The 144,179-nt window shown below is 36.3% G+C and overlaps 1 protein-coding gene across 1 annotated transcript; it reads right to left on the bottom strand.

Annotated features, from left to right (window-relative positions):
• Positions 1-30,245: 30,245 nt before the first annotated feature.
• Positions 30,246-138,106, bottom strand: muc19 (mucin 19, oligomeric). Its single transcript, XM_031898207.1, has 29 exons — positions 138,040-138,106; positions 136,068-136,106; positions 127,241-127,466; positions 124,090-124,207; positions 121,481-121,541; positions 119,582-119,676; positions 116,424-116,643; positions 115,860-115,985; positions 115,360-115,483; positions 113,941-114,079; positions 108,154-108,246; positions 106,032-106,116; positions 105,809-105,943; positions 102,352-102,501; positions 92,554-92,648; positions 91,149-91,275; positions 88,505-88,748; positions 85,037-85,089; positions 80,206-80,306; positions 77,375-77,526; positions 74,068-74,206; positions 71,643-71,747; positions 71,366-71,557; positions 67,946-68,185; positions 65,103-65,259; positions 45,014-45,139; positions 39,388-39,532; positions 31,066-31,097; positions 30,246-30,250 (listed from the first exon to the last, which is right to left on the bottom strand). Exons 1-29 carry the CDS (start codon positions 138,104-138,106, stop codon positions 30,246-30,248), a joined length of 3,591 nt encoding a protein of 1,196 aa, XP_031754067.1.
• Between the last annotated feature and the right edge of the window lie 6,073 nt (positions 138,107-144,179).

The following is a 144,179-nucleotide window of genomic DNA, read 5'->3' as shown; positions in this document are numbered from 1 at the left end:
TCAATGATGGTGAAGGAGGAGCATGCTAGTTTTTGTAACTGTTCATTCTTATTGCTATTCGTTATGTTATCAGTTGAGTTGATAATATAATTATCCGGTTTCAAAAATATCAAGATTGGAATATATTTCCCTTTCTATCATTCAAAATTAGCACTCAGTAAATTAAATTCTGGAAGGGGTTTTGCTTGGCCTTAAAGTTTGCTTCCAAGATCAAAAGCTTTAAGATTTGACAACTAATGTTGTTGTAAAATGTTTGAATGAAATTCTGTGAATTAAAAAGAATCTATTCATAATCAAGATAAAACCTGTTTAACTTAGCATTAATAGGTTATCTCCTATTACCTAGTGGTTTCGGAGCTTCAGTTGGTGCAGCGCTTGGCTCTCCTTGAAAAGTAAAAGTGAACTCTAATCAGTTTTGAGCTTTGCACAAGTCTCATATTTTGGATTCACATGTAATATGAGTAAATTGCAAATGACATGAAATAAAACTTCACAATTTGATGTTATCAAATGATTACATCAAATGGCAAATTGATTTTACGATGAATGCAAATACTTTCTTATGAAACAAATCAATTCACTTTATCTATTTTCTGCTAACGATTAATGGAGAAAACTTCTAGTTGATTTTTTATTTAACTCTAATTTTCTTTCATTTACAATGACTCAGTATGTATGTATTTCCTTCAGGGTCAAATAAATGTATTGTTTATTGATCACAAACAAAACAAAATGTAAAAAACAAAACAATCCTACCTGGTGCTAATGATTGAAGTGTTGTTCATGGAAGGAAAGAAAATAATTTTAGTTTTTAATTATACTTCTTAAAATATTTTTTAAAGGAGGAACATGCTAGTTTTTGTAACTGTTCATTCTTATTGCTATTCGGTATGTTATCGGTTGAGTTGATAATATAATCATTTGGATTAAAAAATATCAAGATTGGAATATATTTTCCCTGTCTATCATTCAAAATTCAAAATACTTCCCTGTCTATCATTCAAAATACTTCTTGAAATATTTTTTAAAGATGGAGAAGGAGGAGCATGCTAGTTTTTGTAACTGTTCATTCTTATTGCTATTCGGTATGTTATCGGTTGAGTTGATAATATAATCATTTGGATTAAAAAATATCAAGATTGGAATATATTTTCCCTGTCTATCATTCAAAATTAGCACTTGGTTAATTCAATTCTGGAAGGGGTTTTGCTTGGCCTTAAAGTTTGCTTCCAAGATCAAAAGCTTTAAGATTTTATAACTAATGTTGTTGCAAAATGTTTGAATGAAATTCTGTGAATTAAAAAGAATCTATTCATAATCAAGATAAAACCTGTTTAACTTAGCATTAATAGGTTATCTCCTATTACCTAGTGGTTTCGGAGCTTCAGTTGGTGCAGCGCTTGTCTCTCCTGGAAAAGTAAAAGTGAACTCTAATCAGTTTAGAGCTTTGCACAAGTCTCATATTTTGGATTCACATGTAATATGAGTATATTGCAAATGACATGAAATAAAACTTCACAATTTGATGTTATCAAATGATTACATCAAATGGCAAATTTATTTTACGATGAATGCAAATACTTTCTTATGAAACAAATCAATTCACTTTATCTATTTTCCGCTAACGATTAATGGAGAAAACTTCTAGTTGATTTTTTATTTAACTCTAATTTTCTTTCATTTACAATGACTCAGTATGTATGTATTTCCTTCAGGGTCAAATAAATGTATTGTTTATTGATCACAAACAAAACAAAATGTAAAAAAAAAAAAAAAATCCTACCTGGTGCTAATGTAGATTGAAGTGTTGTTCATGGAAGGAAAGAAAATAATTTTAGTTTTTAATTATACTTCTTGAAATATTTTTTAAAGATGGAGAAGGAGGAGCATGCTAGTTTTTGTAACTGTTCATTCTTATTGCTATTCGGTATGTTATCGGTTGAGTTGATAATATAATCATTTGGATTAAAAAATATCAAGATTGGAATATATTTTCCCTGTCTATCATTCAAAATTAGCACTCGGTTAATTCAATTCTGGAAGGGGTTTTGCTTGGCCTTAAAGTTTGCTTCCAAGATCAAAAGCTTTAAGATTTTACAACTAATGTTGTTGCAAAATGTTTGAATGAAATTCTGTGAATTAAAAAGAATCTATTCATAATCAAGATAAAACCTGTTTAACTTAGCATTAATAGGTTATCTCCTATTACCTAGTGGTTTCGGAGCTTCAGTTGGTGCAGCGCTTGTCTCTCCTGGAAAAGTAAAAGGGAACTCTAATCAGTTTAGAGCTTTGTACAAGTCTCATACTGTATATTGGTTTTACATGTAATATGAGTAAACTGCAAATAATATGAACTAAAAAATCACACTTTGAAGTTTTCAAATGACTACACCAAATGGTATTTGAGTTTATAATGAATGCAAATACAGGTATGGGACCTATTATACAGAATGCTCGGGGCCTAAAATATTCTGGATAAGGGATCTTTCTGTAATTTGGATCTCCATAATGTGTCTGCTTAAAAACATTTAACTATTGAATCAATCCAATAGGCTTGTTTTACCTCCAATTGGGCTTAATTATATCCTAGTTGGGATAAAGTACAAGGTACTGTTTTATTATTACAGAGAAAAAGGAAATCATTTTTAAAAATTAGAATTATTTGCTTATAATGGAGTCTATGGGACATGGCCTTTCCGTAATTTGGAACTTTCTGGATTACGGGTTTTCAGATAAGGGATCCCATACCTGTACTTTCTTATGAAACAAATCAATTAACATTTTCAATTTTACGCTAAAGATTAATGGTAAAAACTTCTAGTTGATTTTTTATTTAACTGTAACTTTCTTTCATTTACAATGACTCAGCATGTATGTATTTCCTTCAGGGTCAAATAAATGTATTCTTTATAGATCACAAACAAAATAAAATTTAAAAAAATAAACAATCCTACCTGGTGCTAATGTAGATTGAAGTGTTGTTTATGGAAGGGAAGAAAATCAGATTAGTTTTTGATTATACTTCTTGAAATATGTTTTCAATGATGGTGAAGGAGGAGCATGCTAGTTTTTGTAACTGTTCATTCTTATTGCTATTCGGTATGTTATCAGTTGAGTTGATAATATAATTATCCGGTTTCAAAAATATCAAGATTGGAATATATTTCCCTTTCTATCATTCAAAATTAGCACTCAGTAAATTAAATTCTGGAAGGGGTTTTGCTTGGCCTTAAAGTTTGCTTCCAAGATCAAAAGCTTTAAGATTTGACAACTAATGTTGTTGTAAAATGTTTGAATGAAATTCTGTGAATTAAAAAGAATCTATTCATAATCAAGATAAAACCTGTTTAACTTAGCATTAATAGGTTATCTCCTATTACCTAGTGGTTTCGGAGCTTCAGTTGGTGCAGCGCTTGGCTCTCCTGGAAAAGTAAAAGTGAACTCTAATCAGTTTTGAGCTTTGCACAAGTCTCATATTTTGGATTCACATGTAATATGAGTAAATTGCAAATGACATGAAATAAAACTTCACAATTTGATGTTATCAAATGATTACATCAAATGGCAAATTGATTTTACGATGAATGCAAATACTTTCTTATGAAACAAATCAATTCACTTTATCTATTTTCTGCTAACGATTAATGGAGAAAACTTCTAGTTGATTTTTTTATTTAACTCTAATTTTCTTTCATTTACAATGACTCAGTATGTATGTATTTCCTTCAGGGTCAAATAAATGTATTGTTTATTGATCACAAACAAAACAAAATGTAAAAAACAAAACAATCCTACCTGGTGCTAATGATTGAAGTGTTGTTCATGGAAGGAAAGAAAATAATTTTAGTTTTTAATTATACTTCTTAAAATATTTTTTAAAGGAGGAACATGCTAGTTTTTGTAACTGTTCATTCTTATTGCTATTCGGTATGTTATCGGTTGAGTTGATAATATAATCATTTGGATTAAAAAATATCAAGATTGGAATATATTTTCCCTGTCTATCATTCAAAATTCAAAATACTTCCCTGTCTATCATTCAAAATACTTCTTGAAATATTTTTTAAAGATGGAGAAGGAGGAGCATGCTAGTTTTTGTAACTGTTCATTCTTATTGCTATTCGGTATGTTATCGGTTGAGTTGATAATATAATCATTTGGATTAAAAAATATCAAGATTGGAATATATTTTCCCTGTCTATCATTCAAAATTAGCACTCGGTTAATTCAATTCTGGAAGGGGTTTTGCTTGGCCTTAAAGTTTGCTTCCAAGATCAAAAGCTTTAAGATTTTACAACTAATGTTGTTGCAAAATGTTTGAATGAAATTCTGTGAATTAAAAAGAATCTATTCATAATCAAGATAAAACCTGTTTAACTTAGCATTAATAGGTTATCTCCTATTACCTAGTGGTTTCGGAGCTTCAGTTGGTGCAGCGCTTGTCTCTCCTGGAAAAGTAAAAGGGAACTCTAATCAGTTTAGAGCTTTGTACAAGTCTCATACTGTATATTGGTTTTACATGTAATATGAGTAAACTGCAAATAATATGAACTAAAAAATCACACTTTGAAGTTTTCAAATGACTACACCAAATGGTATTTGAGTTTATAATGAATGCAAATACAGGTATGGGACCTATTATACAGAATGCTCGGGGCCTAAAATATTCTGGATAAGGGATCTTTCTGTAATTTGGATCTCCATAATGTGTCTGCTTAAAAACATTTAACTATTGAATCAATCCAATAGGCTTGTTTTACCTCCAATTGGGCTTAATTATATCCTAGTTGGGATAAAGTACAAGGTACTGTTTTATTATTACAGAGAAAAAGGAAATCATTTTTAAAAATTAGAATTATTTGCTTATAATGGAGTCTATGGGACATGGCCTTTCCGTAATTTGGAACTTTCTGGATTACGGGTTTTCAGATAAGGGATCCCATACCTGTACTTTCTTATGAAACAAATCAATTAACATTTTAAATTTTACGCTAAAGATTAATGGTAAAAACTTCTAGTTGATTTTTTATTTAACTGTAACTTTCTTTCATTTACAATGACTCAGCATGTATGTATTTCCTTCAGGGTCAAATAAATGTATTCTTTATAGATCACAAACAAAATAAAATTTAAAAAAATAAACAATCCTACCTGGTGCTAATGTAGATTGAAGTGTTGTTTATGGAAGGGAAGAAAATCAGATTAGTTTTTGATTATACTTCTTGAAATATGTTTTCAATGATGGTGAAGGAGGAGCATGCTAGTTTTTGTAACTGTTCATTCTTATTGCTATTCGTTATGTTATCAGTTGAGTTGATAATATAATTATCCGGTTTCAAAAATATCAAGATTGGAATATATTTCCCTTTCTATCATTCAAAATTAGCACTCAGTAAATTAAATTCTGGAAGGGGTTTTGCTTGGCCTTAAAGTTTGCTTCCAAGATCAAAAGCTTTAAGATTTGACAACTAATGTTGTTGTAAAATGTTTGAATGAAATTCTGTGAATTAAAAAGAATCTATTCATAATCAAGATAAAACCTGTTTAACTTAGCATTAATAGGTTATCTCCTATTACCTAGTGGTTTCGGAGCTTCAGTTGGTGCAGCGCTTGGCTCTCCTTGAAAAGTAAAAGTGAACTCTAATCAGTTTTGAGCTTTGCACAAGTCTCATATTTTGGATTCACATGTAATATGAGTAAATTGCAAATGACATGAAATAAAACTTCACAATTTGATGTTATCAAATGATTACATCAAATGGCAAATTGATTTTACGATGAATGCAAATACTTTCTTATGAAACAAATCAATTCACTTTATCTATTTTCTGCTAACGATTAATGGAGAAAACTTCTAGTTGATTTTTTATTTAACTCTAATTTTCTTTCATTTACAATGACTCAGTATGTATGTATTTCCTTCAGGGTCAAATAAATGTATTGTTTATTGATCACAAACAAAACAAAATGTAAAAAACAAAACAATCCTACCTGGTGCTAATGATTGAAGTGTTGTTCATGGAAGGAAAGAAAATAATTTTAGTTTTTAATTATACTTCTTAAAATATTTTTTAAAGGAGGAACATGCTAGTTTTTGTAACTGTTCATTCTTATTGCTATTCGGTATGTTATCGGTTGAGTTGATAATATAATCATTTGGATTAAAAAATATCAAGATTGGAATATATTTTCCCTGTCTATCATTCAAAATTCAAAATACTTCCCTGTCTATCATTCAAAATACTTCTTGAAATATTTTTTAAAGATGGAGAAGGAGGAGCATGCTAGTTTTTGTAACTGTTCATTCTTATTGCTATTCGGTATGTTATCGGTTGAGTTGATAATATAATCATTTGGATTAAAAAATATCAAGATTGGAATATATTTTCCCTGTCTATCATTCAAAATTAGCACTTGGTTAATTCAATTCTGGAAGGGGTTTTGCTTGGCCTTAAAGTTTGCTTCCAAGATCAAAAGCTTTAAGATTTTATAACTAATGTTGTTGCAAAATGTTTGAATGAAATTCTGTGAATTAAAAAGAATCTATTCATAATCAAGATAAAACCTGTTTAACTTAGCATTAATAGGTTATCTCCTATTACCTAGTGGTTTCGGAGCTTCAGTTGGTGCAGCGCTTGTCTCTCCTGGAAAAGTAAAAGTGAACTCTAATCAGTTTAGAGCTTTGCACAAGTCTCATATTTTGGATTCACATGTAATATGAGTATATTGCAAATGACATGAAATAAAACTTCACAATTTGATGTTATCAAATGATTACATCAAATGGCAAATTTATTTTACGATGAATGCAAATACTTTCTTATGAAACAAATCAATTCACTTTATCTATTTTCCGCTAACGATTAATGGAGAAAACTTCTAGTTGATTTTTTATTTAACTCTAATTTTCTTTCATTTACAATGACTCAGTATGTATGTATTTCCTTCAGGGTCAAATAAATGTATTGTTTATTGATCACAAACAAAACAAAATGTAAAAAAAAAAAAAAAATCCTACCTGGTGCTAATGTAGATTGAAGTGTTGTTCATGGAAGGAAAGAAAATAATTTAGTTTTTAATTATACTTCTTGAAATATTTTTTAAAGATGGAGAAGGAGGAGCATGCTAGTTTTTGTAACTGTTCATTCTTATTGCTATTCGGTATGTTATCGGTTGAGTTGATAATATAATCATTTGGATTAAAAAATATCAAGATTGGAATATATTTTCCCTGTCTATCATTCAAAATTAGCACTCGGTTAATTCAATTCTGGAAGGGGTTTTGCTTGGCCTTAAAGTTTGCTTCCAAGATCAAAAGCTTTAAGATTTTACAACTAATGTTGTTGCAAAATGTTTGAATGAAATTCTGTGAATTAAAAAGAATCTATTCATAATCAAGATAAAACCTGTTTAACTTAGCATTAATAGGTTATCTCCTATTACCTAGTGGTTTCGGAGCTTCAGTTGGTGCAGCGCTTGTCTCTCCTGGAAAAGTAAAAGGGAACTCTAATCAGTTTAGAGCTTTGTACAAGTCTCATACTGTATATTGGTTTTACATGTAATATGAGTAAACTGCAAATAATATGAACTAAAAAATCACACTTTGAAGTTTTCAAATGACTACACCAAATGGTATTTGAGTTTATAATGAATGCAAATACAGGTATGGGACCTATTATACAGAATGCTCGGGGCCTAAAATATTCTGGATAAGGGATCTTTCTGTAATTTGGATCTCCATAATGTGTCTGCTTAAAAACATTTAACTATTGAATCAATCCAATAGGCTTGTTTTACCTCCAATTGGGCTTAATTATATCCTAGTTGGGATAAAGTACAAGGTACTGTTTTATTATTACAGAGAAAAAGGAAATCATTTTTAAAAATTAGAATTATTTGCTTATAATGGAGTCTATGGGACATGGCCTTTCCGTAATTTGGAACTTTCTGGATTACGGGTTTTCAGATAAGGGATCCCATACCTGTACTTTCTTATGAAACAAATCAATTAACATTTTCAATTTTACGCTAAAGATTAATGGTAAAAACTTCTAGTTGATTTTTTATTTAACTGTAACTTTCTTTCATTTACAATGACTCAGCATGTATGTATTTCCTTCAGGGTCAAATAAATGTATTCTTTATAGATCACAAACAAAATAAAATTTAAAAAAATAAACAATCCTACCTGGTGCTAATGTAGATTGAAGTGTTGTTTATGGAAGGGAAGAAAATCAGATTAGTTTTTGATTATACTTCTTGAAATATGTTTTCAATGATGGTGAAGGAGGAGCATGCTAGTTTTTGTAACTGTTCATTCTTATTGCTATTCGGTATGTTATCAGTTGAGTTGATAATATAATTATCCGGTTTCAAAAATATCAAGATTGGAATATATTTCCCTTTCTATCATTCAAAATTAGCACTCAGTAAATTAAATTCTGGAAGGGGTTTTGCTTGGCCTTAAAGTTTGCTTCCAAGATCAAAAGCTTTAAGATTTGACAACTAATGTTGTTGTAAAATGTTTGAATGAAATTCTGTGAATTAAAAAGAATCTATTCATAATCAAGATAAAACCTGTTTAACTTAGCATTAATAGGTTATCTCCTATTACCTAGTGGTTTCGGAGCTTCAGTTGGTGCAGCGCTTGGCTCTCCTGGAAAAGTAAAAGTGAACTCTAATCAGTTTTGAGCTTTGCACAAGTCTCATATTTTGGATTCACATGTAATATGAGTAAATTGCAAATGACATGAAATAAAACTTCACAATTTGATGTTATCAAATGATTACATCAAATGGCAAATTGATTTTACGATGAATGCAAATACTTTCTTATGAAACAAATCAATTCACTTTATCTATTTTCCGCTAACGATTAATGGAGAAAACTTCTAGTTGATTTTTTATTTAACTCTAATTTTCTTTCATTTACAATGACTCAGTATGTATGTATTTCCTTCAGGGTCAAATAAATGTATTGTTTATTGATCACAAACAAAACAAAATGTAAAAAAAAAAAACAATCCAACCTGGTGCTAATGATTGAAGTGTTGTTCATGGAAGGAAAGAAAATAATTTTAGTTTTTAATTATACTTCTTGAAATATTTTTTAAAGGAGGAGCATGCTAGTTTTTGTAACTGTTCATTCTTATTGCTATTCGGTATGTTATCGGTTGAGTTGATAATATAATCATTTGGATTAAAAAATATCAAGATTGGAATATATTTTCCCTGTCTATCATTCAAAATACTTCCCTGTCTATCATTCAAAATACTTCTTGAAATATTTTTTAAAGATGGAGAAGGAGGAGCATGCTAGTTTTTGTAACTGTTCATTCTTATTGCTATTCGGTATGTTATCGGTTGAGTTGATAATATAATCATTTGGATTAAAAAATATCAAGATTGGAATATATTTTCCCTGTCTATCATTCAAAATTAGCACTCGGTTAATTCAATTCTGGAAGGGGTTTTGCTTGGCCTTAAAGTTTGCTTCCAAGATCAAAAGCTTTAAGATTTTACAACTAATGTTGTTGCAAAATGTTTGAATGAAATTCTGTGAATTAAAAAGAATCTATTCATAATCAAGATAAAACCTGTTTAACTTAGCATTAATAGGTTATCTCCTATTACCTAGTGGTTTCGGAGCTTCAGTTGGTGCAGCGCTTGTCTCTCCTGGAAAAGTAAAAGGGAACTCTAATCAGTTTAGAGCTTTGTACAAGTCTCATACTGTATATTGGTTTTACATGTAATATGAGTAAACTGCAAATAATATGAACTAAAAATCACACTTTGAAGTTTTCAAATGACTACACCAAATGGTATTTGAGTTTATAATGAATGCAAATACAGGTATGGGACCTATTATACAGAATGCTCGGGGCCTAAAATATTCTGGATAAGGGATCTTTCTGTAATTTGGATCTCCATAATGTGTCTGCTTAAAAACATTTAACTATTGAATCAATCCAATAGGCTTGTTTTACCTCCAATTGGGCTTAATTATATCCTAGTTGGGATAAAGTACAAGGTACTGTTTTATTATTACAGAGAAAAAGGAAATCATTTTTAAAAATTAGAATTATTTGCTTATAATGGAGTCTATGGGACATGGCCTTTCCGTAATTTGGAACTTTCTGGATTACGGGTTTTCAGATAAGGGATCCCATACCTGTACTTTCTTATGAAACAAATCAATTAACATTTTCAATTTTACGCTAAAGATTAATGGTAAAAACTTCTAGTTGATTTTTTATTTAACTGTAACTTTCTTTCATTTACAATGACTCAGCATGTATGTATTTCCTTCAGGGTCAAATAAATGTATTCTTTATAGATCACAAACAAAATAAAATTTAAAAAAATAAACAATCCTACCTGGTGCTAATGTAGATTGAAGTGTTGTTTATGGAAGGGAAGAAAATCAGATTAGTTTTTGATTATACTTCTTGAAATATGTTTTCAATGATGGTGAAGGAGGAGCATGCTAGTTTTTGTAACTGTTCATTCTTATTGCTATTCGTTATGTTATCAGTTGAGTTGATAATATAATTATCCGGTTTCAAAAATATCAAGATTGGAATATATTTCCCTTTCTATCATTCAAAATTAGCACTCAGTAAATTAAATTCTGGAAGGGGTTTTGCTTGGCCTTAAAGTTTGCTTCCAAGATCAAAAGCTTTAAGATTTGACAACTAATGTTGTTGTAAAATGTTTGAATGAAATTCTGTGAATTAAAAAGAATCTATTCATAATCAAGATAAAACCTGTTTAACTTAGCATTAATAGGTTATCTCCTATTACCTAGTGGTTTCGGAGCTTCAGTTGGTGCAGCGCTTGTCTCTCCTGGAAAAGTAAAAGTGAACTCTAATCAGTTTAGAGCTTTGCACAAGTCTCATATTTTGGATTCACATGTAATATGAGTATATTGCAAATGACATGAAATAAAACTTCACAATTTGATGTTATCAAATGATTACATCAAATGGCAAATTGATTTTACGATGAATGTAAATACTTTCTTATGAAACAAATCAATTCACTTTATCTATTTTCCGCTAACGATTAATGGAGAAAACTTCTAGTTGATTTTTATTTAACTCTAATTTTCTTTCATTTACAATGACTCAGTATGTATGTATTTCCTTCAGGGTCAAATAAATGTATTGTTTATTGATCACAAACAAAACAAAATGTAAAAAAAAAACAATCCTACCTGGTGCTAATGATTGAAGTGTTGTTCATGGAAGGAAAGAAAATAATTTTAGTTTTTAATTATACTTCTTGAAATATTTTTTAAAGATGGAGAAGGAGGAGCATGCTAGTTTTTGTAACTGTTCATTCTTATTGCTATTCGGTATGTTATCGGTTGAGTTGATAATATAATCATTTGGATTAAAAAATATCAAGATTGGAATATATTTTCCCTGTCTATCATTCAAAATTCAAAATACTTCCCTGTCTATCATTCAAAATACTTCTTGAAATATTTTTTAAAGATGGAGAAGGAGGAGCATGCTAGTTTTTGTAACTGTTCATTCTTATTGCTATTCGGTATGTTATCGGTTGAGTTGATAATATAATCATTTGGATTAAAAAATATCAAGATTGGAATATATTTTCCCTGTCTATCATTCAAAATTAGCACTCGGTTAATTCAATTCTGGAAGGGGTTTTGCTTGGCCTTAAAGTTTGCTTCCAAGATCAAAAGCTTTAAGATTTTACAACTAATGTTGTTGCAAAATGTTTGAATGAAATTCTGTGAATTAAAAAGAATCTATTCATAATCAAGATAAAACCTGTTTAACTTAGCATTAATAGGTTATCTCCTATTACCTAGTGGTTTCGGAGCTTCAGTTGGTGCAGCGCTTGTCTCTCCTGGAAAAGTAAAAGGGAACTCTAATCAGTTTAGAGCTTTGTACAAGTCTCATACTGTATATTGGTTTTACATGTAATATGAGTAAACTGCAAATAATATGAACTAAAAAATCACACTTTGAAGTTTTCAAATGACTACACCAAATGGTATTTGAGTTTATAATGAATGCAAATACAGGTATGGGACCTATTATACAGAATGCTCGGGGCCTAAAATATTCTGGATAAGGGATCTTTCTGTAATTTGGATCTCCATAATGTGTCTGCTTAAAAACATTTAACTATTGAATCAATCCAATAGGCTTGTTTTACCTCCAATTGGGCTTAATTATATCCTAGTTGGGATAAAGTACAAGGTACTGTTTTATTATTACAGAGAAAAAGGAAATCATTTTTAAAAATTAGAATTATTTGCTTATAATGGAGTCTATGGGACATGGCCTTTCCGTAATTTGGAACTTTCTGGATTACGGGTTTTCAGATAAGGGATCCCATACCTGTACTTTCTTATGAAACAAATCAATTAACATTTTCAATTTTACGCTAAAGATTAATGGTAAAAACTTCTAGTTGATTTTTTATTTAACTGTAACTTTCTTTCATTTACAATGACTCAGCATGTATGTATTTCCTTCAGGGTCAAATAAATGTATTCTTTATAGATCACAAACAAAATAAAATTTAAAAAAATAAACAATCCTACCTGGTGCTAATGTAGATTGAAGTGTTGTTTATGGAAGGGAAGAAAATCAGATTAGTTTTTGATTATACTTCTTGAAATATGTTTTCAATGATGGTGAAGGAGGAGCATGCTAGTTTTTGTAACTGTTCATTCTTATTGCTATTCGGTATGTTATCAGTTGAGTTGATAATATAATTATCCGGTTTCAAAAATATCAAGATTGGAATATATTTCCCTTTCTATCATTCAAAATTAGCACTCAGTAAATTAAATTCTGGAAGGGGTTTTGCTTGGCCTTAAAGTTTGCTTCCAAGATCAAAAGCTTTAAGATTTGACAACTAATGTTGTTGTAAAATGTTTGAATGAAATTCTGTGAATTAAAAAGAATCTATTCATAATCAAGATAAAACCTGTTTAACTTAGCATTAATAGGTTATCTCCTATTACCTAGTGGTTTCGGAGCTTCAGTTGGTGCAGCGCTTGGCTCTCCTGGAAAAGTAAAAGTGAACTCTAATCAGTTTTGAGCTTTGCACAAGTCTCATATTTTGGATTCACATGTAATATGAGTAAATTGCAAATGACATGAAATAAAACTTCACAATTTGATGTTATCAAATGATTACATCAAATGGCAAATTGATTTTACGATGAATGCAAATACTTTCTTATGAAACAAATCAATTCACTTTATCTATTTTCCGCTAACGATTAATGGAGAAAACTTCTAGTTGATTTTTTATTTAACTCTAATTTTCTTTCATTTACAATGACTCAGTATGTATGTATTTCCTTCAGGGTCAAATAAATGTATTGTTTATTGATCACAAACAAAACAAAATGTAAAAAAAAAACAATCCTACCTGGTGCTAATGATTGAAGTGTTGTTCATGGAAGGAAAGAAAATAATTTTAGTTTTTAATTATACTTCTTGAAATATTTTTTAAAGGAGGAGCATGCTAGTTTTTGTAACTGTTCATTCTTATTGCTATTCGGTATGTTATCGGTTGAGTTGATAATATAATCATTTGGATTAAAAAATATCAAGATTGGAATATATTTTCCCTGTCTATCATTCAAAATTCAAAATACTTCCCTGTCTATCATTCAAAATACTTCTTGAAATATTTTTTAAAGATGGAGAAGGAGGAGCATGCTAGTTTTTGTAACTGTTCATTCTTATTGCTATTCGGTATGTTATCGGTTGAGTTGATAATATAATCATTTGGATTAAAAAATATCAAGATTGGAATATATTTTCCCTGTCTATCATTCAAAATTAGCACTCGGTTAATTCAATTCTGGAAGGGGTTTTGCTTGGCCTTAAAGTTTGCTTCCAAGATCAAAAGCTTTAAGATTTTATAACTAATGTTGTTGCAAAATGTTTGAATGAAATTCTGTGAATTAAAAAGAATCTATTCATAATCAAGATAAAACCTGTTTAACTTAGCATTAATAGGTTATCTCCTATTACCTAGTGGTTTCGGAGCTTCAGTTGGTGCAGCGCTTGTCTCTCCTGGAAAAGTAAAAGTGAACTCTAATCAGTTTAGAGCTTTGCACAAGTCTCATATTTTGGATTCACATGTAATATGAGTATATTGCAAATGACATGAAATAAAACTTCACAATTTGATGTTATCAAATGATTACATCAAATGGCAAATTGATTTTACGATGAATGCAAATACTTTCTTATGAAACAAATCAATTCACTTTATCTATTTTCCGCTAACGATTAATGGAGAAAACTTCTAGTTGATTTTTTATTTAACTCTAATTTTCTTTCATTTACAATGACTCAGTATGTATGTATTTCCTTCAGGGTCAAATAAATGTATTGTTTATTGATCACAAACAAAACAAAATGTAAAAAAAAAAAAAATCCTACCTGGTGCTAATGTAGATTGAAGTGTTGTTCATGGAAGGAAAGAAAATAATTTTAGTTTTTAATTATACTTCTTGAAATATTTTTTAAAGATGGAGAAGGAGGAGCATGCTAGTTTTTGTAACTGTTCATTCTTATTGCTATTCGGTATGTTATCGTTGAGTTGATAATATAATCATTTGGATTAAAAAATATCAAGATTGGAATATATTTTCCCTGTCTATCATTCAAAATTAGCACTCGGTTAATTCAATTCTGGAAGGGGTTTTGCTTGGCCTTAAAGTTTGCTTCCAAGATCAAAAGCTTTAAGATTTTACAACTAATGTTGTTGCAAAATGTTTGAATGAAATTCTGTGAATTAAAAAGAATCTATTCATAATCAAGATAAAACCTGTTTAACTTAGCATTAATAGGTTATCTCCTATTACCTAGTGGTTTCGGAGCTTCAGTTGGTGCAGCGCTTGTCTCTCCTGGAAAAGTAAAAGGGAACTCTAATCAGTTTAGAGCTTTGTACAAGTCTCATACTGTATATTGGTTTTACATGTAATATGAGTAAACTGCAAATAATATGAACTAAAAAATCACACTTTGAAGTTTTCAAATGACTACACCAAATGGTATTTGAGTTTATAATGAATGCAAATACAGGTATGGGACCTATTATACAGAATGCTCGGGGCCTAAAATATTCTGGATAAGGGATCTTTCTGTAATTTGGATCTCCATAATGTGTCTGCTTAAAAACATTTAACTATTGAATCAATCCAATAGGCTTGTTTTACCTCCAATTGGGCTTAATTATATCCTAGTTGGGATAAAGTACAAGGTACTGTTTTATTATTACAGAGAAAAAGGAAATCATTTTTAAAAATTAGAATTATTTGCTTATAATGGAGTCTATGGGACATGGCCTTTCCGTAATTTGGAACTTTCTGGATTACGGGTTTTCAGATAAGGGATCCCATACCTGTACTTTCTTATGAAACAAATCAATTAACATTTTCAATTTTACGCTAAAGATTAATGGTAAAAACTTCTAGTTGATTTTTTATTTAACTGTAACTTTCTTTCATTTACAATGACTCAGCATGTATGTATTTCCTTCAGGGTCAAATAAATGTATTCTTTATAGATCACAAACAAAATAAAATTTAAAAAAATAAACAATCCTACCTGGTGCTAATGTAGATTGAAGTGTTGTTTATGGAAGGGAAGAAAATCAGATTAGTTTTTGATTATACTTCTTGAAATATGTTTTCAATGATGGTGAAGGAGGAGCATGCTAGTTTTTGTAACTGTTCATTCTTATTGCTATTCGGTATGTTATCAGTTGAGTTGATAATATAATTATCCGGTTTCAAAAATATCAAGATTGGAATATATTTCCCTTTCTATCATTCAAAATTAGCACTCAGTAAATTAAATTCTGGAAGGGGTTTTGCTTGGCCTTAAAGTTTGCTTCCAAGATCAAAAGCTTTAAGATTTGACAACTAATGTTGTTGTAAAATGTTTGAATGAAATTCTGTGAATTAAAAAGAATCTATTCATAATCAAGATAAAACCTGTTTAACTTAGCATTAATAGGTTATCTCCTATTACCTAGTGGTTTCGGAGCTTCAGTTGGTGCAGCGCTTGGCTCTCCTGGAAAAGTAAAAGTGAACTCTAATCAGTTTTGAGCTTTGCACAAGTCTCATATTTTGGATTCACATGTAATATGAGTAAATTGCAAATGACATGAAATAAAACTTCACAATTTGATGTTATCAAATGATTACATCAAATGGCAAATTGATTTTACGATGAATGCAAATACTTTCTTATGAAACAAATCAATTCACTTTATCTATTTTCCGCTAACGATTAATGGAGAAAACTTCTAGTTGATTTTTTATTTAACTCTAATTTTCTTTCATTTACAATGACTCAGTATGTATGTATTTCCTTCAGGGTCAAATAAATGTATTGTTTATTGATCACAAACAAAACAAAATGTAAAAAAAAAAACAATCCTACCTGGTGCTAATGATTGAAGTGTTGTTCATGGAAGGAAAGAAAATAATTTTAGTTTTTAATTATACTTCTTGAAATATTTTTTAAAGGAGGAGCATGCTAGTTTTTGTAACTGTTCATTCTTATTGCTATTCGGTATGTTATCGGTTGAGTTGATAATATAATCATTTGGATTAAAAAATATCAAGATTGGAATATATTTTCCCTGTCTATCATTCAAAATTCAAAATACTTCCCTGTCTATCATTCAAAATACTTCTTGAAATATTTTTTAAAGATGGAGAAGGAGGAGCATGCTAGTTTTTGTAACTGTTCATTCTTATTGCTATTCGGTATGTTATCGGTTGAGTTGATAATATAATCATTTGGATTAAAAAATATCAAGATTGGAATATATTTTCCCTGTCTATCATTCAAAATTAGCACTCGGTTAATTCAATTCTGGAAGGGGTTTTGCTTGGCCTTAAAGTTTGCTTCCAAGATCAAAAGCTTTAAGATTTTACAACTAATGTTGTTGCAAAATGTTTGAATGAAATTCTGTGAATTAAAAAGAATCTATTCATAATCAAGATAAAACCTGTTTAACTTAGCATTAATAGGTTATCTCCTATTACCTAGTGGTTTCGGAGCTTCAGTTGGTGCAGCGCTTGTCTCTCCTGGAAAAGTAAAAGTGAACTCTAATCAGTTTAGAGCTTTGCACAAGTCTCATATTTTGGATTCACATGTAATATGAGTATATTGCAAATGACATGAAATAAAACTTCACAATTTGATGTTATCAAATGATTACATCAAATGGCAAATTGATTTTACGATGAATGTAAATACTTTCTTATGAAACAAATCAATTCACTTTATATATTTTCCGCTAACGATTAATGGAGAAAACTTCTAGTTGATTTTTTATTTAACTCTAATTTTCTTTCATTTACAATGACTCAGTATGTATGTATTTCCTTCAGGGTCAAATAAATGTATTGTTTATTGATCACAAACAAAACAAAATGTAAAAAAAAAACAATCCTACCTGGTGCTAATGATTGAAGTGTTGTTCATGGAAGGAAAGAAAATAATTTTAGTTTTTAATTATACTTCTTGAAATATTTTTTAAAGATGGAGAAGGAGGAGCATGCTAGTTTTTGTAACTGTTCATTCTTATTGCTATTCGGTATGTTATCGGTTGAGTTGATAATATAATCATTTGGATTAAAAAATATCAAGATTGGAATATATTTTCCCTGTCTATCATTCAAAATTCAAAATACTTCCCTGTCTATCATTCAAAATACTTCTTGAAATATTTTTTAAAGATGGAGAAGGAGGAGCATGCTAGTTTTTGTAACTGTTCATTCTTATTGCTATTCGGTATGTTATCGGTTGAGTTGATAATATAATCATTTGGATTAAAAAATATCAAGATTGGAATATATTTTCCCTGTCTATCATTCAAAATTAGCACTCGGTTAATTCAATTCTGGAAGGGGTTTTGCTTGGCCTTAAAGTTTGCTTCCAAGATCAAAAGCTTTAAGATTTGACAACTAATGTTGTTGTAAAATGTTTGAATGAAATTCTGTGAATTAAAAAGAATCTATTCATAATCAAGATAAAACCTGTTTAACTTAGCATTAATAGGTTATCTCCTATTACCTAGTGGTTTCGGAGCTTCAGTTGGTGCAGCGCTTGGCTCTCCTGGAAAAGTAAAAGTGAACTCTAATCAGTTTTGAGCTTTGCACAAGTCTCATATTTTGGATTCACATGTAATATGAGTAAATTGCAAATGACATGAAATAAAACTTCACAATTTGATGTTATCAAATGATTACATCAAATGGCAAATTGATTTTACGATGAATGCAAATACTTTCTTATGAAACAAATCAATTCACTTTATCTATTTTCTGCTAACGATTAATGGAGAAAACTTCTAGTTGATTTTTTATTTAACTCTAATTTTCTTTCATTTACAATGACTCAGTATGTATGTATTTCCTTCAGGGTCAAATAAATGTATTGTTTATTGATCACAAACAAAACAAAATGTAAAAAAAAAAAATCCTACCTGGTGCTAATGTAGATTGAAGTGTTGTTCATGGAAGGAAAGAAAATAATTTTAGTTTTTAATTATACTTCTTGAAATATTTTTTAAAGATGGAGAAGGAGGAGCATGCTAGTTTTTGTAACTGTTCATTCTTATTGCTATTCGGTATGTTATCGGTTGAGTTGATAATATAATCATTTGGATTAAAAAATATCAAGATTGGAATATATTTTCCCTGTCTATCATTCAAAATTAGCACTCGGTTAATTCAATTCTGGAAGGGGTTTTGCTTGGCCTTAAAGTTTGCTTCCAAGATCAAAAGCTTTAAGATTTTACAACTAATGTTGTTGCAAAATGTTTGAATGAAATTCTGTGAATTAAAAAGAATCTATTCATAATCAAGATAAAACCTGTTTAACTTAGCATTAATAGGTTATCTCCTATTACCTAGTTGTTTCGGAGCTTCAGTTGGTGCAGCGCTTGTCTCTCCTGGAAAAGTAAAAGTGAACTCTAATCAGTTTAGAGCTTTGTACAAGTCTCATACTGTATATTGGTTTTACATGTAATATGAGTAAATTGCAAATAATATGAAATAAAACATCACACTTTGAAGTTTTCAAATGACTACACCAAATGGTATTTGAGTTTATAATGAATGCAAATACAGGTATGGGACCTATTATACAGAATGCTCGTGGCCTAAAATATTCCGGATAAGGGATCTTTCTGTAATTTGGATCTCCATAACGTGTCTGCTTAAAAACATTTAAGTATTGAATCAATCCAATAGGCTTGTTTTACCTCCAATTGGGCTTAATTATATTCTAGTTGGGATAAAGTACAAGGTACTGTTTTATTATTACAGAGAAAAAGGAAATCATTTTTAAAAATTAGAATTATTTGCTTATAATGGAGTCTATGGGACATGGCCTTTCCGTAATTTGGAACTTTCTGGATAACGGGTTTTCAGATAAGGGATCCCATACCTGTACTTTCTTATGAAACAAATCAATTAACATTTTCAATTTTACGCTAAAGATTAATGGTAAAAACTTCTAGTTGATTTTTTATTTAACTGTAACTTTCTTTAATTTACAATGACTCAGCATGTATGTATTTCCTTCAGGGTCAAATAAATGTATTGTTTATAGATCACAAACAAAATAAAATTTAAAAAAATAAACAATCCTACCTGGTGCTAATGTAGATTGAAGTGTTGTTTATGGAAGGGAAGAAAATCAGATTAGTTTTTGATTATACTTCTTGAAATATGTTTTCAATGATGGAGAAGGAGGAGCATGCTAGTTTTTGTAACTGTTCATTCTTATTGCTATTCGGTATGTTATCGGTTGAGTTGATAATATAATTATTTGGTTTCAAAAATATCAAGATTGTAATATATTTTCCCTGTCTATCATTCAAAATTAGCACTCGCTTAATTCAATTCTGGAAGGGGTTTTGCTTGGCCTTAAAGTTTGCTTCCAAGATCAAAAGCTTTAAAATTTGACAACTAATGTTGTTGTAAAATGTTTGAATGAAATTTTGTGAATTAAAAAGAATCTATTCATAATCAAGATAAAACCTGTTTAACTTAGCATTAATAGGTTATCTCATATTACCTAGTGGTTTCGGAGCTTCAGTTGGTGCAGCGCTTGTCTCTCCTGGAAAAGTAAAAGTGAACTCTAATCAGTTTAGAGCTTTGCACAAGTCTCATATTTTGGATTCACATGTAATATGAGTAAATTGCAAATGACATGAAATAAAACTTCACAATTTGATGTCATCAAATGATTACATCAAATGGCAAATTGATTTTACGATGAATGCAAATACTTTCTTATGAAACAAATCAATTCACTTTATCTATTTTCGGCTAACGATTAATGGAGAAAACTTCTAGTTTATTTTTTATTTAACTCTAATTTTCTTTCATTTACAATGACTCAGTATGTATGTATTTCCTTCAGGGTCAAATAAATGTATTGTTTATTGATCACAAACAAAACAAAATGTAAAAAAAAAACAATCCTACCTGGTGCTAATGTAGATTGAAGTGTTGTTCATGGAAGGAAAGAAAATAATTTTAGTTTTTAATTATACTTCTGGAAATATTTTTTAAAGATGGAGAAGGAGGAGCATGCTAGTTTTTGTAACTGTTCATTCTTATTGCTATTCGGTATGTTATCGGTTGAGTTGATAATATAATCATTTGGATTAAAAAATATCAAGATTGGAATATATTTTCCCTGTCTATCATTCAAAATTCAAAATACTTCCCTGTCTATCATTCAAAATACTTCTTGAAATATTTTTTAAAGATGGAGAAGGAGGAGCATGCTAGTTTTTGTAACTGTTCATTCTTATTGCTATTCGGTATGTTATCGGTTGAGTTGATAATATAATCATTTGGATTAAAAAATATCAAGATTGGAATATATTTTCCCTGTCTATCATTCAAAATTAGCACTCGGTTAATTCAATTCTGGAAGGGGTTTTGCTTGGCCTTAAAGTTTGCTTCCAAGATCAAAAGCTTTAAGATTTTACAACTAATGTTGTTGCAAAATGTTTGAATGAAATTCTGTGAATTAAAAAGAATCTATTCATAATCAAGATAAAACCTGTTTAACTTAGCATTAATAGGTTATCTCCTATTACCTAGTGGTTTTGGAGCTTCAGTTGGTGCAGCGCTTATCTCTCCTGGAAAAGTAAAAGTGAACTCTAATCAGTTTAGAGCTTTGTACAAGTCTCATACTGTATATTGGTTTTACATGTAATATGAGTAAACTGCAAATAATATGAACTAAAACATCACACTTTGAAGTTTTCAAATGACTTCACCAAATGGTATTTGAGTTTATAATGAATGCAAATATAGGTATGGGACCTATTATACAGAATGCTCGGGGCGTAAAATATTCTGGATAAGGGATCTTTCTGTAATTTGGATCTCCATAATGTGTCTGCTTAAAAACATTTAACTATTGAATCAATCCAATAGGCTTGTTTTACCTCCAATTGGGCTTAATTATATCCTAGTTGGGATAAAGTACAAGGTACTGTTTTATTATTACAGAGAAAAAGGAAATCATTTTTAAAAATTAGAATTATTTGCTTATAATGGAGTCTATGGGACATGGCCTTTCCGTAATTTGGAACTTTCTGGATAACGGGTTTTCAGATAAGGGATCCCATACCTGTACTTTCTTATGAAACAAATCAATTAACATTTTCAATTTTACGCTAAAGATTAATGGTAAAAACTTCTAGTTGATTTTTTATTTAACTGTAACTTTCTTTCATTTACAATGACTCAGCATGTATGTATTTCCTTCAGGGTCAAATAAATGTATTGTTTATAGATCACAAACAAAATAAAATTTAAAAAAATAAACAATCCTACCTGGTGCTAATGTAGATTGAAGTGTTGTTTATGGAAGGGAAGAAAATCAGATTAGTTTTTGATTATACTTCTTGAAATATGTTTTCAATGATGGAGAAGGAGGAGCATGCTAGTTTTTGTAACTGTTCATTCTTATTGCTATTCGGTATGTTATCAGTTGAGTTGATAATATAATTATCCGGTTTCAAAAATATCAAGATTGGAATATATTTCCCTTTCTATCATTCAAAATTAGCACTCAGTAAATTAAATTCTGGAAGGGGTTTTGCTTGGCCTTAAAGTTTGCTTCCAAGATCAAAAGCTTTAAAATTTGACAACTAATGTTGTTGTAAAATGTTTGAATGAAATTCTGTGAATTAAAAAGAATCTATTCATAATCAAGATAAAACCTGTTTAACTTAGCATTAATAGGTTATCTCCTATTACCTAGTGGTTTCGGAGCTTCAGTTGGTGCAGCGCTTGTCTCTCCTGGAAAAGTAAAAGTGAACTCTAATCAGTTTTGAGCTTTGCACAAGTCTCATATTTTGGATTCACATGTAATATGAGTAAATTGCAAATGACATGAAATAAAACTTCACAATTTGATGTTATCAAATGATTACATCAAATGGCAAATTGATTTTACGATGAATGCAAATACTTTCTTATGAAACAAATCAATTCACTTTATCTATTTTCCGCTAACGATTAATGGAGAAAACTTCTAGTTGATTTTTTATTTAACTCTAATTTTCTTTCATTTACAATGACTCAGTATGTATGTATTTCCTTCAGGGTCAAATAAATGTATTGTTTATTGATCACAAACAAAACAAAATGTAAAAAAAAAACAATCCTACCTGGTGCTAATGATTGAAGTGTTGTTCATGGAAGGAAAGAAAATAATTTTAGTTTTTAATTATACTTCTTGAAATATTTTTCAATGATGGAGAAGGAGGAGCATGCTAGTTTTTGTAACTGTTCATTCTTATTGCTATTCGGTATGTTATCGGTTGAGTTGATAATATAATCATTTGGATTAAAAAATATCAAGATTGGAATATATTTTCCCTGTCTATCATTCAAAATTCAAAATACTTCCCTGTCTATCATTCAAAATACTTCTTGAAATATTTTTTAAAGATGGAGAAGGAGGAGCATGCTAGTTTTTGTAACTGTTCTTTCTTATTGCTATTCGGTATGTTATCGGTTGAGTTGATAATATAATCATTTGGATTAAAAAATATCAAGATTGGAATATATTTTCCCTGTCTATCATTCAAAATTCAAAATACTTCCCTGTCTATCATTCAAAATACTTCTTGAAATATTTTTTAAAGATGGAGAAGGAGGAGCATGCTAGTTTTTGTAACTGTTCATTCTTATTGCTATTCGGTATGTTATCGGTTGAGTTGATAATATAATTATTTGGTTTCAAAAATATCAAGATTGGAATATATTTTCCCTGTCTATCATTCAAAATTAGCCCTCGCTTAATTCAATTCTGGAAGGGGTTTTGCTTGGCCTTAAAGTTTGCTTCCAAGATCAAAAGCTTTAAAATTTGACAACTAATATTGTTGTAAAATGTTTGAATGAAATTTTGTCAATTAAAAAGAATCTATTCATAATCAAGATAAAACCTGTTTAACTTAGCATTAATAGGTTATCTCCTATTACCTAGTGGTTTCGGAGCTTCAGTTGGTGCAGCGCTTGTCTCTCCTGGAAAAGTAAAAGTGAACTCTAATCAGTTTAGAGCTTTGTACAAGTCTCATACTGTATATTGGTTTTACATGTAATATGAGTAAATTGCAAATAATATGAAATAAAACATCACACTTTGAAGTTTTCAAATGACTACACCAAATGGTATTTGAGTTTATAATGAATGCAAATACAGGTATGGGACCTATTATACAGAATGCTCTGGGCCTAAAATATTCCGGATAAGGGATCTTTCTGTAATTTGGATCTCCATAACGTGTCTGCTTAAAAACATTTAACTATTGAATCAATCCAATAGGCTTGTTTTACCTCCAATTGGGCTTAATTATATCCTAGTTGGGATAAAGTACAAGGTACTGTTTTATTATTACAGAGAAAAAGGAAATCATTTTTAAAAATTAGAATTATTTGCTTATAATGGAGTCTATGGGACATGGCCTTTCCGTAATTTGGAACTTTCTGGATTACGGGTTTTAAGATAAGGGATCCCATACCTGTACTTTCTTATGAAACAAATCAATTAACATTTTCAATTTTACGCTAAAGATTAATGGTAAAAACTTCTAGTTGATTTTTTATTTAACTGTAACTTACTTTCATTTACAATGACTCAGCATGTATGTATTTCCTTCAGGGTCAAATAAATGTATTGTTTATAGATCACAAACAAAATAAAATTTAAAAAAATAAACAATCCTACCTGGTGCTAATGTAGATTGAAGTGTTGTTTATGGAAGGGAAGAAAATCAGATTAGTTTTTGATTATCTTCTTGAAATATGTTTTCAATGATGGAGAAGGAGGAGCATGCTAGTTTTTGTAACTGTTCATTCTTATTGCTATTCGGTATGTTATCGGTTGAGTTGATAATATAATCATTTGGATTAAAAAATATCAAGATTGGAATATATTTTCCCTGTCTATCATTCAAAATTCAAAATACTTCCCTGTCTATCATTCAAAATACTTCTTGAAATATTTTTTAAAGATGGAGAAGGAGGAGCATGCTAGTTTTTGTAACTGTTCATTCTTATTGCTATTCGGTATGTTATCGGTTGAGTTGATAATATAATCATTTGGATTAAAAAATATCAAGATTGGAATATATTTTCCCTGTCTATCATTCAAAATTCAAAATACTTCCCTGTCTATCATTCAAAATACTTCTTGAAATATTTTTTAAAGATGGAGAAGGAGGAGCATGCTAGTTTTTGTAACTGTTCATTCTTATTGCTATTCGGTATGTTATCGGTTGAGTTGATAATATAATCATTTGGATTAAAAAATATCAAGATTGGAATATATTTTCCCTGTCTATCATTCAAAATTAGCACTCGGTTAATTCAATTCTGGAAGGGGTTTTGCTTGGCCTTAAAGTTTGCTTCCAATATCAAAAGCTTTAAGATTTTACAACTAATGTTGTTGCAAAATGTTTGAATGAAATTCTTTGAATTAAAAAGAATCTATTCATAATCAAGATAAAACCGGTTTAACTTAGCATTAATAGGTTATCTCCTATTACCTAGTAATATCGGAGCTTCAGTTGGTGCAGCGCTTGTCTCTCCTGGAAAAGTAAAAGTGAACTCTAATCAGTTTAGAGCTTTGCACAAGTCTCATATTTTGGATTCACATGTAATATGAGTATATTGCAAATGACATGAAATAAAACTTCACAATTTGATGTTATCAAATGATTACATCAAATGGCAAATTGATTTTACGATGAATGCAAATACTTTCTTATGAAACAAATCAATTCACTTTATCTATTTTCCGCTAACGATTAATGGAGAAAACTTCTAGTTGATTTTTTATTTAACTCTAATTTTCTTTCATTTACAATGACTCAGTATGTATGTATTTCCTTCAGGGTCAAATAAATGTATTGTTTATTGATCACAAACAAAACAAAATGTAAAAAAAAAAAAAAATCCTACCTGGTGCTAATGTAGATTGAAGTGTTGTTCATGGAAGGAAAGAAAATAATTTTAGTTTTTAATTATACTTCTTGAAATATTTTTTAAAGATGGAGAAGGAGGAGCATGCTAGTTTTTGTAACTGTTCATTCTTATTGCTATTCGGTATGTTATCGGTTGAGTTGATAATATAATCATTTGGATTAAAAAATATCAAGATTGGAATATATTTTCCCTGTCTATCATTCAAAATTCAAAATACTTCCCTGTCTATCATTCAAAATACTTCTTGAAATATTTTTTAAAGATGGAGAAGGAGGAGCATGCTAGTTTTTGTAACTGTTCTTTCTTATTGCTATTCGGTATGTTATCGGTTGAGTTGATAATATAATCATTTGGATTAAAAAATATCAAGATTGGAATATATTTTCCCTGTCTATCATTCAAAATTCAAAATACTTCCCTGTCTATCATTCAAAATACTTCTTGAAATATTTTTTAAAGATGGAGAAGGAGGAGCATGCTAGTTTTTGTAACTGTTCATTCTTATTGCTATTCGGTATGTTATCGGTTGAGTTGATAATATAATCATTTGGATTAAAAAATATCAAGATTGGAATATATTTTCCCTGTCTATCATTTAAAATTAGCACTCGGTTAATTCAATTCTGGAAGGGGTTTTGCTTGGCCTTAAAGTTTGCTTCCAAGATCAAAAGCTTTAAGATTTTACAACTAATGTTGTTGCAAAATGTTTGAATGAAATTCTGTGAATTAAAAAGAATCAATTCATAATCAAGATAAAACCTGTTTAACTTAGCATTAATAGGTTATCTCCTATTACCTAGTGGTTTTGGAGCTTCAGTTGGTACAGCGCTTGTCTCTCCTGGAAAAGTAAAAGTGAACTCTAATCAGTTTAGAGCTTTGCACAAGTCTCATATTTTGGATTCACATGTAATATGAGTATATTGCAAATGACATGAAATAAAACTTCACAATTTGAAGTTATCAAATGATTACACCAAATGGTAATTTGAGTTTATAATAAATGCAAATACAGGTATGGGACCTATTATACAGAATGCTTGGGGCCTTAAGTTTTCTAGAGAAGGGATCTTTCTGTATTTTGGATCTCCATAACGTGTCTGCTTAAAATCATTTAAATATTGAATAAACCCAATAGGCTTGTTTTACCTCCAATTAGGCTTTATTATATCTTAGTTGGGATCAAGTACAAGATACTGTTTTATTATTACAGAGAAAAAGGAAATCATTTTTAAAAATTAGATTTATTTGCTTATAATGGAGTCTACGGGAAATGGCCTTTCGATAATTTTGAACTTTCTGGATAACGGGTTTCTGGATAAGGGATCCATTGCCTGTACTTTCTTATTAAACAAATCAATTTACTTTTTCTATTTTCCAACTTCTTGTTGGTTTTGATTCAATGCTAATTTTCTTTCATTTACAATAACTTATTTTTATTTCCTTCAAGTTTTAATAAATGTTTTGCTTATAGATCGCAAACAAATATTAAAAACAATCCTACCTGTTGCTTATGTAGATTGAAGTATTTTTTATGGAGAAAAACAAAGAAAAATTAGATTATGCGTATACTTCTTGTAATCTTTTTCAAATATAGAGAAGGAGGAGCAAGCTAGTTTTTTTACTTTTAATTCTCAAAGGCATTCTGAATGTTATCAGTTGACTTTATAAAATATTTATTTTATTTCAAGAATCGAAAATGTGGAGTTTGTTGTATTTACTATTTTCTTTTAAATTAAGATACATTAAAGCTCACTTTCTTTGTCAAGAGCTTTAGGATTTTACAACTATACAGTGAAAAATATCTTTTAAAGTGATTATTAGTGATGGGCAAATGTGTCCTGTTTTGTGTTACTGAAAAATTTCGAAAAATTGATGAAACCTTGAAAATGTGGGGTCAGAAATAATTGTCATGCATGTCAAAAGATTTGTTGCATGTAAAAAAATTATGTGTGTGACAATTTTTTTTGATGTGCACAAACTTTTTTGTTGTGCACTTTATTTTTCCATCATGAATTTCCGCGCCCGTTTTGCGGAAATATTCGCCAAAACTGTAAAGTAGAAATTCACCATAAATCCATGTCTGTTGATCACAATATATAAATCCACTGTTTTATCCATATTGTACCTAAGTGTTAAAGTTCCATTATAGAATATTGTGTTAAAATAATAGTAGTTGTGGTGTTTCTCACTTATGTCTTCAGCAAGCTGCATAGTTAATAACAGTCCCCCTTTAATATTTTTGTAGGCTATATCAGCTGTGTTCTTCCTTCATGCACAATAAAAACAGATCAGAGTGTATATGTTTGTGTGTTGTTAAGCATGTGGAATTTACTGGGTGACTAGGAAACTGATAGCCATCAAGTTATATGAAGATTTGTTAAGGGATCACATACAAAATTATATTTTGGAGAATGGCATTATGAGTAGTAATCAGCATGGCTTTATGAAGGACAGGTCACGTGAGACCAATTTGATTGCTTTTTATGATGAGGTTAGTAAGAAGCTGGAAAGTGGAGTTGCAGTAGATGTGATCTGTTTGTATTTTGCCAAAGCATTTGATACAGTGCCCCACAAATTACTGCTCTCTAATCTAAGGTCTGTTCATTTTAGTAAAGTCATTTACACATGGATAGGAAACTGGCTACAGGATTGGGTACAAAGGGTGGTTGTTAATGGTACTTTCTGTACTTAGAGTTAAGTTCTCAGTAGGGTCCCTCATGGTTCTGTACTGGCCCCACTTTTGTTTAACTTGTTCATTAGGGAGGTTTTTATAAGTAATGTGCCAGAGTTTGCAGATGACACAAAACTCTGCAGCCCAGTCAATTCTATTCAGGATGTGGCATCCTTGCAGCAGTATAGTGACAAACTAGTGTCTTGGTGGTAGATGAGATTCAGTTCTAGATAAATGTAAGGTCATGTACCTGGGTTGTAAAAACATGCAAGCCACTTACACCCTTAATGGGACTGCACTTGGCAAATCCATAATAGAGAAGGATCTTGATAATAAACTTGGCTATATCAAGGGCATAGATTTTTCGGGAGGAGAGAGTTATTCTTCCACTATCTAAAATATACCATTCAGTTTTGGCTTCCAGTACTGAAGCAGTACAGAGAAGGACAATTAAGCTGTTAAAGGGTATGGAAAGTCTCAGTTATGAAGAAACACTAGCCAAGTTAGGTTTGTTAACACTGGAGAAGAGGCATTTAAGGGGTGATCTGATAACTATATATAAATATATAAGGGGATCATATAATAACCTTTCTAATGCTTTATTTACCAGTAGGTCCTTCCAACTGACACACGGGCATCATTATGAATAGAAGAAAGACAGTTCTGTCTAAATACTCAGAAAGGATTCCTCCCTAAATCAGTTGTACTGGCAGATACATTAGATAACTTGTATTGGATGTTCTTTAACTAAGTGAGGAAATACAGGGTTATGGGCAATAGCTCTTAGTACAAGTTGATCCAGGAACTGATCCGATTGGGAAACTAATTTTTCCCCCTCTGTGGCAAATTAGAAAGGCTTCATATGGGTTCTTTTTTTGCCTTCCTCTGGATCAGCTAACAGTTAGGCAGGTTATATATAGGCATTAAGGTTAAACTTGATGGACGTGTCTTTTTTCAACCTAACTGCAAATTCCATTGACAAATGGGCTTTGCTCTGAAACATTGTACTTCTGGTTTCCCCTTACACTTCAAAAACATACTATCAGGTTAACGGACTCCTCATTTAATTGGCCATAATGTGTGTGAATCTGACATTAAATTATAAGCCTCACTGGTGCAATGACTAATGTGAATGATGGTAATCTCAGTACGATACTGTAGAAATATATTGGCATTATATAAACATGACATAAGCATGAATTACTTTATCAGCTATGCTTAAAAAAACATTTGTATTGAGCATAGCCTACCAGGGCATTGGTCTTAGCAATAGCAATTAAAACATATTGTAATGTTATATTGGTTAACATATCTGTATGGTAGTAATGCCATCTGTACACACTGGGGAGAAGTTTGAGGACAAATTTGGTATGGCAAATGTATATTATAATTTATTACAAAAGAAAATACATATTTGTTTGAGATCTGTAATTGTTTTTGTATGTAGCTTATAAATCATTAATGCTGCTCTGCTTTTAATTATAACCTTTAATTTTAACCATTCACCAGATCTTCTCTTCTCAAATATGTTGTATGATGTAAAAAGGTGTGTACATTTTGCACTGAATATATTTTTTAGGAGCTCAAGTACATGGGTAAATTTGCTTACTCTAACAAAGAAAATCACTAGTGATTCCTGCTGTCTGCTTCCTGTTGAAAGGGCAGGTAACATTTAAATTAACTTTTAGTATTTTACAAAGTGACCTCTTGTCAGCAACCTTTTATGCTTTTTGAATAATGATGAGCAAATTGGCATTGGCAACTGATGTAACAATTTGCAGAGAAAAACGCCCATTGCCTTTAATATATTTAGAGTGAGAAAAAAATTGCAAGTTTAAAAAGTTGTCAAGCTCATGTGAAAATTGTTACATGGTTGCATTTACTAATACACTTGTAATGTCATGTAATTTTAAGTACTACAGAACAAAAATTCTCAATATGAGCCATAACTTTTTTAGAGCTGATAGCCTTCACAGATTTATGATCTGTGGTACTCTAAATATTTACTGCTTAGATTGTAATTTTTCAGTCTGTGGAAGTAATTTAATTTTAGTAAAAATTACTGCAAGCATGACCTGAATTATCTTGTAAAAACATGTGTGCTTGGGATTAAGATAGCATATCTGACATTTGTTTCAGAATTAATGCCTGTTTCATTTCAGTTGGGCCTAAAGTAAATTAACTATTTTATATTTTATATATATATATATATATATATATATATGTGTGTGTGTGTGTGTGTGTGTGTGTATACAAGGAAGAGTGGAGCACACCCTATAAAAGTTCAAATGCCCTGGGTGCTGGCTAAAATGAAGCAATATATGAACAGAGAGCAGCACACACAAGGACTTAACGATAAAGTGAAAACATTTTATTCAAAAAAATCCAACGTTTCGAGCACCAACTGTACTCTTTGTCCCTGAGGAAGAGTACAGTTGGTGCTCAAAACGTTGGATTTTTGAATAAAATTTTTTCACTTTATCGTTAAGTCCTTGTGTGTGCGGCTCTCTGTTCATATACTGTATGTATATATACATACAGTATTTATAAAATACATAGTATAAAATACATATATAGTATTTATAAAATACATTTTAAAAATTTCAGATTCACTCATGACTACTGTATATGCCTTATCTAGAGGTAAATGGTGATTAATAGAGAATGAGAATGAGAGAAACTTTAGACTCTAGAAACACATTTACTTTTATATGCTACTTGGGGATACAAACTACTTCAGATGTATAAACAATTTACATGAATTACTAATAGGTTTAGTACATGTTTATATTGTTTTAGACAAATTTTAAAACTTTCTTCTTTATTTTAAAAAAATTCTACTTACCTGTACAAGTGACAGATCCTTTTACGCAGTGACTGAAAATATGAATATATTGTGTTAGCAATGCACATGCCGATAGCAAAAATACTTCAACATTAGTGATGAGCAAATCTGTCCCCTTTCGCTTCGCCATAAAATTCACGAAACGGCAAGAAAATTATTGAAACAGTGAAACACATTTGTAGTGCGATTTTTTCTGTTACCAGCCTCTTTTTTTTGTCGCACTTTTTTGACGCAAATGCGCCCAAATTTTGACACGTGACAAAAAAAGTACGCACAACAAATTTTTTCGCAGCTAAATTTTCACTGAAGTTTTGTAAAACAATTTGCCAATGGCAAAATGCAATAATTCGCTGCGAATGCATACCTGGCAAAAAAATTTGATCATCACTATTCAACATGATAAAAAAGAGATAATGCATTATATAATAATTGTAATTGAGTTTACACATACAAATTTAATACTGATGTATAGAGACTTTCTTAGACTAGCACTGAAAATATGAACTGTAAATCCTCTAGCATCTTACCTAGTGATGAGTGAAATTTTTCAGCAGGCATGGATTCATGGCAAAAAAGTTGCACTTATCAAACTGCCTATGGAAGCAATTTTAACAAAGGACCTGTTCGTCATGAAACTCAATTGCTCTAAACATCTGCTCACAAGCCTACAATCAGCAAGTATAATTCCAAGTATTGGCTGAGGTGGCATAAAGCATGCTGCCATTAGACTCTAGGGCAGAAAACTCACTTTCTGGTAAGATGAATCATGCTTTGTCATCTCCCAGTCTGATTTAAAGGGGAGGATGTAAGAAAAACACTAAGGGGCTGATTTACTAACCCACGAATCCGACCCGAATTGGAAAAGTTCCGACTTGAAAACGAACATTTTGCGACTTTTTCGTATGTTTTGCGATTTTTTCGGATTCTGTACGAATTTTTCGTTACCAATACGATTTTTGCGTAAAAACGCGAGTTTTTAGTATCCATTACGAAAGTTGCGTAAAAAGTTGCGCATTTTGCGTAGCGTTAAAACTTACGCGAAAAGTTGCGCATTTTTCGTAGCGTTAAAACTTAACGCTACGAAAAATGCACAACTTTTCGCGTAAGTTTTAACGCTACGCAAAATGCGCAACTTTTTACGCAACTTTCGTAATGGATAGGAAAACTCGCGTTTTTACGCAAAAATCGTATTGGATCCGAAAAATTCGTAAAGAATCCGAAAAAACCGCAAAACATACGAAAAAATCACAAAGTACCGATCATTACGAAAAAAACGCAATCGGACTCCATTCGACCCGTTCGTGGGTAAGTAAATCAGCCCCTAAGGGGGCCATTAACTAATCATTGTTTTATTTTTTCCAATTTGGATTTTAAGTTTAGACTTTTCAGTAAATGGAAGACATTCGCAGTAATTAGTTAATTCAAATAATAAAAAAATTAGAAATTGTTTATTAAATATGTCTTCAATTGTCCATGTGCATAGTGCCAACTGAAATGGTGATGGAACAATAATGTTTTGGGCTGTGTTGCACAAGGATATATTTATGTAAATATGTATATTTATTCTTATATACACATATACATGAAAATTCCTAGTTATAAGGGTTCTTTAATAAAAGTTCAATTAAAAAAAATCTATTTACAAAAGCGATTGACACTTATCTACAAAAAAGCAAACATGCAACATACAAAACACCAAAGCTAAATACAATATATAACTGATATTTACAAAGATAATTGCAAATGTGGATATGTTACATATAATCCCACTGCCTCCCTTATACTCATCCTTCCATTGAGTCAGGAATCTGTGCTCTTACTCCAGGAACACACTAATTAAAATATAACCCATGCTAATAACCTAGAGATTGACCATAGGTTCATCTTTCTGATTGGTCAAATGACCATTAAGTTAATTTTAGGGAGTTGGCCATGGATTCCAGAGGCAGGTTGGACAATGGAATTTGGAAAAATACAATTGAGGACAAAAGGGATTGAATTTCCAACTACCCTTGGTCAAAGTGGAAGAGCAACTGTGTGCTAAATAGGATGTGTTTGAAGTTCGCATCTCTTATAACCAGATTGTATCTAATATGTAAATTACACAAAATCCTTAAATACACAAGTCACAATGTATATATAAAACACACGCATATGCTATTTAATAGCCAGATGGAATACACCCTCGAGTACTGAGAGAGCTAGGGGCAGAATTACAGTGGCCCTTGTTTCTGATATTCTCAGACTCGCTTTCATCAGGTATGGTACCTAGGGATTGGAAGAAGGCGAATGTCATTCCTATATTTAAAAAGGGAGTAAGATACAGGCAATTATAGGCCTGTAAGTTTGACATCCGTGGTGGGCAAGTTATTTGAAGGCTTGTTGAGGGATCACATACAAAATTATGTACTGGAGAATTATGAGCAGTAATCAGTATGACTTTATGAAGGACAGGTCATGTCAGACCAATTTAATTGCTTTTTATGATGAGGTAAGTAAGAAGCTGGACAGTGGGGATGCAGTAGATATAATCTATTTGGATATTGCCAAAGCATTTAATACCGTTCCCCACAAATGACTGCTTTCTAAACTAAGGTCTATTGGTCTTAGTGAAGTCATTTGCACATGGATAGAAAACTGGCTACAGGATCAGGTACAGAGGGTGGTTGTTAATGGTACATTCTCTACTTCTCTCAGTGGGGTCCCTCAGGGTTCTGTATTGGGTCCACTTTTGTTTAACTTGTTCATAAATGACTTGGGGGAGGGTATTATAAGTAATGTATCAGTGTTTGCAGATGACACAAAACTCTGAAGACCAGTCAATTCTATACAGGATGTGGCATCCTTGCAGCAGGATGAGATTTAATGTGGCAGATGAGATTTAATGTGGATAAATGTAAGGTCATGCACCTGGGATGTAAAAATATGCAAGCCACTTATACCCTTAATGGGACTGCACTAGGCAAATCCATAATGGAGAAGGACCTTTGAGTCCTTGTAGATAATAAACTTGGCTGTAGCAAGCAATGCCAGGCAGCAGCTGCAAGGGCAAACAAGGTTTTGAGCTGTATTAAAAGGGGTATAGATTCACAGGAGGAGGGGGTTATTCTTCCCCTTTACAGATCGCTGGTAAGGCCCCATCTAGAATATGCTGTCCAGTTCTGGTCTCCAGTGCTCAAACGGGACATTATTGAGTTAGAGAGGGTCCAGAGAAGGGCATCTAAGCTGGTTAAGGGTATGGAAAGTCTCAGTTATGAAGAATGACTGGCCAAGTTGGGTCTGTTTACACTGGAGAAGAGGCACTTAAGAGGTGACATGATATCTATGTATAAATATATAAGGGGATCATATAATATATCTAAATCTATCTAAATCTAAAGTTTTATTTACCAGTAGGTCCTTCCAACGGACACAAGGGCACCCACTCCGTTTAGAAGTAGGGAGGTTCCATTTAAATATTCGGAAAGGATTTTTTACTGTGAGAGCTGTGAAGTTGTGGAATTCCCTCCCCGAATCGTGCTGGCTGATACATTATATAACTTTAAGAAGGGGCTGGATGGATTCTTAGCAAGTGAGGGAATACAGGGTTATGGGAGATAACTCTTAGTACAAGTTGATCCAGGGACTGGTCCAATTGTCATCTTGGAATCAGGAAGGAATTGTTTTCCCCTCTGCGGCATATTAGAGAGGCTTCAGATGGGTTTTTTTGCCTTCCTCTGGATCAACTAGAAGTTATGCAGGTTATATATATAGCCATTATGGTTGAACTTGATGGACTTATGTCTTTTTTTAACCCAACTTACTATGTTACTATATGACGTAAGCAAGTCTCCCTGAGTTAAAAATCTGTTTTTAATAGTATGGGTTGAAGTACTTTATTCCAGCCCAGGGAACTATGTGTGGCAACTGTATAGGAAGACCTGGTTTTGTTTTGGCATTATAATTCCTGTGTGAAAGGGGAAGTTCATAAAGAAATTAGGGCACATTTAAGTCCGCAAGTGCAGTAAGCATATTATGGCCTGTATGTTTAGGAGCCTGAAAACTGCCAGGAATAACCCCTTAGGTAAAGCAAGAGAGCCCTGCCGACACCCTTTTTGGGCCCGGGCTTTCTGTGATGGGATAGACAGGTTATCCTCCAAAAATGCGGTACAGAAGGGATCAGTCAGATGGAATCAAAGTCGAGGTCAGGCAAAGGTCAGTGGCAGGCAGCAGCAAAGGATTGTAAACCAGAAGTCAGGCAAGACCAGTAAATCAGACACAAAATGAGCTTAGCTAGGAACCAGGAAGTCAGGACCAGATTGGGCAAGGAAAACAAGCAGAGTAGTGCTTTTAACATTTGAATTTGGCAACAAATGTGATGTCAGCACGAGAAGAGCCAACCCTATTGCACATGCACGCGCTTACCAGTATGTGCCAGAGCGCGATGAACAGAGGTGCGTGTGACTAAGTTTGTAAGACTATGGGACACATTTACTTATCCACGAACACTCCAATCGTATTTTCTGAAACTTTTTCGTACCTTGCGCAACTTTTTCGATGCTTGCGTGCCTTTTTCGGCACTTTCGCGACTTTTGCAATGCTTGTGCGACTTTTTCGTATTTTTAGAACGAAAAAATCGGATCGGTTTTGCCGCTGTTTACAATCGTTCGGTACGAAAATGTTGTGACTTTCGGATTGCCAATACGATATTATTGTGACTAATACAATTTTTTCGTAAGCATTGTCGTGATATTTGCGATCTTCAGAAATTTTCATTTCAAATCCGAATTTTTCCCATTCGGGATTCAAACTCGTGTTTTGATAAATCTGCCCCTATGAGGAAGCTTCCTACTGAATGGCTCAGATCACACATTCCTAAGGGGGGGAAGGAGTTTTTGAGGGAGGGGGGGGAGTAGGAGAGGGGAGAGAGCTGCGCAGATTCTAGCACAAGAAAACAAAGAGACAAGAAATCCTGTTTCTTTTGACAGAGAACTCAGTGCAGCATTTATGTGAGTACTTATGGCTGTATTTACAGTACATAGACCTTTCTGATAAAGCTTACTTAGTTTTCATCTTTCCTTCTCCTTTAAAGTTTATTCTCACTAAATTATTAACCCATGTATAAGCTGGAATGGATGCATTTGTGGCCTTCGCCATAGCTGTACTGCCTGTTTCAGAATGGCTCAGGTATGCAGACAAACAGTTAATGAATAACTGGCCTGTGTTCCTTTCAAGGACCCTCTCCCAATAGCAACATGGGGCTTAAGGTCAGAGACCAATGCCCCAAGGCCAAGAGTTGGTGCTTCTTAGATATCCAGCCAGCAGATGGAAGAATAAAATTTTTTAAAAAACTGCTCAAAGGTAAAAATCTCAGGCAGTAGGGGCTAGAAAACAGACTTAAGTCAATGATCCAGCAGTAGCTGGCGGGAAGGCACTGGCTCACATAGGGTCTTGATGAAAGATTGTTTGCACCTGGCCTTAATGAGATTAGAGGTGAAGACTGTGAAAACAACATAGGAAGGCTATGGTTAAGTGGACTATTAGCTACAGTGTGTTGCAAAAGCCTCTGGTGGCTCAACAGGGAAGTGCACTGGCCAGACAACCCACAGACTACTCCTGTTACCTTGTTTGGACTTTGTCTTGTATTGCTTGTTGGATTTAACACCCATACCAACAGCTAAAAGAGGTGGAAATGTCAATAAATTACTGTTATGTAAAGAATATGAATGTTGAATACTTTATCCCCATGTATTTTCTAAAGCACCTTTCTTTAATAAATTATTTTGATTTTGAATTATTTTTATTCTAATTTTCACATTTTGTTTCAGTTAGATTACAATGCAGCAATTTTTTTACAATAAAGATATGCCACAGAGTGTAGTCTTTCACCCATAATCATTATTTGGTTATCAACTGGATAATGAGCAATGCTATTTTAAGATTGCTTTAACCATACATTTCTTATGGGGAGGCTGTAAGCAAACTGGGTGCACATTTCTCTATTTAAAGTATATACTTTATATAGAGAAATGTGCACCCAGTTTGCTTACAGTGACCTTGTTTAACTAAAAATTTTCTTATTTTTAAAGGGATACTATTGTAAAAATGTAATATAAGTTTCATTTCACTAAAATAAGAAACACCAAACTCCAAATATAATCAATTAAAAATTCTGTAAGTTATTATTTATTATACCACTCTCAGCAATCTGTCTACTTCATTCTCTCTTCATGTCAGAACCAGACTCTAAAAGTTAGGTCTAATACAGTATTGAGGTGGGTGGTCCCTTTACATAGAAGACATTGGCTTTCAAAATGGCTATCTTAACCAAAATCCTGTCCTCTACATACAGGAATTGTGTGGAAGTCAGCTATTTTAAATAAATGAACTCTAAAGCATATTTTAGGCAAAGAAAGCATCCCTAATAAAGTTTTAGACCTAACTTACAGTCAAAATCTGAACTGTACTGCTGCATTTAGACAAATAGTGACATTGCTGACAAAAGGATAATTTTTAATTGGTTACATTTAGAAAGTTTTGTCTTATTTATGTGAGATGAAGCTCATAATAAATACAATTTTCCCCATTAGTTCCATTTTAAGCACCTTGAAAATGGTTTCTATGCTATTCTCTTGATGTTTTGTCTTACTGAGTTATGCACTTGCACAGATTTTATGTGCTAAATTATACTGGAGAGGTGAAGTTCCAGATTACTCGTTAGAACAGGTTTTCATTCAAATATTTTTCACTAAAAATGTAACAAAATCAAAATAAATGAACAAAAAAGTAATTACACAGTGTTATTAACCCTTACTCTAATCAGATAGGAAAAATCACTTTTTAGGGCAAAACAAAAAGCACACAATGGCAGTAAAAAAGTGCATACATTTATGTGTGTGCATTAGTAGTATTAACAACAACAATAGTAACAATAATAATAGCAATAAACTAAGGTCAAGGAGCAACAAATTGTACAAACACATCACATCAAATATGGAGTTAAGGCCCTCTGACCACTTTGCTTTAAAATAAAAAATACCCCAAATTTCTCTCTTTATCTTAAAAAACACCTATCACCATAAAATTGCTAATAGAACCCACACTCCAGTTGGAGAAACAATAGTTTGTTTTTTTATTAAAAAACAGTCCCTGTCCACGCTAGGCAGCCTGCACAACTGGGAGCTTCCTCACAGTGTGGGCAGCCTAGCACTAGGGCGCAGCAATTTTCGGGTGATAGGTGCCCTTTAACAGTCTTTTGGTAAAATCTCTCCCCCTCATGCTACCATTGAATAGACCTTGAATAGACCTCACCAGCCCAGCACTGGTCAATATTTCCTTATATTGGATTGCCTTCATCCCTTAATTTGGTGCTGAAGTCTGAGCAATGTGCAGCTGTTTGCACTCAAACTCTACAATTTACTGCCAGGCCTGCTGAGTGCTGCTGAGAAACATACAGTATGGAACCCTACATCATTAAAGCAGCTACATCCTTCTTAATTGTTTGCCCTGCTCCCATAGCATACAGTCTGCACTTCTGGTTACAACCAATGGCCAGTCAAGAAGAGTCTTGATTCAGTAACAGGGCGCTTCATGGAAATCTGAGATTATTAAAGGAACAGTAACACCAAAAAATGTATATATTTAAAAGAAATTAAACTATAATGTACTGCTGCCCTGCACTGGTAAAAGTTTTGTGTTTGCTTCAGAAACATTACTAGAGTTTATATAAACCCTGGTGTGTAGACATGGGGGCAGCCATTCAAAAGAAGAAAAGGCACAGGTTATATAGCAGTTAACAGATAAACCCTGTAGAATACAATGGTGTTTTATCTGTTATCTGCTATGTAACCTGTGCCTTTTCTCCTTTTTTCCAGCTTGAATGGCTGCCCCCATAGCTACACAGCAGCTTATTTATATAAACTATGGTAGTGTTCCTGAAGCAAACACCCCAGTTTTACCAGTGCAGGGCCACAGTACATATATTTCAATTACTTTAAAACACTTTCATTTTTTGGTGTTACTATTCCTTTAAGACTATTTACTGCCCTCTTTAAGCCACCCTTAAATAAATAGCTGCTGTTCTTTCTCTTTTTATAGTACTAATTACAAACCTTGCTCCCATATCAGGCTGGACACAGCTCCACACCTTGCCTAAGAAAACTCACACAGCCAATGTTTGATCAGCTTGATTTGCCCATAGTGAGTTCAGCTTCATAACTGCATTCACAGCTTGTTATGTACAGCCAAATATAATTGACCCAAAGCAAATGGTGCTCCTCTGTAATAGTTTTATGTGCTTTTCTTCTAACATAAAAAAAGAACTTAAATACAAAAATATCATACCATTTTCTCCCATGTTCATCTGTTATATGTCCATTTGCGGTTATTACTTGTCCCTTATGCGAACAACTGCATTTAGAAAGAGGCACACACTTTTTCATATTTTCATCCAAATATGGTGCTTTTTCAGAACATTTTGCATAACAACCTAAAACAGAATAATATGAATTAAAACAGTAAAAGGGTTATCACATAAGTGATTTTATACCAATTTACATTATAAATACTATAATATTTAAACACTAAATAGTCAGTAAAGCAAGATCAGCACATTTTCACTTCAATGATTACATATTGCTAGATAAACCTCCTATAGTAATCATAGGTTATAGGTACTCAGACAACATTCTTATGCTTAACCACACTTTAGCAAACAGATTTTTGAACTGAACACTACAACATTTGCTACTGCTACTTAAATGTGTTTAAATGTTATTGCTAACTAAGTCATTGTAGCACTTAAACAGTCTAAGGACCATACAAATCTCTTTGAGAGCCACAGACCTCCAGTTGAACAGCCCAAACATTATATGCTCTGGTGTAATTTCAAGGATATTAGAGGTTAGCAAGATGTTCTATGATCATGACTTTGAGCATGATATGGCACATAAATTATGGTAATTTTATTTTATTCAACATAATACACTAGTTAAACTTTCAGTACTATTAAAAAATGAATAGTTGCCAGATTTCTCATGAGCAGTATAGTTCTACTATGAAAAATGAGGGTAGCAGAATACATGGAAAGCTTCTCAGACTTATTCCTTTAATTATGCTGTGGGAAAGAGCAAAAGCTAACAGTCATTTATATTCGAAAATGTAAAAGTTTACTTCTTAGGTAATAATCTCTAACAAATTTGTTACAACACCTGACACTTTTCGAGTCACTTTGCCTATGATTAAAGACATTTAATCATAGGCAAAGTTTAAATCATACCTGGTGCCTTGTAAACGTATTCCAAGGGTGTTAATTAATTTACAAAAAAGACTTACTTTCTTCCTGATGTTCTTAAGGGGTCATACACATGAGCCCCGTGGTGCGTTCCTGCATTCCCCCACAGGGGAGTGCAGGAAGGAACACATTCCATTCTTTAGTATGTGCATGTACTGACACAGGCACATGTAAGTGCCAAAAACAGGTGGAACACAACATGTCTTTAAGGAACATTTAATCCTTTAATGCTTAAAAAGGATGTTTACATAGCTTATAATTAGTGATGGGCGAAATGTTTCGCCAGGCATGGATTCGCGGCGCATCCAAAAATTGTCGCCGGCGTAAAAAAAGAATTGTCGCGGGCGTCAAAAGAATAGCCGCGCGACGAAATAATAGCCGCGGGCGACAAAATAATAGCCGCGTGCGACGAAACAATAGCCGCGCGACAAAATAATAGCCACGGGCGATGAAACAATAGCCGCGCGACAAAATAATAACCGTGTGCGACGAAACAATAGCCACGCGACAAAATAATAGCCGCGTGCGACGAAACAATAGCCGCGCGACAAAATAATAGCCGCGGGCGACGAAACAATAGCCGCGCAACAAAATAATAGCCGCGGGCGACGAAACAATAGCCGCGCGACAAAATAATAGCTGCGGGTGACGAAACAATAGCCGCGCGACAAAATAAAAGCCGCGGGCGACAAATTTTTTTTGTCGCACGACATTTTCGCCGTTTCGCGAATTTTTCGCCGTTTCGCGGATCTTTTTAAAGATTCGCGAATTTTTCGGCGAAGCCAAACGGAACAGATTCGCTCATCACTACTTATAATTAAGTGTATTAAGACAAAAATTGTGCCAGATGCTGCTGGTTTTATTTTAACAGAATAAAGGATATGTTTTAAGGGAGCCCACCTTGTAGCCCTTCTTGATTTGAGGGACACTGCATCTTGATTTGAGGGACACTGCATATGACTGGGTGTAGCCCAAGTGTGGTAAATATTATTAGAAACTCTCTAAGAGTGATGGGTTAAGGAAGCTGCAGCTTGATCACAAATAGATTTTAGTGAGTTGGTTCAGTATCGTTTTAACGTTAACGTTGCTCGTGGCACAGGTAATATCTTGGAAGTCCTCGCCCTCAACTTCTCGCCTAGCTTTTTAAAATCATTCTTGAGAATGTCCCCCCCTCCTCTAACTTTGTCATTGGTACCTATGTGTACCAAGACCGCGGGGTCTTCCCCAGCCCCTCCCAACAATTTATCCACTCGTTCCACCACATGCCGAACCCTAGCACCAGGCAAGCAACACACAGTTCGGCATGTAGGGTCTTTGTGACAAATTACCCTATCCACCTTTCTTATAATTGAATCCCCTACAACTATAGCCTGCCTTCCCTTCCTAGCACTATTCCCCCCACCCGTATTAGAGATGCCGGCTCCCAGGGTGCTCTGAGAGTCAGCCTGCTTCATACATGCTATCTCAGAGCTGTCTTCACCAGCATCTTCACCTAAAGTGGCAAATCTGTTGGTTTGTACAAGCTGTGAACCAGCCCTCCCATCTTCCGTCCCCTACTGCCCCTCTTAATTGTCACAAATTTGTCTCCCTCAATAACCTCCACTGTCCCTCTTCCACCCCCCACTACACCGGCCCCTGCCAGTGGTTGCTCAGTGAGCCTCCTGTTCTCCCCCATGTTTGCAGTTGCCCTCAGTGTTGCCAGTTCCCACCTTAGATTCTGCACCTCAGATTCCAAGAGGAAAACCCACCTGCATCTCTCACAAGTAAATGCTGCATGGAGCTGCTGCTCCAGGATCACATACATGTGACAAGATCCACACTGAGTAACACCGGCAATCATACTGGAACTCATATTGCCACTGGGTAGATAAGCCTTATAGGCTCTAGATTCTAAGATTTTAAGCTGATGTGTCCTTATTTGGCTTGGACAGTTGGTTTAATATGGAGACTTAAGGATTGGTTCTTGTTATGTTCAGGGATAAAACTGCTAAGACTATTAGTTCTTCCATTTGTTCTTTTATTTCTTAGACCCCTATGTGCTGGTTTGTGTAGGTAGATCCGACACAGACCAACACATAGGGTCCCATGTAGTAAGCCAAAACTTTACACTCTCTTAACAAGATAGCAGACAGGGCTATAGAAGAACCCTGGCTTAACTGTTAACAACAGAAAAACCGTGGCTCAGAGTATAGGTAAGTAATGAATGGTAAATTTATAACACAGGCAGGAATTATGCAGAAATTACCCTTTATTCCACACAGGTAGGACAAAGAATGGGAATCTGAGACGATTCCATTTTTATGCAATGAAATAAACACAAGCAAAGAGTAAGAGGAAAGAAAGCATAGGTAGAAGTTGAAGAAGAGGGTAAGAAGTAGAGCAGTGAACATTGGGATGAGCAATCTATATGTATAGCTTGTAAGAGTTCACATACTGGGCATATACACTAGGATTAAGGCACCACTAGGCATCTACCATTTGGCTGGAATAAAAATATGAATAAAAATTTTAAATGGCCAGATCCCCATTTCTTACCAGGAGCCTATTACATTTGCAGGTTGTTCCTCGTCCTCTGCCCTGCCCAGAAAAAGTCCCGTACACACACATCTAGCCCTTTAAACTATTGCATGGTGAAGAAACATTTTCAGAAGATTAACATTTTCCAGGAGGAACAGTGGTAGTCTGGGCAAATGCTGTAATTTCATTTTTATGGTCCTCACTATTGGGGCTAAATTTAGAGCTACATATGTAAAGAAGAACTAAATCCTAAAGAAGTAGGGCAGAAATGTCCAAAAGGCTACTTGCTACTGTTAAATATTACCTACTGAATATATATAGCAAGAAAAGAAAAAAATGGAAGTGAAATAGCTAGGTACATTGAAAAAATCATTAGCCTCAACTGTGGAGTATGAGAAAAGTATCTAAGAAATAACTGCAGCCATTGATAAACTAAAAATGTGACATGGTGGCAATGAAAGTAAAGAAATTTGAGATGGACACAAGATATTATAAACAGGGCATATGTGCACTGAAAGGCAGCTTGGAGTGCTGGCTTACTGAAACCAACATTCCCCAGATGGGGCATCAGGACAGACCCCAGCCTCAAAGCACCCCCGACAGTGACACAGGCAGTTATAGGAGTGAGGTATGCACTGAACTTTTTTTGGGAAACAAAAGGCATGCTGACCAGGAGACAATGTGAGGAGCAACGTAAGAGAAGACACTATGGGAGGTGGTTAATAGATACATTTACACAAAAGGCTATAGGGAAAAGAACTTGTTGGACACTAGAGATACTGTGTTGAAGGTCCCACAGAATACACTGCTGAGGTGGCATATCGCCTCCACATAGATGATATATGTGTAAAGCTTTATAAGGGTTACTAGTAGATATTGATGTGTTTCATGTTCAGGTATTTAAAGCTGATGCTATTTTTCTGTTTTTCTATTTAAGTTTTAAATTTAACCTCCAATCAGACAGTTGCTAGAATGACAGGTTTGAAAAGCAAAAGAAAATTTTAGGAACAGAAAGCATAAATCTATTTTACAATTAACCCACCCTAGTTATTGAGCAGATAACCTGCAGCTATGTAAAGATTTACAAAAATAACATAAGATAACAAAAATAGGATTTATAAAAATGAATATATTCAAGGCGAAAACTACCATTAAAATACTTTTGTTAAGTTTAAATTGGACCTATTTTGAGTAACTTGTCCCCTATTTTTAATGGTTTTCTGCAAATGAAAATGCTAGGTGGCAACCAAACAACTGAGTAACTGTCACACTTTAACTATTTTTAATTCTTTTTATTTTAATGTTCTCTGCCTTTAATCTTCTATACAGAGTTTGTATCTGCTGCCTGATACCTGATAGCTGTTACAATTTCAAGTCTGACAGCCGCACAAAAAAAATCTAAAACCACAAAACTTAATTAAAACCCAAACAGGTATGAGACCGGTTATACAGAATGCTCAGGACCTGGGGTTTTCTGGATAAGTGATCCTTCTGTAATTTGGATCAATAAGTCTAATAGCAAAAGTAAATAAATAAACATAAACAGGATTGTTTTGCTTCTCGTAAGGATTAATGATATCTTAGTTGGTACAAGCTACTGTTTTATTATTACAGAGATAAACAATTTTTTTTAATTTAAATACACCATTTGAGGCTTTCTAAATAATGAGTGTCCACATAATGGATCTCATACACTGATATTACTAGTAATCATACTAAAATTTAATTTTAAGGTAGAATACTGTTTTAAATCATTTCACAAATGCTTAGATCACCATGGCCATTAAGCAGTAACTTGACAAGTTCATTTTATGTGAACTTCCCTATTAAATAACCTTACAAAACATGACAACCAAGGTTAGAAAAATTGAGTCATCATGAAAAAAAGAAAAAGGAAAAACTAACACAAAGATGAAAGTAATACATAAATACATAAAGTAATACATAAATATTAACCACATATGTATTGTACACTTACATATTTTTTGTCATATAAATTAGCTGTTCAGAGAACTGTATTTTCTTTATGTACAGTATTGTATTGTATACAAATCTTCTTATAAAAAGGAAAAATGGAAATCTTCTAATAAAAAGACAACATTTTAATTTTTTTTCTTTTTTTAACTTGTTCTTTGTTCTGCTGCAATAATAAAATGTTACCTTCTAAATATGTTGACAAGTTGGAGCCCATTGCTTGATTATGGCACGTCTTTACCGGTTTTGATCCACAGGGTTTATAATGCCATGTGCATTCACCATGTTGATTGAAATATTCGCAGTAGACAGCTGCAACAAAATAGTTAGATAAACCAAAGAAGCAATTTATAAAAGGAAATGAATATGTATTAAAAGACATCAACATGGTTAGAGTGCATTTCTTTTTCCAAAATTGTAGCTTTTTGCCTATGCCACAAAATATGGCACCGACTTTTAATCACAGGCTATGCTATGGCACAAGATTTTCATCCCACTCCAATACAAAAAAGAATTAACTAATGAAACCCAGGACTTAGCAGGTGCCAACTGACAGGTACTAAGCACTGAACTCAGTTGTTCCTATAACAAGGCACTTTGCACACAATAGCTGAAACTAAATTTACTTACCAGGCACAGTGTGCAAAGCAAATGTTTGGATGACAATTGCTTCACATAAAAATGAAAACATTTGTATGTGTATGTTTCTGTGAATCAGATACAAGTCATAGTCTAAATTATTAGGGGGGAAATGCAGTATTTCTGGCGTGCAATATTTAATTACGATTACCACGTGTTTATTCATGCAGCCCACTGTGGGTAGCCTGTAATTACTGCCATTATCAAAGGAATACATAGTTTTCCTTCATAGACTAATAAAATTCTCCTCCAAATGCCTCTAAAGAGCAAAAAAAAAAAAACTACAAATGTAAAATCATGTAGCAGTGAGCAGGTTTAGAATAGCAAAAAATGTACAGCATTTTCACAGTATTTTTAGCACCGACTATGGATACTGTTATTTTTATGCCCAGTTTTACCTTAAAGCCTAATATAAAATGAGGTGCTTTTTTGACTACAATATTCAATCAGCTGAAAAGTGTCTGAAACAGGGCCGGAACTAGGGGTAGGCAGAAGAGGCATATGCCTAGGGTGCAAAGATTGCGGGGTGCCAGGCAGGAACCTCTCTTGCCTACCCCTAGTCCATGCTGCCTTGTCATTGCCCCTGCCGCTTGTCATTACGTGGTGGGTGCAAGGTCGAGGTGGCTGAATGGGTTGCCTAGGGCGCCTGGTCAGCTTGGCCCACCTCTGGTCTGAAATTATCCCCTGCTGCCTTCTTTGCTTTCTGAAAACACCCCATATACTAACAACCTGTACAACTGCAGCAATACACTCTAAAGTGTTTCTAATGATGTGCTTTCAGACTGGAGACACAGGAGACATTCTTGATGTAAGAGATCTGTATTAGTTAGCCCAGCACACTCCAAGATGGCTGCAGAAACTCCTGCACTCAGGTTCCCATTCATTCCCGTTTGACAGAGGATCAGCCCTGTTTCAGAATCTTGGTCCCTATGGAAAACTGCCCCATGAAACATCCCCATCTTTAAAGTCCCCGCTATTTAAATTTTCCTGCCCAACACTGACAATCTGTGTTTTGAATGGGCAGTGGGATTAAAGAGTCTGCAAGAGATTGAACTCAACAATCCCAATGCTCTGCTATTGAGAAGTGCACACATAGAAACTGAGGTAGAGAAGAGGTGAGTAGACAATGCCTCTCTAATTCTTTGCGTTCCTGTTTGCCCATTGCCCTGTTTCATAATGCTGCTGTAAAGGTCTGTAGTAGATCTGGAACACATGGAAGCAACGGTCAAGCTGCAAGTTAATAGAGATTTCTGATGTGCGATGTTGGGATCAGGGTGCTTCACAAGTCAGATAAATCATTGTAGCAGTAACACACACACCGGAAATTTTAACTCACTCGCAACTTTTTTTCCATGTGTTCTGGTTCAGTACAGCTTTACAGCAGCATTGCGGGGCCTGGGCAGCTTAACTCAGTGTGTGTGTGTGGGGGGGGAGAAGGTGCAGCTGCAAAATACACAGATGTGGCAGAATGGAATATAAACAGAATATAGGTCTGGAAGAGAATAGGGACATAGGAAAAATATGCTAGAAAAGGAAAATAGTGAAAAGTAAGAAATCAGGACAAATGGAAAGAAGGGACAGAAAAAAAAATCATAAAGAAAATCATAAAGGAGCAAAAGGAGCAATATAAAAATCTTATAACAAGAGAAAATTATTAAGCCAAAAAGGAACAGAGGTAAAACAGAGAAGGGTTGCACAGAAAGGAAGAGAAAATTAAGGCAGACAACACAAGAAAGTGCAGGAGATGAGCTGAGAGAGGTAAGGTCAGAATCACAGGAAGAGGAGACAGGTAAATATGGAAGAAAAAATGCAACTGGATAGTTAGCATAAGACAAAAGAATAAAAGAAGCCTGGAACAAGAGAAGAATATGTGAGTAAAGTGTTGTGCATTTTGCTTACATCTGTAATATTTTTGTGGTGGGCAATTTGCACCTGCAAATATCCTGCACTGTGTTTGGTGGTATTATACACAGAGCTCTGTATTTATCCTACTTTATTTTCTGGCAGAATAATACATAATGCTTTCATGCCTTTTATTCTACCAGATGTTCAGGGTGCATTATTAATTAAATTGGTAATGTATCAAACCTACTGTATATGCAATCTAACCCTAATGTTCCACTGCCTCTGACTGTATATACAGTAATGTACCTGGGGTACATATATATGTATATAATGTGTTTGGTGTACCAGTACCCACTACCTCTAACTTCAAGTGTCACTGCCTCTCCCTGTGCAGAATGTCTTTATTAGAGATGTAGCGAACCTCACAGAAAAAGTTCGCGAACCCGTTTGCGAACTTCTGCCAAAAAGTGCGATCTTTTGCGAACTTTGCGAACCCCATAGACTTCAATGGGAAGGCGAACTTTAAAAATTAGAAAAGCCATTTCTGGCCAGAAAACTGATTTTAAAGTTGTTTAAAGGGTGCCACGACCTGGACAGTGACATTCCGAAGGGGGATCAAGGGCAAAAATTTCTCTGAAAAATACGTTGTTGACATAGCGTTGCGTTTTGTGCTGTAAAGGGCAGAAATCACACAACATTTCTAAACTTGTGTAATAAACTGCTTTAAAACGTCCGGCGTCTACATGCCAATCAAGTCGTGTAAAGGTTACAGCCGGTTCACACGCAAAGACAAAACGCCGCAGTAGTGGATACGGAATATATTATTGCTGGTGGAAAAACATCGCTCAGGTATGAATAACAGCAAACAGCACTGGACACGTTAAAGAACAGTAACTTAAATTTAAAAAAAAAAAATGAATAATAAAAAAAAAAGTGATCTCTGGTTGGTGCTGGTGATGAACTACTAGGAGCAGCACACCAGTCCCCCACAGCTAGACTAATAGCACTCGGCTCTATAAATTACAGTAGCAAAGTAAAAAAACACAAATAAAAAAAAAAAATGATGTGAATGTGTGGTTGGTGCTTAGTGCACTACTATGAGCAGCACACCTGTCTCCAACACACACAGACGGAGCTGCAGTACACAATGAAAAGAAGAGTAACAGTAATCAGAAAATAAAAGCAGTCCTTACAAGGACTATTGGGTTACAGCAGATGAGATCAGCAGGACAGCTGTCCACAACAGCTACATACAGAGCAGTAGAAAGTAGATTACTAGTCAGCAAAACTACCTAAACTGTCCCTCAAACCCCTGCACAGCTCTCTCCCTATGTGCTAATACAGAGCAGTAGAAAGTAGATCACTAGTCAGACTCAGCAAAGCTACCTAAACTGTCCCTCAAACCCCTGCACAGCTCTCTCCCTATGCTAACTCATCAAGCACACAAAGGCAGAATGTAAAATGGTTGCTCGGCTTCGGTTTATATATGGAAGGGAGTGGTCCGGGGGTGGTCCAGGAGGGAGAGCTGCCTGATTGGCTGCCATGTATCTGCTGGCTCTGGGGTGAGAGGTCAAAATTTGGCTCCAGCTAAGGCGAACCCAAAGTTGCGAACTTCTCTAAAAGTTCGCGAACTTGCGAACTTGCGAACACCCGATTTTCGTGCGAATTAGTTCTCCGGCGAACAGTTCGCTACATCTCTAGTCTTTATTGTCCCTGAATCCAGTGTCCTTGACCATAGGCGGAGGGTGACTTTTTTGTTTGGGGAGGCTAAAGATGGGCCATACATAGACTGACCTAAAGCTAATGTGAGACTTAGTGGATTCGCTGCTGGAGTAAAAAATTAACTACCTCTTGCCATTCCCACTGACTTCCAAGGATTCTGTACAAAAAGGCTTAGGATGTAAAAGTATTCATATGTGCACTTCTGTGACGGGATCTGCAAACATTTCAATTCACTTTTATTTTTAATGGTTTTTCAGTTATTTAGCTTTTTGTTCAGCAGCTCTCCATTTGGTAAATTTAGCAGCTATCTGGTTGCTAGGGTCTTATTTACCCTAGCAACCAGGTAGTGGTTTAAACAAGAGATGGGAATATGAATAGTTAAGGGGCCTACTTGGAAAAATAAGTAATAAAAAATGATGATGATAATAATAAAATTGTAGCCTCACAGAGCAATAATTTTTTGGCCCCCATTTGAAATCTGGGAGAGGCAGAAGAGAAAGGCAAATTATTCAAGAACTATAAAAAAAATTAATTAGGAAGACCAATGGCAAAGTTGCTAGGAATAGGCTATTTTATAACATACTAAAAGTTAACTTAAAAGTGAACAACCCTTTTAGATGTGTTCACGTTAGTTTTATAGCAAGAAAGGCAGTGGGTACTGACACCCCAGGCATATTATATACAGTGAGACACAGTCTGTATTTACAAAACCAGCACATTATATACAGTGAGACGCAGTCTGTATTTACAAACCCAGCACATTATATACAGTGAGACGCAGTCTGTATTTACAAAACCAGCACATTATATACAGTGAGACGCAGTCTGTATTTACAAAACCAGCACATTATATACAGTGAGACGCAGTCTGTATTTACAAAACCAGCACATTATATACAGTGATACGCAGTCTGTATTTACAAAACCAGCACATTATATACAGTGAGAAGCAGTGAGTACTGATGGCAGATATTCAGGCCCTGGCACTATAACACTGGCACTGATACATAACATTGGCCCCACTGTAACTACGTAGAAATGAACAAAACAATGACAAATATAAAAAATAAAAACAGTAAGTGCAAAAAACGACAAATATATAAAAGCACAATGAACTTTTTCAGGGGGAAAGAGTTAACTTACCCGCCATCTGTTAGGGTAGGGGATAGATTATATATTATTATAGATGTCAGGTCAGGCAAAAAACATTTTAATGTCAGCTAGTGATTCAGCCTTTAGAACTGTATAGTACCTGTGGGAGTGAGATAAAAACTGCAGCAAAAGTTGAGAGTTGGTTCTCAGGTAAAGTTTACAGCCTGCAGATTCTTCTTTTCAGTCTTCATTTCTGCACTGCCTTCAGTTTGTAATATCTCCCGAGCCCTGACTGCATCTGTACTTTGATTGGTCAATTTTACTGTCTGTCAAAAAAGCTGTGCTCTGATTGGAGAATCCACAAGAAGAAAGATCCCACCAGAGCACAGCAGAACCGGAGCTTGCAGGAACAGAAGATTTCCAGGACAATGCAGAAATGGAGTGAGATTTTTTTTTTTTTAATGTGCCAAGAAGGTTTGGGGAGGCTTAGCCTCCCCCTACCCTTATTGAAAATCCACCTATGCCCTTGACTGAATAATGTTCCAGATGCTATTTCTTACTTCATGTTGTGGGGATGCTATCCCATTGTTCTCACTGTATAATATAATTATAACCTACCTCAGCTGCTTCCAGAGCTCAACCTGAGCCCCCCAATCTGGTGTTGGACTACAACTCCCAACATACTTTGAAAGTCAGGATTGAGCCTTTGCTTTTGCTGAGGTCGTATTTGTAAAACAGGGAGTGGTTTACTAGGCATAGGAACAAAAACGGCAAGGTTTATTATTTCTGTTTTTGAAAGTGTCCCCAGGTTTTGCTCTGAAAATTTGGTAACCTTATCCAACACCAACAAGCTTTACTTTACTTGTATAAAGTAGTAGAGTGCACCACATTATATTACATAAACACCCTATAGCGCTTATTTATGACTGCAATTTTGTGCAAAGTAACATTCCAGACACAATTTACCACATTTTTTACCCATAATACATTTTTTTCACAAATCCAGTATTGTGTGCAGTGCAAGACTATTTGAGCAGAAGTACCTTGGCAGCAATACATGCAATGTTCACATTTATTTGTACATGACCACTGGTCATTTCCTTGTCCCCTGCCTCCCCCCCAGCATCGCCCCCTCCCCGGATCTACTGAAGAGGCAGCTCCTCCAGTTCCTGGGTCCCTCCTGAGGATTTCCAGCCTGCTTGTCCCCAGGTTAGTTTCACATACACACACACTTATTACACTAATACACACTTACAGTTATACTTACACACACACATTTTGGGGGGGTCTCTGTCCCGTTTTGCTGCATAAATTTTTTTTCAAAAAGGCAAAAATATTGCACGTCTCATGCGTCAATAAAAATTGTAACTCAATCAACAATTTTTTTTGACGCAGGCGACAATTCTTTGTGGCATGTTGAATTTTTCTGTGGTGAGTTTTGTCACCCGTTACGTGAAAAAATCCTCCAATGGCAAAACGCAGAAATTCACTGTGAATCCATGCCTGCCAAAAACATTTACCCATCACAACTCACAATTACTTGCACAAATATACACACTCACAAAACATGCATTTTGCCAAGTGTATACACACATTTGCATAATTTTGTGGATTTTTTTTTATTGCATTTTCTTTTTGCCTGAAAAAAAAATGTTTTTTTGCCATTGCGGATATCGTATTTGCTAACTGCACAATACCTTTTGTATGTAATTTTGGTCCTTATATTACATTTCCACATGTATTTCAAAAGACACACAGATCTTGGCACACCTGCCTTAGAACAAATTAAAAACAACTTTTATTTACTAATTATTTAAAACCAATAAAGTTATAAAGCAAAGAAGGAAGGTTAAAATGTATACAAGCCTTATTTCCTTCTGATAATCTCTACTGGGCTGAGTTGGTACTTGCAAATGGCAAGTAATGTTACAATTTTGTTGCCAGCTGTCTCCCTAGTTAGACACTGTTCTGATATAGTGTAACTACTTTCTTTCAACTGGGTGTAACGCTTCTATCTTCGTCACTAATAAAGAATCTATTTGTTATATGTGTTTTGGAGTCTTATTTCATAAACTCCTTTTATTATTGAATTGGGTTCACAGTACGGAAAAAAGAGCAAGGGAAGCGAAATTAGGTAAGTACAGTACCGCCGCTCCCTAAACGCAGAGTATGCAGTCTGCGTAGGGCACCAACAGACCAAGTCATCGTCGGCGGCTGCGGCTCCTTCTCTCTTATGCGGCAGCGACAGGCCCTTTTATAAGGTTATGCCAGTGCGTATGACGTTACACGTCATCGACGAGGCGCAACCTTATAGTAGTGCCTGTTGCCGCGGCATAAGAGAGAAGGAGCCGCCGGCCCGCCGACGATGACTTGGTCTGTTGGGGGTACTTTTTATGGGGGAAATTGGGGGCACTGGGTGTGGGGGCTACTGTCTATGGGGGGTACTGTGTATGAGGCAATTGGGGCACTGTGTGTGGGGGCTACTGTTTATGGGAGGTACTGTCTATGGGGCAATTGGGGGCACTGTTTATGGGGGAAATTGGGGCACTGTGTATGGGGCACTTTCTATTGGGGGCACTGTTTATGGGGGCAATTGGGGCACTGTGTATGGAGGCACTTTCTAATGGGGGCACTGTGTGTGGGGGCTACTGTCTATGGGGGGTACTGCGTATGAGGCAATTGGGGGCATTGTGTGTGGGGGCTACTGTCTATGGGGGGTACTGTCTATGGGGCAATTGGGGGCACTGTTTATGGCTGCAATTGGGGCACTGTGTGTGGGGGCTACTGTCTATGGGGGATACTGTGTATGAGACAATTGGGGGCACTGTGTGTGGGGGCTACTGTCTATGGGGGTACTGTGTATGGGGCAATTGGGGGCACTGTTTATGGGGGCAATTAGGGCACTGTGTAAGGGGGCACTTTCTATTGGGGGCACATGGGGGCACTGTTTATGGGGGCACTGTGTATTATTATAAATGTTTTATTTATAGTGTAATTTTAGTTTGTATTTTTTGCTGTAGAGCTACAATTGTAATTTATAAATTATACAATTTATTTATGTATTTACTTTTATTTGAATAAAGTTCTATTTTGGCCCCTATAGTAGGTGTAAATTTCTGCTTAGGTCACCCATTTGGCCAGCAGCAGCCCTGGTTAAGTATATTAAACGCCTGGGTTCTGGTTAACTGTTAGTCCCCTTATGATTGATTCATTATCTACCTTCCAGGCATATCAACAAGATGTCATTCAGAATTGGTAAGTATTCGTTTATTTTTCATTTTTATTTTACAGGTTGGAATGAAATCGCCTACTTTATTTTTATACTTGGCAAAGTCACAAAAGTTACAGTTTTCAATGGACAGAATAAAATGTTTTATTTACACATATCTAAGTACAGTGTGGGTAAGTTCACAATCTCTTATTTTTGGGTACTTTATACGGCCTTCAGATAGTATAGCCACAAAAGGGCACAGTTAGTAACTATCGCATATATAGGCAATCCAGAACTCAAATGCTTTATATATTGGCTTGGATTAGAATCACAAAAATATGGGCAGCGGAAACAAACACTTTTCCACAAATAATAACAAGGTACGCAGTAAATCACCTTTATGCATAATGTATTATCTTTCTGATCCTGGTCACGTATATAGCTTCGTTTAACCCTGTAGCAGCTGACTGCTGCACAGTTAAAAGGGGATTTGAGGAGAGGGATTACACATTCATATTAATTACCGCTATGAATTTCAACCCGATGGGTACATCTTAGTCAAGGTGCTAATAATCTTACCACTTCCCCACACCTAATCAGCTCAGCGCCCCAAGTTCAGCAATTGTGTTAGCTAATAATATAATACCCGCTCCCGTTGCTTTCAGATGTCTCTGTGCACGGTATTAATACTTTGTATGTTCTTTCAAACGTCCCACCAACTAAGTGAGCAACTGCTCAACCCCCCCAAATTCAAGAAGGATATTAAATAATGATGTCAGTTTATGAATTCTCCCAAATCCCAAGACCATCAATTGGCAGCACTTAGTGCCTTCCACAAAACATCAAACGCCATAGGAAACCACAGGATATCCCGGCAACATTCAAATATTCCGCGGTGCGTACTATTTCAACCCCCAGACGCTGTGCCTACATACCATATGGGAGAACTTTTACCTCAGCACAGACTCAAGTTTTAAAGCGCAATTGTTACCCACTTTGTATCTGTTCATACAACACCTCTCAGAGGCTGTGATCGGTGATTCTTCCCCCTATAACCTAAAACCCTCAAAGTTACTCTTCACTTAGTACACTCATTTACTCGTCAGCTGGTTCCGCCCCCTTGAATCTGAATTATAACTTTCTGAACGTCTATTATATTATGTTTATGTATTTGTTGACACTGAAAGTGCTCCTCTATTTTACATTCATTGGTTTCTCAATCGTTTTTTATTTAACTTCTTTTATACTTATTAATTTGAAAAAAAGAGAGAGAGAAAAGAGAGACAACCATAATTCTGATCAAACTTGATTATGTAGTGAACCAATAATAACATTTAAGAAGGACAGGCTGGGAATCTTATAAAATTAATTACTGAATATGTGTGGAAAATATAGTAACATGCTCAGTTATGGTGAGATGATATGCTTGATCCTGTTCCTCCTAGCCACAATAGAGGGCAATAAGTAAATTAATTGATAAATAAATTCATACAAAATCATGTGTGCATTCTATTGAATAAAAATAATATAAAGTATACTGGAGAGCTATGTATATCATGAAATAAATTAGCGCATAAAAGAGATGCTCGAATTTGGTGCTTATTAGTGCTGCATAATATATTATCGTGCGGGAAAGTGATATGATATAATGCTGTGAGGTTGATCGAAGCTTCTATAACAAAAATAATTTTTTTGGGAGTGCCTTCAGCCTGTAGTGTTTAAAAAACAATTATTTCATTGTCGTAAAAATGTTCCATAATCAATATTTTTGTTCAATCCTTCAGGCGATAGCATTTGAGAAAATATGTGACAACATTACCTTCTTATGTAAAGGATACTATGGAAGTTCTGGTGAAACTAGAAGGAATCCAAGTAATAGAAAACATGTGGCTGGTAACCCTTGATGTAGAATCACTATATATCTCAATAAGACATCAGCAAGGGTTAAAAGCTGTACAATATTTTCTACAAAATGATTACACCTTAGACCAAGACTTGGGGCATTTCTTAGATTATTTTACACCATAATTATTTTGTCTTTGACAATGCTTTCTATTTACAAGTACATGGAACCGCAATGGGTACTGCCTGTGCTCCCACATATGTCAACATCTTTCTGGGCAAGTGGGAAAAGGACAATGTTTTCTGTGATGATTTAACGTTAATTACACCCCCCTTTGGATCAGATATATCAATGATATTCTTTTCTTGTGGGAAGGACCACAAAACCTGCTCGATGATTTTTGTCATATCCTGAATAAGAACAATTTGAATATAAAATTAACTAAAACTTCATCTCAGAAGTTAGTTACTTTTTTGGATCTCACTATAGGTAAAAATGAAAATCATAATATAATGACTGACTTATTCAGAAAAGAAACAGTAACAAACACTGTATTACATTATAAAAGCTATCACAGAAATACAGTCAAAAAATCGCTACCAATTGGTGAATTTTTACAAATAAGACGTAATTGCATGTCATATGATACTTTCCAAGAAAGAGCAAAACAACTGAAAGAAAGATTAAGAGCAAGAGGATATCCCAATAAACTGTTAACTTGCTTCCATTGTTTTGCATGAAGTTCTCCCAATCTAAAATTGCCAGAAGGGGCTGACAAAGGGCTCACCTTTTGAGTCAAAATCATAGCTGGAGTAAGGACCATAGGAGCATCCGGGCCTGAAGATTCCGGTACTAACGGTCTCGCATTTATGATAGCCATAACCTCTGCCATAAAGGTACTCAAAGTCTCATGAGTCAGATGGGCAGGTTTAGCTTGGAGTAATACTGCTTCTAAAAATGCCGAGTTATACCTATTAGTCTCTCCCAAACACCACCCATGTGAGATGAGTGGGGAGGATTAGAGATCCATGTACATCCTCTGTCTTGAAAATAACTTTGTAGCTCTGCATCATTCATACTAATATTCAGTTCTTTACAAGCTCCCACAAAGTTTGTACCTCTGTCAGAGCGGAGTAACTTTGATGGGCCACGAATTGAAAAGAATCTTCTTAAAGCATTGATGAAGCTAGATGTTGACATAGACTCAATCAGTTCTATATGAACAGCTCTTGTAGACAGACAGGTAAAAAGAACTGCCCAACGCTTGCTGTCAGCACTGCCTCCTCAAAAAAGTCTGACCTGGCAAGTGACCTGTTACTCTGCTTGTCGAGGACCACATACATTTCCACTGCTCTCTCTCTTTTGCCTGTAGGGTACACAGTTGCTAGGCAAATTTTTGAACATGACTGTAGACTCTTGCCTGGGCCACAGACTTCTGTGGTAAACATCACCGGTAATGTTTTACTCCGCTTTTTACATAGCATGATAAATATACCCCTCAATATCCTTGTTGAATTTGGGGGCATTGAGCAGTTGCTCGCTTAGCTGGTGGGATGTTTGAAAGAACATACAAAGTATTGATACCGTGCACAGAGACATCTGGAAGCAAAGGGAGCGGGTATTATATTATTAGCTAACACAATTGCTGAACTTGGGGCGCTGAGCTGATTAGGTGTGGGGAAGTGGTAAGATTATTAGCACCTTGACTAAGATGCACCTGTTGTCCCCTTTTAACTGTTTGTGCAGCAGTCAGCTGCTTCAGGGTTAAACAAAGCTATATCTGTGACAAGGATCAGATTGCATGGATGCAAAGGTGATTTACTGCGTACCTTGTTATTATTTGTGAAAAAGTGTTTGTTTCCGCTGCCCATATTTTGGTGATTCTCCTCTAAGCCAATATATAAAGCATTTGAAGGAGTTCTGGAGGCTGTATACTTACCCACACTGTACTTAGATATGTGTAAATAAAACATTTTATTCTATCCATTGAAAACTGTAACTTTTGTGACTTTTCCAAATGTACAAATAAAGTAGGTGATTTCATTCCAACCTGTAAAATAAAAATGAAAAATAAACGAATACTTAACAATCCTGAATGACATCACCATTAGCGTATGCAATCTAGCTGATACGCCTGGAAGGTAGATAATGAATCAGTCATAAGGGTACTAATGGTTAACCAGAACCCAAGCATTTAATATACTTACCTAATTTCGCTTCCCTTGCTCCTTTTTCCATACTATGAACCAATTCAATAATAAAGGGAGTTGATTAAATAAGACTCCAACACACATTTAACAAACAGATTCTTCATTAGTAACAGTCTCAACGAAGAATAGAAGCGTTACACCGAATTGAAAGAACGTAGTTACACTGTATCAGAACACTCTCATGTCTAGTCTAGTATTAATGTTTGTATATATAGTTATGTATGTGTTGGTATAGATTGGTAAGTATAGGTTGTGTGTGCTGAGTTTACTTGGAAGGGTTGAATTTGATGGTCTTCAACCCTATGTAACTATGTCTAACTTGGAAGACAGCTAGCAACAAAATTGTAACACTACTTGCGATTTGCAAGTAACAACTCAGCTCAATAGAGATTATCAGAAGGTAATAAGGCTTGTATACATTTTAACCTTCCTTCTTTTTCTTTGCTTTATAGTTTTAGTCTTATTGGTTTTACAGAATTAGTAAATAAAAGTTGTTTTTAATTTGTTCTAAGGCAGGTGTGCCAAGATCTGTGTGTCTTTTGAAATACATGTGCATCTATAAATTACACAGTATGCACCCTGTAAGAGACTTTAGTGCAAAGTTATTTTCTATCATTATTATATTAAATTTCCAGTGATTTTGGTGCATTTTTGTCATTTTATTGTATTTTTAGCCATTTTATTGCATGGTGTTGTTCACTTGATTTTGTCCGCAAAACTAATTTGGCCAAGCCAAAATACTCAAACTGTGATTCTGACTGTAGCTTTTACTAGGCTAAAAAAACGCCATTGATTTTAGAGTTTTTTTATTTTAGGGGTTTTATTGCATTTCGTATTGTGATGATTTTCAGAAATTTCATAAAATCCATTATGTTTAGTATAGCTTTGTAGTTTGGTAATTTGCAGTAGAAATATGTATTTACCCATTTTTGTTTCATCAGAATGTGTACTTTTGGAAAATATATAGTTTTCTAGGGTCTCTGTACTTTTAGGTGTCTTATGGCACATAATAAACATACCGGCTGCTTATTTGCAGCATCCAGAGCATCAGATATGGAAATTCATATGCTCTATTTTAATTTGGATGCCTCTATATGCCACATAGTTTGGTAAATCTATGCATATAACTGTTCAGTAGGCCCATGGTGTTCATATTTAGAATGATTTATGTTACTACATTATGAAATGCGGGATATGGAATAGGGTAAAATGCAAGCTTTGGGACAATTTTCAGAAATTACATAAAAATTGCCACATTTAGCTTAGCTTTGCTGTTTGGTGCTTTGCCAAAAAATACACCACCTATTTTATATTCCATGAAATATGTATGCACTAACTACCTTTTGGGGTCTAAAAGCCAGACACATTGGTGATCCTATGTACAATGGGCATCAAACTGTTCAGTGAACCCTTGGCTTTCATATTTAGGATATTTTTCCTTAGTACCCAATGTTATGTGGGAGATAAGGTTCTTGAAAGTGGAAGGTTTTATGTGATTTTCAGGTATTTCATCAAAATCGCCAAATTTTGGAAAGCATTGTGACTATTTTGCCCATTTTGAATTCACCAGAAAGTGTACTTTCTAAAAACATTTGGTTTTTGGGGGCATAAACATATTTTTTGTGTTTTTACCCAACACAAATGCAGTAAATGTGTTGAATTTTCAGTAGCTAAAGAGATCTCTGGGTCAATTTGTATGCACTAACTTCCTTTTGGGGACTTTAGTAATCCTATGCACAATGGGCATCAAACTATTCAGTGGATACTTAGCTTTCATATTTAGGATGTTTTTTCTTGATACCTAATCCTATGTGGGAGATAAGGTGCTTGAAAAGTGGAAGGTTTGATGCAATTTTCAGGTATTTATCAAAACCGACAATTTTGGGAAAGCATTGAGACTATGTACTTTGGAGTAGAAATACATGGGTGCCCATTTTGAATTCACCAGAATGCGTACTTTCCAAAAACATATCTGGTTTTGGGGGGTAAACCTAATGTTCCAGGAGTTTTGGTTTTGGAATCTAAAGTATGCTGTATTTCGCTGTAATGCTTGGAAAATTTGATAATTTACTGCTTGGAATTTTTGATCTATAGAAGTCAAAAATCTCAATAAAACTATACATATCAGGTATTGGAATTTTCGGCAGACATGACGCTTTCCGAATCAGTTGAATTTGTGTCCATAAACTAAAATATGTTTTTGGTATAAATCCCTATATCATGAAAAATATCTTTTTTTATTTAGAGCCCTAAATCTTGTTCCAGAAGTGGAAATACACAAAAACTCAGCCAGATTTTTAAATTTCAGGTTTTCCTGAAAAAAAAGATATATAGTTTTCCTACTTAAAATGAGAGAGCACAGAATGTTTACAAACATTTTCTGCAAGCACTTGAAGGGTTAATGTATTTGAAGAGAGCAAAAACTTGAGAAAAAATACCCATTGACTTTAATGCATTTGGATAGAGAAAAAAAGTTGCACAAAATAAGTCACGCATTTGCTGCAAAAAAAAACCAAAAACCAAAATCCATTGACTTGAACTTAAAGAGATACTGACACCAGAAATAAAACATTTTTTACATCTGTCATAACATTGTCTTTGCGTGCTATTTATAATTTTGCCATAAAGGTATTTGTCCAAGCTTTTACATTCCCTATCTGATCCCCCATGTTCCTCTATAAGGGGGCTGCCATATTTGTCCAGCAGGAGGCCGTTAGCATTAGAAGCTATAACTGACAGGCTGAGAAGGGACAGTCAGGCTGGCAAAACAGTCTGGTTTTGGGATTTCAAGTAACAATTACTTTACAAAAGCAAACCTAGCAGCAAAAAATTATCAACACAAGCTATAGGCAACTTTTTATGTAGATTCATATTTTAAAAAGTTGTTTTTTCGTGTCAGTATCACTTTAAGAAACAATGGCCATTTACTATTTTACTGAAGAAAAAAACAATTCCCCCCCCCCGCCCAAAAAAAAGTTACGCGGTAGCCACTAAAAGGAACTCTTATTTACATCAATGCATTATGCTAATTTTTCAGCTTTTTGTGACAGAGTCGCTCACTGCTACATATTATCTTTACCAGCTTGTATTGAGTTGTTAAAATAAATTAAATGGTAAAAGATCTTAACAATTTGTGTGTATTTTATTGGGTCTCTACATGCTACATAATTTGATAATCTTGTGAATACTGGGCATCAAAAGTTTGATCTTGGTACCCAGCGATGTGAAGATAAGATTCTGTAAAATGCAAGCTTTCCGATAATTTTTCAGAATTTTTTAAAATTGTATAAAACACACATTTTAGCAAGGCATTTGGGTAGAAGTACTTAACCATTCTGGAATTTGTGGGAATATGTACTGTCCAAAAATAAATGAAAAACCCACTGTTAGTTAAAGGGAATCATAGATTTTTATGGAACACTTTTTATTTCTAATAAAAAACTGTTTACATAGCAAATAATTTACTCTACTATTTAAAATGTAATTCTTGAACCAACAAATGTATTGTGCAGGCAGCTATCTCAATGCATTGTATCCGAGTCTAAGCTTTCAGAGGGAGCCAGCGCTACACATTAGAACTGTTTTCAGGTAACCTATTGTTTCTCCTACTCTCATGTAACTGGAGGAGTCGCAAGCTGGCCTTGGATTTCTTACTACTGAGTGCTATTCTGAGCTGCTATCTTGCTACCTTCCCATTGTTCTGCTTATCAGCTGCTGGGAGGGGTTTGATATCACTCCAACTTGAGGCTCAGCAGTAAAGTGTGACTGAAGTTTATCAGACCACAGGTCACATGGTTGTCGCACCCTGAGCATATATACATTTTATGAAAAATGTATTTCAATGCAGGATTTTGCTTGAGAAACTCTATTAACTGATGTGTTTTGAAAATAAAGAGGTTTCCCATGATAGTATTCCTTTAAATTGGTTTGGAAACAGGCTTTCCAAATCAGTTTTATTGTCAAGTGTCTAAACAATAGCAATAAATGTGGTTACCAGCAAATTGAAAAATATATTTAATTCTAAAACTGTGGTTCAAACGTAAATGCAAAACTGTTAGTACTGTAAGTATTTACCATTTAACAACCAAATGCAGAACACTGGTCTTTATTAAATAAAATTCCTAGAGCATTTTCTACACAGGAATACATAAACATAGGAAAGCTGCCAAATTATGTTCAACACACAAAATGAATATCTTTAAGGACTGGAGCTCAAAACTACACTGCATACTCAAGACGAGGCCTTACCACACACTTTTAAAGAGGCAAAATTATGTTTTTACCCTTGAGTCACTTACCTATTTTATGCAAAACAGCACTTTATTTGCTTTAGTAGCCACTGAATGACACTGCCTGGAATTAGACAACTTGTTATCTACAAGAATCCCCAGATCCCTTTCAGTTAAGGATCCCCCAAAACATTACAATTTATTGTATAAATGACATTTATATTATTTCTACCAATGTTCTTAACTTTGCACTTTTCAACTCTGAACCTCATTTTTCATTTTGTTGCCCAGTTTTCCAATTTTGTCAATTTTGTCAATTTTGCATAACTCAGTATCATCAGCAAAAATAATTTATCCTTCAGCCAGTTCTCTATCCAAGTATAAATATTATGTTCCAGGCCAATATTCCTTAATTTTGTCATTAACTTTCTGTGGGGTACTGTATCAAATGGTTTAGTCCAAGCAGATGACATCCACTGCCATTCCAGTGCCAAGGTCCCGGCTCACCTCCTCATAAAAGGCAATTAAATTAGTCTGGCAAGATCTGTTACGCATAAAACCATGTTGGCACAAACTAAAAGCTTTTCTACCACTGATGACTAGGCCTATAGTTTTCAGACTGAGAACAGAATCCCTTTTTGAATAACGGAACCACATTAGCAATTCGCCAGTCCCTTGACACCATGCCACACCTCACTGAATCCTGAAAACTTAAGTGAAAAGGTTTGGCAATCACAGAGCTAAACTTGTTTAATACCTTGCAATGAATATTATCAGGTCCTGGGCCTTTGTTTACCTTTACATGTCTCTTTTGAATTTCCTCCTGAGTGACCCATGCTCCAGTAGTTATATTACTTTTTAATTATATTACTAGAATTGGGTCTATTAAAAAGAAAGCCTTGATTAGCTGGCTACTCAGTTGTGTAGACTGATAACAAATAAGAGTTCAGAATTTCTGCTTTTCCCTGTTCTCATCAACAAATTGCCCCCCCCCCCCCCGATAATAAGGGTCCCACCCCTTCTTTTTTTTTTTTACTAGTTACACATTTCAAAAATAATTTTGGATTCCTTTTACTGCTTGCTCTTTTCCATCTCTATTTTAGCATGCCTGATGAAAGTTTCTGCTGTCCCAGCTAACTTTAATGCTTTACAAGCACTTTTTTTTTTTTCTTACCTTTTTTTTTTCTTGCAATATCTTTCCTTGCTTACAATGGGAATATACTGACCTGTATACTTGTTAAGCAACACTTTAAAGATATTCCTTCTGTGTTTAAGCCCATGAAAAGCCTTTGCAGAAATGCTCTTACACTGGCAAAGTCTGCATGCCAAAAATGTAATGTTTTAGTTAATAGGGGATATATTTGTGAGTACTACACAATAGACAAAACAATGACACATTGTGCAAAAAAGTGCACAGCAAAGCTTCTTATTACTTTATCACTGGCATCTTCCTGGAAAAAATCTACTTAATACCTGTTTCAAAATATAGAATATTAGAAGGAAGTGCACATGCACAGAATAAAACATATCTAACATATATAAGAACTGGTATATATCTCCTTTAATCTCTTATCAAAATACACACTCTTATTATCATAACTAAAATGTGAAGAAACTATACTTTTAAAATTCAGTTGAATACTGATCCAACAACATATCTTGAATATTAATAAATCAGCCCTAAAGAAAATCTGTCCAAATCTGAATCCTGTAAGAGTGCTGATTTTAGGGGGATTAACTAAAACTACTTTTTTCTGATATATTTGTTTAAAACCATGAAAAAACTAATTTAATTTTTTAGGACTTTTCTGAAAATTTTCTAACAATTTTGTAATTTGCCAAATTTATCTTGCATAATATCTTACATACAAAGGCATATCAAACCCAAATATGAACACCAGTTTGATGCCAAATATGCAGATATATACCAAAGTTGTGTACAGACCCCCCCAAAAAATAGTGCATATGAATTTTCTTGGCTGCCAACTCAGTTTCTGCAAAAGGAGTCCCATGACTGCATATTATGTGTTGTAAGACTAACTGTACAGAAACCATATATTTTTGGAAAATACACATTCTGACTAGTGATGACTGAATTTTTTCACCAGGCATGGAATACCTGCATTTCTGCACTGGCGAATTGTTTCGCAAAACTTTTTGTTACGCAAAAATTTGGGGAGGAAAAAAAAATCGCTGTGCGGCAAAAAAAATGTTTCACAAATTTTCCTGTTGTTTTGCGCATCTTTCAGAGAAGCTAAACAGAATAGATTCGCTCAACGCTAATTCTGACAAATCCAACATGGATAAAGATTTTTATGATATTTCTGAAAATGGCCTAAAAATGTTGCAATCTGACGCATTTATCTCACCAATGTCTTACATACAAAGGCAAATATGAATGTCAGAGGGCTACTGAACAGTTTGATGCCCAATATGCATAGATTTACCAAAGTATGTGGTACATACAGACCCCAAAAATAAAATAGAGCATATGAAATTTTTAACCTTCCAACACAGCTTTTGCAAACAGATCCTCCTGAGAGCAAATTATGTACTGTAAGATCCTCTAATTGTACAGGGGGCCCCAGAAAACCAGATATTTTTGGAAAGTACACATTCTGATAAATTCAAAATAGGTTAAAACATCTTTCTACACCACAGTATCAAATGGCAAAGCTATGCTACAAAACAGGTCAGGAGCAATAATGCAGGGATAAAAATGCAATAAAACCACAAAAATTGTGCAAATCAATTAAATAAAATAAGTCATATGACAGTGTAATTAGTGGTCAAAATACCTGACCCAATAGTCACGCTGCCAAAATAAATAGTGTTTAGAGGAAAAACAAAAGGCAAAAAGGTAAAATGTATAAGTATAAAAAAAAAGTGTTTGTGTATACATGTGTATACACATCTAAAATTTGTGTATGTAAGTGTGCAAAACAAAAAAATGCAAAAGAAATGTGCTAAATTGGGTGCTGTATTTGTGTGTAAATGTATGTAAGTGTATGTAATAGAGCAAATAAATGTCACTTACTTGTTCTGGAGCAGGAGGGATGCAAGGATCACTTGGGTCATCCTGGAGGGCCGTGCCTGCAGAGTGGGCAGCACTGGGGGGGACGTCTGCTGCTTGGAGGTCAGTCCTGAGACGATCATATTGCAGGACCGGCATGACAGCCCCCCTGGCTCGTAGCCCAGGGAGCTGTCATTGCTCCTGACTTTCTGCAGAGGAGGCATGTGCCACCTCTAACTGCCCAAGAAAGTATGCAGTATGTGCTTGGCAGATAGAGCCTTTTTCTGCCACCCTGTACAATGTATGTGCTTGATAGTTAAAGGGTTAAATAAGATGTAGCCCATCTAAAAGTGCCTAGGTGTAAACCAGTAGTAAAACAAAAAAGTGTGACAGGGTTGAATGACCTCAAACACTTGGCTTTTGAGATCTCTGAAGTATTTTTTTAAATAGAGGCTAATTAGTAATACTCACGACAAACTTCAGGGGTACGCCATTGAACACATACACCTGCTCGGCTGCAAGCTTCAGCATACATTGCCACACTGGTACAAAAGCCAAAATACTTTCCTTCCACATCACACGCACAGGCTTCTCTCATACATGCTTGATAAAATGGTTCTGAAGGAACCTAAAAAAGGAAGTATTTTAAAAGATATAACACAATAAAAACTTGACATTTACATTACATAATATCATATAAAGAGCTGTATCCTAAAAATATAGTAATGTTTTCTGCACTGGAAATTTTAAAAATGTAGTAAGTAGACAAATGTTCCAAAATATTTTAGAAAAAAAAACAAACATTTTTTCTTGCATGCTTATTTCTTGTTAGTCATTGTAGCATCTAATAATTCTATTTAAAATTAATCTTCTTTTACTCTAAATCCTCTGTGATTTACAAAATTACAAAAAGTATTGCATTTAAGAGACTTAGGGGGAGATAAGATAAATCATATAAAAATTTATTTAAAAATGATTAGGTGCAATTTTATAATAATTATTATACTGAAATATACATAGCACCACTTAATTATGCAATATTGAGATTTTAATTAATAGGACAGAAACTAATAGTTCCCATGTGAAATCTTCAGTCTGTTATGCAAATTTATACAGTTAAACAGTAATTTTATATTCTTCTGGGGACCCAAAACAAAAATAGGAAAAATAAATAAAGTATTTGTATTATGACTCAAATAACTTGAATGAATTTTCATAGAGCCTTATTTAAGCAAACAATGTTTATTTTTAAGGAATTGCTTTTGTCTTTAAAAAGTAAAACAATACCCCGTAGTAAACATAGAATTAAACCCATGTTGGTGACCTAATGTTTAAATGTTTTCAGTAACCCTAATTATCTTTTCTGGAAATCCCAAGCCCTTAGGGCAGGGGCACACTGAGTAGATCATTTGCTTGCTTGCCTCTGTGGGTCCTTAGCCTTAAGTGTAGCCCAATTTTCGCACCAAAAAGTGCTTACCATAGTTCCGCACAGGCCAAAACCATGCCTGCCAATGGGGAAAGCAGATGATTTGCTCAGCGTGCCCCTGCCCAAAAGCATTCCAGATAATTGCATTCTGAGCTCCTAACTGCTGCCATATTTTTAGAGTAATTTAGCCCTAGCAACCCCCACCTATGCTTTAAAAATCATGAAGATCTATAGTATTTGTCAACATGTAGTGTATATACGTAGTGTAGCTATTATCCCTCTTTCCCCATCTACCCATGTCTTATTATCTTCTCCTTTCTGTGTTTTTAATATAAGGCATTTCTCCCTCTTTCCCAATCTCCCATCTGCCATTTTCTCTTCCTTATGTGCCATACATCTTCAGCATTCTTAACATGTTCCTTTCATGCTCCAGCATCTTCTGGTCCAGATTGTATGAGCCCCATTATAGCTGCATAGAGATTAGATAGGATGGATGGTGGGTATTTCAAAATTCACCCCCCAGTCCTGACAGCTGTACCAGGAATTGTAGTTATAGAGCAAAACTACCTGTATCAGAAGCTGCAGCATGAAAGAAGCTGACAGGTCTGTGTCATGTATTTTAGACTGAGATGACACTACCTCACTTTAAAATACAGGAATTACACTTTGACAGCAAAAAAGTGAAAAGTGACCATTTAAGCAGCTACCGTATATACTCGAGTAAAAGCCGAGTTTTTCAGCACCAAAAATGTGCTGATAAAGTCACCCTCGGCTGATACACAAGTATATGTATTTGATGTAATAAACATGTAACTTCAGTGAGATGTAACTCACTTGCATACGTTTGCCCCCCACCGGGACATCCGTGAGTGCGTGCATCCACGGTGGGGGGGGGGGGTGCGCAACGAATGCCAAATCCAGCTCAAAGAAATGAAGAGAGTATATGTCGAGGAAACCTAACGACATTAAAGGTACAGCCCTAGGACATACTCATATGACTGTTGTGAGCAAAGTAACATGTACAGCTGTGTCTTGCTCTTTATATACTTTTGCACTATACACCTGTATTTTCTATTGTGTCAGCAACTTAAAAAGCTTTTATTTTGTATAAGTCTTTCTACTATCTTACACCGTAATGTCATGTTTATTTAGATCTCACTTTCTTTACAAGATTTTCATTTTGCACTCACTTGCTAATCAGATTCTTACATGACTACTCTCCTATATAAATAAATGTCTACTGGGGCACTACTTAAAGTAATCCACAAGAGATAGGAAAGAACAGAGCTCCCACACCTGAAGTACCAAACTAATAGACCCCCAGATAAACCCTTCTATGTCAGCTGAAATGCACAGTAGCTTTTAATGACTTTTATGTCTTGTGTTTGGTGATCTAGCAGGAACAGTACCATGCGCGATACTATGCAAAGGGCTTTTTGGCAGGAGTGGATGCTCTAGTCAACGGGGGGGTGGGGGTGGGTGCACGCAACGAATACCAGTGAGTCTTTATACGATGGGACACGCACACAGCACAAGGCAAGGGGGGGGGCAAAGGGTCCTCCATCCACCTTTCCCTAATCACCTTTCCCTAATCTGCAGCTGCCAACATGATATATTTATGAAGAGTTCACAGGGGGTCACGCTGAGTGTCCTTTAATTATTTATTTGATTATTGAAACTTAGCAGTAGCTGCTGCATTTCCCACCCTAGGCTTATACTCGAGTCAATAAGTTTTTCCAGTTTTCTTAGGTAAAATTAGGTACCTCGGCTTATATTCGGATCGGCTTATACTCGAGTATATACGGTATTTTGTTTGAAGTGCAAGCAGTTCTACAGGATACCTATTGATGTGTACATAGTTACTTTTTCAAATAGGTGTGACATTTACCTTGTTGTGACAGTCTTTAAAGGCATTTCCCTTAATGATCTGACATTTTTTTAGAGCCCATGGTTTACAGTAATAATTGCGATCACATGGGCTCGTCTGCACATCTGTGTCTTGGCAAGATTGGTCAGTCTTCCAGGTATTTGCAAATTTCCCTTTTGAAGGTGAAACAGATCCATCTTTAGCCATAAATTCATCTTTCAGGTCTTCATTGTTATTTCCACAAAGACCACACAGTTTTCCCTATTTTGCAAAGAGCAATTTGTTAAAAAAAAACCTTTTCTTTAAGAAATCAACACAGTCATATCTTAACAGATATAGCATTCTGTATTACATATGTGTATAATAACTATTGCACACTAAAATACAAATAAGAAAATTAATTTTTGATAAAAATGCCCTGTTAATCCCCATATTTTCCATTTTAGAAATGTTGTTAGAGCTGGAGAAAATCAATGCAGTTGGAAACACAAAATGGTTAGAAAGTCCGATTATATAGCCTATTATAATAAAATTCTCTGTACTGTAGGTTCCCTCCTCCTATTTCTGGATCCCAAAAAAGAAAAAGGAAATATCAGGTAGAAAATGCCTTTCTTATTCTCTTTCAATTTGGGACAAGGTGACCTCACAAATACAATTATTTATGACTCACACACCAGCCACCCCATACTGGGAAATCCTTTATTCTTGGTGGAAGCAAAAGGGTTTCACCTGAGTAAGATCACTACTTATCCATAGAGGATATGATACTCAGAAGCAATGACTGAGAACTTTTCTCTCCTCTATCTGAAAGGTATAGGGCTTATAAGATCCTGCACTTTTTACTTCATGTTGATCATAATCATATAATGAAGATATAGGGGCACATTCATTAAAGTACGACAGGTCAGATTACAAAAATGTTTTATTTTTTTCTAAAGTTTACAACTTTTGCGTATTTTCTGCGATATTTTCGTTAATTTGCGCAACTTTTTCATACTTTGAGACAATTTGTGCGACAAAATCGTATTTGTTGCAATGAGTACAAAAGTTTTGGATTCATTCAAGATTCTGTATTGTGGCTTTCCTTTGGCCAGGTTGGAGCTGCAGAGTGTCATTGAGTCCTATGGGAGGCTTCCAAAATCATGCTCTAAAGGTTCAAATTCAGAAAGGTTTTCACTCCATTTACGATCGTTCGGATACAAACATTTCGTAACTTTGGATTGTACCACAATATTTTTGTCCAAGTGCGACTTTTTGCAAAATTAACGCACATTCGCAAATTGTACTCGTACATGTGCCCCATAATGTCATCTTTTTATGAATGGTGGTATAAAAAATGGTATGATGAAACAGAATTCGGGACAAACTTTACAGAAAAAAAAAGGTTACAAATTTGGAATAATCTCAGAAAGTGTTCTATAAATACGGTTTTACTTGAAGCAGAATATAATGTTTTATTGCTCTGGTACCGAACCCTGACCCACTTAGCAAAAATGTATCCTGGTACTGAGGGAAATTGTTTTAGAGGGTTATTTACTCCCGAGGTAATGCTCCACGTATGGTGGACCTGCCCTAAGGCTGTTCACTTTTGGATACGGCTTTAGAACCTAAATGGCAACCACTGGCAACCTAACCAAAGTACACTATCAAATAGTTCCCTCTCTTTAAAAAAAAAAAAGAGGCACATATTTAAGCCCAAGAAACCATATGGTACTACTCAACCCACGATGGAAAGGAAATGTACATGGGATCATTTAGCACAAGTCGAACACAATTTGGTTTTTATTATACTTTATTTGTGTTTATTTTTACGTACAGTAATTGTTAATCCCTTTTTATTTAGCTGTTCAAAATTAATGAACATAATAATGTAAAGAAAAATGTTTACCTCTGTAAAAATCAACAAAAATATATTGAAAAGAAAAAAAATGAAATAAGCTTATTTAGACAGATACATTGTGGGGAAGTAGAACTGAGGGCCAGGAACAGGAAATGGAAAATTTGATGTTTGTGAAAATATCTGGTGGGAAATATACTGTCATTAGCAGGGTTAGTTTTAGGGTAGAACATGAAAGGACATTTGCCTAGGGACCCCAGAATTAGAGAGGTTGTCAGCACAATAGCTATTAATAGGACACCATGTGCAATGCCAGGTATCAACCGAAAGTGGTATAAAATCACAGCAGTGGAAAAGTGTCCTCTGGAGTCATTAATTACATTTAACTCTGGCAGTCTGGGTTTGGTAGATACCAGGACAACATTATCTGCCTGAATACTTAACACTGGTGGAGAAAAAAAATAGTATTGGGCTGTTTTTATGATTTGCACTAGGAAACCTACAGTAGTTCTATAGAAAGCAAACCTTAAAGCTATATAACATAACATTGCATTCTTGACATGCCTTATTTTTTGGAATCAGTTTAGGGAAGGTTGTTTCTTGTTTCAGCACAAAACTGTGAAGAAACATATAAATGAATACAATTTACAGGACTTGTATTATATACACAAGTTCCATGAATATCCTAATACAGTACATATCCTTACATCTAAAAGTGTTTAGTGATATCATCAGTCAATACTGGGCTTATCAATGTCATTTGTGTCACATGACTTTGTGCACATAGCTTGTGCACTCTTACCTTCCAATTTGTGCCTGTATGTTACCCAACCACTTAGCCTGTAAGCTCTAAGGGGCAGGGACCTTCTTCCTACTGTGTCTCATACCACATGGCACTTATTTCCTGTGTATTTATACTTATTTATTGTATTTATTATAACACTTGTCCTCCCTGTGTGTAATTCTGTATATTGTAAGATTGTACAGCGCTGCGTACCCTTGTGGCGCTTTATAAATAAAGTTATACATACATACATACAAATATTAGGGTTGATTCACTAAAGTGCGATAAAACGAGCGCTATTTATAGCATGCGTTAAAATTTTTATCGCGTCTTATTTTTCGCGTCTTAACGCACAATTCACTAAAAGGATATTTGCGTTAATTTAGACGCTATGCTGTTTGCGTTATTTAAATCACGAAGACTGTTTTCGTGTGTTATTTGATGCTATTGTAAATTATGAGGATATTAGGAGTTACCTCTGAGTTCCATTACCTGTATAAAAGCCCTCAGTCTTCATCTCATACTTTAAGATAACATAATTTACAATAGGGTGAACATTCATTTCAGTTAGGCTAAAGCTTTTTTTTTTTTACTAAACTAAAAGGTTAAGATTAAAAATATTATTTCTCAGCTAATTATTTCTCAGCTAATTCATTGGGCAGTTACAATTACATGTATTTTCCTCTATAAAAAGTTTCAATATTTTATGGATATAATACATTAAGGGCATTTATAGGCTAACGTTCAACATCCACATAATATCAATTTCAATACATCAGAAAGTAGCCCTATATTTGTTAAACCATGGTAAATTACTTACATGCCATTCTGGGTTAGCGATGATTGAAACCCTAGTGTTTCCATCCCAAAGTACAGTGATGCCAAATGCTAATTCGACTACCTTGAACAGTCCAACTTCATATATTGAATAAGGATTACCAGAATTGTTGACTGAATGGTTCCCTAAATTTTCAGTTTTCACTTGACCATCTTGAAGGATAATATTTGTATTCTACAGATAAAAAACATATTAGTAACTTGGACCATCATTTCTACTGTTAAACCGCTATAGAAATTATTTCACAAAAAAGGTTTACCTGAATAGAAATTAAAGCTTTCCGTGCACAGGTAAGTCCATCCTGACAGCAAGCAACACTTTGTACAGAAATTGTAAACGTCCCTTTAGCCTGATTGCAATTATCCTGAAAAAATAAATACATAGGTAACAATTATAATAAAACAAAAAAAGCTGTTTGGTGATGTTTTTACTGTATTATTCTGATTCTGTAACAAAAAAATGCCATATCACTTGGGTTTTTTCCTGAGCCAGTGCTATTAAATGAAAGCTTTAAAATAATCCATTGTATACGATATCTCTTAATGGATAAACCTGCCGTCTTGGCTTACTAGTACATGTAGGTTATACCCAATGCAAGTTTAGGATTTTTTATACATATTTTAGATGAAATGTCAGATTGCAGTCTATACAGGGTCGGACTGGGGGGTGAAGGGCCCACCGGGGCTCCCGCCCCAGGGGCCCTGCAGGTGCCCGCACCCCCCCCCAAAGGGCCCCCTAACTCCCCTTGCAGGCCCCCCCACCCAACGTCCTCCCCTGAGCGTATAAATTTAACGCGTCAGAGCAGGAGCGGTTGGGCAGGGGGAGCGCTGCAAGGGTTGTGTCTGGGCCCAGTCCGTCCCTGAATCTATATACACTGATACATACATCTATACATCTACCAATAGAAAACAATTATTATCTACATGCACAAACCACATTAGTAGACCCTTCTGGTCAGTATCTTTAGTTAATTCATGGTTTTAGAGGTTTTCAGGGTTTTTTTTTTCATTTGTAAGTTAACGAAGATTTGTGGAAAACGTAGAAACCATGAAAAATTAAGGGTTTGGGTTTTCTTTTAATTTAATTCTGCCTTTTAATTCATTTGTGCTTATTTAATTTGGATCTTTTAATAAACGGCTAGACATTCATGGGTTTAGTAAAAATTAGTTTATTCTTGGTTTCAAAAAACTCCTAAACCATGAAAGTCAAACTGTTGATAAATGGGCCTCTAACACAATTAAAACCTAATTTATGAAGGAAGCCACAAGTACAAGCAAACTAAAATAGACACAAATATTGCACATTCAATTAATCAAAGGAAGTGCATCCAAACACACTCTTAGGACTTCTATATAGTTCTGCTGAGCACTATTTTAACTCACTTATCTCCTCTTCTAAACTGTATGGAGGTGCACTTGAGGTACCTTCTGCCTGATAATGGTGGTAATTTCAGGATTTTAATTCCTCTCAAATTATCATACACTAATGCTGTTTTAACAGCACACACCAGATATAATACAATTCACAAAATTTTTACCGCAATTTGTGGCTGGTTTCCAAAAACACAAACCTCCTATTGAGCCCATTTGAATGAATCTGACACAATATCACCCAATGTAAATCAGAACGTGGTCACAATGACACTAAAATTGCAGAGACACATGGTGGTTTGCATCTAAAAGTTGTACTTTAAAGGACAACTATCTCATCCAAATTGTTTCTCCAATCAGGGGTACAGGCTAACAAAGCCTGCACATACTATGGGTCCTCCGATCCAACGTCACACATGTGCATAATAAGAGAGCTTGGCCATTTGCCCCTATATGGAGAGGCAGACTAGACAAGAAGTACCCATGGTCTTTATACCTCCAAGTTAGAAATTTAAGAATGACGACCTGCTTTGAGGCCACTGGGTGCAACATCATAGGGGGTGGTGAGCAACATGTTGCTCATGAGTCAATATTTTACCTCACAGTAATATTCAGTAGGGGTTACTTGCAAAGCAAAATGAAGTGCAAAAAATACCCAATCTACCTATGCAGCTCTTACAGACTGGCCATAGGCCTCTTCACTCCATTTATCCCCTCTGCCAAGAGGGACATGTGAGAGGCACCCCTTAACCCCTAACCTGCACATCTATAAGACACACAAGTACTACCGTCATTACTACCTGCCCTATGGAAGGTGGTATGGACAGAATTTGCCTGCACCTTTTGCTGCACTCTGCTCCCTGGGCAGGATTTACCAGAAACAGAGTGCAGCATTTTCTGGGGTGTAAGTGCTTGTTTTTCACTGAGAAAAATTACCTCTAGTGATGTCTTTCTGTGATCCTCAGACATACAGTAATCGCATCCACCTGCACAAGTTTTTTTTATTTCCAATGATCCCAGAGTTAATCAAGATTAAAAATGTTATTTTTTGCAATAAAGCAGGAATTTTTAAGAAATGATTAAATTAGTAGCTGTTGAGCAGGTAAGCATTACTACTAATGCTAAGTAGCACTTGTTAGCAGGCAATGCTTTCTTCAGCCATAGTAAAACTTCCAAACATATTAGCCCAAGAATAATGATCAGTTTCCATTTCAGATTGTTTATATTAATATGATGCATAATAAGGGAATGCAATTTTTCTTGGGATTAATTATACAATTTTGGTTATTTCAAAACTTTCCATGGGATGCTTACCTGAACAAGTATATACTGACAGATACCATCATAATTGTACCACAATTTATCGAAAGTCTGGAGCACTCCATCACCATAAATATCGCACTGTGTTTTACATTTGTTTTTCGTACAATCCCATGTACCTTTATTGCAAACACTGTAAAAAAAAACAATATTTTTCATGTACTTTGATGCAAAATACCTCCACTGAGTTAACAAAGCAAATGAGTATAAACATGTGACAAAGTACTCTTGGATATATTCCAAGTAAGAAATCAGTGTTTAGGATTGGGTATGGAGGTGAGGCTATTTTAAGACACAGAAAATAATTCATATATGGAAAGCCCCTTTACTCACTAACACTCTGTATGAAAGTGTGCATTTGTGCATTAGTTTGCATACTACCATAGAGTGTAAGCTAATTTACCAAATGTTTGAGGAATCTAGGTGTCTGCATAACATGGCAATGTTTACGGGTTTACTCCTACATTCGCACTTTATTTCTCTACTCCATAGTTAATAGGGAGAGAGCAAGGGGTCTTTGGGGGTAGTTTTCAGTTTTCACTCTGCATAGGTTCAGGTTAAGTGGTCAGCGGGGTTCCCACTAGCTACAGGTAATGGGACTAGGTAAAGTTTGCATCTCCGTTTAACTTGCCAAACCCTCTAAGCTTGTTAAAGTGGAACTGTTACTCATATAAACACAAACATGTGCACAAAATAGGTTACAATTCACAGGGCTGGATTGATATTTTAGAAGCATGACGGAACAGGCCCTTAAGCCACAAAAACAACTAACAATACCTAAAATGCTTTATCTCATTTAATTTGCAGCAACAATATTTGCATAGCCATATAAATGTTGACAACCATGTCCACCTTGCAGTAGCAGTCAATATATAATGCTGGCACAATAATACCCAGCTTTACCTATTAAAGTAAATTTTAAAAGAAAAGATGATACAGACCTCCTAACTAATTCACAACTAATTCCTAACAACATTCTAATTCATTCATAAAAGTATAACCCACATGGTTTATATACTGTATACCTTCAAATAAAGAGCAGTTGATAACAAGACAAGCCTTATTCATACTATAACTTGTTCAGGGAATATGCAAATTCACAGGTCTGTAACCCTATCTTGGCCCAGTACAATATCTAGCTTAGCTTGGAAGCACATTGGTTATACTGGGCTGCCACACAACTTTTTTTTAATGCACAACTTTTTTTTCGGCTATTGGAGTCTATGAGAAAAAAAAGCCAGGATCACTATATTGAAGCTTACAGGTAGAGATGTAGCGAACTGTTCGCCGGCGAACTAATTCGCATGAAAATCGGGTGTTCGCAAGTTCGCAAGTTCACGAACTTTTAGCGATGTTCGCAATTTTGGGTTCGCCTTAGCTGGAGCCTAATTTTGACCTCTCACCCCAGAGCCAGCAGATACATGGCAGCCAATCAGGCAGCTCTCCCTCCTGGACCACCCCCGGACCACTCCCTTCCATATATAAACCGAAGCCCAGCAGCCATTTTACATTCTGCCTGTGTGTGCTTGTTGAGTTAGCATAGGGAGAGAGCTGTGCAGGGGTTTGAGGGACAGTTTAGGTAGCTTTGCTGACTAGTAATCTACTTTCTACTGCTCTGTATGTAGCTGCTGGAGACAGCTTTCCTGCTGATCTCATCTGCTGTAACCCAATAGTCCTTGTAAAAGCAGTTTATTACACAAGTTTAGAAATGTAGTGTGATTTCTGCCCTTTACAGAACAAAACGCAATGCTGTGTAACAACGTATTTTTCAGAGAAATTTTTGCCCTTGATCCCCCTCCTGCATGCCACTGTCCAGGTCGTGGCACCCTTAAACAACTTTAAAATCAGTTTTCTGGCCAGAAATGACTTTTCTAGGTTTTAAAGTTCGCCTTCTCATTGAAGTCTATGGGGTTCGCAAAGTTCGCAAAAGTTCGCACTTTTTGGCAGAAGTTCGCGAACTTTTTTTGTGAGGTTCGCTACATCTCTACTTACAGGATATAGTCATAGGCCAGTGGGGAATGCTAACCCAACCAGGTACTGTGACTGTGAGGAGTAGAGGAAATTATCAAGGACAGAACTTCCAAACAATAGGGAAAGTTAAAAGTTCTGCCATGAGAAAACATGTTTTTTACAAAATGCATCAGCTAATAGTGCTCCTTCAGCAGATTCCCGCATTAAAATCGGTTTTTCAAAAGAGCAAACCAATTTTTTTATTTTAAATGTTGAAATTTGACATGGCACTAGACACCATCTAAGTTTCCCAAGTGCCCTCAGCCATGTGACTTGTGCTCTGATAAACTTCAGTCACACTTTACTGCTGCACTACAAGTTAGAGTGATATCACCTCCCTCCCAGCAGCCAATGAGCAGAATAATGGGAAGGGAGCAAGATAGCAGCTTCCTGATACCCACATTGCTAAAAATGCTTCCATGCCCCACCTAGTGGTAGATATGGGAATAGCACCTACGTCTGGTCTTGACTTGAGTAGGAGAAACAATAGCTTATCTGAAACAGTTGCATTGTGAAGTACCGGCTTCTTCTAAAGCTCAGGATTTGGCACAATGACCTAAGGTTACTGTCTACACACCAATATTACAAATAAAAAAAAATAAACATTTAGTGCTTTAAAAATAACATTTTAGATGGTAAAACACAGTGTCCTTTCATAATAAAATCGACACCATAAATCACTGAATCCCTTTAACCATATGAATTCCTAGTCATTAGATTTAGTGTACTGTATTTACTGTCTCCTGAGGACAACAAATCTATGTTTGTTTAAGTGACATTTTCAGTAGTGATGAGCAAAATTTTTCACCAGTACAGATCCACTGCGAAATTCACCGCTGGCAAATTTTTTAGCGTCAAGAAACTTAACTTAAAAAAAAGTCATCTTAAAAAGGCACGCGGTAGCCACCTTTCACAACATTTATGATGGTTTGGTGAGATCACCTGATTTGGCCATAATGGGATAATGCTGGGGCAAATTGGCATGATCTGACCATTTGGGTCCCAGGCCAACTACTGAATTATAATGGGGAGTCTATGGGAACCCATTGTGAGAGGACCACAATCCAATCCAGTCCTCACCTGTAGGGTTTTTCCTTGTCCAATCAATATCTGGCCAATTTTAAGCCTGTCAATGGGCAGGACCTCCCAAGGGCCCCACACATGACTAGATAATCTGCTGACTGGAGACTGGGCCCCACACATGACTAGATAATCTGCTGACTGGACAGCAGCTTCAATTGGTCTGTCTATGGCTTGCTTTATACTGCACACAAAAAAAAGATATGCTTACCAGTCATTACAGGAATATCGTAAATGTTTCCCATTTTCATAATCATTCCCTCCAAAACTGCATGGACAGTCTGAAGGATCTATACAATGTCCATTAGAGTTTCTAACCAGTGGCTCTGGACAGTAACATCCAGGCTTACATTCTCCCTCATCCTATAAAATAAAAACAATGAATAAAAATTAGTTGATGATTTTAAAATACTAAAAGATTTCTAAGCTATTCCCAAGATATGTTAAGTTTACTAAAACACTGTTCGCAAGGCAGCTAACATGACCTTACTTAACATTCTTCAGGTTTATTCTGCCTATTTAATTGAAAGAGTGTTAACTAAATTCACTGTTGAAATAGTGTAATAAATACAGCAAGAAATAATACCTTTACCATCATTCTCCATTCTAGAACTGAAGACATTTAATTCTATCTGAAACTTGTAAGTTTATTACTGTTGTATCAAACTAATTTGAGCCATACTTTTGTCACCTATGCTGCCAATATTTTATAGTATTTCTCTCTGTATAAGCCATTAAAAACTTGATAGAGTAGTTCCTGATGGAGCATTTCATTTATAGTCCTGTATATACTTGTCAGACCATAACAGATTATGCCTTTATGCCACTAGGAATTTCCACTCAGCTCCTAGAAAGAGGATTATTCTATGTAGCACGGTGGATTTTCTATTGATTTTATAATGATTTACAATATATACATCTGCTTTGACATATGAATCAAATCTTAGGTTTGAGTCAAGTAAAAGCAGCAGATTTTGGGACAGCTATTGTCCAATGTTCAAGGTACAATGTCTTTGTTCGATGTATATTGCTGGGTAAACAGTAAACACAGGTATTGTTACCCAGCACATATCCTTGGAATAAACAAACAGACAGCTGATAGACAATATACTCTATGTACAACTTATTTGAGAAACAAATAAGGCCTGCTACAAAGCTAATAAATTGTATAGTTAGAAGTTTGTACATAATATTGCACAAGTCAGCACTTGGTGTTGGGGGTTTTTGCTAAGAACTCTGGTATAAAAGGGAGCCTCCACCATGTGTCAGTAGCTTCACCTAGGACTCCTGAATGAGTGCCGGGACATTTGGATCATTGCTTGGTTATCGGGAACCTGAAGGTCTTGCACCAAAGGTTGTGGGGCTCCCCGAGTGTGCTGAATTGTGCAGAACTGGCTATGCTTGTAACTATAATCATACTAAGATAAGTAAATCTATTTAATTCTATTATTACTTGTGTGCGTGTAAGTTATTGCTCACTAACAGTCTATCAGAAGGTTTAATCATTGATCCTGCATATGTATTAATTTTTGTTATTAATGTAAATTAATACAAATTATTAATATTAATAAAGGTTCACCCCCTTTATTACATTCTACAATGAAAAAAAGTTATGGTCAAAAAAAGTCTGTGACGATGGCTGATAAGGGTTTATTAAAACTGTAAGGTTCTTTTATCAGACAGCTCCAGGTCTCCATATGAAACCTAGACAGAAGTTCACCCCAAGGCCCACCTGTTACATCAGCACCTGTTCCAATGTCACTACTCTGCCCCAAATGCCACAGCTCTGCCCCTAAGCATTATCACTCCATCCCTTACATCAACTGCCACTGGCAAGGTGGAAACCCCGCCATCTTCACAGAAGCAAGAGGAAACATAAAGAGAGAAAATAGTTATACATACACTTCTGAATATCCATTATACAAATACAAAATAAACAATAGTCCATGTATATATATAATGTCAAATGTCCATATATATATATATATATATATATATATATTTTCGCAAGCTGTTACAGCACTCACTGGGATTTGCACAAAAGTAAAGTAACAAAAATAAAAATAAAAATGAGGTTTATTCAATCCAACGTTTCAGTTCCTGACTGGAACTTTCATCAGGAACTGAAACCCTGGATTCAACCTCATTTTCATTTATTTTTTTTATTACTTACTTGTGTGCAAATTCCTCTGAGTGCTGTCACTCCTTGTGAAAATGTCTACTATACCTTTGCACTGTCACCCAGGTAATGTCTCAAAATTCAAACGAAAGAAGCTCCAAGCACACCGGATTAAAAAGGGTAAAACTTCATCTTTATTAGTCCATTAGGATACAGGTACCTAACGCGTGTCGTGCGCGTGCGCACTTAGTCATAGGCATATGCCTATGACTAAGTGCGCACGCGCACGAAACGCGTTAGGTACCTGTATCCTAATGGACTAATAAAGATGAAGTTTTACCCTTTTTAATCCGGTGTGCTTGGAGCTTCTTTCGTTTGAACTTTGGAATCACTACCTTGGCTACGGGTTCGGGGCCCTGAGCACCCGGACCACCTCGGGACCTGGGTGAGTGGAACTGATTACCATTGGACTTCACGAGCTTCGGCTCTAAATATTTGTGCTAGGTTCGGGGTGTCCACACCCGGACCTTATTGTTTAATTTGGTACGAATTTTATCGTTTATATTGATTTTCTTTGTACACTTTGGCTTCTGGATAGATTTTGAGTAATATTTTGATTTATTATTTGATTTATAATTTGCTTTCAGCTTTTGACAGGTAATGTCTCACACTAATGGTGGTCTGCTTACTGGCTTTCTCTCTCTCACTCTCTCTCACGCTCACACTCTCTCTCACACACTCACACACACTCTCTCACATAAATATATATATATAGTGTGTATATATTATATATATATATATATATATATATATATATATATATATAAACTTTAAACTGCTTTAAACTGTTAATAACAAGTCTCTGATGTTAGTACTTAATCTTGATTTTTAACTTTTGTGAAAAAAAAAGTTGATGAACTTACATGCCAGAATTGTAAATGTCTGGAATTGCATCTTAATTCAGTTCTTCTTCGGGAATTTGGAAAGCTGCAGTCAACAAATTGTGCTCCTCCAGTGCATATTTCTACAAAAGTAGATTTGCAGTATTTTTTTTTTTGTAACATATTTTTTTATTGATTTTGCAATACATTTTTTTTACAAACTGGCTCATGTCTCTTTACATTGTTTGTACAATATTATCATTAATGATAAACATATATGAGCAAAGAAAGAAAGAAAGAAAGAAAAAAAAGGTTTAAAAGAAGAAAAGCAATGGACAGATATAGTAACACCAAAAAATTAAAGAGCTTTAAAGTAATAAAAATATAATGCACTGTTGCCCTGCACTGGTAAAACTGGTGTGTTTGCTACAGTAACACTACTATAATTTATATAATAAGCTGCTGTGTAGCCAGGGGGGCAGCCATTTAACCTGGAAAAAAGGAGAAAAGGCACAGGTTACATAGCAGATAACAGATAAGTTCTGTAGAATACAATAGTGTTTTATCTGTTATCTGCTATGTGCCTGTGCCTTTTCTCCTTTGAATGGCTGCCTCCATGGCTACATAGCAGCTTATTTATAAATAAATTATAGTAGACTTTCTGAAGTAAACACACAACTTTTACCAGTGCAGGGCAGCAGCACATCATATTTTAGTTACTTTTATACACTTTCATTATTTGGTGTTACTGTTCCTTTAACATGGAGTTGAGAAATGGCAAAAAAAATACATATTTTTATTTAACTTCTTCCATATTCACTAAATAAGTAAATGAATCAAATTTCTGATCAGACATCTTCAAACATGTATCTTTTTATGTAATTGGTCTTTTTCTGATGTCACTGAATGGGAAAAGTCCCTTCAATGAGGGTCATGCTCCTTTTGTAGTTAACCAGACATAACATTTGACTAAAGATGTTCTTACAGGCAATTTGCGTTGGTCTACAGTTCATTCTTTCTGTGTCTGATATAAGTCGAAAGCTTTGGGTACACATTTTATTGAAGGTGAATGATGGCTGCTGGTAACAATAGCATAAATATGTGCAGCCCTCTGTGAAAACAGAAATGCACTTTTCGAAGCCACACTTCACCAATCTCTCTGACATTTTCTGTCTGCATTAAGAAATCTTTGATGCACACATAAAAGAACAGATAGTTCACCCAATACAAGCAGTTGCACATGCATTAACATCTGTATAATTAAAGGGAAAGGTTTTATCTTTATATCTCAACAGATGTGCGGGATATAGGATTTCTTTTGTACTCCTCAGGTGTGTAGAGTGACGTGTCCTAAACAGTTGTGTAACTGCAGCTGTGCGTCAATCAACTGCAATTCCCCAATGGTCACAATTTAGGCCAGACATTGATAAATCATAGACTCCAGTGATAGAAAGAGAAGTAATGTAAAAAATAAATGAAATAGTGACTAAAGAGCGGTAGTGCTCCCATGGTAACCTGTGTTACAGTGAACAATCTTACGCATAGGAAGCTGTACCCACAAAACATGTGTGTTTTGCTACATTCTGTTTTATTTTTTATCTTATTATACTTTATGTTTATTTCATTCTGCATGCTGTGTCTCACTCTGGTGATGTCATATGATGTCACAGCCTTATTCTCCCGCCCTCTCATGTATGTATAATAAGTTTACACTTTGACTTGATTCACCTTGACAAAGGCTATTCCATTAGCCGAAATGTTAGTATGCTCCACATTAAAAAAACACAAATACAAAAGTATTGTAGAAATCATACCTATATTGGCTAACAATAAAAAAAATCATTGCAGTCCTGTGAATGCAGATTAATTTACATTGTGGGAAAACATTGTACAAAAGTCAAACATTTTGGTCCTCATTAGGACCTTCTAAAGGAGCTATGGCGGGCAAAGTGACTGTGGGTTTACGAATAATGTATTTAATATTACAGAAGAAAGTGACTCAAGTACATCCTGTAGTACCAGTATACACTACCAAAGGTGCATTCATATAGTTACATAGTTACATAGGGTTGAAAAAAGACCTGTGTCCATCAAGTTCAACCCATCCAAGTAAACCCAGCACACCTAACCCACACCTACCAATCTATACACTCACATACATAAACTATAAATACAACCACTAGTACTAACTGTAGATATTAGTATCACAATAGCCTTGGATATTCTGATTGATCAAGAACTCATCCAGGCCCCTCTTAAAGGCATTAACAGAATCTGCCATTACCACATCACTAGGAAGGGCATTCCATAACCTCACTGCCCTCACCGTGAAAAACCACCTACGCTGCTTCAAATGGAAGCTCCTTTCCTCTAATCTAAAGGGGTGACCTCTGGTGCGTTGATTGTTTTTATGGGAAAAAAGAACATCCCCCAACTGCCTATAATCCCCTCTAATGTACTTGTACAGAGTAATCATGTCCCCTCGCAAGCGCCTCTTTTCCAGAGAAAACAACCCCAACCTCGACAGTCTCACCTCATAGTTTAAATCTTCCATCCCCTTTACCAGTTTAGTTGCACGTCTCTGCACTCTCTCCAGCTCATTAATATCCTTCTTAAGGACTGGAGCCCAAAACTGCACTGCATACTCAAGGTGAGGCCTTACCAGGGACCTATAAAGGGGCAAAATTATGTTCTCATCCCTTGAGTCAATGCCCTTTTTTATACAAGACAGCACTTTATTTGCTTTAGTAGCCACAGAATGACACTGCCTGGCATTAGACAACTTTTTATCAACAAAAACCCCTAGATCCTTCTCCATTAAGGAAACCCCCAACACACTACCATTCAGTAGATAGTTTGCGTTTATATTATTTCTACCAAAGTGCATAACTTTGCACTTATCAACATTGAACCTCATTTTCCAGTTTGCTGCCCAGTTATCTAATTTTGTCAAATCGCTCTGCAAAGCGGCAGCATCCTGCATGGAACTTATAGTTTTGCACAATTTAGTGTCATCAGCAAAAATAGAAACAGTACTGTCTATGCCCACCTCCAGGTCATTAATAATAATGTATTAATTAATAATAATATATGTATATGAATAAAAAAACTGATGCCCAACAGGTAACAAACCAGCAAAAAGAATGATTGCCAGTGCTCAGTTTACCTTTAAAAAGTGTTAGTACCACACTTTGGCCAAAATATGTAAGCTCACATAACACTTCAAGGCCCCTCATTGTACGTGAGCCCTACACTGACTATTAACATTATAAGTCTGTGATGAGCTGGGGCTTAAAAGCTCCCTGCTTTCTAGATCTTCTAAACTAAGGGTAGGTGCAACATGGTCTTACTACTTAGTCACATTGTTTGCTGGGGGACTTGATTTTAATTGCATCACAAACTTACTGTATAATGTTGATAGGAAGTGTAGGACTCCAATGAGGGGCCTTGAAGTGGCACGTGAGCTTACATATTTTGGGTAAAGTGTGGAACTAACACCTCATTTTTTGCACTGGAAATCTTTTCTTTCTTTTTGTGTACAAATAATGGCCTTTTATTGTTTGTAGCAGCTGGTCAACTCCAGAATGTGGGTTAGACTGAGCTTTGGCACAAGAGTGTTTCTAGCAGCTGGTCAACACTACAGCGTGGGTTAGACCAAGCACTGGTGATTTTTTTCTGTGTTTCATTAACAAACCAGCAATGCATGGGTGCTCAGGTGGTTATAGTTATGTCCAATGTTTAAGCTCCCACTCGAGCCTTCATCAGGAATACTCACAGAAATACCCCAGTAATAACTAAAGCACACAGACTCTGATGTCATTAGTCCCACCCCATGCAGTCTGTGTCACCCATGACATAATTAGTGAGAATTTCCTAGAGTAGTGTAGTACAATCAAAAATATGATATATGATGTTAGCCTTCTATGCACTGTAAAAAGGATGATATAGTGTTGTGCGTCAAAGTGTGAACAGAAAACATGTCCTGAAACCAGTTAGATATGCATTGTGTAATCAAGAGTATATATAGAATATTGTAGCCAACAAGGAAATGGAAGAGCAAGCAGAGAGAACAAGGTTGTCAAATGTGCACCAAACTTTCACCACAGTATGTAGCTAGAAAACTACACCATGCTGTACATAACCACCCCCCCAGAAGTGGGGGTAATAGGTATCTATTACTCTTGAGGAAAGAATCTATGTGGATTTTTGTCTTGGACACTTTACCCTTTGGGTGGATATGTGTTTGCAGTCTTTTGGATGACAAATTAACATAAAATGTCCAGGAACTGGTTTTTGCTTCTGGCCTTTGTACTTAATACTAACTTTTTCAGCTTAAAGTGACATTCTAAGACTTAAGCAATCCTACATTTCTACAGCTTTCATTATTTTGAGGTCTTAAGGGAGAATTAACCCCCCAGGTACAAAAGCCCCCTTAACTGCCCTGCAACTATCCCCCTCACCCCCTGGACCCTGTTTGAGCATGCTCAGTTGGGGCTGATTCCCGGCTATCCCCAACTGTGCATGCTCAAACAGGGTCTGTATCGGCAGTGGGACAAAAAGCATGTTTTAATGAATAAAAGGTGGCACCCAGGTACGCTGCTATGCTGCTCTGCTGCTCTGCTTTTTTAGCTTGGGTTTTTCTATAGGGCCACTTTTCAAAGTTATAGGCAAAGAGGTGAGGAGGGTCAATGCAAGTCAGTTAAGGGGGCTTTTGTACCGGGGGGGTTAGTTCTCCTTTAATAACAACAACTCTTTAGTTAAACAGTTTGAGCAGCTAGTCCTACTTGATACAGTATATCCCAATACAGGAAATTATCAACGTTTCCATTGATAAACAGCACAGAATACATTTGCAAAAATTCAAAGTGCATACCTGATGTATTATTTTCATCCATAGGACATTGTACATGACCATTAATACATGCGCTAAAATAGGATTAAAGTGACAGTTAATTTGCTGATAAAAATAAATTTTATTTTATGAAAGCATAAAATGATATTAACAACATGTTCATTTGTTAAATACTACAGTATATTTGGCAAAGAAGTAGTTTTATAAGGTTGCATATAATTAAAGATACAGTGATGAGCGAATCTGTCCCTTTCCGGTAAAAACATCGCAATCGAAATGGCGAAAAATTATGCAAGTTTTTGTAGGGCGCCATTTTTTTTACACAAACAACAATTTGTTTTGATGCATATCATTTGTTTTGCTGCACATAATTTTTTTTTGCCCATGCAACTTTTTTTGTCGAATTGTGGCAAATGTTTGCACCCGTTTCGCAAAAAAATCTGCCAATGGCGAAACATGGAAATTTGCCACAAATCCATGCCTGCCAAAGAATTTTGCTGATCACATTATATATATAATGGGATGACCAGACACTCTTTTACACTGGTTCAGTTACATATTAGAACTGATTTAGAATTGTCTCTCTGAATAGGATACAGAACATAGCTACTTGACTATGAAACCCCCAATGGGGCTGGGGCTACCGTCTGCTACTGCAAAGAGCAGGTGGAACAAAGACATTAAGAAAGAACTGATAAGTTGACTCAGTACCAGAGTTACCTTGAACATTTTTACTTGTTTTTGCTGGTGGGCCAAAAGGTCCATTATTTAAAATGAGATCCAATTCTTAGTCTAAGATATTGGAATACTTTTCAAACCACAACACTATACATTTCTGGCAGCAAATAGACCTTGCCAGAAAAATTCAATTGACTTAGGAGGTTAGCAAAAACCTAGACTTGCACTTTCTGGATGCATACACCACTACCTGAGTTCTCCAGTGCTAGTTCCATGAAGAGAGCAGCATGTAACCATCCCACCCCAACCTGTTCCCAAACTTTCACATCATATGTATGCAAGTCAGAAAAAGCTGTTAGCCGCTCTAATTTTCCCTTTTATTAAGTGTGTGTGCTGACCACACTTTTGTTGAATCTATTGTTTTTGTTATTTCTAGCACTTAACAAATTCAGTGGTTTTTGTAACTTCTTGGTCCCAAAGAGCTGATAAAACCAATAACCATTTAATTGATAAACCCCTGATAACAAGAGACTTAAGGTCCCCATACACGGCCGATTTTTTACTGTCAAACGACCGATTCCTGAACAATCCGATACTATTGTTAAGTTATCGAATAGTTGATGGTGTGCGAACGATCGTCGGCCCACTAATCCACCCAACATTATCGTCCCCAAAATCCATCGGGCAGTGTAATAAAACACTTACCAGCGCGGCGGGGACGCCCGCCGCACTGCCATCGGCGGGGACGCCCGCCGCGCCGTTCTCCCTCTGCGCCGGCTCCTTCCTAAGTGCACCCGCGCGCACTTCCGCAATTTAAAGGCGCATGCACGCTGGCGTCATGACGTCAGCGCGAAATGGCGCGAAATTCAAACTATTTAAAGGGATTTTTGTTTACATTCAGTGCTCGTGATAGGATTTGATTCCTGGTGCCTTCCTGAGCCTTGTGCGGTCCTGTTCCTGTATTCCTGCTAGTAATTCTCCTGTTTTGACCCAGCCTGCTCCTGACTATTCTGAAATCCGTAACTGACTCCGGCTTGTACTTTTGACTCCGATTTTGCCTAACCCCGCTGCTTGATTATCTGGTTGACCCTTGCCTGTCTGACAATCCCTGTTTTCCGCCTGCCTCGACCCAGCCTGCCTGACGACGAACTTGCTTAACCCTATTAGTACCGTAATCTTCGGCCTAACTGACTTTATCTACAGTTGTGCCCCTTTGCTTGCCAGAACTCCTCGCCTTGTTCCCCTCATTAAGTCCAGGTGGCATCCGAGTAGCTGAGGGCTCCTCCCGAAGCCAAAGGCGGTAACAATACTGGTGAAGTCGAGCCGAGACAAGGGAACTTGGCATCAGTTCTGGTTTAGGGTGCCGACCGTGACAGCCAGGTTTAAAAATTTTAGTTGTTTATTGATAAAATCTGCCAGTTGGTGTGAGTGTCAGACATTTGTCTTCAAACGATTGTTCTCTGCGCATGTCATGATTGCCAGCAACTCCTTGCAAGACCTTTCATGCTTGCAATTATTGGATTGGCTGCACGTAGCATGTTAAAGATGGTTGCTTCAAAAAAAGTCAGTCTAACATCAAAAAATGTCATGGACGCGTTTTGCTAATTTTATCATACTCTCCATACTTTTCAGGCAAAACTGGACAGATTCGCTCATCACTAATCCCGGTGTGTGCACACTGGCTTTGAAAATATGGGGGAACAGATTATTGAATAAGTCTGAATTTATTATGGTAATTGCTTGTTTGACCTCTGTTCCTGTGACTTGCCCCTGTATTCATTTAGAATTTTTTTTGGTGATATCTCTGAATAATTACTTTGCTTTTCCTGATTAAACCTTGCTTTGCAAATACATGCCTAGGCTTTCCTTTTTTCAGTAATAACATGCACCATTCTTAAAAGGGCAGAGTGATTATGCTGACCACTATGACCTATACATGGTTTAAATAATGGTAAATTTGCAAAATCATCTTTTGATTTGCTTTCATAAAATAAATGTAATTTCCCTGATTGGTGGTTATGTATGGTGTGTACACTGGTTGCTGTTTAATAAATGTTCTTAGTGTGTGAGTGAGCAGTTTCTGTTGTCATGGCCTTTTCTTGCACAGCTGCAAGTTTGAGGCTGGACTCATATTATTTAGCAACTCTTTAACGTGGCAGTTCTCTGCTAAGCACCATAATTTTGCAGTATAGGTAGAAATGGTTTTATTGTCTGTTTGGTTTCTATTGTGAAATTTCTGTATAATGATAGATGGTTATGGAGAGAAATGTGCCTTTAATATCTCTAGTAACTCCTCATATTGTTTTGGGAGGCTGCTGCAGTGAGTGGGAAACACCTGCAAATTTAAGGGCCACAGACAGTCAGCAACACTGCCCTTTTCTGGTCAAGGATACCTATAGTGTTTGCTTTTAGGAAGTATGAAAAGCTCCCAAAAAGTAGGGTTATTTATGTATTAGCTGAAACAATATGTAGGCATACAGTACCTTCTAGTGGTACACAGCACAGAGCAACCCCTCTCTTGCTTGGCCCACATTCTTTAAAATTGTTTTTTTTTTTATCCTATGTTGGTTCTATTATCCCACGTTTTTCCTCCCTTAGCTCTTTTCTCAGTCATATGTTATAATGCCCAAGCATATAATAAATTAGAAACAAAAACACTAGCCCTTTTTCTATACCATGGTCACAGTCCAATCACCCTTCCTTACCTGCAGTCCATTTTTATTCATATAAATATAATGCAGGGATATTTTCTCCAACTTGATTCTTGTGTGTAAACTCGTTACTTGTCACTTACCTTACATACAAACTTACCAATTTCTTTCATTAATTACAATTGGCTCTTGAGCTTTTAATGTGCCATAGGCAAGGTGACAGTCACAATCTTCTTTAGGCACACAGACTCCATCAGCCCTGAGATATAGTCCTTCTGAGCATCCACATATTGATGTCTTTATTCCCTCACGAATACATGTGTCACCATAAGATAATGAAAAGCATGTTTGATAGCAAGATACATAGTGGTAATCAAGAACTTGGTTGTTTGGACATTCTTCCTCTGGAAAAAAATACAAATTTAACATTAGATCCCTGCAAACTTTCAATTTCAGTTTTTTTTAAGAAATTGCATTTATGAATGGAAAATCTGAGCCTAATGCTATTGATGTCAGTGATAATTATTATAATAAATAATATGTATTTATAAAGCACCAACATACTCCACAAAGTCACAGTTTCTGGGTTGTAGGACTAGATAGGTCCTTATTCTGTTAGGTTGGTCCTCTTTGACATCCACTTCAGCCCAGACCAGGCATCTACATAAGCCAAGAGGACCCCAGTGTAAAGGAGAGGGGGCAATTAAAGAATATAGCCATATTGCCTATAAAGAGGCAACATTTTTCATCCCACCAGGTCTCAGTGATACCAATTAAATCATAATATTTAATACATGATATAGCCTGCAACTCTCCTAATTTCCCTGACAAGCTCTGTGCATTAGCCAGCCACAAAGGCCCGGGCCTAGGCCGGCACAAATTTAAGGGCGGCATGCCACCTCGCCGCAACAAAATGTTGACATTTTGCTCCCATACGGAGCAATGGGGACTTCTCCCCACTGCTCTGTATGGGAGTTTAAATGCCTGTGCATGCTTTATTGCAGTCGTGTGGCAGGGGGAGGTTAGTTTGAGCGGGGGGGTTGCGAATGGGGGGGTGGCCTCGGAGCGCCCAGATTTGAAATCCAATGCTGAGCATGCAGTGGAGATTACAACACCTCCCTCTGATATTTACATTAGTTAACTGAGAGTTAGAGCTAAGGTGAATATTAGTCTTTTCCCTTGTAACAATGGAACCTCCTTATCTGATAAACTATATGCCCCCCTCCCTCCTCCCCCACAACCCTTTGCTAGTCCCACTGCCCCGTATACACTAGCTTTCTCATAAACCTCTAGCTCACCCAACCCCCCCCCTTGTTTAAATACTCCTCCAGTCTCTTAACCATTCTCTCCCCTAGCACAGCAGACCCCCTTCCATTGAGGTGCAATCCTTCATGGCTATATAGATTGTACCCCAAAAAAAGTCAGCTCAGTGCTCTAGGAACCCAAACCCTTCCTTCCTACACCAAGACTTTAGCCATGCATTTAGCTCCCTAAGCTCCCACTGTCTCCCTAAACGTCACAATATGGTCTCCTTTAAGATAATGCTGCAGAGACAGCGCTATAAGGGAGAAACTAAAACACTCAATTTTAGACATGCAGACTTTGCCAGTATAAGGGCATCTCTGCAAAGTGTCAACTGGGAAAGGTTTTTCACAGGGTTAAAGGACATGTAAAGCCTACATTTGCCTACAATGTATATCAGTTGGGCACGTCTCGCCCACCCAAATGGCATTATTTGTACTGCATATATCCCCTACTCTTGCCAGCACCATCTCATTTCCCTAAAGCAAATAGCAGCTTTCACCCGGTGGCAATTTTTCCTCTGATACATTTAAATCTGCAAACAGCATGCACACACAAAGACCCTTATTCAGTATACATTTCATCATAAATACAGGCTCACACAGGCCGAACTCTCTGATAAAAGTTCTGCTTTGTTTGAGCACTGTAATGGTAAAGCAGAGCTCAGGAGAATAAATTGAAGCAGACAGCTAGAGCTGAGTTTCTATGGGAACCAGCAATGCCATCTCTTTACTGGCTGCTAGACTGGGGGGCATGTTTAGTAATCTGAGTTTAGAACAACTGAGCATGCCCACAAGCCAGAAGTCAAAGCAAATTCCTGAGGTTGGGGGCCGAGTGGGTTACAGGAGGAGAAGGAAATCTAAGTGATTAAGGAGATGTTGCAGCCTTATTATTAACCTCTGGACAACCAGAGTGGCAGGTATTGAAATATTTCAAAGAGGCTGTTCACTGATTACATTTTTGTGTGTGGGGTTTACATGTCCTTTAAACACAGAAGGAAAATGGAATATCTTTAAAACATTGCTTAACAAGTATACAGGTCAGTATATACCCCTTGTAAGCAAGGAAAGGAATCGCAAAGCAAAACCTTTATGGTGAGTGTTAGTGCCTGTCACAATCGGTAACCCAAAACCCAGAACAATTGCCAAGGTCCTGGTCATGGCTCATGCTTCTGCCTATAACAACCACCTTTTGCTTCGGATGGAACCCGCCACTATTCAGGTACCACCAGGTCTTAAAGTGAGAGAACCAAGGCAAAGGTTCTGGGAAAGCAAGAGTACCAGATCGTTAGAAAAGGACTGAGGAAGATTATTAGAGTCGGCGTCAGGCAGGCCAGGTCAAAACCGGAAGAGAAGCACAGTACAAAATCAGGACCCAGAGGAGTGGTCAAACAGGCAAGGGGTATTTCAGCAAAGAGTAAAATGAATACAATTTTTTTAAAAAAAATATGTAAATAGTAATAGTATAAGTATAGTGCTAATCCACTGAAACTTCAAACTTACTGCATAGTTCATTATTCCAGTCACGTATATAGATTCCTTTTTCAGCACAGGCCATGGCATAATTCTTTAATTCTGTGCACATGCTAGTAGTCATGTATTGACTTACACAGGTCAAATGCATGCATTTCTATAACACAATATAAAATAATATTTATTTAGAACATAATTATTGTACATAAAGCTATAAATGTTTATATTTATTCTTTTTGGGCCCACTTGAATCCCCCAGCTCCCTGCCACTCACAAGTAGAAGCGCAGCTAGGGAAGGGGGATTTCTATACTAGAGGAATCAGACCCTTTGGTCGCCCCCCCCTCCCCCCAGTTAGTAGCACGTATTAATGCAATCCACTAGTGGAACCCAGGAACTGCAGTCACATCCAGCTTGGGGGTAATTCCAGGGTTCCCTACAAAAGCATGCATTTATGATGAAGGAAAGACAATCTTATTGTGTTTTTAAAGTTTAAATGCATTTAGTAGTATTGAGGCATGGTGCTTTACATTATGGAAAGATGCCATATCTGTAAAACCCCAGCTCCCAGAAATTCTGGATAATGATCTCAAATTGGTATGAATGGTTGAAACAGAGTATAACATTTATTTATGATTCCATTAAATGTTTATGCCTTGAAACAGAGAAACTACACACCTCACTGCAATCTCTGTTTCAGTATGTACTTTTCACTGACCCACATGGACTGGTATATTATCTCTAGTAATTTACATTGGCTTGTGTAGCTATGTGTATTCAATATGTTATGTCCCTCTTCCACCTTCTTTTATTTACTGTTTTTTTAGGTCAAATTATGTCTTGATAATAGGGGTCTTCCTACAAGTGCAGTTGTGCATTAAGAATTCTTCATTAAAAAAATCAAGTGCTTGCATACCCAGGGGCTGCTTGCATTCTGTATTGTTGTGCTTCAGAATTCTCACATAGAATTAGGCACACAGGCTATTTTGATTGCAAGAGATAGAAATGCCTGAAGCTGGTCTTTTTTGTACCAACTTTAAAGTGCAAGTGTAACTGCACAAATATTGATGCATTACCACAATTGCATCAGGCGCAAGTATCCCTGATCACCGCAATTAAACTGAAATTATGGGGAAAATACTGCAGTGTGAGAAATAACATGGGGATTGTGTCTGAAATTGCACTTCACACACTGCCATTGCTGGTCATAAATGTTGCCTAAAAGCTAGCTATTTCAAAATGACTGACTCCGACACAAAGCTTCATGAGGAGAGATTGAAAGAGAGATAGAGGGAAAGACTAAAGGTTAACTTGGTTACTGCAAAAACATTACAGGATTGTATTTAGAAAGCTCCATATTACCATGAGCTTAAGTTTATATAAAAAAAAAACATTTCACAGTTCCCTTAAAAGCTGAACTCATGTTCTTCAACATACCTCATAGTAGGTTTCATAAGGCAAAGCAGAGTGGCATGTAGCAAAGGCCCCATTAGGATCCTTCAGTTGTGAGCAATGCAGACTTGCAAATGTTTCTGTACAACAAAATTAATAAAATCAGCATTTAGAATTTGACTGGATTCTTTAAAATTACCTTTCTTATGGCATATTCAGTTATAAAGGAAAATGTAACTTGCTTTCTCTTTCTGGTGTCAGAATGATCTAATGTAAGGAATATAATTCTAAGCAATATTTTAATATTCTGTACATAATTTACAAAGTTCCAGTGATTTCAATGTATTTTTAAATGTAACTTAACTGCAGTATCTGTCCCTTGATAGTCTCTTCACTACAGATCCGACTACATGTACAGTACCACTGAAATTGTCTAGCTCTCATCAGTTTCCCTCAAGCCAAGATTCCTTTTCTCACAATGACTTGCATGTTCTGTAATGGACAGATGTGTGCAAGCCATTGGGAAAAATGAAGGGGAGGGGATTTACAAACATTTGGATATTCGTGGTTTTATACTTTTTTGAAACAAATAAATTCATGTAAATGAATGTCCATCATTTATCAAAAGATCCATAATGCAAAAGCAGGAATGAAAAAAGATGTGAAAAAAATGTGAAAATCGCATTTATTGTTGCACTTTTTTTGTATTGTCACACAAAAACCAGCACAAAAAAACCCTGAAAAGCTCTAAATCCACAAAGCAAAGAAAGATGTTCCAGTTAATGATGTGAGCGTTCAACCAACAGGTTGGGTAGGTTTCGGGCCAACCTCGGCACTAAATTTGCAGGTCATTACTTCCATTTGTCACAGCACCCAAAAAAATCCAACTGACACATATTCTGTGCTTGAAACAAGTCCCAGACATTCCCGCTTGAAGATTATTAAACAGAAATAGTTTGTCAGTTCATCACTTCTGGCAGTAAAATTGCAAAATTGCAACCACATTTACAAATAACTTTAAAAACATTGGATATTTATATTCACCAAAGAAAAGTGGCACTGCTGGTGTTTCACAGGCTCACTTACAAAAATACACCAAAATTACTTATATTGAAATTATATCTTAGTTTGAATCTGTCAGGGCCTGCTCGACCTTTGATACGAGTTGGAATTAGGACCAAGGAGGAAGCAGTCTACTGGTAGGCAATACGTAGCACTAATGAGGTATCCGAAGGGTTTAGAGAGTCTTAGTCAATTTCAGCCACAGTTTGGGGCTGGCAGCAATAGGGATAGTCAGAAAAGCAAAGCAGAGCCATTAGATCAGATCAGCAAAGCAATTTAGTATGCACCCAGGCACTTGCAGAATAAGTCCTCTATTTGGGCAATGAACCCAAGTTACATAGTTACATAGGGTTGAAAAAAGACCAGAGTCCATCAAGTTCAACCCTTCCAAGTAAACCCAGCACACACAACCCACACCTACCAATCTATACACTCAAATACATAAACTATATATACAACCACTAATACTAACTGTAGATATTAGTATCACAATAGCCTTGGATATTCTGATTGTTCAAGAACTAATCCAGGCCCCTCATAAAGGCATTAACAGAATCTGCCATTACAACATCTCTAGGAAGGGCATTCCACAACCTCACTGCCCTCACCGTGAAAAACCACCTACGCTGCTTCAAATGGAAACTCCTTTCCTCTAATCTAAAGGGGTGACCTCTGGTGCGTTGTTTTTATAGGAAAAAAGAACACCCCCATCTGCCTATAATCCCCTCTAATGTACTTGTACAGAGTAATCATGTCCCCTCTCAAGCGCCTCTTTTCCATAGAAAACAACCCCAACCTCGACAGTCTAACCTCATAGTTTAAATCTTCCATCCCCTTAACCAGTTTAGTTGCACATCTCTGCACTCTCTCCAGCTCATTAATATCCTTCTTAAGGGCTGGAGCCCAAAACTGCACTGCATACTCAAGGTGAGGCCTTACCAAGGACCTATAAAGGGGCAAAATAATGTTTTCATCCCTTGAGTCGATGCCCTTTTTTATACAAGACAGCACTTTATTTGCTTTAGTAGCCACAGAATGACACTGCCTGGAATTAGACAACTTGTTATCTACAAAAACCCCTAGTTCCTTCTCCATTAAGGATACCCCCAACAAACTACCATTCAGTAGATAGTTTGTGTTTATATTATTTCTACATAAGTGTATAACTTTGCACTTATCAACACTGAACCTCATTTTCCAGTTTGCTGCCCAGTTTTCCAATTTTGTCAAATTGTTCTGCAAAGCGGCAGTATCCTGCATGGAACTTATAGTTTTGCACAATTTAGTGTCATCAGCATCATTGTCCTCACTGTGAAGATACTCAGGAATGAGACTTCTAGAGAGAGTGTCTGCCTTTTTATTCCTGGAGCCTGGGGATCTTGGGGACTCCAAAAAATCATTTTTCAATTTAGCGTAGATAGAATGTTTTACTCAATAGAGGGAGCACTTATTCTCATTATGGCCATCTCAGGTTAAAGCCCATCTTTCACTCATCCCCCTCTTGCATCTGAATCAAGTTGTAGGTGCCTAGAGATGTAGCGAACCTCACAAAAAAAGTTTGTGAACCCGTTCGCGAACTTCTGCCAAAAAGTGCGAACTTTTGCGAACTTTGCGAACCCCATAGACTTCAATGAGAAGGCGAACTTTAAAACGTAGAAAAGCCATTTCTGGCCAGAAAACTGATTTCAAAGTTGTTTAAAGGGTGCCACGACCTGGACAGTGACATGCAGGAGGGGGATCAAGGGCAAAAATTTCTCGGAAAAATACGTTGTTGACACAGCGGTGCGTTTTGTGCTGTAAAGGGCAGAAATCACACTACATTTCTAAACTTGTGTAATAAACTGCTTTTACAAGGACTATTGGGTTACAGCAGATGAGATCAGCAGGACAGCTGCCCACAGCAGCTACATACAGAGCAGTAGAAAGTAGATTACTAGTCAGCTACCTAAACTGTCCCTCAAACCCCTGCACAGCTCTCTCCCTATGCTAACTCAACAAGCACACACAGGCAGAATGTAAAATGGCTGCTGGGCTTCGGTTTATATATGGAAGGGTGTGGGCCGGGAGTGGTCCAGGAGGGAGAGCTGCCTGATTGGCTGCCATGTATCTGCTGGCTCTGGGTGAGAGGTCAAAATTTGGCTCCAGCTAAGGCGAACCCAAAATTGCGAACATCGCTAAAAGTTCGCGAACTTGCGAACACCCGATTTTCGTGCGAATTAGTTCGCCGGCGAACAGTTCGCTACATCTCTATAGGTGCCATGGAGATTTGGTTTAGTGAAAACCCTTTCAATTTGTCAAACACCTCAGTGATGAGGGATAGGGGATTTATAGTTATCTTGTTGAGGCCCCTTTAATTAATACAAGAGAGAAGAAGTAGATGGCCATTTGGACCCACATTGAATATTATCTTGAAAGTACTTCTTCATTGCTTGGGTTTCAGCTGGAGACAGAGGAAAAGTAAAGCCTCTAAGGGGGAATGGTTCCAGAAAGAAGGTTGAAAAGTCATATGATGGGGTGATGAGGAGGAAGTGTTTTAGCAGATTTGTTAAAAAATACATCCAATTCATTGGCTTACTTCAACAAAAAAGGGATAAGTATTTTTTATTAACTTAATTCAAAATCTTTGTGTTTTATTAACTGTTGAGTTTAATTTTTTTTTTTTTAAAGTATTTGCTGTTTTTGGTGATAATTTACAAAGTTTGGTGAACTATAAGGCTTACAGCAGGTTTGCCAGAAGTTACATTCCTTTGTATTTACCCTCAGTTTGAGGTGGGTGGGGTTTGATTAGTTCACCTGGACAGACTGTATAAATAGACCTACTGGCACTCCAGTGGAGCTTGCTCTGGTGGTAGGTGCTCTGTAAGTGATTGTTCTTTAAGTGGGGCTCTGTAAGTGGAGTTATAAACACAGGAGTTAGTGGGGCTCTGTAAAAGAAGTTCTAAACACAGGAGTTAGTGGGGCTCTGTAAGTGGAGTTATAAACACAGGAGTTTAAAACAAGGTACTCAGTTGCATTTATTTCAAGTACTTTTACCTATTTCTGTTTAACTGTTTCTGTTTTAACTGGGAGAATGAGTGGCAGTAACATTGAAGGTCTGACACAGTGCACAGCCTGCCACATGTATGCAGTTGTGGAACAACAGTTCCAAAGTGCACACCTCTGTTGTGGATGTGAGCGAATTGCCACTTTAGAGGCTTGTGTTAGAGCACTAGAGGAACAAGTTGCAAAACTGTGTTCAATCGACAATCTTGAAAGTCTCTTGCTTACTGAACAAGAGCTAGCGGGGTCAGATAGTATGGGGGGAGGGGAGCAACGAAAGGATGATAGGGCAGTAAGCTGGGTGACAGTTAGACAATCTAGTGTGGGGAAAAAGAAGAGGGAGGCTGCGCCAGGGTTTGCGCATCCCAACAGATTTGCCAGATTGTGTGAAGAAGATGGGAGTGTTAACTCTGGACTGGCGGTTCTAGATGATCTCTCTAACAGCCGAGAGAGCAGTTTCTCTAGTAGTGGTGGGGAGGAGAGCAGAGCCAGACCTAAACAGATGGTGGTTATAGGGGATGCGATCATTAGGAAAGTGGACAGGGTAATCTGTCGAGCGGATCGTTTCAACCAAACAGTTTTCTGTCTTCCTGGTGCCAGGGTTCGGCATGTGGTTGATTGGGTTGACAAATTATTGGGAGGGGCTGGGCATGACTCGGCTGTCTTGGTACATATCGGTACTAACGACAAAATGAATGGTAGGTGGAGGACCTTAGAGAGTGAGTTCAGGGATCTAGGCTCTAAGATTAAGCAAAGGTCCTCCTTTGTCATTTTTTCAAAAATTTTGCCGGTGCCACGTGCAAGTTTAGGGAGACAGCGGCAGCTTAGGGAGCTAAATGCGTAGCTAAAGTCTTGGTGTAGGAAGGAAGGGTTTGGGTTCCTAGAGCACTGGGCTGACTTTTCTTTGGGGTACAATCTATACAGCCGTGACGGATTGCACCTCAATGGAAGGGGGTCTGCTGTGCTAGGGGAGAGAATGGTTAAGAGGCTGGAGGAGTGTTTAAACTAGACAAGGGGGGGTGAGCTAGAGTTTTATGGGAAAGCTAGTGTAGATGGGGCAGTGGGACTAGCAAAGGGTTATGGGGGAAGAGTGAGGGGGGCATATAGTTTATCAGATCAGGAGCTTCCATTGTTACAAGGCAAACAGATTCATTTTCACCTTAGCTCTAACTCTCCATTAGCTAATGTAAACATCAGAGGGAGAAGTAATAATCTCCGCTGCATGCTGGCTAATGCGCAAAGCTTGTTGGGTAAATTAGGGGAGCTGCAGGCTATTGCATGTATTGAAAATATGATTTAACTGGTATCACTGAGACCTGGTGGATTGAAAAATGCAACTAGGCCTTGAATTTAAATGGTTATACACTTTTTAGGAGGGACAGAGAGATTAAAAAGGGTGGAGGGGTTTGTCTTTATGTAAAGTCAGATTTAAAGCCATATAATAAAGACATTACCAATGAAAATGTTGAATCTCTTTGGGTAGAAATTTCAGTAGGGTGAAGGTCACAAAGAAAATGATCATTGGTGTATGCTATATGGGGAATGAGACCCATCTATTGTTGCAAATGGAGGAGGCTTCACAACTGGGTCAAGTTGTTATCATGGGGGACTTTAATTATCCGGACATTGACTGGAGTAATGGGGTGGCTAAGTCAGAAAAATCTAGTAGGTTTGTAAATATGCTAAATGACAACTTTTTATTTCAGGCGGTTCAAGAACCTACTAGGAATGACTCTGTTTTGGACCTGGTGATATCTAATAGCACTGAACTCATCTCTAACATTTGTGTGGGTGAGCATTTGGGGAACAGTGATCACAACATGGTCTCTTTTGAGATAATGCTGCAGAGACAGCTCTATAGGGGATTAACTCAAACGCTGGATTTTAGACGTGCAGACTTTGCCAGTGTAAGGGGATCTCTGCAATGTGTCAACTGGGAAAGGCTTTTCATAGGGTTAAACACAGAAGGAAAATGGAACATCTTTAAAACATTGCTTTGCAGGTATACACAACAGTATTTTCCCCTTGTAAGCAAGGAGAGGCATTGCAAAGCAAAACCTTTAAGGCTGAATAAAAGTGTTAGTGTCGAGGTTGGTAAGAAAAAATGTGCTTTTAAGGCACTTAAGTTAGCTGGGACAGCAGAAACTTTCATCAGGTACAAGGAAGCAAATAAAGCATGCAAAAAAGCTATCAGGCAAGCTAAAATAGAGATGGAAAGGGATATTGCAGCTAGGAGTAAAAAGAATCCAAAATTATTTTTTAATTATGTGAATAGTAAAAAAATGAAGCAAGAAGGGGTGGGAATCTTATTATCACGGGGGGGGGGTAAGAACAGGGAAAAAGCAGAAATTTTGCACTCTTATTTTTCATCTGTCTATACAACTGAGGAGCCAGCTAATGAAGGCTTCCCTTTTAATATGCCCATTTCTAGTAATTTAGCTACTGACGCATGGGTCACTCAGGAGGAAATTCAAAAGAGACTTGAACATGTAAAGGTAAACAAAGGTCCAGGACCAGATGGGATTCATCCCAGGGTATTAAATGAGCTGAGCGCTGTGATTGCCAAGCCTCTTCACATAATTTTTCAGGATTCGTTGAGGTGCAGAGAGACTGGCAAATTGCTAATGTGGTGCCATTATTTAAAAAGGGATCCCGCTCTCAGCCTGAAAACTATAGGTCTGTTATTCTGACATCTGTAGTAGGAAAGCTTTTGGAAGGGGCAATAAGGGATAGGGTACTTGAATACATTGCAGTTCACAATATTATAAGTTTGTGCCAGCATGGTTTTATGCGTAACAGATCTTGCCAGACTAATTTAGTCGCCTTTTATGAGGAGGTGAACAGGAACCTTGATGCTGGAATGGCAGTTGATGTCATCTACTTGGACTTTGCTAAAGCATTTGATAGAGTACCTCATAGAAGGTTAATGATCAAATTGAGGAATATTGGCCTAGAACATAATATTTGTAATTGGATAGAGAACTGAAGGATAGATTACAAAGAGTGGTGGTAAAAGGAACATTTTCTAATTGGACCAGTGTGGTTAGTGGAGTACTGCAGGGGTCAGTGCTTGGTCCTTTACTTTTTAACTTGTTTATTAATGACCTGGATGTGGGCATAGAGAGCACTTTTTCTATTTTTGCTGATGATACTAAAATGTGCAAAACTATAAGTTCCATGCAGGATGCTTCCACTTTGCAGAACGATTTGACAAAATTGGAAAACTGGGCAGCAAACTGGAAAATGAGGTTCAATGAGGTTCAATATTGACAAAGTTATGCACTTTGGTAGAAATAATATAAACGCAAACTATCTCCTGAATGGTAGTTTGTTGGGGGAATCCTTAATGGATCTGGGGTTTTTTGTAGATAACAAGTTGTCTAATTCCAGGCAGTGTTACTCTGTGGCTACTAAAGCAAATAAAGTGCTGTCTTGTGAAAAAAAAAAAAAAAGGCCATTGACTCAAGGGATGGAAACATAATTTTGCCTCTTTATAGGTCCCTGGTAAGGCCTCACCTTGAGTATGCGGTGCAGTTTTGGGCATCAGTCCTTAATAAGGATATTAATGAGATGGAGAGAGTGCAGAGACGTGCAACTAAACTGGTAAAGGAGATGGACGATTTAAGCTATGAGGTTAGACTGTTGAGGTTGTTTTCTCTGGAAAAGAGGCGCTTGTGAGGGGACATGATTACTCTGTACAAGTACATTAGAGGGGATTATAGGCAGATAGGGGGTGTTCTTTTTTCCCATAAAAACGATCAATGCACCAGAGGCCACCCCTTTAGATTAGAGGAACGGAACTTCCATTTGAAGCAGCATAGGTGGTTTTTCACGGTGAGGGCAGTGAGGCTGTGGAATGCCCTTCCTAGAGATGTTGTAATGGCAGATTCTGTTAATGCCTTCAAGAGGGGCCTGGATAAGTTTTTGAACAAGCAGAATATCCAAGGCTATTGTGATATTAATATCTACAGTTAGTATTAGTGGTTGTATATATAGTTTATGTATTTGAGTGTATAGATTGGTAAGTATAGGTTGTGTGTGCTGGGTTTACTTGGATGGGTTGAACTTGATGGACTATGGTCTTTTTTTTCAACCCTATGTAACTATGTAACTATGTAACATCTGAGTAGTCTTTATATGCAGAGGGCAGGGCTTGAAGACCAACAGAGGCAACAGGTAACCAAAGAATACAGTTAGAAGGCAGACAATTACTGAGACAGTAGGAACTCCAACAGGAGATTTGGCAGGTGGACCAATCAATGAGAGGGATATGTAAATGAAACTAAGGTAAAGTCAATACCCCTGGAGCAGAAGGGCAATTAATAATGAGGAAAGGCACTTTCTCTTTATGCATAGACCCCACTTTCAGAGGTAATTTACCTGTTGTGTCAGAGATGATCTCTGACATCAAAACCTGCAAGGGAGTAAAAACACTGGGAAAAGGGTAATGCTTGGCAAAGACAGAATCCATAAAAAAATTCCACACAGCTCCAGAATCAAGAAAGCCTTGTGAGAAAATTCTGGAAGCCAGCTGAAACTGCAGTGAAAGGAGGAATCTATGAGAGTCCTTTTGTGGAGAAAATTCAATGCCACCCAGATAAGATTTCCCAATTTTACTGAAGCATTGGCATCCCTGCATCTGAGGCAGTTATTAACTAAATAAGCCTCCCCTTCACAGTACAGGCCAGAAGAACACCTCCAAAGTTTCTCTTGTCCAGAGAGATGCACCCTTCCAATCTGTATAGGTTACTCAGATGAAGTGGATTGGGGCTGAGGAGTGGAGCTCAGAAGCAGAGCTCTTTAATATCCTGGATCATGGATAGCTATACAAGGGACTAACTATGCCTTAATAATGCCTTAAGTCCTAAAACCTTATTAACACGAAATGGTTGTTCCCACTTAAGGATTATGGACACTACTTAGAAATTGTTTAACTGCGTAACATACTTTGGCAAACTTAATGCTGTCCTCAAATGTGCACTTGTTTAAGAAAAAATGAAATACTTGAAATCTCAATAAAACAGGAATAAACAATGTGAATGCAGTAAAATCATATTCTTCCCTTTCATTTCAATGTCTAACAAATTTCAAATCTCAAAAATGTGCATTGAAAAATAGCTTGAATTTTGAAACCATTGACTTCTACTTCTACTCGTCAGTTTTAGATGCTAAATTATTAATTCACGCTTTTGAGCTTTTTGTATTAAATAAACCTCAAAAACATGAGTATTGGAAACTACAATTTGAATTTTTGATTTTTGCAAAAAGAAACTTGGAGCGCATATTTGAATGGTGATAAACCTATCCCTTAGGGACCCCTTGCCTACAGAATACAGAAAATAAAGGGAAAGAATACTTAAATGCATAGCCTGTATGTATTAAAGTACACGGCAGGGCAGGCTACCTCAATACTTTTCAAAGGTTTGAAGAAAGCATACATTTCCTCATCTGCCAATGATAAAGTCTTATGGCAAAAGTAACTAGATAGTTCTTATTAGTCCTAATTTAGTGTCTATAAGTGATGAGCAACTCTGTCCTGTTTCTATCGAAAAATTTGCTAAACATCAAGAAAATTTGTGAAAAGGGAAAAATCCAAGAACTGCATTTGTGTGACTTTTTCTTGTGTCCATTTTGAAGCGACCACAACTTTTTTTGAGGAGCGACAAATTTTTCATGCTTCATGTGAAAAAATTCGCTCATCACTAGTGTCTATATATAATATCATGCTTTGTTAGTAGTTACCTTTCTTCAGGTCAATACAAGTAGGAGAAACTGGATTAAGACAAGTCGACAACCTCCAAAACACAGCAAATGTTTCTGGTGAAGACTCCGTCATATGCTGATCTGTTTGAAAATCATCTTCTGCTTTACTATTAAAACTTCCACAAAGTCCTTAAAAAGACAATAATATATGGTTTATGTAGTTTCAAGCATAAATTAATAGATATGTGTTATGAAATTATGCAAGATTATTAAAACATATTGACGTATTAAAACTTCTATCTCTGATTGCTCATAGAGTCACAAGACAATTTACTCCACCTAACAGGAACAAAGAGCTTTGTTTGCATTGCATTAAGCAGGTGCTGTTGTGTCATGAGGCAAGATAACAATCTTGCCTTGGGATGCACTTCGGAAAGGGTGGTAAAAATCCAAAATTGCTAACTTCAAGATTAACTGTTTAACCCTATCACTGCCAGCCATTTTGGTCAAAGTGGAACTTGTATTGCCAGACAGTTTTTGAACATTTTGTACCATTTCACTTTAGGGGCCTTTCCTCGGACGACTTTTAGTTTACCCAGGAAAACAATATATCGTTTTTTTCAGGACAACCTAAGCTTTCAAAATATGAAATAGAATTTTTGTTTAATTCCAATTCTGTAAAAAGATATAAGCTTCTAAATGTCTAAAAATAAAAAACACACATACTAGAAACAAAAATTTTATGCACAAAAATACAGCTGATTTGTGCTGAATGTGCCAATACCAAATATATATAGTTTATATATATATATGGAGATTTCTCAGTTGTATAGGTCAAAAACTCCCAGCAGTAAACTACCAAATTTCCAAAGCACCGCTTCAGAAAGCTGCATATTTTAGATTTCAAAGCCAAAAATTCATTAACAGAAGGTTTATCCCAGAAAATTGTACATTTTTGGAAAGAACAGATTCTGGTTAATCCAGAATAGGTACAACTGTCTGTCTACTACAAACGATCAAGTTGCAATGCTTTCCTAAAGTTATTAGTTTTTATTAGTCATGGGCAAAATGTTTCGCCAGGCATGAATTCGCGGCAGATTTCCGTGTTTCACCATTGGCGGATTGTTTCACGAAATGGATGAAAAATTTGCAGCGGAAAAATTCGCCGCACATCCAAAAATTGTCTCCAGCGTCAAAAAAGAATAGTCGTGGGCATCAAAAGAATAGCCGCGTGACAAAATAATAGCCGCGAGCGTCAAAAGAATAGCCATGCGCCAAAATAATAGCCGCAGGCGACAAAATAATAGCCGCAGGTGACAATAGAATAGTCATGGGCGACAATTTTTTTTGGCGCACAACATTTTCGCCATTTCGCACATTTTTTGCCGTTTCGCGGATCTTTTGAAAGATTTGCGAATTTTTTGGCGAAGCAAAATTGAACAGATTCGCTCATCACTAGTTTTTATCAAAATTTGTGAAATTTTTAAAAATTCACTTTAAAGCTTCCAGTCTATAGTATGTTATCTCCTACAGGTCATAAAGTAACCAAATAAAACACCCTATATATGAATGCCAGGGGTCCACTGAACAGTTTGATGCCCAATATGTATAGATTTACCTAAGTATGTGGCACGTAGAGGCCCCAATGCGAACATAACCCCATATGATCTAGCAATTCTGTCATCTCAGCTCCAGCAAAATCAACACATTTACATCATTTATGTGGGATAAAGCTAGTAAAAAGTACGCTCACCCCAGAAAGTCATACATTGCTGGAATCTAAAATGGGTGTCTTTCTACTCCAAAGTACCAAGCCGTAGAGCTTTTCTAAAGTTAGCAATTTTGATGACATTTCCAAAAATCCCCTCAAAGCTTCCACTTTGCAGCATCTTATCTCCCACATAGCGTTAGGTGGCAAGATAAAAAAGCCTAAATTTGAACGCCAGGGGTCCGCTGATCAGTTTGATACCAAATATATATATAGGTTTACCTAAATATGTGGCACGTAGGGGCCCCAATGGAAACATACCCCCATATGATCTATCATTTCAGCTCCTGCAAAATCAACACATTTACATCCTTTATGTGGGATAATGCTACAAAAAAGTACACTCACCCCAGAGAACCATATATTTTTGGAAAGTACACATTTCCCCCAATCTATAATGAGTACACATTTATTTTTACTCCAAAGTACCAAGCCATAAAGCTTTCCTAAGTATGCAGATTTTTATGACATTTCAGAAAATTGCCTAAAAATGTTGCAATTTGCCACATTTATCTCTCACAATTTCTTGATAAAGATCAGATAAAGGCAAATCACCCCAAATAGGAACACCTAAGGTCTACTAAGCAGTTTGATGCCCAATATGCATAGATATACCAAAGTCTGTGGTATGTATTGACCCCAAAATAAAAATAGTGCATATGGATTTCTCGCCTGCCAACTCAGCTTTTGCACACAGAGCCCCCTGACAGTGTATTATGTGCCGTAACACCCCCTAACTATACAGAGACCCCCAGAAAATGCAATAAAACCAAAAAAATTGTGCAAATCAGTGAAAAAAAATTAGTGGTCAGAATATCTGATCCAATAGTCACACTGTCAAAATAAACAGTTTTTAGGAAAAAGAAACTAAAAACAAAGTGGTAAAATGAACAAAAAAAATGTTTTGTGTATACATGTGTGTGTACATATTTAAAAGGTGTGTGACAATGTGTAAGTGTGTATATGAGTGTATAAAAGTGTATATAAGTGTGCAAAATGAAAAAAAATTGCTAAATTGTGTGCTGTAAGTGTGTATAAATGTATGTAAGTGTGTGTACGTGTGTGTGTAAGTGTATAAGAGCAAAAAAAAAATCAGCCTTACCTGTCCTGAAGCATGGATAGCTGCTCTGTCCTCCATGCTGCAGTCCTGGTCAGTGGGTGGCAACACTGGGGGGAAGCAGGAACAAGTAGCAGATGCCATACGATCGTGTCTGCTGCTTCTAGGTCAATCCTGGGACGATCGCATCACAGGACCGACATGACAGTCCCCCTGGCTCGTTACCCAGGGGGCTGTCATCACTAGAAACACATGCCGCTGACGCAGAGAGTATCCTTTATCTGCCAACGACGTATGAGACATGTCGTTGGCAGATAAAGCCTTTTTCTGCCATAACGTATGCCATATGTTGTTGGCAGAAAAATGGTTAATTTATAAAAAAAAGAACATCAAAAAGTGTAGTTACTATAAAAAACAATGAAATGCACTCCTCCACCAACTGATTAACTCTTGAGGTGTCCCATTTATATTATGCCTGTTATGCTAATGTTAGGTGTCTGTTCCTTATTTTTTTCAATTAAGCTAATTTGACTATGCACACTACTTGTTTACTTTAGGTAGAAATATTAGTTTGGTTATTAGCATTGGTATATTTATTCTAGAGCTTTAACAAGCAAGAATAAATATTTGATCATACATTTCTATATTTAAATACAAATTAACTTTTGTACCTTTTGTATCCTGATATCCAGTGCTTGGAACAGAGATGTAAAACTGCATTGTTTTCCCAGTCTGTATCAGCATATTTACATTTAAATTTGTTTGCACTAAGATGGATGAGCCAGACCTGTAAAATCCTAATTGATCTAAAAAGAAAGTACATTTAAGTTAATGACACTGAAAAGTTACATATACATTTAATACATTAATTTAAAAAAATACTTTTTTTGATACCTGATTGAAAGAAATTTTGATTCGTAATTTTTTCATACTCAACGACTCCATCACTGCTGCATTTGAATTTACTTTCCTGATTTCCCTGAAATAAAAATATTCTAAAATGATTATATTTGTGTTTGTGTGTAATATAACGGTAGCACTTAATATTTCTACACTAATGTTTTATGTGAAAATAGTAGACAATAAGTAAAACAATTAAATACACTATTTACTGCTATTAATGCTATACAGTAATAAGAAATAGCAGATATGCGATCCGTTATAAAGAAATCCGTTAGCTTCAAATTACAGGATGCCATCTTCTATAGATTCCATTATAATCAAATAAAATTTTACAAATGATTTTCTTTGTCTCTGTAATAATAAAACAGTAGATTGTACTTGACAATTAAAATATAATTAATCCTTATTGGAGGCAAAACACTCCTATTGGGTATAATTAATTTTTAAATTAATTTTTAGCAGACTTAGGGCCATGACAGACGGGAAGATGAGTCTGTCACGGGCGACTTATCTCCCCAAAATGCCATCCCACTGGCTAGAATGTAAATCGCTGGTGGGATGGCATACGTGTCGCCGAAATTGCCGACGTTTCAAGGCAACTTCGGTGATTTCGGCAAATCGCTGTGCTGCGTATGCCATCCCACCGGCGATTTACATTCTAGCCGGTGGGGTGGCATTTCGGGGAGATTAGTCGCCCGCAACAAGGGAGATTTGTCATGCGGCAACTAATCTCCCCATCTGTCATGGCCCTTAAGGTGTAGAGAGCCACATTACAGAAGTATCCCTTATTCGGAAAACCCCAGGTCCAGAGCATTCTGTATAATAGGTCCCAACCTGTCCTTTGTTAAACTGCATTAGCTCTTCAGTGTCAAATATAAGTTGATTATAATTATAAACAAAATAGTCCTAATATCATACTGTATGCCTCAGATTTCCTGCAAAAGCTATCTTAACAGCTAGAACTCTTTTTTATCTAAATTATAAGCAGTCTGTTTGTTAGGTTTGGTAATACCCTAGAACAGTGCTGTCCAACTGGCGGCCCGCGGGCCGCACCCCCCTCTGTGTGGCCCCCCACCTGTCTGGCTGCTTTGATAGTTTACTCTTGTGTAAGCTTTAAATGGTATCAGTACTGTGATTAACTGGCCCCCCTGCATGGTTCTCACCTCAGATTCAGGCTGTAATCAGGCTGTATTGTTTAAATATGTAATCCCCTGTGTTGTTCACACCTTTTAATCTCTGCATTGTTCACCCCCTGCAGTGTTCACACCTCAGGCTCAGGCTGTAATCACCCATATTGTTCCCCTGTTCACACCTCAGGAGCAGTAGAAACCCACAACTAATCCCTGCACACTACAAAAAGAACATATACTGACATAGACATACTGAGGTGGTACTTCAATTAAAATTTTTTTTAATATATAGTTATTGTGCAGACTGTAGGAGCCGTGCCAGCATTGTGTCACTGTAGGCTGCCTGTGTGCTATACACACAGGCATCATAGGGCAAGCAGAGTATGGCACACACAGGCAGGGTAGGGAAGGCAGAGTATGGCACACACAGGCCAAGTATGGCACAAACCAGCCAAGAATGGCAAACACAGGGAAAGTATGGCACACAGGCAGGGTAGGGAAGGCAGAGTATGGCACACACAGGCAGGGCAGGGAAGGCAGAGTATGGCACACACAGGCAGGGTAGGGAAGGCAGAGTATGGCACACACAGGCAGGGTAGGGCAGGCAGAGTATGGCAGGTTTTTGCTGTACTACAACCATTAATATGGGTATGGTCATGTGATAACATGGGTGTGGTTTCAAGTGGGTGTGGTTTCAAAAATGGGAGTGGTCAAAACTGGCTTCCATTATCGGCCCTCCACCACGTAGGTCGGAAAAATTGCGGCCCTCGGTACAACAGAAGTTGGACAGCACTGCCCTAGAATAATAGGAGAATGAGGCTTATATATATATATATATATATATATATATATATCTATATAAGCCTTATTACAGGTATATATGATATAAAGCCCATTAAAAAAAAAACAAAGTAAAAGTAGCAAACTTTCATTGTTGTGTTTTTAAGTTGCAAACGGGGAGATTCATTTTAAAATTCACTTACCGGATTTAGAACCAGAGTAACACTGGTGATAATGGTTGATGACTGATCATCCTCTCTCTGACTCAGTACAGCATAAACTAACCAGTTGGTGTGCTGTAAAACAAACAAAAAGTTAAACACGCACAGATATATATATATATATATATATATATATATATATATAAATTTAACTTAAATATGACCATTTAATGTAAATAATGATATTTAGACAATTTTCTGAAAGCAGACTGCATTGGTCTACTGTAAACAACATACTAAAAATTAATTTTAAGGTGACCGTCCCTTTTAAACAGAAATATTTAGATGCAGGTACAGACCTGATCATAAAATCATAAAAACCCAGTGCAATATCACATGACATCTGAGACCAATACATACACTTGGTCCTTTTATATATAATGTGACCTGTCCTGCAAAAGCATTTTTAGTTTGCAGATTCAAGCTGACTAGCTATGTAGTCCTGATATACTTTTTATTCCAAGGCACTAATAGAATGATGACAGCAGTATTTATCAATGGGTGAAAGTTTGAACTCACTTTTTTTTTATTATTTTTATTTTATTATTCATTAGATACAAATAACATTTCTGCTTGTAACAATTTCAAAGGCTAGTAAAAAGTACAAGAGCAATCATGGAACTATGGTAAGTAAAGTATTGAGTCCAATTGCGATCTATCATTGGGAGGAAGGGTATTTATGAACAGTCTCCATTTAGACAAGTATCTTGTACAATTTTTTGTGCTACCAAATTTGAAAGCTATGGCTTCATTTGTACAAAGTACTTTTAGCTCCATTATAACTTCCGTTATAAAAGGGGGATTCGGATCTATCCATTTCTTAAAGATAATCCTCTTTGCAGCTACTAGAATAAGATTTAAATAATTTATAGAATAAGAAGTGTTCCCAAATTTAGGTTGAAATAGAGTAGATAATGGTGTTGGATCTTCTGAGAAAAATAAAGCAGATTTTGGCGTCAGGTTATATTTAGAATCTAATGGAGAATTTAGATGATTCTCAATGTCTTTCCAAAAATTTTTTATATGAGGACAATTCCATAGTAAATTAATTGAATTTGGAAGCGGTGTATTACATTTGGGACAATTATTGATGAAATTTTTATTTTTTGAGACAAAGTTGAAACCTTTATAAGCCAGGTGTATAAATCTATAATTTTGTTCTCTCCAGACTTCTGTATGTATAAGTTTATCAAAGCGCTTTATACCGTTGGTTAAAATTTCTGGGGAAATTTCCGTATGAAGATAGGTGGACCATTTTTTTGCAATCAAATCCATTGGATGAGGTTTGAGGATTGGGTTGCTCCATATTGAAGTTTGTATAATCCTGATTTTATTACGGGATTGAGAAACCATAAGATTATCTAAAGCAGTAATAAGTAGAGAATTATAAGTTAATAAGAAGCCTAAATGGTTATGGTGTTTAAGCCAATGAGATATTTGGAGATAATATAGTTTTTCAGAAATTTGAAATTTATTACTGAAATCTTTCCAATCCAGAATTTTGTCGGAAGATGGTGAAATAATATCTTTTATGTATTTTATTCCTTTCTGTTTCCAAATGGTAGACATAGGAGATGATATGGGCTGGATAATGTTGAAAGTTCCAGGTAGATTAGTAAATTTATCCTTTTCTGAAAACCACTCCACTATATAACGAGTTCAAGCTGATAGATTAAAGGATCTGAGATCAGACAAACCAAGGCCTCCATAAAATTTAGAATAATTCAGTTTGTTTAATGCTATTTTGGAAATTTTACCCTTCCATAGGAATTCTAAGAGAGCTGCTTTTATCTTGTTGATATCCTTATGTTTGATTAAAAGAGGCAGATTTATAATAGTGTAAATACATTTCAGAAAAATCATTATTTTGAAGAAAGCTATTTTTCCTTTTAAGTTCAATGGGATGTTTTTCCATTTTTGACATAGAGAAATTATGTTTTTTAACATAGGTAAATAATTTAAGGAGTAGATCCTTTGGAGATCTGATGGTAGATGTATGAAGATATTTAATGCTTGAAAGACTCTTGCTAATTCCTAATTGTTTTAGAATAATTGGTGAGGTTTGGCCATATGCATCCATGAGTTCAGATTTGTTTAGGTTTATTTTGAACCCGGAAATAGCCTCATAACTTTGAATAGTGGAAAATAAGTTGATAAGATTTTTATTAGGGTCTTTAACAATTAAAAGTAAGTCATCAGCAAAAGCTGTTAGTTGAACATTTATTTTATTTATTAATAAGCCAGGCAGGGAATCAGCAGACTTTAATGTTCTAATTAAAGGTTCCAAGGATAAATCAAATAATAGGGGTGATAATGGACAACCTTGTCTAGTTCCTCTTTTCAAGTAAATTAGTTTTGAGAGTTCGCCTGCTGCCAATATCTGAGTAGTAGGAGCCGAATACAATAGGTGAATTAACTCAATAAAAGGGCCATGAAAACCAAAAGCTTTTAGAGAGTCTTGAAGGTGATCCCAGCAGATGTTGTCAAAGGCTTTCTCCTTATCTATTCCCACCAATGAGATTGGGATTTTATTAGTTTTAGCCATGTATATGACTTTAATTAATGTTCTTAAATTTCTTTTATGGAATTTTCAAAAATCTCGCGGTTGTCTTGAGTTGGGGTTGATTTAAAAATTATGTAGGCTTCCTTTGATTTGTTACTAAAATCCAGTATTTTTTAATTCATTTTCTTAGTAAATTGTGAAAGAAGTGATTTCTCCTCTGATGAATGCTTTCCATGTGTCCCAAAGGAGAGTTGGATTATTTGAGTGAATTGCATTATCAGATAAGAAGATTTTCCACTTATCCTTTAGCATTTGCTGATAGTCAGACCTAGCCGCTAAGAATACTGGAAATTTCCAAGGAATATAGGATTTGGAAATAAAGTTAGCAGTAATAGTAATGCTTATAGGAGTGTGATCCGAGTAGGTAAAATTCCCAATCGTTGCATCTGAAACATGAGTTAACAAGTTGGTGGATATAAGTATATAATCTATTCTTGTCCCCGTACCATGGGAATGGGAGTAAAAGGTGAATTCTTTACTAGAGGGATTCAAGATTCTCCAGACATCATTCAGGTTTGAATGAACTAGTAATTCTGAGAATAATTTAGATTTGTTGTGAGAAGAATTAGTGGATATGCCACATTTATCTAAACACCATATATGTGATTCATTAAAATCACCACCCACTATCACATTAAAGGAACTCAATGAATTAATTCTGTGAATTATATGTCGATAGAATTCAGGTTTATTGTTGTTGCATATGCATATACTGAGCAGATATTCCATGACTGGTTTTGAAGAAAAATTTCTGCATGAATAAACCTTCCAGAGTTATCCATAGATGTATTTATTAGTTGGAAATTTAGCTTTTTGTTAAATAAAATTGAGACACCACCTTTTTTGTTTATAGCAGGGGAATATAAGTTATCTGCAACCCAGGAAGAACATAGTTTCTGGTTTTCATCAACATTTAAGTGTGTTTCCTGTAGTAGTGCAATATCAGCATCATATTTCTTTAGCTCTTGGAGAATTCTTTTATGCTTTATCGGTGAATTGATACCATTAACGTTCCATTAGATCATTTTAATGTTATCCGTATAAAAAGAAAGCAATGTATATAACATGAGATCTAAACATTAGACTAGCCTTATATAGATAGTTAGCAGTAATAACAATAAAATGGTGATAATGTGGACCATTAGAATGGAAAAGTAAAATGTATAACAATATTAGAAAAAAGAAATAAAGAGAAAACATTGTAGAAATTACAATAACAAGTTAACTGAATTAGTCGACTTCACTTTTTTCCTAAAGTGGATTAGAAGCCTAATAAACTCTTTATAAAGAATCTAACCAGTGAAACATTGTTCCGTACCCCTCTCATGCATACGTATACAGACCCATAAATACATACAGTATAAGTAAACTGAATAATGTTTCCAAACAAAGTACAATTCAGGTCACCATCTCTGAAAGTTCAGGTGTGGAGGTAATTTTGTCAATGGGAGATCTGGACCTGGGTTGAGAGTTGTAATTTTTCCGGTCCCTTTTAATAAATGGACTGACTTTTCTAGAAATGTGGGGAGTATTAGCCTTTGAGTTATCATTATAATCAACATTGAATTCCCCTTTTGAGTTAGAGAGAGATTTTGACACACGAGAAGCAGATTTTCCCAAATGTGACCTAAAGTCATTTACAAACCTTTCAGCTTCTTTAAAATCTTCAAAAGTATGCACACCTGATGACAGGAAAATTTTTAGAATGGCGGGATATAGCAATGCAAACTTTACCTCATGGTGAAGAAGCATTTGACATTTGAAAAATGTTGCCTCTTTTTTGATAGATTGACAGAGAAATCTTGAAACATTAAGATTCTATGTTTTTCTAAAAAGAGGTTCCTGTTTTTTTCTGAAGAATCAGGAATTTATCTGAATAATCCAGGAATTTTACCAGTACTGTTCTCGGTTTCTGATGTGGTAAATCCTTCAATGGTAATGGCAATGGTTTTGTTTTCTAAGTCTGAAGTTTTCTTTTCCAAAATGTGTATTTTTACTTACCTGAGGAAGCATTATCATCTAGGGAAGAAATCCTTTCTTCCATTTCTGATAATGTAACATTTTGTGAGGAAAGTTGCTCTACAACCTTATTAATCTCTAATTGTAAATGTTTAACTGCCATTGAAATAGACTTTTCAATTGTGGGGTTAATCAAATTTGCTACCGCTAGAGCCATTTCTTTGTAACTGACATTTTGTGACTTTAAATCAGAGCAGTCCTGAGGTAATTCTACGTGATTTTGCAAAGTCCCGTCGGCCATACTGGATTTCATCTGCTCATTTTGTGATGCTTTCCCCCTCTCTGAATTCGATGAAGTGGATATTTTCTTCGGCTTCTTCTTCTGCCGTGGTGAGTTACCTGGCATGTTTGGAAGTGATTAGAGGGGGGTCTGGCAGTCTGAAAAGTTGGTTGGTTAGGGGCGTGCACGGAGCCGCTTCACTGTGCGTCTGCTCCCTCAGGCACCATACCGGAAGGTGAACTAACTTTTGTTGGTTGCATAAGTATTGACCATCATAAGTCAATACTGCTAAGCCCTACCACAAAGAGGTACATTTTTACTTTTGAGATGATGTGACAATAGTTTTGATAACTGAATAATTTTTCCACTTTGGCATTATGGACTATTTTTTGTTGAGCAGGGACATAAAACTCCAGTTCAACAAAGTTTAGTTCTGGGATGTAACGCAAGCAACAAAATGTGAAAAACTCTAAAAGGATAAATCTTTTATTGTACATACTAAATGTAGCTGCTTGGGAAAGCCTCTCTTTCAAACTCCTAACATACTTCACCATTCCCAGGGTACTTCAGATATGAGGGATTATAGGAAGGGAAAATTGAAAAGATATGTGGTATTGCACTGATAAACAGTGATGTAATCAGTCAAAGATGGAAATTCCTCTTACTTTCTTCCTCATTACTCAGATATTACTCAAGATATATTGTAATTCTTTATTCTGCCACTGTCATGGCTTGGACTAAGAAATTTAAATCAGTTAAGAATTGATTTTAAAGTTTATAATTAAATCGGGTAGTGAATTTTGTATCAGAGTGCCACAGTGACTTTAGAATTACAGAAACCACCCCAATTTTTTTAAACTTTCCTCTGGCTTGAGCTGGTGGTTATTTTTTAAGTATAATTAGTTTTCATATTTTCATTTATGGCTATAGGAAAACAAAATTATGACAATACAGTCTTTATACATACCATTGAGAAAACATAGTCACAGTTTCCATGTATGCTGTATGTGTTGCCATCATATGTTGTAATAGATATTCCTTCTTCCACCTTGCATGTTCCAGGACAGCTTTCTTTAGAACAATTCCATGTGCCGCTATTGCAGATGCTATTAAAATATAAAAAATAAATATCTATTAAGGCTATAAGTTGATTTGTAATTCAGATATGGTGTTTACTCTTCCTCAAATAAAGTATGGCTCACTTACTAATATAGAAACTCATTAGGTATATAATCCTAATTATATATTATTATTATTACATACCTCCCAACATTTTGAAAATGGAAAGAGGGACAAAAATAGATGCCGCAAGCAGCACAGCTAAATTTTTTGACCACACCTATTTTTGCAACCACACAACCTAAATACCACTCCCATTTGACTAAATTTGGCAGGTTATTTCAAGTATGAACACATTTCTGGGGGTTTTGGGGTGTTTCATGTGTTATTACAGTTTTGCTGAAAAAGGTGAATTGACCTTTAAGCTGCAAGTCTCAGCTCCCCCAAGAGACCTGTTTAGCTTATTAGTTAAAGCTACTTTTAATTAAATTTGTATATTTTTTATTGTTCAGTGCAGGAGATCAAAGGGAAATGAGGGACTTTTCAGTAAGAATCCGGGACTGCAGGTTGAGCTGTCAAAAGAGGGATTGTCCCGCGAAAATCGGGACAGTTGGAAGGTATGCTAATATACTGTATAAGCTAATTTGCTCAGTCCACTGGGGAAATGTAATACCTATATTAGCAGATTAAGCCCAATGTGTATTAATGTGTAACATGTTAGGAGGTGTGTGTGATTTTGTGTCTTTGCTTTCTTGCAAAACAGTGGTCCTGTCTTATATTGCACTAGGCATTTCAGATATACAAATTTGTTTGTGCAAACATTTGTTTTATCAGTTTAGGAGCTCTTTACAAATGCATACCAAGGGACAGATTTATTAAAGGGGACCTGTCACCCTAAAAAAATAACTCCAAATTCTTGTGTTTGTCAAGCAAAATAAACTTCACTTAAAGGAACAGTAACACCAAAAAATGAAAGTGTATAAAAGTAATTACAATATAATGTACTGTTGCCCTGCATTGCTACAACTGGTGTGTTTGCCCCAGAAAGACTACTATAGTTTATATAAGTAAGCTGCTGTGTAAGCCCCCATTATATGGGGCTTATCTACTAGTTATCTGCTATGTAACCTGTGCCTTTTCTCCTTTTTTCCAGCTTGAATGGCTGCCCCCATGGCTACACAGCAGCAGCATGACACACTGTTAAGTGTCAAAAATGTTTATTCAAACAAGAAAATTATTGATGATACAAGTAATAACCCCCAAATCACGGTGCATAGATTTCTAATTTTCAGCACACAAAACCTAATTGTATTCCAAAGACATTTACCAGGCAGAGTTGCAAATACTTTGACGTGTTTCTCCAGATTGATATATTTTACCATCAAATGTACATGGGCAACTGGACTTAGGAATACATTTCTTGCTTTTTCCAGTGTCATTAACAACAAGACCTAGTGAAATAAAAAGTAACAATAACTTATCCATTTACTATGACAGTGGATTACTAAATGAAAAATAAAAACAGTTCAGTATTTCTTGTGTGACATAGAGTGTAAAACAATTTTTGTACCAGGCCAGCAGGGCAGCACAAATATTTAAGCAATTAAAAATGTATCTCATATTTTAAAAACCTCTGTACTTATTTCTCATATGCTGTTAGTTACATTATTATCTGAAATGGTAGATAGAATTATAAGATCTATAGTCAGAACAATATTCCGCAATGGAAACAGAATTTATTTTGTCATCAGCTTTTTTTACCATAAGTAAATATAATATAATATACATAATAATAAATATAATATATAATATACATATTTGCAATACCTTCCGGACATGCACAACCACCAACCACTCCTTTTTCTTTTAAAGGCTCTTGATTGGAACATGATGGTTTTAAATTAGGAGCACATTCATCATAGATTTGATTTTCAGGGCACTGTTGTGGCACCACTAAAGACAGAAAAAAATGAAACATTTATGATATTGTGAAAAGGTTTGTGTCCTTCTTTTGTAGTAGTTTCTTCCAACTTAAGGAAATTGTCAGCTAAAAAATGCCATAATTTTTTATTGCAACTTTGGTGCAATACTGTGAGAGAAAATCCACCCAGTTGTACTGCTGGAGACAGCATCTGACTTAATTTCATTTCAACAAATACAATCCCTGAGCTGTAAGATGTAATTTTTGTATGTGTGCTGCCATTCCCAACCAAACTTGCATCTGAACCAGGCCTGAACCAGTTTGGTTGTTTTTGTGCCTAATATTTGGTGTGTTCTGTCACAACAGGTGATATGTCACAATTAAGTAAAAATCTGCTTGTAACTACTTTTCCTAAAGGTCTGTATTTTGATTGATTTACAAAGATTAGTAAAATAAGAAAATCTTCATACCACATATTACATTTTCATCTTGTCTCCATAACCTCAAAGAGTCTGAACACCCTTCATTTCCAGACATCCGTGCTAATTCAGAAAGTGTTGAACATGTACATGCCCTTTTGTCATTCTCTGAGCAGTTGTATTCACAAGCGCATGCTTTGATGTAATCATCTGTTGAAGCACTCCCATAGTCCAGTGATGAAAACCATTTTAAAATGGTTTTGCTACAATACTAGACAATACAACACATTCATCGGTCAGTATGCTCATTTATAAGCAGTGTTTCAATTATTATTTACTATGCATCGTCAGTATAACATATTGCATACAACATACTTGCATTATGGCACTCATATATGATGGTACAGGTACAACCTTGTCCACCGTATTATCTGTTAAATAAAATAAGTTGTTTCCCACAAGCACATCTGTGTGTGTGTCTGTGTGAATGTTTGTCAATATTGTGAAAAAGATGAAGGAAAAATACTGGACCTTCATATTTTTACTGGTTGGCTGTCTATGGCCTATTGAAAAAAAATTTCATTGCAAAATCAGCTTTATGAGAGTAGATTGGGTGAGCATTTTTTCCAGTCTACAGGCCATGTTCATTTCTTGAGTAGCTGGCCTTATTAGTAGATGTGTCTCACCATTCTGTCCATCAGTATCAATTTATTAATACACAAAGTGGCTGGCCAGCTAACTTATTAAATTCATAAATTCGTTACTACATAGTACTTGAATACCATAAAAAGGTATTCACTTTAGTCAAAAGAATTTCAGCCAGTAGATTTATGTAAAGAATTTGGACTGAGACTGGACATAAAAAGTTTTTGCAACAAGTGGAATGCTTTTCTAATTTTGGAATTACTGCTTTCCCTTGATGAACTCCCTTACTCACTGGGATAGCTCCTGCCTCCTTCTCGAATTGGGAGAACACTCCAGAAATCTTTAAAAGGCCAACCCCACCCTCCTACTGGCATATTTTTGGTCCTTCTGCTTCTGCTCTTGCTCATTGGAAGCAACATTTTCTTTTTAGCCTTGGGAAAGCATTAGACCTGCACATAAAGCATCCTAGAAACAGGGTTTTTTGGTCCATAGGACCTTTTTTGTTCCCTATCACATCACCTTATACACATGTAGGGGGGAGGTTGAAGGGTGTTGATGGCTTTTTAACTGCTAGGGTGGATAACTTGTGGGGTCTGAGGTTGGGAAAGGGGACTTTGCCTAATACAAACTTCATTTAGTAATCAGGGTGGGCAATTGATATGGCTTGGGGGGCAACATCCAATTGAGACTCAATCAGTGATACCAGGATGGGTGCATGTGCCATCACTGGATTGAGGAGATGAGTTAGTAACATTTATTAACCTTTATACTGAGATGTGATGAGGTGGATACAATTGTTACCTAGTTTTTGTTGAGATAACATTAGCAGCTGTCATACGGGTGGTGAGCTCAAGGCAAGTAGATACATGTGTTACATACTACATTAACTTTTCTTTCCCCTTGATTCACTATCTGCCTCCCTTTTTTCTTTCCCTTGCAAGGGATTAAGGTAAATTGAGTGCCAGACAGGCAGGAATATAAATTATTTTTTTACTTTCCTTGGGGGGGGGAGAGGGATGTTTACACTTTTCAGCTAAGACTGCCTGTCTGTTCAAATGGATCGCTGGCTTATCCTGCACAGGGAGAGGGAGGGGAGGAGGGTTGAGCTGCCTGGAAGCTTGCCAGGAGAGTTAAATGAGATCTGCTACCTGAGCTCAATTAACAGTAATGTACATTTTCTAAGAAAACACTTATACTGCTGAAATTTTTCTGTGATATATTTCCTTATAAAGGTATTTAGAAAAAGTGTTTCAAATGTTAAAAAAATGGTGTTACAGTTTCTTTAAGATCACACAAGTGGTGTTCTTTTCTTTTGTTGCATATATTTACCTGATACTCCGTAAGGCACATTACCTTCCTATCCTCATTGGATCTGACACCTCCTTTTGTAGAAGGTACAACCATAATTTTGGATATTCTTATGTGGAAGGTGCAACCATATTTTCTTTTAACATTATACTTGCTATTTTTGAACAAGCAGAGACATCCCACCCACATTCCCATCATTTTTGCATACTTTGTGAAATGTCAAGTGTTTCTCTTCTTTATGTTCTCATATTATCTTAATAACTGAATGTGAATGTTTTCCTGCATGTATCACAATTATATGATGTTACCTAAACCACAATAAACATATTGTGGTTTAGGTAACATCATATAATTGTGAAAGTCTGCATGGTGTCATTCTTGTTAAATGAATGTCAAATGCTTGATCCAGGGAATGTTTACCATCACCATTGGGGTCAGGAGGAATTTTTTCCCCTTTTGAGGCATAATTGGCATGGCCTTCAAGCTGGGTTTTTTGTATTCATCTGGATCAAAGCAGTGGATATTAGTGATGAGCAAGGCTTTTCATCAGGCATGAATTTGTGGCAAATTTCTGCATTTTGCTATTGGCCGATTGTTTTGAGAAACAGACACAAAAATTTGCCTTGGAAAAATTATCCGCACAAGTTTTTTGTATCAGTGTCTATTGTTTAGACTTCAGTTTAAGGGCTCTGGCACACGGGGAGATTAGTCATCCGCGACAAAACTCCCTATTCACGGGCAACTAATCGCGAGTCTTTTTCTGCGATTTCCCGAAATCGCGCCGCCACGTGTGCCATCCCACTGGCGACTTACATGTTCGCCGGTGGGATGGCAGGTGAAGGCAACTCGGGGAGATTAGTCGCCCGCGAACAGGGAGTTTTGTCGCGGGCGACTAATCTCCCCGTGTGCCAGAGCCCTTAAGGTTACAGAAAGTCCATCAACCAGCAGATTATCTAGACATTAGAGATGCTAATGTTTTTTTTGTCACTACCGATAGATTGGTCTGAATTTTAATTTTATAAAGCCTGAACCATGTAGGCACTTCTGGGATATAGATTTGCCAGGTTATGACTGTGCGACTGTAGTAACGTTATGGAATTAAATTTTAACACTTGTAATATTTTACCATATGGGATACATTATTTCCTATATTCTTCATTTTGATCATTGTTTTTAACCACTTATACCTTTACAAAAAAAACAGTGTGATATGAAAATCTAAACTTAGCATAAAAGAAATATATTACAGTATGTACCTTTGTTCCTTCATCCTCAGGGTCAGGGTCAGGTGTAATAATTGTAGTTTCACCATTTCTTTCAGTTATGTGTCTTTCAAAAAACTCTTTTTGGTCTATCATAAAGAAATGCAGAAAACCATTGCATAATTATGTGAGGTTATTTTATGTCATCACGTACAATATTTAAAGTGTACTATGTTTTTAATTATTATGTTACATTTCCAGCAAATACTGTATAGTTTCATATACTGTATGTATACTTTATAAATAGAATCCTTTTGTTAGTTATGTATACTGAAATGTATAAAAAAATATAATAGAGGGCTATTACACTCTCAGAAGATGTACCTATCGTTACCTGCAAACGCTGGACATGTCATATCTCTCTTCCTCCTTTGACTCTCTTTATTCTAATATTTCAGTTATTTCCTGTCCTATTGCTGGCTACCTCTGCCTACTATTGCACACTCACCACTGCCATTAATTAGCTTGCTCCTGCAAAACTAAAACACAGTAGATCCAAACAGCTTCAGCATTGGGACATAGCTCATACTAAATCTTTTCAAAGACAGTCACATACACTTGAGTGTTACTGGTGCAAATCCCAGTCAGAATCCCTGCCAATCCCTGCACTGGCTTCTGCTACTATTCAGCCAAAAAATGTAAACTAATAACCCTTTAAAGCAGTTCATAACTCTGCCTTATGATACATCTTTGAACTTATCTCTAGATACACCCCCCCCCCTTTTTATGCCCCTCTACTGACCTGGTCCTCCATTACCTCCTCACACACTTGTATTCATAACTTTGTAATAGCTGCTCCCCTTCTCTAGAATTCTTTCCCACGACTGTTCTCCCAATTTATAGAAGTTTATACCACATTTAGTTTAACATAACTTAGTGTTCTGCAAAATCAGTACCCTATGCTACATCTCTCACCTTGCAGACTTCTGATCTTGCCCATACCCACATCTTGTGTTTCAACCCCTCTCCTTTAAGATTGTAAGATTTTTTACGCAGGGCCCTCTTCCTCACTTTTACCAAATAATAAATGCTTTGTATGTAAACCTGTATGTTCAATATATACACCTATTTATTGTACAGTGTTGTGAAATATGTTAAATACATGTTAATAATAATAATAATAATAATAATAATAATAATAATGTATTAAAATTATATAATAAGACTGAATTCCCAATCCTTAGTGCTACAAGAATCTGTGGAAACAAGCTATGTATGTGAGCATAGTGCACTAAGGCCAAAATGTGGAGTTACATAAAGTCCCTGGACTGTGTTCACATACTGTCTGTTGATAGTTTTGCTTACATGAAAGACATTTCAGTTCTGTATTCTAGAATATTTGAATGCTAAAGCACTTTAACAAGCCAAACACACCAGAACTGGCACACATTTCCTAAAATAAATCCAGGATTTGGTTTGGGATTTCGTCAAGATTTGGCCTTTAACAGCAGGATTCAGAACTGGTCAAATTTGAGTGCCTGGCCAAACCGAATTCTTAAAATCACATGACTTTTGGTCATGTGAAAACAGAAGTAAAAACGTTTCTAAGAGCACGCAAAGTTCTCGCTTCTATTTAACCCTGCTGTAGCTTAATATGCATATGCAAATTAGGATTTGGATTCAGTTTGGTATTCAGCCAAATCTTTTACAAAGGATTTGGGGTTCGGCTGAAAATAGTGGATTTGACTTGCATCTCTAATAATAACCTACAGTCTTCAGGTAGCTTTTAAAGCTATGATTTATGAGATGGTGTGTTTCTTTGGCTTGTTGTGCTAACCTTACAACCTAACCATAGCAGATTAAAACCACCTAGTAGCTAAAATTGTTTTACCTAGTTAAATGAAACAATTAAATAAAATGAAACATCTTAGGCTAAGGTATAATTTTTTTTACCTTGATTATTTTTAAATCCTTCGCAAAGACCACATACTTCGTAAGCCTTTCTGAGCTTCAACTAAACAAAAAGAAAAGAATGTATTATTTTTCTATACATTTCTTAGTTTGCGCTATAAAAAGATACCTATTTTCTTCCTCTGATAATTAAGTACATGAAAAAGAACATTGTTCCATGTTGCCTATGTAGGTTTAATGCAGCCAGTTGCCAGATAAACAGGCAATTCCCATACTGGAACCCTTGAACATAAATTCTACATCATGGCACCATAAAAATGGACCACATCCGGTAGGATTTAAAGCAAACCTGCACAGCTATTGCCACTGTTGTAGATTTTATGCATCCAGCACAATCACTCCAGTTACAGTTACAGTTCCCATCATTTTCACGACAAATCACTATGGGGATGAGCTATGGACAACATATTGAATAAAAGCTTTATATAGTTGCATGCTAACTACAGTACTTTGCAGTCATCCACAAAAGCTCACATCAATTAACGTAGTGGTGAAAACAGAAAAATATGACAAAAACAGTTCTTAATGTATACACTATTTAAATTCTTTAGACATATTCGCTCATAACTAGTGATTGGGCTTCCCAAAAACAGGGCAGTATTTGGGCAGATTATGGTTTTGGAGCAAGTTTATTCAGGACCCACCAGTTTCTAATGTCATGCCTGTTTTACTTATCCTGCCCAAAAGACAAATACTACATAGCCAGTATGTTCTGGCTATGTAGTATAGACATAAAAATTTATAAACCAAAAGACTTTAGCAAGATAATGAGGTTAGTGCATATTTAGGTTAAGCTCTATGGTGTAGGTTGTTCCTTCTTCTTGTATCTTAGGACTAAATCTTAAATGTATTTGTATACAATTATTTATATCCAGTTATTGTATTGTTCCCCATCTGTTCTATTAATTTATTGTTAACATAAACAGAGTTGTGTATACAAGTAACACTGTATAAATATACCGCTTGCCTCCAAAATCTTAGAGCGTATTGTCTTCTCCCGTATTACTAACTTTCTCAATGACCATAATTTATTAGACCCTCTGCAATCTGGTTTTCGGTCTGCGCACTCTACTGAGACAGCGTTGTGCAGAGTTACAAACGATCTTTAGGTTGCCAAAGCCAAAGGTCACTTTTCCATACTAATCCTCCTAGATCTATTGGCTGCGTTTGATACGGTTGACCACTCCCTCCTGATGCAAATTCTGCATTCGATTGGTCTCCGCAGTCAGGCTGCATCCTGGATCTCCTCTTATCTCTCTAACCGTTCATTCACTGTCTCCTATGCTAATAAAACCTCATCTCCAGTTCCTCTTAATGTGGGGGTACCTCAAGGCTCTGTACTTGGGCCGTTGTTGTTCTCCCTCTACATGCTGTCCTTGGGAGATCTTATCCGTTCATTTGGCTTCAAATACCATCTGTATGCTGATGATATCCAAATTTATCTGTCGACCCCTTCATTAACAGCTGAAACTGAGACTCAAATCTCTAACTGCCTCCTGGCCATCTCTAACTGGATGAACCAACGCCACCTCAAACTCAACCTAACAAAAACTGAACTAATGATCTTTCCGCCTAAGCCTGGTCCTACCCCCCCTTTTCTATCTCTATTGATGGCACCCTCATCAACCCCGTCGATTCGGCACATTGTTTGGGGGTGATCTTTGACTCCAGTCTCTCCTTTTCTAACCAAATTAACACCACTGTCAAAACCTGTCACTTTTTCTTACGCAATATTGCCAAAATTCATCCCTTTCTTTCTACTGCAACAGCTAAGCTGCTCATGCATGCTCTCATCCTGTCACGACTGGACTACTGCAACCTGCTATTAACCGGCCTCCCTAACTCCCATCTTTCCCCCCTACAGTCTATATTAAACACTGCTGCCAGAATTCTCCTCCTCTCATCCAGGAGAGTTCAGGCCCTTCCCCTGCTAAAGTCCTTATCGTGGCTTCCTATTAAACAAAGAATTTCTTACAAACTTCTTCTCCTAACCTTCAAAGCCCTCCATTCCTCTGCTCCTCACTACATCTCGTCCCTTGTGTCTCCGTATGTTCCCGGCCGACTCCTTCGTTCCTCGCAGAGCAATCGTTTGGTTGCGCCCCCCCACTACTACTGCGGTTTCCCGCCTTAAACCTTTCTGCCTGGCTGCCCCTTACATTTGGAATGCCCTCCCTGATTTCCTCCGGAGAGAATCCTCCCCCAGTATTTTTAAAACTAAGGTTAAAGACTACCTTTTGGAGCACTCACCCAGCACCTAATCTGGGAACTGGCACTTATATTGTAGTGTCACCCACTGTGACCTACAGCACTTATATTTGCCTATTTGTGTCTGTTAGTTACCCTCCCATATAGATTGTAAGCTCTACGGGGCAGGGACCTCCTTCCTCTTGTGTCCTCGACTCTTAACTTATTGCTGCTGTATTTATCTGTATTTATTATTATACTTTGTATTTATCTATTATCTTATTAACACCCTGTTTGTATTAATGTATTCTACTGTACAGCGCTGTGTACATAAGTAGCGGTTTATAAATAAAGATATACATACAATATATATAAATATATATATATATATATATATATATACTTACAGAAAATTGATTTTTGTTCCATGAGAATATCACATTTTCTTGGTTGTCATAAAATTTCATTTGCCTTCCATTCTTTGAAAGCGTTACTAGTTTGCTGTTATATTGTTCTTCACTAATCCTGGGAAATAAAGAAATAGTTGTAAATAGGGATTGGGTAGAGACCTAGAGCTAGTCTTTCTGGTAAACATACAAAACCAAACATGGAAAAGGTGTTTAATTACTGACTTCTTCATACTTTCTTGACATTTATGTTTAAAGGACAATGAAAGGTTAATATAAATTAAAAGTAAGTCTAAAGGCATTCTTTTTAAGTACTTACTACATATCTAAATTCCCAGATCCCTGCGTGCTTCTCTGAGATATGGTGCTGGCAGCCTACAGCAGTGTGAAGACTACAGTAACATCACTGAAATCTCTCTGTCCTTCCTGTAGGTGCCAGCGGCAGCCTTCCTATTCTCTGAGCATGTGTGTAACTTGATCCTGTCTGCTGTTCTGAGCTACACATACCCACCAGCCAATCAGAAGCGGATCTGGCAGAGGGGAGGGGGGGAGGGAATGAAACACATGTGCAGTATGAAGCAAGGAGGGAAAGGAAGGGAGAATACCTTTTTAGAGATGGCTGCCTGTTCTAGAAAATGTGAAGTAAGTGTGACTGAGTAAATATTTGATTAGGTGAGCCAAAAGTGTGGTGTTTTTACTAAACAATAGGAGGACTATTGGGCAGTATGCTTTTTAAATTTTGACTTGCATTCTCCTTTAAGGGGCTAGAACTCATTTTAGTACTTGTTTTCTCAGAACTAAACCCATTTACTAGATAAGATAAGTTGCTTGCTTCTGTTAAGAAAAAAATTTATATGTTTTATCTTCCCTCAAAATTCTTTTTATAAACTATAGAAAATTTCTGTATGGCCAAGAGTGGATGACACAAATAACTGGGAACATTGTTTATAGTGTGAATAAGAACATTATATAACTAGAAAGGGAAGTTTGAGAACAAACTTCATGTTGGGTTGAAAAACATGAAGTCACTGATAGAGATGTAGCGAACTGTTCGCCGCGAACTAATTCGCGCAAACATCGGGTGTTCGCAAGTTTGCGAACTGTTCGCGTATGTTCACAATTTGGGTTCGCGTGGCGTTTTTCCGCTGCGTTTTTTCTCGGCCTAAAAACGCCGCACAAGCCACACATGGCGTTTTTCAGCAAATCCCGTTTCCATGGTGCTAATAGTGCGAAATAGCAAAAAACGCCACGTATTTCCGCTCGGTCTGCCAGCTGCCTTTGCGGTTTTACGCAACGCTGTGTCAACAAAGTATTTTTCAGAGACATTTTTGCCCTTGATCCCCCTCCTGCATGCCACTGTCCAGGTCGTGGCACCCTTTAAACAATTTTAAAATCAGTTTTCTGGCCAGAAATGGCTTTTCTAGGTTTTAAAGTTCGCCTTGCCATTGAAGTCTATGGGGTTCGCAAAGTTCGCGAATATTCGCACTTTTTGGCGTAAGTTCGCGAACCGGTTCGCAAACTTTTTTTTTTAAGGTTCGCTACATCCCTAGTCACTGAATTAAATCTGATCTGTTTTTTCTAACCTTGGGTCGAAGTCACCCAGTGACAAACAGTGGGCACCCTGACATAAATAGTGTGAGAATGACAGCATTTTACATTTAAACCAATAAAATTCAAAGAATGAAATCTGATTGGCTGTTAGTGGCCCAACCCACTTTTTCTATTTTTGAACTGCAGTCCCCCAGTGACCAACTTTGCAAAAAAAAAAAAAAAACTTTGCATAAAAATTCTGAGAATGACAGCATTTTACACTTCACCATTAAAAGTAAATTGGTGAAATGTGATTGGCTGTTGGTGGCTCCACCCACTTGTTATAACCCTGAATATGTAGTCAGCCAGTGACTGCAAAGTTTGGGAACCCTGACATAAATAGTGTGAGTAAGGCAGCATTTTAAATTTAAATAAAACAAAAAAAATCAATAGGTGACATCTGATTGGCTGTTGGTGGCTCCACCCACTTTTTAAAACCTAAAAATGCAGTCCCCTAATGACCCTGGCGTTAATACTGTGAGAATGGCAGCAGGTTGAATTTCCCTATTGAAAATCAATACTTAAAATCTGATTGGCTGTTGGTGGCTTCGCCCACTTTTTATAACTCTGAACCGCATTTACCTGGTGACTAGCTCTGCAAAGTTTGAGGACTGTAGTATTAACATTTAAAGAATGGCAGCACAATTTTCCCTTGTGCTTAGAAAAGCACAAGCAACCTGCTCCACTATAGGGTGAAGAAGTGTGGAGAGTTTGGGTGTTGTACCCCTAAAACTGTAGGAGGAGTAGCGTTTAGAAAATGGGTGCGCTAAAAAGAAGAATAAAAAACGGAAGAATAAGCTGAATTCGAAGAACAGTATGTTGGGTTGAAAAAATGAATGAATATAATGTAACATTAAATTAACCCTTGCAAGGACAATACAAGAAATGTGGTTTTTGGACCACCTTATATTTAAATGTTTTTTGGCTACTGATGAATTTTGGAATCTGATAGCTACCTTTAAATTACTTGAATTTAATAGTAATCATCTCACACCCTTATTCTTGGAATACCAGTACCATGTGCTTTGCAGAGTTTGACTTGTTTTTTTCCCTCTTGTTTCTAGCATATTTGAGGAATCATTCTAATGGGTTAAATGTGATTGTAATTGTGTTTAAAAAAAAAAAAGTATAAGCAAATGTAAATAGCATTGTTCCATTAATTCTAAAGAGTCTGTACATATTCAACTGCTTAAAGGTTCTAAAACAAAAAAAATAACAACTAGAACATCAGTTTCAGGTTTCAGCTTCCAACCCCAATTGATATTTATATAATCTTAATATTGAAAGGTTTTAGGTGTCAGTGTTTTTTATTTGAATTTTTTTCAATTGTTGAATCTCAGATATTCATGTATGAAATACACAAATGTGAATGTTTTAGAGATCGTGCTTTTTTATTTTCATGAATCACATGAATTTTAATAAATTAGCTTCTGTTTCAGTACACCTTTAATTCTATAAAATGTAATATTTTTTTGTTTGAATTTGAAAAAATATTACTGCCTATCAGAAGCACATCCAAAGCATAACATATACAAATTAGTATTAATAAACGTATACTTACTTGTTACCGTTAACAAGAATGTCACCGTCAACATATTCAAATTCAACACCACTTATCTGGCCCCATAATGTCTCAAAATTTCCCTCTTTGTTGCGTTTTATTTCCACATTAAACTCAGGATTTTCCCCACATTGGCGACCAAAGGATATTGTGCTTTGGGATTCACAGTTGAATATTTTGCCATTTATCGCTCTATATGATAGCATGCCCCAAGTTGCACATTCTCCTAAAAAGCAACACATAAAAAAATCATTTCTGAAAAATAGTACATTCCCTCTTGTTTTTTATTAGTGCTAGGGAACAAACATTATAATAACATTTGACCATTTGACCATAAAATGTTTTTTGCAACAGACCAATTAATCAGATGTTAGATGTTACAAATTGTAGGCATATATATTGCCTACAATAACATATATTGAAGAAAAGTAGACACAGTTCTGTAGGTTACTAAGCGAGTCCATTTATATAAAAAGATCTTATTAAGCAGTACTGGTGGGAAGTTTGAAAATAACCTTGTTTTAAAGTATGTAAAATATTGAAAACATCGCAAAATTGATTGCCTTTTATTTTTGCCTAATGTATCAATAAAACTCTCCCACACTTCAAAGAAGCATTTTGAATATTTTCCCTTTTGGAACAAAGCTTCCAACCAGTCCATGTGGAACAGCTTGATTTTAAAGAGAGACAGCGAGGGGGGCTGGTTCTCAATCCACATTTGTAAAATAGGAAGCTGCAGATATAATAAATAACAATTTCTAATTCCTCAGGTGAGTCTAGTATTTGCTAGGGTGGGGATACCAAAGACTGCCCATTTGGGTAACAAAGGAACATGGTTATGTTTTCTATGGCAAAGCACAATATTGATACCAAGAAACAGGATTTCAGCTTCCAGGCTCATTTGAGTTAGTCAAATTACTGGTGCCCCTGAATAATAGGGAATTAAAGGGAGGTAGTAAGTGCAAAAACAAAGAACAGTTGACATTAATAAAACATTTATTTTAATCGGTTGTATGTGATTGTGTCTAATTTTAAAAAAAATGCAGATTTAGGTTTTAAAGACACATGGGATCATGGCACAGCTGCTTAAAATCATAAAATATAAACTTTAAATTGAAATTTATACACGCCCTATTACCTGCTTTTACTGGGCTGACTTGTAACTTGTATCTCATGGATATTTTTTCAATGTTACCAGCTGTCTATTTACTTAGATCCGTATCCAAAAGTTAGCCATATGTACATATGTAATTATAGGAAATGTTGGTGGGTTGGTGTAGTGATGGGCGAAATGTTTCGGCAGACATGGATTCGCGGCGAATTTCTGTGTTTCGCCATTGGCGGATTGTTTCGCGTAACGGATGGAAAAATTTGCTGGGCGACAAAAGAATAGCCACGGGCGACAAAAGAATAGCCGAGTGACAAAAAAATAGCCGGGAGCGACAAAAGAATAGCCGCGAGAAAAGAATAGCTTCAGGCGACAAAAGAATGGCTGCGCGACAAAAGAATGGCTGCGCGACAAAAGAATGGCTGCGCGACAAAAGAATAGCTGTGGGCGACAACATGCTATACAATGTCTATATCCACAGATTAATTTCACTGTAAAACACGATGTACATGATGCTACACTTTCCTCTGATATATGAATTTGTAACAAATTTGTAATATCTTATGATTTTTATTACTACGAAATGCACAGTAAGCAAGATCCTTATCACATAGCAATTATTATGTGCATTTACCACGTAATTTCCACTTATTTTGTTTTTCTCATTTAGTGTTCACCTTTTGGATTTTTGATTTTTCATGTTTTTTTTTTTATCCAGAATGTATGTAGATACATTCAGCACATTTTAACCCCTAGAGGTTATAAATTCAGTATCGAATTACAAATTATGAGATTTATTCAAAACACATGTACACAAAAAGAGCACTTCAGAAATTAAAATTGGGAAAACACCAGTCTGCATCCTCCTCAATTTTGATGAACCTGAGCTTTGGATAAACGATGATTGTTATTTTCCTCGTCTTTCCCCTTAGGTACATCATTAAACTCAAAAGAATGAACCAGTATAACATAAAATATTTTAATTTTGCAATCATATATTCTGCAATTCATGCTAAAGTAATTAATTGATTATAAGGTAATAAGTTGTAACTTGTCTCGAAAGGGGCGTAGTTTGTAAGATAAGATGATTGGCTGAGGAGGGTTTAAAAAGAACCCCTATGAAAGCGAAAACATTCGCCTTGACAAAGCTTTATTGCAAAACGCGCATCGGCATCTCAAACCCTATACTTAGATTTCCTTGTGCCAAGTAGAGATGTAGCGAACTGTTCGCCGGAGAACTAATTCGCACGAAAATCGGGTGTTCGCAAGTTCGCGAACTTTTAGCGATGTTCGCAATTTTGGGTTCGCCTTAGCTGGAGCCAAATTTTGACCTCTCACCCCAGAGCCAGCAGATACATGACAGCCAATCAGGCAGCTCTCCCTCCTGGACCACCCCCGGACCACTCCCTTCCATATATAAACCGAAGCCCAGCAGCCATTTTACATTCTGCCTGTGTGTGCTTGATGAGTTAGCATAGGGAGAGAGCTGTGCAGGGGTTTGAGGGGCAGTTTAGGTAGCTTTGCTGACTAGTGATCTACTTTCTACTGCTCTGTATGTAGCTGCTGTGGGCAGGCAGCTGTCCTGTGCTGATCATCTGCTGTAACCCAATAGTCCTTGTAAGGACTGCTTTTATTTTCTGATTACTGTTACTCTTCTTTTCATTGTGTACTGCAGCACCAACCACACATTTACATCATTTTTTTTATTTGTGTTTTTTTACTTTACTACTGTAATTTATAGAGCCCAGTGCTATTAGTCTAGCTGTGTTGGGGACTGGTGTGCTGCTCCTAGTAGTTCACCCCCAGCACCAACCAGAGATCACTTTTTTTTATTATTAATTTTTTTTTTTTTATTTAACTTACTGTTCTTTAATGTGTCCAGTGCTGTTTGCTGTTGTTCATAGTAGTGCACCAAACACGTTACACATTGTAGTGACATTGCATTGCAATAAAATCACCTGAGCGATGTTTTTCCACCAGCAATAATATATTCCGTATCCACTACTGCGGCGTTTTGTCTTTGCGTGTGAACCGGCTGTAACCTTTACACGACTTGATTGGCATGTAGACGCCAGATGTTTTAAAGCAGTTTATTACACAAGTTTAGAAATGTAGTGTGATTTCTGCCCTTTACAGCACAAAACGCAACGCTGTGTCAACAATGTATTTTTCAGAGAAATTTTTGCCCTTGATCCCCCTTCTGCATGCCACTGTCCAGGTCGTGGCACCCTTTAAAAAACTTTAAAATCAGTTTTCTGGCCAGAAATGGCTTTTCTAGTTTTTAAAGTTCGCCTTCCCATTGAAGTCTATGGGGTTCGCAAAGTTCGCAAAAGTTCGCACTTTTTGGCGGAAGTTCGCGAACGGGTTCGCGAACTTTTTTTGTGAAGTTCGCTACATCTCTAGTGCCAAGGTATTTTTTACATGGTAGTAGGCACAAGGATAGTAGGGCTATATAATAATGTGGTAAACATAGATTAGCTGCGGAATAAGATCTGTGCTGGGTTATAGTATTAGTGTGGGCAATCGTTGAACAGAACCACTTGATAAGTGGCTGAAATATCTGACTGACATTTGGGGAGCGGAAGCTCCAAGATAGGAATATCTGTCATAAGCTGAGTTTGTGCTGAGGTACAGGTCCTCTCTTTTTGAGGTATGTAGGCACAATTCCCAAGCTCCGAATCGCTATTCACGAGTGTTAAAACCATTGTGTGCAAGTAAATTGTTAAGAACTCCCTGTGCCGAGGTATTTTGTACAAGGTAGTAGGCACAAGGACGGTAGATTATTGTAATGATTGTTGAAACATAGATCAGCTGTGGAATAAGTGTGGGTAATGGTTGAATAGATCCATTCGACAAGTGGCCCAAATATTCGAGTGACATTGGGGTAGTTGAAGTTCTGAGATAGGAGCATTTGTCATTCTTTGAGCTTGTGCCGAGGTATAGGTTTTCCTCTTCAAGGTATGTAGGCACAACACTCAAGCTTTGAATTATTAACCACCAGTGATAACATTAATTGAGTAAGTAAACTGCGAAAAATCCTGTGCGATCTAAATTGTGTTTGATTAGCAGGCACTGAGTGCCAATAGTTAGGTTTATTGAGATTGAGTGTAAATAAGTTCAATCTGCGCCGAAATAGCGAATGACTGGCGACCGGTAGCCCTTACCCCCATCGTGAGCAAATGCTTTGAGAGGCTGGTCAAGGACTTCATCTGCACTGTCAGACTCACTGGACCCTCTACAATATGTATATCACCACAACAGATCCACTGATGATGCCATAGCCCTGACATTTCACACTGCTCTCTTGCACCTGGAGAAGAGAGACACGTATGTGAGAATGCTGTTTGTAGATTACAGCTCAGCATTCAACACCATTGTTCCCTCAAAGCTGGACAGGAAACTACAGGATCTAGGACTGAGCAGCTCTCTCTGCAGCTGGATCCTTAATTTCCTTTCAGACAGACGCCAGGTGGTCAGACTGGGCAGCACCACCTCATCCTCCATCATTATGAACACTGGTGCTCCACAGGGGTGTGTACTGAGCCCTCTCTTGTACACACTTATGACTGCACGGCCACTAGCAACTCCAACATCATTGTGAAGTTTGCGGACAACACAACAGTGGTGGGTCTTATCACCAATGGTGATGAGAAGGCATATAGGGAGGAGGTCAGTGCCCTGTCACATTGGTGCCAGGAGAACCATCTCACCCTCAATTTTACAAAGACCTAAGAGATGATAGTGGACTTCCGGAGGTGTGGAGAAGTACATACCCCCATCACAATTAGTGGACCTGCTGTGGAGAGAGTGAGTAGCTTCCTTTTCCAGGGTGTGCATTTAGCAGAGGATCTCACATGGTCCGTTCACACGGACAAAACAGTGAAGAAAGCGCAGCAGCGCCTCTTCTTTCTCAGGCTAAAGAGATTTGGCATGAGCCCCTGCATCCTCAGGACCTTCTACAGCTGTGCCATTGAGAGCGTCCTCACTGGATGCATCACTACCTGGTACGGCAGCAGCACTGCCTACAACCGCAAAGCTCTGCAGAGAGTGGTGTGGTGTTCCGAAAGGATAATTGGAGATGAGCTTCTCTCCCTCCAGGACATCTATAGGAAGTGGTGCCTGAGGAAATCGGAGAGGATCATTAAAGACTCCAGTCACCCTAGTCACGGACTGTTCAAACTACTTCCGTTGGGCAGGAGATATAGTAGAACCCGGTCCCGAACCAGCAGGCTGAGGGACAGCTTTTTACATCAGGCCATCAGACTGCGGAACACTGACCACTAACACTTAATAGACACTTCAGCAACACTACGACACTATTCATGTGCACCCATTCTTATATTCTTATACATGCCTACTCATGTGCATATTTATTCTATATTTTGTACTCCACTGCTGCTTGTGAAGCTTGCACACAAGAATTTCACGCACATGTACTGTACCAGTGTACCAGTAATATGATGTGACATGTGCTTTGATCTGATTTGAATACTGTGTGTGTTGGAAGGAGATTTAAAGAGTAATTATCAATTACTGTTAATTAATTACCACAATCAAGAGGAATCAGCGCGTCTTGTATTCCGAAAGCTGTAAAGAGTGATTTGTTTGGAAGTACAGCACTGAGTGCTGATATTATAAGTATATAAGTATCTTAATTTAAATTAATAAGCTATAATTTCCAATTTTACTAGGAATAATAATATATAATTATAGATATTATCGATAAATTCAGGGATAGTCAGTAGCACAGTAATTGCATCTGAATGTGATATATTGTAGCTAGCCCTGATGAAACTAAAATTCTGTGTAAGCGATCTCGCATTGTACTGATAGTAGTGGACCTCAAACGAACTCGCTATAATGATAATTTACCAATAAGTTAGAGTGCTGTGCACTCCGTAAGCAGTGGAAGTTGGTGGAGTAACAGCCACTGAGTGTCGGTGTATAACTATACTTAAATCTAAAGTAACAAGTTAATAACACTATACTATCTGCACTTATTAGGAATGATTATCCAGGAAGAGATGATGCCGGCAATTTTAGTGATTCGCCGATAGTGAAGTAATTGTGTATAACCCTTTCTTGGCTGTAACCAAGCCAACAGCATGGCTAGATAGGTCTAGAGCACATGTACACGTGACTCAGTCCTTCAGGATGGGCCTTCGCTATGTGGAAGTGACCAAATGGAGCTATGGTGTAGTGCAACTACAACCCACTGTAGCTTTGTGCAGTGCAGAATAAAAAATGGGTGCCAGAAGGTTCTTGCAGTTGAACAGTAGAACTGGTTTATTGTCAGAGACAATGAATTTGCAGGGTTATGCAATATACTCACACACATCAGTTAGCATAGCATTTCTCTGAGGACAGCACAGAGAGGGTGCACACCAGCTCCTCCCAACTCCTCTTGAGCCTGGGCATGATCAGTGCCACCGGTTCAGTTGCTCACTCTCTGGAACAGTCAGCTTGGATACCACACTCCTCAGGTTGAACACCTCTAGCCCTCAGGGCCTTATTACAACTCTGGATCAGGGTTCACACACTACCTGCCTCCTATGTCTAAACCGTGGCCCTACGCTAAAGCAACAATGCCTGTCTGGAAGGGTACTCCCAACTACTTTCCTCTGAGCCAAACTGCTCATGCTTCCTTCCCTCACTATCTCACTTTCCTAGTAAGTGCTCCACAAAACTTGCTACCTAACTGGTCCTAATTTACAGGGTCCCTGTCCCCGACTTCACGAGAGTGGATGACAACACTCTGGGGCATATGGCTTTACTAGGGCCTAGTCCTGCTCCCAGGCTCAGGGGTCCTTCCCCTGTGAGCAAAGGCAGCAAAAGAGGCAGCCCCACCCCCCTGTTAAGCAATATATCTGAGTGCCAAGGGAGTGGTCTCCCTGTTAACCAATGAACACACATATGCAACTCAAAACTGATACATGGGTCTTTGCCCAGTCCCAGTAGGGACTAGTTAACCCTATGGATCCCTACATGTGTCTGTTTGAGAACTTTGAACTAATACTTACCGCAGTTTGTCCTGATGTATAGAAGGTAGAGTGCCAGTGACTCTACAGGTTAACAGCAGCTGAAACGATAGGCACTAAGTGCTGGTAGTTATGGGCTTTGCAATTTAGCTGGAGAAACGTATATAGCATGAAAGATCTATATGCAAAGGGTCGCTAAAAAAGTACATCAAATAGTAATCAAGGTGTAAGCGTCTTCGCTGAGTTTGTGGGTACAATGTGTACTAGATAGATACAACAAACCACAGAACACATGATAACTGGTAATAAAATCATTTATTGGCATATACCACAATAGTAGTCCTCTGTAGGTTTATTGGGGATAAATGGTATGCATAAACAAAATCAGAATATATAAATACTTACTAACTTTAAAACGCTGCAAAAAAGAAAAATCAAATAAACATACTTACTGAATCACTGAGTCATGGTCCATCCTGAGTCACGGTCCATCCTCTCCAAGACACTGTATTACTAACATCACGATTTGCCAAGTCGGATATATAACATTTCCTATAATTAGTCAGTTCACAGCAATGATTGCTACATATGTACATATGGCTAACTTTTGGATACGGTTCTAAGTAAATAGACAGCTGGTAACATTGAAACAATATCCACGAGATACAAGTTACAAGTCAGCCCAAAAAAAGCAGCTAATAGGGTGTGTTCATAACTTTTCTTTCCTAATTTTTAGCGATCTAGATTTTAATACATAACTAATAAAGTTTATATGTTATGATTTTAAGCAGGTGTGCCATGATCCCATGTGTCTTTAAAACCTAAATTTCCATTCCAATATACATATTGTACACCCTGCAGTGAGGCTATAGTGCGAGGCCTTCCTCGTTTATAATTAATTTTAAAAAATATCTAAAACTATTCTTATTTTCTAGACCCATGATCCCCAACCAGTGTCTCCTGAGCAACCTGTTGATCCCCAGCCCTTTGGATGTTGCTCCCAGTGGTCTCAAAGCAGGTGCTTATTTTTGAATTTCTGGTTAGAAGGCAAGCTTTGATTGTACAAAAACCCAGTGTAATTGCCAAACAGAGCCTTCTGTAGGCTTCCAGTCAACATAGGCCAAATAGCCAATTATAGCTCTCACTGGCACCACCAGGAACTTTTTTATACTAGTGCTGCTCTCCAAAACATTTTTCATTTGAATGTGGCTCGTGGGTATAAAAGGTTGAGGATCCCTTTTCTAGACTATTAGTTTCATGTACTAATGCAACCCAACAATTGGAGCAAATGTTGATGCAAGCTTAGCACTTTTCTCAAAGGACAAACATTGCCCACAATTTGATAACAAAAACAACTGGTTTCATGAAGTGTAAATGAAGCATTCCCCTGATCCTTGTGTGCTGGATATATTTTCTTTTAATTAATTTTGCCATAATTCTGGCACACAAGGCATCTTTTATTAGATTGGAATCAGGTTATTTTGAGAGAGTAAGAGATCAAGCCAAGTGAGGAGAATTGGGCTGCTTGTGTGTAGAGTAGGTAATGTTGTTCACAGATAAATTACAACATGTAGGCAGTTGTTTCTTATTTTGATGCGTATAATGGTGCATATTTACCATTAGGGTAACTTTTAAGAATTGCTTTTAGTGGATTAGAAATTAACCATGGGATTAAAACTTTCATGTTGTCACACAAACTTTGCATTTCACAAATTATTTTACTCTCAATGGTTACATTTACCAGTTAATCTGTTTTCCTCTGGAGAAGCACTTGTTGATTCTGCAAAGAAACAAGTAATCATTAAAACTATAATCTTTGGAAAAAATGGGCTTCTTTAGGTGTATTAACTACTATTCAAATATATTTATATAAACAAAATGCACATATTTTACAAAATAGCTCTTTCTTAAAATTACTAGGGGCCATAGATAATATCTCTATGATGTTTGATATTTGTAAAGTCTAAGGATCTTTAAATGTGGAAAACTAAAAGTTAAAAAAGTGATACACAATGTAAATATTTTGTGCCCTGATAGAAGTTAAATAAAAATCAGAAAATATAGGGTATGTAAAACCTTTTATTGGCTAATATAGTAGATTATAAAATGCAAGTTTGCAAGCTTTTTGGTGGTCCCTGCTTCAGGCATGGTATAAAACAGCAAGTGAAAGATCATTACATTTATACAAACTGACACTGGGTTAAATTATTATTGATCTAATTACAATATATAGACAGTATTTGGGTGATATTAATAGTTTAAAGGCCACAATACAGGGTATTAAACTGCTTCATAAATTTGTTTTCTCAGTCCTTTCCTTCCTGTTGTATTTTGAAGTTGCCCATTAGTATTGTAACTCGAAGGTCATCAAATCTATCACTGTTAGAAAAGTGTGCTGCTCCTGGAAGTTGATATTGGATCTATGGAAGGACATTTGTGGTAGCTGGGCACTCCACACACAGGATAAGGTAGGCCATATTGAATGACTTGCAGGAGAATGACCGCTTAATCATGTGTTTCTGCTAGCAATGTGGTACTTAGCCTGTAATGTAGACGTGAGTACAGGTTTTACACCTTTTTGCAGGCAGGCTGATGTGCCATTTCCTGCTAGGTCCCTTGTAGAGCTTTGCTCTATTTTGGTGGCTGGGGTTTTTACCCTGTAGGGGTTTGGATGGAAAGGTTGTTTCCACTTACCTTTCAAAGTTTGGATCCTTCTGTTCGCGCTTCAGAGCAAGAAGCACACTGCGGTAATCCTCCTGAAGGGGGTTAAGTGGGCTTTTCATGTTTTTGCCCTGGGGCAGGAGCCCTTCTTAACATGGCTGCCTCCCCTGTATGCCACTTTCAACATGGTGGAGGAGGTACGTGACATGAGCTCCTGCTAGTACAAGGAAGCAACTTCAAGGCGCGTCCTTCTGTGGTCCATACCCTGCTTCCTAATGGCGGGCAAGGTTTTTTCATGAAGGGCGCATGCGCTTTGGCACTATTGGTTGTTGCGCCTTTGAGGGTGGGATTTTTGAATTTTTAAATTTGGCTGACCTTGGCTAGGTGCTGCCTTTTCCTTGAGCGTTTTACACATTCCTTATACAGCCGGCCGAAAGGTCTTCCTGGTCTCTTGTGTTGCATGTATTTATTTATTTTTATTATTATTTTATTCTTTCTAGTGCCTGTTTGTGCTTATTTGGGCTCTATTCCAAATCAAGGCTTTTTTATTGTTTCTCCAATCCCAAGATCTCCAGAAAAAGGAGTATCTTAGAGAAGTATTAGCAGCAGCTGCTGTTCGAAAAAGTCCTTTTGCCATTTCAGAAGATCAAAAGGGCCAAGGCTTCTATTCCATTCTGTTTCTGGTGAAGAAATCCTCAGGGGGCTGGAGGCCCATTTTAGATCTGAAAAGACTGAACTCTTTCATAGTTCCACAGAAGTTCTAGATGGAGTCTATTCACACTATTATTCCAGTAGTTCAGGAAGGGGACTGGTTGATCTCCATCAATTTGAGAGATGCTTATCTCCATGTCCCAGTAGTGGTTTGTCATCAGCCTTTTCTCCGATTTGCAGTGGGCAAAAGAGGGCATTATGATTTGGCATTACCTGGACGACCTGCTTTTATCAGGCAGAATCCGTCTCTGCTAGTCAGACACCGAGACCGGGTTGTCTCTTTCCTTTTGCAGGAGGGGGTTGATGCTCTACTTCAGAGATGGGATTTTCCGCTAGTTTACCTTTTTCCTCCAGTCCTTCTTCTACTGTCAGTTCTCCTGAAGATCCAGAGCTAGAGGGTGGAGACATTACTTCTGAAACTCCATATAGAGGAACCTTGGTGGAACCTCTGGACCAGGCTTATGTCTGGAATTTGACCTTGAAGACCTTGTTTTTGCTATTACATCAGTCTTCTGCAAGCTTTGTCCATAAGTCAGGAAAATATGACTTTTCTGCCAGATAAGATTATCTTGAAGCCAGACATGGCTTTTCTACCTAAGGTTGTTTCAACGTTCATTTAAATTCAGAAATTATCCTCCCTTCACTGTTCACCTCAGGAGATCCTCTATTTTCAAACTTGGATCCAGTTAGAGCGGTGAAGCAGTACCTGAGTTCTACAGAATCCTTTAGAAAATCGAACAATTTCTTCATTATCCCAGCAGGGGCCAGAAAGAGTCTGAAGGCCTCCACATCCACTATTTCTAGAGGGTTGGTGATCGTGATTTCAAAAGCCTATTGGCTACAGGGCAAGCTAGCTCCTAAAGGGATAAAGGCACATTCAACTAGGCCAGAGGGAATATCCTGAGCAGCGGTGGCAGAAGTTCCAATTGATCGAATTTGTCATACAGCTTCTTGGAAGTCAGCCAAAACCTTCATGAATCATTATTATCTTAATGTTGGCTCTGGAGGTGTAGAGTTTGCTTCTGGTGTTCTCCAGTTCTATAACTCTAAGTAAAAAAATTTCTGCATACATTTGTGGAGTTTTTTTCTTGCCAACCCTATTTGATTATAATACTGGGTACATTCCAGTGTTTATGTTGACATTAGTGGCTAGGAAAGGAAAATTAGAGTAAGTATGAAAACAATTTTCCCCATTCCTAGTCACTATATGTCAACATAAACACTGAGATGTACCCAGCATTATAATCAAATAGGGTGGGCAAGAAAAAACTCTACAAATGTATGCAGATTTTTTTTTAATTAGAGTATATGTCAACATGCCATCCCTTCTTGGACTAAATTATTAGTTGCTTTATAGTTTTTGTAGGAGGGACTTTCTGGTCTGTGTTTGGGGGCAGGGAACCTACCTAGTGTTTATGTAGACATACAGTATTTAGTGGCTAGGAAAGGAAAATTACAGTAAGTATGAAAACAATTTTCCCCATTTGAGAAGCTTCAGTTGAGCTTTATGGTAAAGTAGAAGGAGTTGTGGCTGTTGTGGAAGGAGAGGTGGTCCTTTTCATATACAGTACAAATTAATAGGATGTCATTAATGTAAAGGTGTTAAACCATTGGATTTATGGTAGAGGATTCCAAAAGAAGGGGTACACACAAGTAACATTTGCAATGTAATAAAACATTGCTTTAACTTGAATATATTTAATAACATTGTGTCATTTTTCAATTCAAATCTTTATTAGGAGGAGTATATAGAATAATGAACATGTTTGCACATGTCAGGAAAACTGGTATGTGCAGGTAAAGCTTAAAGGACTGGCAAAACAGAAGTAAGGAATCGTGTGTTTTGGGTTTTTTTTCAAATACACAGGCTACAAATTAACAAAGCTTAAACTAGAAAATCATGATGACTGCCAGCAGTTTGAGTTTTATCACATTTATTAACAATTTGCCTGACAGCATGACAGATTCACTCATCACTATTCATAGCCCTTCTCCAGAAGAATCCTGCATTGAAATCTGTTTTTCAAAAATGCAAACAGTTTTTTTTATATTTAATTTTGAAATTTTACAAGGGCTAGCCATATTCTACATTTCAAAGGGTGCCACAGCTGAGTTGCAAGTTGGAGTGATCACCCCCCATCCAGCAGCCAAACAGCAGAACTGGGAAGGGAGCTAGAGAGGAGCTCCCAGTAGATATCAGAATAGCACTCAATAGTAAGAAATCCAAGTCCGGCTTGGGACTCCTCCAGTTACATGGGAGTAGGAGAAACAATAGGCTATCTAAAAGCAGTTCTAATGTGTAGCGCTGGCTCCTTCTGAAAGCTCAGACTCAGGCACAATGCACTGAGATGGCCACCTACACTAAAACTAAAAAAAATACATTTGTTGGTCCAAGAATCAAATTTTAAATGGCAGAATTATTTTTTTCCTATGTAAACAATGTAATTTAGAAATAAAAAGTACACCATAAAAATCATTCAATTGGCTAATCTTCCTTTTCTTCATGATTTTAGGCAAAGGGCACATGAGATGAATTGTGGATAAGCAAAGGCTGACATTCTGCCCCTAGTTGTGCCTACACCCAAAACTATTAAATCCACCTGGCTGCGGGCACACGCAATCGATATCCACATTAGGCACCTGTTGGCAGATATCAGTTGTGTGTGCCTGCACCCAGGCAGATTCAATGCTTTTGGGTTCAGGCACAATTAGAAGATTTTGCATAGAGGCAGATTGTCAGCCTGCACTAATTCACAGGGTGACACTCCAGACTGTGTGTCCTCAGTCTTAAGAGGTTTTTGATGCATTAATTATGTTTAATTGCATTTTTTTGTATTTTTTTTTGTTCATGCTTTTTTTTTTAAAAGGATTTTTAAAAATCACTTAGCATTCATAGTTTAATTTAGGTGTGGTTTTAAAAACCTCTAAAACCATGAAAATGAGAATGTTGATAAAATTGCCTTCCAGTTTATAAATAAGTTATTCCTATACAATAAATGACATCTTTACTCACTATCATGACTAAATACTTACCCTGACGGGCAACTTCAGGCTCTAAAAAAAAAAATCATTAACACTCATATTAATGATTTTAAAAAGTACACCATAAAAATCATGACAGAATCCCTTTAAGTATGAATAGAGCTTTCAGTGTTCACAGCAATACAGCATATTAAAGGAACAGTAACACCAAAAAATTAGTCTTTTAAAGTAATTAAAATATAATTTACTGTTTCCCTGCACTGGTAAAACTGGTGTGTTTGCTCCAGGAACACTACTATAGTTTATATAAATTAGCTGCTGTGTAGCCATGGGGGCAGCCATTGAAGCTGGAAAAAAGGAGAAAAGGCACAAGTTATATAGTAGATAACAGATTAGACACCATTGTATTCTACAGGGTTTATCTGTTATCTGCTATATAACCTGTGCCATTTCTCCTTTTGAATGGCTGCCCCCAGGGCTACACACCAGGGTTTTTACATAAACTCTAGTAGTGTTGCTGAAGCAAACACACAACTTTTACCAGTTCAGGGCAGCAGTATATTATAGTTTAATTTCTTTAATCCATTTTCATTTTTTGGTGTTACTGTTCTTTTAAGTGCTATATACTGTAGTTGTGATTGTCAGTACATCTATTGGCACACTGTATTCTTAAATGACACAAAGCAACATAGAAATGCACTAGTAAAGTGAGGTGAAATTGCTACATCTACTAAGCTTAAAAGTGTAAATAATTTTGGAGCATGGAGAGGCAGTTTTAAACATGAGAAAGGGAAATAAATATAGATAAACAAATGAAGAGCAAACAAAACAGTGCTTTTACTGTTTATTCTATCAATTACATTACAGTATATTGGTGAAAAAATCACACTGTTTTACAAAGCAATTGTAATAAACACAGTAGCACTATAGTAGTCATAGAGCTACTGTGTACTTTTATATTTCCTAGGAGATGTACTACAAGCTTATTTCTGGGTTTCAGCCTTTAAATAACTACTAGATAAACAATACTAAGGGGGGGCATTTCATAACATTATTTTTTTTTTCACGCTTTTAATTTTTTCACCATTTATTATGCGCCAAAACTACAACAAATCCAAAGGTAAAAATACTCTATTGAAATGCTGTCGAGGTCATGTAGAAGTCAATGGCACTGGCCTTTTTCAATTGGCTAATCTTCCTTTTCTTCATGCTTTTAGGCAAAGGGCACATGAGATGAATTGTGGATAAGCAAAGGCTGACATTCTGTCCCTAGTTGTGCCTGCACCCAAAACTATTAAATCCACCTGGCTGCGGGCACACGCAATCGATATCCACATTAGGCATCTGTTGGCAGATATCGGTTGTGTGTGCCTGCACCCAGGCGGATTCAATGCTTTTGGGTTCAGGCACAATTAGAAGATTTTGTGTAGAGGCAGATTGTCAGCCTGCACTTATTCACAGGGTGACACTCCAGACTGTGTGTCCTCAGTCTTAAGAGGTTTTTGATGCATTAATTATGTTTAATTGCATTTTTTTGTATTTTTTTTTTTTTGTTCATGCTTTTTTTAAAAGGATTTTTAAAAATCACTTAGCATTCATTGTTTAATTTAGTTGTGGTTTTAAAAACCTCTAAAACCATGAAAATGAGAATGTTGATAAAATGGCCTTCCAGTTTATAGGTCTAAATAAGTTATTCCTATACAATAAATGACATCTTTACTCACTATCATGAGTAAATACTTACCCTGACGGGCAACTTCAGGCTCTGAAAAAAAATCATTAACACTAATATTAATGATTTTAAAACAGTTTTTAACAGTACTTAAAATTAGAACTATAGGGAGATATTGTAACAAGTTTTTTGCCCTTAAGACAGTGGGGCTCATTTATAAACTTTGTGCAGCTCAGAATATTTTGCACAGTAAACATATTTGCCCTGTCCATGTTTAGATGTATAAATCTGGAAAAGATCAGGGCATTTAATGTGTAAACGTAATTTTGAATTTTTATTCACACTGCAAATGTCCTTAAAAGCTTTTTAAATATGGCATAATTGCAAAAATCTATACACACACTCTGCGTCCAAGTTACACCACAACTTTGCTGGTGGAAAAAAATATTTGCTAAACTGAATTTGTAAGTTGCTTATATATATTCACAAACTAAAAATAGGCACTATATTCAAGCACAGTAAACATGCACAGAGGAAATGCACATGCCCCAAATCTTTGTGCGCAATTCAAATTTTTCCTCAATTTACAAAAAAAGTAAAAACAGGTACAGCAGTGTAAAGTTTAAGTGTTTAGGTGAAAACATTTGCAAAACAACCATTTGCGAAAAAAAATGCACTGTGCAGTGGTGAGTGAATTGTTTTGCCAGGCATGGATTAGCAGCTAATTTCCTCATTTCGCCATTGGCAGATGATATATGGCAGAAAATATTTTGTCTCACAGCAAATTGGGCGCGGTCATGTCAAAAAAAGTGCACAAGCGACAAAAAAATGTGGGAAACAAAAAAATTGCGCGACAAATGCATTTCAAGAATTTTCACCGTTTCACAAATTTTCTTGCTGTTTCAACAATATTATAGCGTAGCGAAATGGTACAGATTTGCTTACCACTAGTACTGTGTGAACTTTATAAATGACCCCCATGATTTTTACATGATTTGTTGAAAAAAACCTGAAAATTAGAATTGTAAAGTGATGCCGACTCCCTACCAGGGATCCCCAACCTTTCTTACACATGAACCACAGTCAAAAGACTTGGAGAGCAACACAAGCATCATAAAAGTTCATGGAGGTGCCAAATAAGGGCTAAGATTGGCTATTAGGCAGCCTCTATGCACACTATCAGCTTACAGGAGGCTTTATTTGGTAGTAGATCTTGTTTTTATTCAACCAAAACTTGCCACCAAGTCTGCAAAGGAGGACCAATTTCCTGTTTTAAGCATAACACAGCCCAAATTAAGTGAGTGTGCCAAGAAAGGGTTACATATATATAGCCTTTTTCAAAGTGAAAATATGACAAACAAACCCCCTTGATAAACCAAACAGTGGCGCCAAATACACACTGATGTCTTATATTTTGAGTGCTTACCCCACCTCCAGATCCCAAATGAAATGAAAAGTGAAAAAGCAAGAACTAGAATAAAGTTAAGTGTAAAGGTGAAAAATGTGCTATGAGGTTTGAAGCATAGACACCGAGTGTAAATGAAGGTGAATAAGACACAAGAGGGCTGATTCACTAAAGTGCATTCATTTTAAATGCACGCTTTTTTGCGTTAAAATAGACGCGAAAATTAATGCGTGATTCGCCACAGTATTACTGCGTGCATTAAGTCGCACATTGCATGCGTTAATTTACGCGCAACTGCGCGTTAATTTACGCGCAACACGGTAATTAGCGAATGAAAAGAATACGAACGCATGATTGACAAAAGCACCTAAAGCGTTAAATGCGTTAATTAGCGCATTTTAGTGCCTAATTGGGGGAGGCAT

The sequence above is a fragment of the Xenopus tropicalis genome, chromosome 3 (genome assembly GCF_000004195.4).
Source record: "Xenopus tropicalis strain Nigerian chromosome 3, UCB_Xtro_10.0, whole genome shotgun sequence".
Taxonomy (NCBI): domain Eukaryota; kingdom Metazoa; phylum Chordata; class Amphibia; order Anura; family Pipidae; genus Xenopus; species Xenopus tropicalis.
Note: the sequence above shows the minus strand (reverse complement) of the source record. Positions and strands in the feature narration are given on the sequence as shown.

Coding starts and splice junctions, on each gene's coding strand:
- muc19 (XM_031898207.1), bottom strand. CDS start 138,106: ATGTCTCCACCCTCTAGCTCTGGATCTTCAGGAGAACTGACAGTAGAA. Junction 114,080..115,359: donor AGTATTTGCAACTCTGCCTG/GTAAATGTCTTT, acceptor ATATTTTAATAG/CATCTGCAATAGCGGCACAT. Junction 108,247..113,940: donor GTGACTATGTTTTCTCAATG/GTATGTATAAAG, acceptor TTTGTTTTACAG/CACACCAACTGGTTAGTTTA.